Here is a 144,179-nt window from a genome sequence, read left to right on the forward strand (position 1 = left end):
CTATCATTTCGGATCTCCCCCTCCCCCTCCCACTTTCAAATCTCTTACTAACTCTTCCTACAGTTAGTCCTGACAAAGGGTCTCAGCCCGAAACGTCGACTGTACCTCTTCCTAGAGATGCTGACTGGCCTGCTGCGTTCACCAGCAACTTTTATCCATATTTAATTTTACTTGTTTCAAAACAGACAACACTAACCGAGTTATTTAGGGTAAGGGAGATTGCAGACCAGATGATTACTATCATTTAGTATATTAATAGCTGATCTATTAATAAGTTGGAAGGTTCATGTATCAAGGAGTCAGCTTCACAACATTAATACTGGGTAGCTGGGTCCTCTGTCTCCAGAAGCCCTTTGACCATTTGTGTTAAAAAGGTATCTTAAAAGATATCACAAGTGTGAAATCACCCAAGTAGTAGAGCAATAGTATAAATAGACAGCAGTTCGGGCTTATTAGAAACGGTCCAGGAAGGTGAAGAAGCATAACAGAATAACAGGGTGAATTAGAATTGATTACTCTGCCTTCTATTTCTGCAATGTATGACTGGTTCACCTGCAGCTTGTGGGCATGTCTCTTTAGCTTATAGGAATTGTATCTGTGTTTTGGAAATCCTTTGTGTTCTAAAAATAGTTTGTAACTTGGAAGTCGTTTATAAGATAGGATTCCTCTGTGAGTTTCAAATGAGTTTCAATAATATTGTTTGAATTTAAATATGTATCACTTAAAATAAATAGTCTGTGTTTAAAATACTTTGTTAGCTGGAAGTATCTTCTCCTTGGTAAGGAGGAGGGTCCCACCACTCAAATACTGGGTATGGGCGGATAAAAGTGGTGTGGAGGATAAACAGGGAAGTGAACTATTCTTTGAAGATTGGGTGGTTACAGAATAACTTCCTTTTAGTGAGGCTTCTCGCTGCTATTTACAGTATATCAGATAAGGCTTAAGGACATTGTTTGAGTTTAGAACTCCAGAAAGTCAACCGAGTAACATCACACACTTTCAATGCACTGTGCACATATTCCCCACAGTTGCTCCACTCTTGTACCCTTCCACTAATTGCACCTCTTCATTTATATTCTTTTTTTCTCATTCTTCCTAACAAAATGTAACATTTTGTATTTCTCACCTTTAAGTTTCATCTGCCATCTCTCCAAATATTCCAAAAGTCTTCTTGAAGACCTCCTGGAAGTTTGTTACTACCCTCTACCTCCTTCAACATTCAATATTCTGTGTCTTCAGTTTTGCCCTCTAAGTTAGAGAAAAACTTCACAGAACTTCGACAACGCTAGAAAAACTGGGGATGTTTTCCTTGGAACTGAGGAAATTGCAAGTGGGTTGAGCAATCAATTTCCATTAGATTTAGAAGTGCTAAAAAGGAGCCTAGTGATTTTCACATCTTTTCAAGTCTATTAAACGTCTAGAGTTACTATACCAAGTGACGTCTCAACGCATATTTTTCTTAAGTCCTCAGGTAATATGACTCAAATTATCACATACCTTACATTCATAATATTTAATGTTAAATTCACAAGGTAACTACTGATGCTAATAATCTATTTTTACATTAAAACCAGCCATCCTCAATAACTGAACCTCCACTTCATTCTTAGGTAGAGACTTCATAGCTTCATAAGCACGGATATCCTGTACTAAGATTTCCAGAAAACTTTTAATATGATGTTACATCAATAGCATTGCAGAAAGTAAACTCCTGGAATAGGAGGTGACATATTGGTACAAATCAAGGGTTGGCTAGCTAATTGGAAACAAAACAGGTATTAATGGATCAACTTCTGGTTGACACTAAAAGGTATAGATATTAATGTAGCTGATAACACAAAAGTAGAATAGAAAACAAATTGTGAAGTGTGCATCATGAGGCTGCAAAGGGATATGGATTAGATAAGTGAGTAGGCAAAGATCTGGCAAATGGAGCAGAATTGAGGAAAATGTAAAATTATCCATTTTGTCAGGAAAATAAAGAAATAAGCTTTTCTAAATATGGTGAAGCAAGTGCAGAACTTTGAGATGCAGGAGGATCTGGATCCGCCAAGTGTGTGATTCACAAAAGCTTTGTGTGAAGATACAGCAGGAAAGTTAATAGGATTTGTTTATTGCTGGGGGAAGTGGGGAAATAATGTTTTGGTTATAGAAGCCACTGATGAGACCTCATCTGGAGTATTCAGTACAGTATTAAGCTTATTATTTGAAGAAGGATATTAGTATATTAGAATTAGTTCAGAGAAGTCCACCAGACTAATACTTAGAAGGATTTAGTTGTCCCATGAGGATAAGGTTGAACAGATTAAGCTTGTTATACATTCGAGTTTAGAAGAGTTAGTAGGAACTTGATAGAAGCACCCAACATCCTGGTAGGGATCTTGATTGGGTGGATCTAGTGAATAAGTTTCCCGTTGCAGGAAAAATTAGAACCAGGACTCACTGTTTAAAAATAGGAGATCACCCATATGAAGCAGAAATAAAGAAAAACATTTTTCTTTCAGGCCTTGGCCTTCAAAATATTTTTTTGGGTAGAGCTAGATAGAAAGTTGATAAGCAAGGGGTTGAGAAGTTAATTGGAATGTGATGTTGATTACAAACAAACCTGCTGTGATCTTATTAAACGGCAGTGCAGGTTTGAGCAGCAAGGTGGCCTCCTCATGCTCACGCACCTCAAGTTTGTGTGATTAGCCTGCTGCTGTACTCTCTCTATGTGTGTGAGTAGGCACAGCTCAAACCCCATCTATAAATTAGCTGATGACCCACTTGCTGTTGGCAACAATAAATGATGAATGGTGAAGAGCAGGCATAGAGAAGTGAGGTAGTTCGAATTAGACTCAGTCTGCTTAATCTCTCCGGAGACAATACACACCCTCATTCCTGGAACACACATCCCAGGAATGCATCTGACAAACATTTTCTGCCCTCCTTCTATTGCATGTATGACCTTCCTTATTTAGAGATAGCAGACTTGAGACGAAGCAACATGCACAACAAACTTGAGGAACTCAGTGAGTCAGGCAGCATCTATAATCATAGTCATAGTCATACTTTATTAATCCCGGGGGAAATTGGTTTTTGTTACAGTTGCTCCATAAATAATAAATAGTAATAGAACCATAAATAGTTAAATAGTAATATGTAAATTATGCCAGTAAATTATGAAATAAATCCAGGACCAGCCTATTGGCTCAGGATGTCTGACCCTCCAAGGGAGGAGTTGTAAAGTTTGATGGCCACAGGCAGGAACAACTTCCTATGACGCTCAGTGCTGCATCTCGGTGGAATGAGTCTCTGGCTGAATGTACTCCTGTGCCCACCCAGTACATTACGTAGTGGATGGGAGACATTGACCAAGATGGCAGGCAACTCAGACAGCATCCTCTTTTCAGACACCACCATCAGAGAGTCCAGTTCCATCCCCACAACATCACTGGCCTTACGAATGAGTTTGTTGTTTCTGTTGGTGTATGCCACCCTCAGCCTGCTGCCCCAGCACACACCAGCAAACATGATAGCACTGGCCACCACAGACTCGTAGAACATCCTCAGCATCGTCCGGCAGATGTTAAAGGACCTCAGTCTCCTCAGGAAATACAGACGGCTCTGACCCTTCTTGTAGACAGCCTCAGTGTTCTTTGACCAGTCCAGTTTATTGTCAATTCGTATCCCCAGGTATTTGTAATCCTCCACAATGTCCACACTGACCCTCTGGATGGAAACAGGGGTCACCGGTACCTTAGCCCTCCTCAGGTCTACCACCAGCTCCTTAGTCTTTTTCACATTAAGCTGCAGATAATTCTGCTCACACCATGTGACAAAGTTTCCTACCGTAGCCCTGTACTCAGCCTCATCTCCCTTGCTGATGCATCCAACTATGGCAGAGTCATCCGAAAACTTCTGAAGATGACAAGACTCTGTGCAGTAGTTGAAGTCCGAGGTGTAAATGGTGAAGAGAAAGGGAGACAAGACAGTCCCCTGTGGAGCCCCAGTGCTGCTGATCACTCCGTCGGACACACAGTGTTGCAAGCACACGTACTGTGGTCTGCCTGTCAGGTAATCAAGAATCCATGACACCAGGGAAGCATCCACCTGCATCACTGTCAGCTTCTAAGTAGGGAAAGGAACAGTCAACGTTTCAGGTCAAGGCCCTTCATCATCAGGACTGTACCTAAAATTTCAGGTGCAGTCTTACCATGGCTCTGTGTAGTTTCAATAAGATGCCTTTTTACTTGTACCCAAATTCTCATGCAATAAATATCAATACACTGTTTGTCATCCTGCTGCCTGATGTACATAATACAAGGCCTCTTAGAACACAATACACAAGTACTTTCTGGTCTCTCAATATAAACTATTTTGTATTTGTCCCTGTCAGAGTAGAGAAATCAGTAATTATTGTAAATTACCTTACTTTTTTCACTTTATATTCCATCTACCAACTTACAAGGATGTTATCGGGTCTGGAGGACCTAGGTTATAAGGAAAGATTGAGTAGGTTAGGACCGTATTCCTTAGAACATAGAAGCCTGAGAGGAGATTTGATGGAGGTATACAAAATTATGAGGGGAATAGATGGTATTAATGCAAGCAGACTTCTTCCACTGGGGTTGGGTGGGACTACAACTAGAGGTCATGGGTTAAGGGTGAAAGGTGAAAAGTTGAAGGGGAACGTGTGAGGAAACTTCTTCACTCAGAGGGTCATGAGAATGTGGAATAAGCTGCCAGAGTAATTGGTGCATGCGAGCTCGATTCCAAATTAAGAAAAATTTGGACAGGTACATGGATGGGGGAGTTATGGACGGTTATGGTTCCGGTGCAGGTCGATGGGAGTAGGCAGTTTAAAGACTAGATGGGCTTTAATTCTTTCTTTTATTATTAATTTTTTATTGCAACACCAACAAATTACATTCAATACAACCAATTGACAATTACATTTTGACTGTTTAACCCAGCCACCCCCAACCTTCATCACCATCCCCCCTCCACCCATCTTTCCCCACCATCCCTCTCCCCTCCACCAACCAACTCAATAGTAGTACATACACAGACAAAGCATTCCTATTTTAACAAAAGATCTTTTAAGTTAGATACCAAATTTGTCCACATTAAGATTGTATTTGGTCATGCATCATTTACTCTTGCTGTGAAAGTTCCAGGTAAGAAATGTCCAAAAAGCTCCGAAGCGAGTGAATATTTGAAATATCATGGGGAGGGTTCCAATGCTAGACTACAATCTTTTTAGCTGCAGTCAGGCCTGCCAGCCAGACTTTGTGTGTTTTTTTCTGTAAGGGAAAGGTGGAAGTCATCATTTAGAAGATGTACAGTGGGGTCCATTGGTAATTGTACTCCTGTTAGTTCTGTAAGAGTACTGATAACCTTCCCCCACAAACCAAAAACCCCTGGACATTCCCATACAACATGTATAAATGAGCCAATGGCTCCATGGGGGCAAAATGAGCAATAAGGGTCAGGAACCAGTTCCACTTGATGTCTAATTCTCAGTGTTAAATATGCTCTATGACAAAATTTCAAGTGTATATACCGATGATTTGGGTTTTTCGAAGCACCAGCAACATTATCCCAAATCGCATCCCAGTCTAAGTCTTGTCCCAATTCAGATATGTCCCTATCTCAGGCTTTCACTCCCAATGTGGGAATATAATTCTGGGAGTTTAATTTATCATAGATATATGACACTATCTGTCCTGGAGCACTCTGTATCCAACCTAAGATGGGATGGTCCTTTAAATCTGACCCCCAGGGAACACCGTAGGCTTTACAAGCTGATCTTACTCTAAGGTAGAAGAAAAGAGAGTGTTTATCAATATTATATCCAGATATCAGTTCTTGAAAGCTAAGGATAGTACTTACCCCATTTATATCTTGAAGAGTAGTAATACCTTTATCCTCCCAAGTTCTGTTAGTGAATGGTTCCCCCCCCCCCAGATAGAGAACGATTATTGTTCCATAATGGAGATGATTTGCACCATACGCTTTTAAATTTTAGGAATTTCTCTGCTGCTCTAAACACTTGTCGCATATGGGTTAAAATTGGACCGTAATACAAATCAGATTTTTTGGTAGACATACCTAGAAGGAGAAAGTCCTTCAGCCTTATTGGTGCTATTAGCTCTTGTTCTATATTTTTCCATGATGAAACTTTATCCTCCTCCATCCAATAGCTAAGACTTTTTAATACAAATGCCCAGTGATACAATTTAAAATTTGGACATGCCCATCCCCCATCTGACTTTTTGAATTGTAGACCTGACCATTTTATATTGGCTCGTTTACCATTCCAAACAGCATTGTAGTAAGAAGTCCAGTTTTTGCAATATCCTGCTGGAGGTGCAAGTGGGATCATTGAGCTGATAAAATTAATGTGGGGTAAGATGTTCATTTTAATGACCGATATACAGGCTGGCAGTGATGCTGGCAGGTGTCTCCATCTATTAATTTCTTCTATTTTTTTTCAAAATTAAAGAGTAATTTGTTTTAGCCACAGATGATAGGGAAGTATTAACTTTAATGCCCAAGTAGAGGACCTCATTTGTAACGTTAATCTAGGGAGGGAGAGACACCTTACTTTTATCTGTATTAATCAGCATCATTGCTGATTTTACAAATTAACTTTGTATCCTGAAAGAAATCCAAATTGCTCTAGTGTTTTTAAAACATAGGAGAGAGTTTGTTGAACATTTGCCATATAAACTAGCGTGTCATCTGTGTAAAGTGATATCGAATGTGATGTTGTACCTATTATAACAGGGGAGATCTGAGGAGAGTTTCTAATTAAATGTGCAAGTGGTTCAATAGATATAGTAAAAATTAAAGGAGACAAAGGGTCCCCTTGTCATGTGCCCCGTCCTATGTCAAATAACTCTGAGAAACCTCCTCCCACACATACCTGGGCTGAAGGATTAGCATCCAGTGTTTGAATCATATTGATAACTTTATCACCAAATTTAAATTATTTTAGAACTCTCCAAAGATGTGGCCATTCTAGGCGATCGAATGCTTTTTCAGCATCTAGGAATAGCAGGCCACAGGCAGGCGGGATTTTATGTGTTGCACTCAGTATGTGTAAGAGCCAGCGAATGTTATCAGATGCGAGACGCCCCCTGATAAAGCCCGTTTGATCTGGGCTAATTATTTTCCCAACTACTGTCTCAAGTCTACTGGCTAAGACTTTGGAAAATATCTTGAGGTCGGCATTTATCAAGGACATTAGACGGTAATTGGTACACTCTAAGGGGTCCTTACTGGGTTTAGGTATAACTGTGATCAGGGCTGTGTTTAGATCTCAATGGAAAGCGCCATTTCCAAAAGCATAATTTAATGTTTCTAACCATACTGGTCCAAGAATATCCCAAAGCGCTAGCTAAAGTTCCACAGGTGTGCCATCAATGCCTGGCGTACGGCCCTTATTTGTAGCTTTGACTGCTTTAAGTAGCTCATCCAGTGTAATAGGAGAGTCTAGAGTTTTGGTGTCCTCTAATGACAACTAATCCACTAAAAAAATCTGTGACATCATTCTCAGAAGGAACTGAACCACTTGTATACAGCTCTTTAAAGTAATTCTTGAATGTCTCGTTTATTTCCTCTGTTGAAGATACTACTCCACGTTTAGCACATCTAATCGCTGGTATAGACCTTTTAGCTTCCTGTTGTTTGAGCGTTAGAGCTAAAAGATGGCTCAGTCTGCTGCCTTCTGCGTAATACTTATGTTTGGTTATATGGATCATATATTCTGCCCTGCTTCTTAATAAATCATTTAATTCTGCTTGTTTTGTTTTGAGCTCGTTTTCTTTTGTTATGGTGTATATCCTTTTGAGATCATTCTCCAAAACCTTACTTTCGTCTTCTAAGGTGGAAATCTTTTGAAGCTGGCTTTTATGTGGGTGAGAACTGAACTATATAGCGTTATTTCATAAGAAACCCTTGATGGAGGTCCAAATCACTGTCACATCTGAGACACTACTTTTACTTAAATTTATAAATTGTGTCAGTTTTGTTCTCAGTTATGATAGAAATTCGTCATTTTTTTTAGGAGGGTGGAGTTAAACCTCCACCTAGTAGACTTATTTTTAATGTTGTCAAAATTATAAGTAGATATGACTGGGTTGTGATCAGATAGATGTCTGGGCAAAAATTCTATTGAGTGTACTAAAGGCAGCGGACCGGAGGATATAAGAATTTAATCTGTCCTGGAGAAAGTTTTATGTTTTGTGGAGAAGAAGGTATAGTCTTTAGCAGATGGATTATGCACCCTCCATACATCAGTTAAATTTAAATCCTTTAGAGAAAGGTTAAGTGCTTTGGAAGCAGGTTCTTGAGAGCTTGATATAGTTGAGGAAGATTTATCGAGGTTAATGTTTACCAAAGCATTCATGTCCAAACCAGTATGTAGTCACTTAACTTCAGTAATTGTGAGGTAATTGAGGGAAAAAATTCAACCTTGAATATAGCTGGGGCATATTGGCTAATGAATGCGACTTTTTACCCTGGATGGATGTGCAGCAAAAAGCTAGACATCCTTTATTGTCGGCGCCAGTCCTTTCAATTGAAACATTAATATTACATCTCATTACTATCATAACTCCTTTCGTACGAATACCATCAGCTGATGCCACAACGGGTTTATAAAAGCCGTTGTGAACCCTGGGAATGTCATTAGGTTTGAGATGTGCTTCCTGTAACAGCGCGATATCTATTTTCTTTCTGCGTAAGAAATCTAAAACTTTTGATCGCTTGTAGGGAGAGTTTAATCCTCTAACATTAAATGATACAATAGTAAGATTTTCTAATTTAACTGTGTTTCTCATCTCCCCTGGATCTGTTGTTGTAAGGTGGTGGTGGAGCCCTGAGTTACCCCCTTCCCACCCCCCCTCCCATCACCCCTCCCATTACCCCTCCCATCACCCCTCCCAATCAACCCTTTACTTTGTAACATCTGTGAGTGTCACTTAGCAATGTCAGACACTGAACACTGACATCAACCGCCCCCTTCTAGCACCAACAAATTAGAAAGGCAAAACAGTTCTCATAGACAATCATATCAAGGAGACAAGGAAAAATAAACCTGGACAAACCCGTTAACCTATGTAATTAAAACCGTTTCCATCTCAAATATAGTATAACACTTAATCAAGACCCCAACAGCTACCTTGCTTTAATAGACCGTCGCTTAGCGATGGTGCCAATGACGTCTTATCTGGTGCCCAGTAATGTAAACAAGTCTGCTGGAGACATAACATTCTAAAGTTATTCGGAATGAACTGCTGTTTTTCCGCTTCATTCTTGATGAAATATTACATTTGAGTATATTGAATATCACCTTAAAACTCTGACCTGCAATAGTCAGAAACAAATTGGCCCCTTAATTAACTAAATACAAAAGTGCAACGAGTGACTATCCAATTAAAGAATAACCAGAAAACTTCACACCCAAGATGTTAACTTGCCCGTGCCTATTAGATTGCGCATACAGGCTGGTCCGAGCTCTTAATGCTGTTCCATCTCCTCCCGGGGGGCGTGTGCACTTTGCCCAGGGTCTTCTTCCATATCTCCCAGCACCGATGATTTCAGAGCTTCTTTCGCTTCCTCTGCCGAGTTAAATGACATCTTCATGCCCTTGATATTCACTCTCAAGATCGCCGGATATATGAGGAACGAGTCGATCCCCTTCTGCCGAAGCTTAGCGCGGATCTCCTTGTATCCCTGCCGTTCCTGCATCATGCCGGGGCTGTAGTTGGTGAAGAACTGCAGCTGGGTGCCATCCGGGAGAGTAGGTTTGGCTTTTCTTGCGCCCGGGCTGTACTTCTTAAACACAAGATACTCTGCAGTTGCTGGGGTCAAAGCAACACTCACAACACGCTGGAGGAACTCATCAGGTCGGGCAGCATCAGTGGAAACGATCAGTCAACGTTTCGGGCCGGAACCCTTCGTCAGGACTGAGGAGGGAAGGGGCAGAGGCCCTATAAAGAAGGTGGGGGGAGGGTGGGAAGGAGAAGGCTGGTAGGTTCCAGGTGAAAAACCAGTAAGGGGAAAGATAAAGGGGTGGGGGAGGGGAGGCAGGGAGGTGATAGGCAGGAAAGGTGAAGAAGGAATAGGGGAAAACACAATGGGTAGTAGAAGGAGGCGGAACCATGAGGGAGGTGATAGGCAGCTAGGGGAGGGGGCAGAGTGAAATAGGGATGGGGAAGGAAGGGGGAGGGAATTACTGGAAGTTGGAGAATTCTATGAAATTACCTGTACTTCTCTATGGCTCCATGTTTTCCCCATGCATATAGTATATCCTTTGAAGCTTCTTTGCATCCTCCTTAAAACTTATACTGACAGCCAGCTCTGTATCAGCAATAAATGGGGATCTGTTACATTTGGACAATTAATTCAAATCCCCCAGCACAGCCTCAATGCTGAAAATGACCCATTTTTACCTACTCTGTTCGTCAATCCTCAGTCCATACCAATAAATTCCTTTTGCTGTAATTATAAGACCATAAGACCATAAGACAAAGGAGCAGAAGTAGGCCATTCGGGCCATCGAGTCTGCTCCGCCATTTTATCATGAGGTGATCCATTTTATCCTATTTAGTCCCACTGCCCCGCCTTCTCACCATAACCTTTGATGCTCTGGCTACTCAGATACCTATCAATCTCTGCCTTAAATACACCCAATGACTTGGCCTCCACTGCTGCCCATGGCAACAAATCCCATAGATTCACCACCCTCTGACTAAAAAAATTTTCGCATTTCTGTTCTGAAAGGGCGCCCTTCAATCCTGAAGTCATGCCCTCTCGTACTAGACTCCCCCATCATGGGAAGCAACTTTGCCATATCCACTCTGTCCATGCCTTTTAACATTCGAAATGTTTCTATGAGGTCTCCCCTCATTCTTCTAAACTCCAAGGAATACAGTCCAAGAGCGGACAAACGTTCCTCATATGTTAACCCTCTCATTCCCGGAATCATTCTAGTGAATCTTCTCAGTACCCTCTCCAATGTCAGCACATCCTTTCTTAAATAAGGAGACCAAAACTGCCCACAGTACTCCAAGTGAGGTCTCACCAGCACCTTATAGAGCCTCAACATCACATCCCTGCTCCTATACTCTATTCCTCTGGAAATGAATGCCAACATTGCATTCGCCTTCTTCACTACCGACTCAACCTGGAGGTTAACTTTAAGGGAATCCTGTACGAGGACTCCCAAGTTCCGATGCATCTCAGAACTTTGAATTCTTTCCCCATTTAAATAATAGTCTACCCGTTTATTTTTTCTGCCAAAGTGCATAACCATACACTTTCCAACATTGTACTTCATTTGCCACTTCTCTGCCCATTCTTCCAATCTATCCAAGTCTCTCTGCAGACTCTCCATTTCCTCAGCACTACCGGCCCCTCCACCTATCTTCGTATCGTCAGCAAACTTAGCCACAAAGCCATCTATTCCATAATCCAAATCGTTGATGTACAATGTAAAAAGAAGCGGCCCCAACACTGATCCCTGTGGAAAACCACTGGTAACCGGCAGCCAACCAGAATAGGATCCCTTTATTCCCACTCTCTGTTTCCTGCCAATCAGCCAACGCTCTATTCACGTATGTAACTTTCCTGTAATTCCATGGGCTCTAATCTTGTTAAGCAGCCTCATGTGTGGCACCTTGTCAAAGGCCTTCTGAAAATCCAAATATACAACATCCACTGCATCTCCCTTGTCTAGCCTACTGGTAATTTCCTCAAAAAATTGTAATAGGTTTGTCAGGCAGGATTTTCCTTTAAGGAATCCATGCTGAGTTCTGCCTATCTTGTCATATGCCTCCAGGTACTCTGTAACCTCATCCTTGACAATCGACTCCAACAATTTCCCAACCACCGAGGTCAAGCTAACAGGTCTATAATTTCCTTTTTGCTTCCTTGCCCCCTTCTTAAATAGTGGAGTGACATTTGCAATCTTCCAGTCTTCCGGAACCATGCCAGAATCTATCGACTTTTGAAAGATCATCGCTAATGCCTCTGCAATCTCCACAGCTACTTCCTTCAAAACACGAGGGTGCATTCCATCTGGTTCAGGAGATTTATCGACCTTTAGCCTATTCAGCTTCCTGAGTACTTTCTCTGTCGTAATTGTGACTGCGCACACTTCTCTTCCTTGCCACCCTTGAGTGTCCGGTATCCTGCTGTCTTCCTCAGTGAAGACTGATGCAAAATACTTGTTCAGTTCCTCTGCCATCTCATCTCCCATTACAATTTCTCCAGTATCATTTTCTATCGGTCCTATATCTACTCTCACCTGAATTTTACTCTTTATATACTTGAAAAAGCTTTTAGTATCCTCTTTGATATTATTTGCTAGTTTCCTTTCATAGTTAATCTTTTCTCTTTTAATGACCTTCTTGGTTTCCTTTTGTAAAGTTTTAAAGACTTCCTAATCCTCTGTCTTCCCACTAATTTTTGCTTCCTTGTATGCCCTCTCCTTAGGTTTAATTTTGGCTTTGACTTCTCTTGTCAACCACGCTTGCATCCTTTTTCCACTCGAAAATTTCTTCTTTTTTGGAATATACCTGTCTTGCACATTCCTCATTTCTCGCATAAACTCCAGCCACTGCTGCTTTGCCGTCTTTCCCGCCAGTGTCTCTTTCCAGTCAACTTTGGCCAGTTCCTCTCTCATGCCACTGTAGTTTCCTTTACTCCACTGAAACACCGACATATCAGATTTCGGCTTCTCTTTTTCTAATTTCACAGTGAACTCAATTATATTATGATTACTGCCTCCTAAGGGTTCTTTCACCTCAATCTCTCCAATCACCTCCGGTTCATTACACAATACCTAATCCAGTACAGCCGATCCCCTAGTGGGCTCAACAACAAGCTGTTCTAAAAAGCCATCTCGCAGACATTCTACAAATTCTCTCTCTTGAGATCCAGTGCTGACCTGATTTTTCCAATCTACTCGCATGTTAAAATCCCCCACAATTATCATAACACTGCCCTTCTGACAAGCCTTTTCTATTTCCAGTTGTAATTTGTAGTCCACATCCCTGCAGCTGTTTGGAGGCCTACAAATAACTGCCATCAGGGTCCTTTTACCCCTGCTATTCCTTAGCTCAACCCATAAAGATTCTGCACCTTCCGATCCTATATCACCTCTTTCTAATAATTTAATATCATTTCTTACCAATAAAGCCATGCCTCCCCCTCTGCCTACCTTCCTATCCTTCCGATACACCGTGTATCCTTGCTTAATATGCTTAATAAAGTGTATCAAAGATGAGATATACAACATTCAGTGGATCCTCTGATTTTGCTTGTTATTGGCCATGGGTTCCCTTGGATAAATCCATCTTGGTTCTGCCAGATAACTAAAACATGCTGCACTGTGACCAGTAAAAGACACATGGCTCAAAGTGAACTCTAGCCACAGCCTGTTTGATCAATAACACCATTCTTTTGCACTCTGCTCTTTTGTCCACCTATGGTTTAATGTTCCAACACTTTTATTGATTGCAACTGTGCACTGTTTGGCCATTTTTACATCAGAATTATTTAAAACTTGCAGGTGTCTTTCAACTTCGCTTATAAATCATTGCAGAAGATTAAATCCAATGTCAAAACTAAGAAACTTTCACCTTCTGAATCAGCTACTGTTTGAAAATAAGAAAAGGGACCAACTTCAAAATACTAATAGAACAGCTACCTGCGATGAAATGATCAAACATTTTCAAACTACCAAAACAATCTGCTGATAAATAAATCTTGATTTTTTTACATTATATAGAGATCATGCTGTAGAATGACAGGCATATATTAAAAAAGGAAATGATATAAAGTCTTGCCACTAACTTTTATCACTACACATCTGCCGAAGTTAATAATTAATGATAATATTAAGGGAGATTTAATGAACTTTCCCTTTTGCACATGATGTTGGATTCAAATGTTACTGGAACTTCTTCTTAATTCCCTATGTACTGCACATGTGCTTGAAGGAGATGGAGTCTGCCATTTTGTGAAGGTGCTCTGCATCCTCCATTTTGCAAACTGAAGTTGCTTGGCTTGATCAGTGTTTGAAAGTACACATAATGATGCTCCAGGTCATCTGCTGGACTAGAGATCATTTCCAAATAAGAAGTTACTTGTGAGGTGTTCTTTGATATAATATAACATGCAAGTTTGTGAATGGTGTAGTCTGTGTCCATTGTGAGTGAGTGGACCTGGTTTTACTGCTTTAGACCTATCACTTACCAGCTACAAAAAAAAAAAAGAAATAAATTACCAGTTACAAACAAAAGAAAATCTGCAGATGCTGGAAATCCAAGCAACACACACACAAAACGTTGGAGAAACTCAGCAGGCCAGGCAGCATCTATGGAAAAAAGTACAGCCAATGTTCTTCATGGTCCTCCATGTGTCTGTGGGGCACTCCTCATCCGCAGTGGTGGGTCTCTTGAGATAGTTATCACTGCCAGTGCATTGAAATTCTTGATTTTATATCCATTCCTTACCAATCCTGAAGAAGAGTCTTGGCCCAAAACATCGACTGTTCATTCTTTTCCATAGATGCTGCCTGGTCTGCTGAGTTCCTCCAGCATTTTGTGTGTGTTGCTTAAATTGTCACTTGCAGAGAAAGGACAATAAAGGCATGTTGGCTTGGATCAGAGCTAGAGGACAAGGGCTTGAAGGATGCAGCTGGAGAAGCCTGGATGAGTGCTACAGTGCATCTGGAATGAAAGTACCAATGCACCGTATTAGAAAAAGGTGCAGAGTTGTGTAAACTCAATCAGCTCCATCAGGGGCACTAGTCTCCCCACTCTAGAAGGTGGCATTCAACTATAAGAACCCTCACCAACCAGGATATCCCCTCTTCTCATTTCTTCCATCAGGGAGGAGGTTCAAGAGCCTAAAGACAGACATTCAATGGTTTAGAAACAGCTTCTTCCCCTCCACTATCAGATTTCTGAACAGTCCACAAACCCATGAACACTACCTTATTATGTTGCTCTCCTTCGGCACTATTTATTTATAGATGTATCTATCCATTCATTTATTATTTACAGATATATACATACATACAGTATATTTTTATTGTAAATTATTGTTTAACAACAAATTTCCTGACATTTGTCAGTGATAACAAACATGATTCAGGTTCTGATCAATCCCTGGTACACACAGGATGACGCTCTGAACATTTAGGGTGGTGGATATTGTGCCAGAACAGAGGGTACCCTTTTCTTGGAGCAGATTCCAAGGAACGATCAGATGTTCCAACCCATTCTATTGGTGCTAGCTCGCAGGATTAATGAACTCTAATGTACAATTAATGTTATCATCCGAATAGTGTTAAAACCCACAACCTCCAATTATTACTGACATTGTGGAAGAGTTCACTGATACTGTAGTTATGCTCAAAAGTAGTGCTGATCAGAATAATAATGTTGATTCTTGACCCAGAACTTGTGTGCACTCCAAACACAGCCCTTAATTACAGTCAATTGCTGTTCAGTTGCTAGCTCTCTCTCCCCCCCAACTCTCTTCCTGTCTCTCACTCCCACTCTTTCACACTCTCTCACACTTCCTTACTCTCTCAGTCATGCTCTCACACTCTCTCTCACTCACTCTCTCTCACTCACTCTCTCTCTATCTTTCTCTCTCACTCACAAATCACATCACAGAAAGTTATACATTCAAGATTCAATCCAGAGGTAAACACAACACCTATGTTTATCTTCACCCATAAACTGTTGCCTCCACCCCCATCAGCAGGGCAGTTTAACTGGTCATTGCCACATTGTTTTTCTCCTCATTTGCATGACAGCATATGTTTGTACGATAAAGGGCAGGGGGAAGGATTTTGTCCATGGCATTTTCATTAACTGTGGATAACAACTCTAACCTCCCACAGCTCTCAGTCAATTCCAATCAGTAACAGAGCTCCCCACTGAGGCCTGAGTTAATATCTAGCCAGACTCCCACCGGCCTCCGTGAATAGCATGAACTGGTGCATCTGGCATACACTACAACTACTGAACTGCCATTAAAATGTCAGCATACAAGTCTCCCGTGTGAATCAAACGCCAAGGCTGCGCTCTATTTTACAGATCCGACTTCTGTCCCAAGCCTTATGGCAATTTTATGATAATAGTCAGACAATCCCAGAACCTGTCATTCTTTATTTAACTTGACCTCCTCACTCAGATAAAAGCCATGCAAAAGTTATGAGAGGATACTCAGACTCCTGAGAAGGCTGACTAATTGTGCATGGTCCACTTGTCTTTATCAAACTTTCCTTATGCAATAACTTGAGTAGATGTAGGCTACTCAGAAATATTCCTCAGCAATAAAGTTGCTGTACATCCATTCACAAGCTCGGAATGCCAGAAAATATTTCAAAATTCAGAGTACATTTATTATCAAAGCATACATGCATTGAGATTCATCTCATAACAAGCAGCGACGAAACAAAGAAACCCAAAAGAACGCATAAAAAAGACTATCAAACACCCAATATGCAGACAGAGAAAAAAAAATCATGCAAACAATAACCACAAGCAAATAGCGTTCTGAACTGAAGTCCACAAAGAGAGTCCCATAGTTCAACGCAGATCCGAGTAAACGTTGTGGAGCAGTGTTCTGAACTGGCCCTTCCCTTGTCTTGGGTCTGACACCCTGACCATTTCAATCTGACCCGGCACCTAAGTCTTCGTCCAAACATCGGGTTCAATCGCCTTGACACGTTCTGGGGCTGGACCTCATCACCTCAATTTGGCCTGTACGCAAGCTTTCCGATTTGGCCCGTAGCTGATCTTTCCAATTAGGCACGGTGCTTAAGACGATCAAACCCAGGGTCTTCTTCGCTGTTGGCAACATGCCTGCCATCTTGACTCGCCATGCTTCTGCTACATTGAACTACCTCCAAGACCGAAGGGAAATTACAGACTATTAATTGCGATGATCGTTTCAATTTTAGGTGGGTCAAAGTCTCACAGCAAAACAACATGACAACAACTATCTGTGGTGCAACTGAGTGAGTGATTAATATCAGTGTCAGATCTTCCTGAGGTCAAGTTATGGAATATTTCACAGCCAGATAAATCCCCCACTCTATGGTGTCACTGGAATGAAAGCACTGCCCAGCAGGACAGTTCTCCATCGTTTGTTGAACTTTACTTTTTGCACCAATTGGGAACGAAGAGAAAAGAGTGTGCCGTTTTTCAGCTGCAAGAGAAACCCTGAATCTCAGCAAGTCTGCCAAGCTGTTGATCTTTGCAATGTCAACCTTTCACAGTACTAATTGCACAAAAGCTCAGCCCCGGCTTCGGTCAATGGTTAACTCCGTGTCAGACGACTTGCTTCAAATCCAACCATGGTTTCTAAAAATCTGAAGCTTTCCTGTGTATTTGCTCAGTGTCTGGATCACATAGGCATCTCCATTATATCTGCCTTTCTTCACCACGCTAATATTTCGTACTTTACTGGTCCGCCGCTCGGTATCACTTTCCCCTGACTCACCACAGCGGCTTCTCTACACATGCACTTCAAATTGTCTGAATGGGTCGTTTGTCGTTGTTGGTTTCCTCAGTGTTTTCCTACTAACACAGAGAGCTTCCCAAAGCCCTTCGGTGTTGTCAAAAACACGAGGCTAAACCCAAGTCCAACAAAAACCTCAACACCAACTGGGCATATCAATGGGCAGTTGATAAAACTAAAATTTAAAAAAAATTTTGGGATCGGGGTGTTTTAAGTAAGTGCCTAGAGAATTCTGAAGATTGATCTGCCAGGCCTCTCCATGGCCCAGAGGCACATCAGGTCACGTTGTGGCTGCACTGCTCCAGGGCCTTGAGCTCAATCCAGATCTTGGGTGGTGATTGTGTGGAGTTTGCACCTTCTCCTTGTGATTGCCTGGATTTCTTTCTCCCCGTCCCAGAAGCACAATTGGAGACTCGTCCACCGTAAAGCAGGAGGTGGGCCATAGTAGGTTTGCTGAGGCAGGGTTAGAGGGCGAAAGTTGGTTCAAGAACCTTAAGGCTGCAAGAAATAGGAAATAAGATGCACCTACTGAAGTGTACAGAATTCCTACTTCGGATGAGGGGGGCAGGTGCAGGGATGATATTTCTCCTCTCTGGACTATCTAAAAATATGTTGTGAAGGTATGATAAGTGTTTAATGGCTCTGGGCCTGTACTTGCAGGAGTTTAGAAGAATGTGGTGGGGGGGAATCTTATTGAAATATATTGAATATCGAAAGGCCTAGATGTGGAGAGGATGATTCCTATAGTCAGGGAGCGTATGACCACAGAGCAAGCCTCAGAAAGGAGGTGAGAACAGTGGTGAACAGGTGAACAGGAGAACAGAGATCTCCTTTAGAACAGAGATGAAGAGGAATTTCTTTGACCAGAGGGTGGTGAATCTATGGAATTGATTGTGACAGATGGCTGTGGAAGTCAACTGATTGGATATTTTAAAGTGGCGGTTGATACATTCTTGATTAGTAAGGGTGTCAAAGGTTATGGGCAGGAGGCAGGAGAATGGGATAATAAACCAGCCATGATGAAAATGCAGAGCACACTTGACAGGCCGAATGGCTGAGTTCCTGTCCTACGTCTTATGGTTTTATGGTCGTAATAAACAAGAGGAACTGTCTCGGAATAAAGAGTTGACCATTCAAGACTGAGATAAGATAACATTTCCTCATGAGAGGTTGATGAATCTTTGAAATTCCATGCCTAGGTGGAGTTTCAGCTACTTTTCAAGACAGAGATTAATAGATTTTTGGATATGAAGAGAATTAAGGGATACATAGTTAGTGCAGGCAAGTGGTTCTGTGGTAAATAATCAGCCATGATCTGAATGAATGACAGGGCAGATACAAAAGCATGAATAGCATACCTTGCACCTATACCTTTTGCACTCCAAGACCAGAGAAGTGCAGAACTGATCATTCAGGGTGTCCTAAGAGAGACACTGGAGTTATAGGGAGAGAAATGAGTTCAAGTAGGTTAAGAGGAGATATGATTCATAAGGCCAGTGATGTTGTGGGGATGGAACTGGACTCTCTCATGGTGGTGTCTGAAAAGAGGATGCTGTCCAAGTTGCATGCCATCTTGGTCAATGTCTCCCATCCACTACTTAATGTACTGGGTGGGCACAGGAGTACATTCAGCCAGAGACTCATCCCACCGAGATGCAATACTGAGCGTCATAGGAAGTCATTCCTGCCTGTGGCCATCAAACTTTACAACTCCTTCCTTGGAGGGTCAGACACCCTGAGCTAATAGGCTGGTCCTGGACTTATTTCATAATTTACTGGCATAATTTACATATTACTATTTTTATGGTTCTATTACTATTTATTATTTATGGAGCAACTGTAACGAAGACCAATTTCCCCCGGGATTAATAAAGTATGACTATGACTATGATAAAATTCCTAAAATAGATGGGAGGTTTTGAAAAGGCAGGTTAAGTGAAGCAATTTTACCTGAGTTGATAATTATAAAGCAGAAGATTTCAAGTCATTGGCAAAAGATTAGTGGGGTGGAGATGTTAACCACAAAGAACAGAGGAGGCTAATCTTTAGGAAGAAAATTGGCAAAACATTTAAGGACAAGAATTTAATGGGCCACAGCACTGGTGTGAAACTCTATGTAATGGGCATTGCCCGGCTGTTTGTGACTTGCGCTGGGGGAATATATATCCCGACCATCAGCCAATGCTTTGTTTTCTTTGCTATGTTACTGAGTCAACAGTCCCGAAACTATGAATGCTTAATACATCTCCACTTGATGAGCCTTTAAAATTGAGATGCGGTTTTCCGTTAATCACGTCTTATAAAATTATAGCCTTCTGTATTACAGAGAGACGATTACACCTGTGTGGGAGTACTGTGGGTCTCTGTGCAGCCTTCTTAACTTGGCCTCATTCCCGCTCTAGGGTTTTTTCCTGCTTAAATATTTATCCATCTTTCCTGGTTAGATGTTCCTCATGTAAAAAAGATTCCTCTTACCCCTTCTCTTCATTCCTCTAGCGTTGGAGTTAATTTTAAGCTCCTCTTCTCCAGAGTGCTGATGAACAAATCTTTGCCGGTGATTCCCTCCTGCACACCGGATCTGATCCTGCACCTAAAGCAGCAATATGCTTCAGCTGGAGGATATGCAACAATATCCACCCCATTTCCCATTGCTTGCCATTTCACTCCCCAAGTACACAAGGTCATGCCATTCACTATCCTGCCCATCTCAGACATATAGAGATTCCACGTGCTGGGGAAATCACTGTACATCACGCTGAGGGAAATGAAATCGTTAAAGTCATTTCCAAGTGCATCATTAAATTGCATGCTCCCTCAGTGTTGGATGTGAGACTCAATAAACCATGAATAAAAAGGGATTGAGGTACTTGGGAACAGAGGATGTAACTGTGGTTAGAACTTCTTGCTTGAGTGCAGAGCCAGCAGAAACATAAAAAGGTCAAGCTGAGTCAGAATCAGAATCAGAACCTGGTTTAGTATCACCGGCATACGTCAAGAAATTTGTTGTTTTGGCGGCAGTACAATGCAATACATAGTTTTTTTTTAAACTGTGAATTTCAGTAAATATTTAACACTTAAATTAAATAAGTCATGCGAAAAAGTAGTGAGTTAGTGTTTGTGGATTCAATGTCCATTTAGCGATCAGCTGGCAGAGGGGAAGAAGCTGTCTCTGAATCATTGAGTGTGTGCCTTCTGGCTCCAGTACTTCCTTTCTGATGGTAGCAATGAGAAGAGGACATGTCCTAGGTGATGGGGGCCCTTAAAGGTTATTGTTCATGTTTTTTGAAATATTTTTTTCCATTCAGTATTTCAGTATGATGGCACAGTCAGCAAAGGTGCAACTTCACTTCTCAGAGAGACTCAGGTTCAATCCCGGCTCCGGTACTCCCCATGTGAAGCTCTGCCGGTGACCTTGTGGTTTTCTTTTGGGTGCCCAAGATGCTTCTCCCATCTCAAAAAATCTGACAGGGGGTTGATTAATTAATGGCCCAAAATAGATTGGCTTAGTTTAACTGGTTGGGAGAATTGATGGGAATAGGTTACAGGGAGAATTACTGAGACTGAAAGGGATTGCACTGTGAGCCTGCATGGACTCAAAAGGCTGAATAGTCTCCTTCAATGCTAGAAGGATATATGGAACTTCATGTATTTGTTTCAGTTTGGTTTCTATAACTCATTAAGACACATTTCCTATTAGTATCTAATTCAGTCTGCAGCTATATGTTTTATTTGTTATTTTTCCACCTGGGTGACAAAATCATGAAGCACCATTGGCTAGTTACCTATAAGTTCAAAGTAAATTTCTTATTGAAATACATATATGCCACTATATACAACCCCAAGTCTCGTTTCTGGCCCAAGAACAGTTTAGTGATGAGGTGAGTGAAATTAAGTGAAGTTATCCCCTCTGGTTCAAGAGCTTGATGGTGGAGGGGTAATAAGTGTTCCTGAATTTGGTGGTGTGGGTTCTGAGGCTCCTGTACCCTCTTCCTGATGGCAACAATGAGAATGCATGGCCTGAATGGGGAGGGTCTCTGATGATAATGCTGCTTTTCTGCTTTGTGTCGATGCGCTCTATGGTGGGGAGGGTTTTACTCATGACGCACTAGGCCATATATCCATTACTTTTTGTAGGTGTTTCTATTCAAGGGCATTGGTAGTTCCATAGCAGGCCCTGATACAACTTACCAATATATTCTCCACCACACATCTATAAAAGTTTGTCAAAAGTTTAGAGGACATGGCAAATCTTTGCAAACTTTTAACGAAGTATAGGTGCTGTTATGCTTTCTTCATAATTTCAATTACATACTGGGCCCAGAACATTTCCTCTGAGATGATAAACACCAAGGAATTTAAAGGTGCTGACCCTCTCTGCCTCTGAATCCCCAAAGTGCACTAAAACATGGACCGTTGGTTTCCTCCTCCAGAAGTCAATAATGAGCTCCTTGGTTTTGCTGACTTTGAGTGAGGGGCTGTTGCTGTGCCACCACTGGGCCAGATTTTCAGTCTCCCTCCTGTACGCTGGTTGGTCACCACTTTTGATTTGGTCAACGGCAGTGGTGTCATCAGCAAACTTAAATATGGCATCGTAAGTCATTGTAACTGCCTTTTAATCAGGTAATGGGACATTGTTAAGTTCCCCCTGAAAACTTCCGATTGGCCTGGTGCTGGGCTAAGACCATTACTTAACTTCACAGTCAGATGCAGTATGGGCTCAGCTGGCTGCGGGCAAATGCTGAAGAAACACTGGTGCAAGCACTAGTTTGTGGGGGTCTATAAGTCAGAGGCCATAAAAACTAAAACTGTCAGTAATAAGTTCAGGTGGGAGTGCAGAGGAAATGCCTTTACCCTGAAAATAGCTGGAATGTGTAAAGAAATGGGGAATGTATAGGCATGCTGATAGGGTTTGGTGAAGCAGGGTGGGGGGAAGAGAAGATTTGGTGGGCCATGAAACCTCTTCCAGTGCTATGAAGTACAAGCAATGTGACTCCATGTGGTTATTTACTTTCTCTGTCTCTGCCCAGGACCTCACTCTGGTCCTAACAGACACTCTGCACCTTGAGTTTGTTAAAACTACACAAGGAGTGATGCGTTACTCCAGGTATCAAAGCCTTGCATTTCTGCAGCACCAGAATGTGACCAACAACTCTCATGCCGAGATGAAGCAGGAACACAGAGGTCGATCAAGGAGAGTGTGCAGAGGAGGGAGAGCTAAATGCAGGTCAAAGACAAAAAGAAAATTAGTTAGCAGCTCCCTAGAAAGTACTTATAAGAACATAGTGTACAGTTTGAGGGTGATCACCCAGGATCTGTAACCAGAGCCCTCAGCCTGAGTGAGGACAATCACACAGATGAGGACATACTTAACCCAGAGTACACCAGGCAAGCAGACTATATACACAGGTGTAGGTCAATGGAGTATGGGCACGTGACCAAGTGGTTAAAGCATCGGACTAGCAACCTGAAGGTTATGAGTTCGAGCCCCAGCCAAGGCAATGTGTTGTGTCCTTGAGCAAGGCACTTAATCACACTCTGCTCTGCAACGACACTGGTGTCAGGCTGTATGGGTCCTAATGCCCTTCCCTTGGACAACATTGGTGTCGTGGAGAGGGGAGACTTGCAGCATGGGCAACTGCCGGTCTTCCGTACAACCTTGCCCAGGCCTGCGCCCTGGAGAGTGAAGACTTTCCAGGTGCAGATCCATGGTCTTGCAAGACTAACGGATGCCTAAAAAGGTCAATGGATGAATGTGGCAGGTATTTAAGCAACTAATTCTCAATGCTCAGCAGAGATTTAGTCCTATTCTAAGGAGGGATTCCATAAGAAAGGTGAAGCATCTACTGTTAACACAATCAAAGGAAATATGAAAAACGAAACTGAAGCACACAAAGATACAAGTCTTAGTGCAGCGTAGAGGATTGGCAACCAGCAGCAAGACATAAAATATTAAACAGGAGGGAGAAAATCTATTATGGAAATAAACTGCACGGAATATCAGAGAAACAGTAAGAAATTGGAAAGATATATAAAAAGGAAGATGGTAGCTAATAAGATACCCGGAGGGTGAAACTGGGGAATTAATAAAAAAAAGCAAGGAAATAGCAGGTAAGTTAAACCAGAAATTTCCTTCAGGCTTTACAGTGCAGAATATCGCAAAGATAAAACACAGGAGGAAATAACTTGCAACCATTTCCAGCATGATGGACAAGATATTGAGATGGACAAGATATTGAAAAGTCCAATGGGATTAAATGCAGACTTAATGGTCTGCACCCAGTACTTTTAAAGGAAGTGGCCCCAGAGATAATGGAGCCATTGGTTGAAGTTCTGTGTGGTTATTGACAGATTGGAAAACCACAGGCTTGACTCCCTTGTTCAAGAACAGACAGAAACAAAAAACGAGAAACTATACACCTCTAAGCTTATTGTCTGTTGTGAGTAAGGTGCTGAAGTTCCTAATCAAGAAATAAATAGCTGGTCATTTAGAAAAGCTTAATGTAATCAAACCAAATGTATTTGTTTTTCTGAAAGGTAAATCATCTTTGACAAGCCTGATGAAGATATAAGAGACAGAATCAATAGACAGAAACCATGGATGCAGTGTATGTTAATTTTCAGAAGGCATTCGTAAGATTGACACATCAAAGGTCAATGACTCATTGACAAGAGAAGTTTGTGAATGTGGGTTGAAGATTGGACAGCATGTAGAAGAGTTAGAATAAATGGATTTTTCACAGTGTGGGGGGATGTAACAAGCGGAATACCTCAAGGATCATTCTTGGCCTTCAAGTGTTTGCAATTTATATTAATGATCTGGAGCAGGGGGCAGAATATAATTGTGCAAGTTTGCTAATAATATGAGAAGGCATGATGTGAGTGGAATTATTTGGACTCTGCAAGAGGATACAAGTTGAATATGTGGAGAAATTACTTTAGTCAGAGGGTGGTAAATCTGTGGAATTTGTTGCCGCGAGCGGCTGTGGAGGCCAAGTCATTCGGTGCATTTAAGGCAGAGATAGATAGGTTCTTGATTAGCCAGGCATCAAAGGGTATGGGATGAAAGCAGGGGAATGGGGATGACTGGAAGAATTAGATCAGCCCATGATTGAATGGCAGAGCAGGCTTGATGGGCCAAATGGCCCACATCTGCTCCTATATCTTATGTTCTTATAGTCTTATGGAGTCACTGGGTGAACATTTGGCAAATGCAATTTAAAGTGGGAAATTGTGAGGTCATATGCTTTGGCAAGAGGAATCAAAAAGCAAACTATTATCTGAATAGATAGGGATTGCAAATGAGTGGAGTACAGAGGGATCTAGATGATCTTGGTTAGACCCAAAACAGTTATGGTAATGTAAGACATATATAGATACACAGAGATATTTAAATCAAAAGTAATAAAATAATTGTGGGCATTAATCTACACAAACTAAATTAGCAATAATATTCTGAGGATGTATTCAAACACTGTACGTGAAATTTTTCTTCTAGTTTTGTATGTTCAGTGACAAGTGAGGGAGAAAACTATTTCAGAACCTGTGTTGTGTAATGAAAGAAGGTTAAGGGATGATATGGTAGCTGACGTGTCTTTAGGAAACAGTGATTGTTATATAAAGATTAAATGTAATTGAGTTCGTATCTGAAACCAAGGTCTTACATATGAATAATGCAAACTATAAAGCCATAAGATGAGTTGGATATCATAGACTAGGAGGCAAATAAGAAGTGGCTTAGGTGTAAATTAATATGTAGATTACAACAAATGTATATCACATTAAGGCAACAAAACAGAAAAGAGAAATTAACAATACATTAAATCAAAGGAAAAACATAATTTTACTAAAAACACAGCGATACAGAGGACTAGGACGATTTCAGAATTCAGTAAAGGAACAGCAAGATATTGATAAGGGAAAGGCAATGCAAGAGCAGACTTGAGAGAAGTATGAAAGCAGATTGTAAAGTTTCTATAAGTATATCCAGTTTTAAATATACACAGAGACTGAGATTCCACAGCCTACTTGTGTGGAGGATTCAAAAGATTCCATCCTCTGAGTGAATAATTTCTCTTTATCTCTGCCCCCTTACTTTGAGACTTTAACCTCGACTCTTGGTGCAAGAGACTCCAGAGGAACTTTAATTCTTCATCCAACTTATCAGTCCCCTTTGCAATTTTCTACTTTTCAAATGGATCACTTCTCATTCTTCTAAACTCAGGAGAGAAAAGGCTCAGTTTGTTTAATCTCTTCTTATAGAACAACCACCCCATCTATCACAGGAACCAATCCGGAGAACATTCAAAATTATATACCAGCAAAGATACCAGACATTTACACAATACAATATTTACAATGCAGACTGACCAGGTCCCTACATAATAAGAGAAAGATATCACCACTCTCGACTTCAGATTCTACCACAATAAAGACTAACATGCCATTTACCTTTCTAATTTCTTGCTGTACCTACAGGTTAGCTTTCAGAGATCTGTATGAAAAAACAACCAGGTCCCACTGAATACTGATATCTTTGATCACTGGTTGTTGAAAAATCATTGAACCTTTCTGCTTTTCCAAGTGAATTCCTTGGAAACTAAATTAAAAGACAGAACCAAAAAGGTAGTAATCTCCGGATTACCACCTGAGCCGCATGCAAGTTGGCAGAGGGACAAGAAGATTAGAGAGTTAAATGCGTGGCTCAAGGATTGATGTGGGAGAAGTGGGTTTGAATTCATGGGAAATTGGCGCCAGTATTGGGGAATGAGGGAGCTGTACCAATGGGACAGGCTCCACTTGAACCGTGATGGGACCTGAATCCTAGCAAATCACATAACTAGGGCTGTGGATAGGACTTTAAACTAAATAGTAGAGTGGCAGGTTCAACAGATTGGAGACGTGCGGATAAAGTAAAAAAAGAAAAGTGTGGATAAAGATAAAGAAAACACAAAAATTAAAGAGAGGAGAGTGGAGTGAAGAAAAATCAAGTACAAAAGAGTAAAAGATTACAAGATTTTAAAATGAGTGTAAAGGCACTTTATTCAAATGCCTGTAGTATTCGAAACAAGGTCAGTGAACTTGTGGCACAAATCACAAACCAGAAGTATGATTCAGTGGCCATTACAGAGATGTGGTTGAGCATAGAGAGGGTTGGGAATTACATATCCAAGGTTATCAGGTAATATGGAATGATAGGCAGGAAGGTAAGGGAGGTGGGGTAGCACTGTTAATGAAAGATGAGGTCAGGGCGATAGTGAGAGACAATATAAGATCTAAGGCGCAGAATGTTGAATTCATCTGGGTAGAGATTAGGAATAGTAAAGGGAAACAATCACTAGTTGGAGTTGGCTATCGGCCACCAAATAATAACACTACAGTGGCACAGGCAATAAACAGAGAGATATCTGAGGCATGTAAGAATGGAAAAGCAGTTATCATGAGGGACTTTAACTTGCACATGGATTGGGTGAATCAAGTTGGTCGAGGCAGTCTTGAGGAGGACTTCATAGAATGCATCTGTGATGGCTTTCTTGAACACTATGTTCCTGAACCTACTCCAAGGGAACGTGTTATCTTGATCTGGTCCTGTGCAATGAGACAGGTAAAATTAGTGATCTTGTAGTTAGGAATCCTTTTGGAACGAGTGATCAAAGTATGGTTGAATTTCTCAAAGTATGGGTGCAATAGTTCAATCTAAAACCAGTGAATTATGCCTGAACAATGGGACGAGGGAGGATTTGGCTAGTGTAGACTGTGAACACAGGCTATCTGGTGGGGCAGTTGAGGAACAGTGGAAGATTTTCAATGAGACTTTTCACTGTGCTTAATAAAAGTATATTCTGGTTAAAAGTAAGGACAGTAAAGGTGGGGAGAGCCAGCCTTGGGTAACTAAGGAAATAAAAGAAGGCATCAAACTAAAAGCTCGTGCATACAAAGTCACCAAGCGTAGTGGGAAACAGGAAGATTGGGAAAAAGTTAAAAAGCAACAAAGTACCACTAAGCCAGCGATAAAGAAAGGGAAGCTAGATTATGAAAATAAACTAGCACAAAATATAAAAATGGATAGAAAAATGTTTTTATATTTATAAAAAGTAGAAACGGGTGGCTAAAGTGAATGTAGGTCCCTTGGAGGACGAGAAGGGGGAATTGGGTAAAGAGGAAATGGCCGTGGCTTTGAATGACTATTTTGTGTCAGTCTTCACAGTGGAGGACACATCTAACATGCCAAAGAGAGATGTTACGGATGTGATAGGAGGTGAGGACCTCAATACAATAACGATCACTAAAAAGGTGGTGCTGAGCAAACTTGTGGGCCTGAAGATAGATAAGTCTTCTATTCCTGATGGAATGCATCCCATGGTACTGGATGAAATGGCAGAAGTTATAGTAGAGGCTTTGGTGATGATTTACCAAAATTCTCTGGACTTTGGGTAGGTCCCAGTGGATTGGAAGACAGCGAGTGCTACACCACTGTTCAAAAAACTATGTAGGCAAAAGGCAGGTAAATATTGATCAGTTGGTTTAACATCCATAGTTCGGAAAATGCTGAAGCTGTCAACAAAGATGAAATTGTGAGGCTTCTGGAAAGCAACTGATCCATCAGGCCGATGCAGCATGGACTCAGCAAAGGCAGGTCCTGTTTGACAAACTTGCTGGAGTTCTTTGAGGATACAATGACTGCAGTGGATAGAGGGGAACAGCTGAACTTTATTTACTTGGATTTCCAGAAGGTGTTTGATAAGGTGCCACATAATAGACTTATCCATGAGATAAGGATGCACAGAGTTGGGGCCGATGTATTAGCATGGATAGAGGACTGGTTAACTAATAGAAAGCAGAGGGTTGGGATACATGGATGTTATTCTGGTTGGCAATCAGTGGTGAGCGGTGTGCCGTAGGAGTTGATGCAACTGTTCACGATATAAATTAACAATTTGGAAGAGGGGTGAATGAGTGTAGTGTATCTAGGTTTGCTGATGATACTAAATTGAGTGGAAAAGCAAACTGTGCAGAAGATATGGAGATTCTGTAGAGAGATATAGATAGGTTAAATGAGTGGATAAGGGTCTGGCAGATGGAATATAATGTTAGTAAATGTGAGGTCATCCACTTTGGAAGGAAAAATGAAAGAGCAGATTATTATTTAAATGGTAAAAAATTGCAACATGCTGCTGTGCAGAGGGACTTGGGAGTGTTTGTGCGTGAATCACAAAAGGTTGGTTTGCAAGTGCAGCAGGCTATCAAGGAGGCAAATGGAACGTTGGCCTTCATTGCTAGAGGGATTGAACTTAAGAGCAGAGGGGTTATGCTGCAACTGTACAGGGTACTGGTGAGGCCACACCTGGAGCACTGTGTACAGTTCTGGTCTCCTTGCTTGAAGAAGGATATACTGGCTTTGGAGGTGGTGCAGAGGAGGTTCACCAGGTTGATTCCAGAGATGAGGGGGTTAGACTATGAGCAGAGATTGAGTCGCCTGGGACTGTACTCACTGGAATTCAGAAGAATAAGAGGAGATCTTATAGAAACATATAAAATTATGAAAGTATAGATAAGATAGAGGCAGGAAAGTTGTTTCCACTGGTAGTTGAGACTAGAACTAGGGGACATAGCATCTAAATTCGGGGTGTGTATTTAGGATGGAGATGAGGAGAAGCTGCTTTTCCCAGAGAGTGACGAATCTGTGGAATTCTCTTCCCAATGAAGCAGTGGACGCTACCTCAGTAAATATAATTAAGGCAAGGTTGGATAGATTTTTGCATAGGAGGGGAATTAAGGGTTATGGGGAAAAGGCAGGTAGTTGGAGATGAGTGCATAGCCAGATCAGCCAGGATCTTATTGAAGGATGGAGCAGGTTCAATGGGCCAGATGGCCAACTCCTACTCCTATTTCTTATGTTCTTATCATTTTTCCACTTTATATTCTATAGCTCCTGTATCCATGACCATTCACTTAGTCTGTCTCTATCCAGAGGGCCCTCTGCACCCTTTTCTCATCCCACACTGCCATCTAACATTAACAGCAAACTGCTCTATAATATTCTTCCCCTGACCCAAGACATTGCTATTGACTGTGAACATCTGGGGCTGACTCCCAGTCATGACCCCCCAGACCAAAAGAAACCTATTTATTCCTATGCTCTGCATACTGACCACAAACCAATTCTCCATCCATGCTAGTATATTACCCTCTACACTGTGTGCTCTAATTTCATTTAATTATTTCCTGTCTGGTGTCTTTCAAAGGCCTATCAGCTGTACCTATTACAACCTCAAAATATTCCAGCAGCTTTGTCAAACATGACTTACACTTCACAAATCCATTTTTGACTCTGCCCAGTCCTATTAAAACATTCTGACTGCCCTGTTAAAAGTTCCCAAGTAAAAATGTCTAGCATTTGTTTTACTACTGCTGTTAGCCTTGCTGAGTGATATTACCGTTTTCTTTCTCTATCTCTTAGTTGCTGGGGCCATATTTTCCACCTTAAAATCCGTGGACCTATCCCAGCAAATCAAATTGATTCAGCCTATGGTACAAAGCATCCAGGGCCAGATGCACTCATCCCAATGGGGCTATTGCTTGAGTAGGACAGACTTCCCATAGGACCAATTAGGCCCACCCCTTAAGGCAGACAGACCCATCTGTGGAATAGATAGTATCTCAGGCCACATGTTGGTCCCCACAGAACTGACTGTCATGAATGTGCAGAGCATCTATTTTGCCCATGAATGTCATATACCCATAAAAAGGGAGAGAATGAGAAGTGATCTGTAGTAACAGAGTTTTCTGCTTGAAATATCTGACAGCCATCACTCTAATTGGGGCACAGTTAGTAAAAGAAGCAGCTTTGTTTGCAGTCTAGAGTTGGTGATTTTGACATTTCGAGATATATTAGCCACCTCTTAAATAGCTTAGTCATGGATCTCATTTCCCTTGTGGGGTTGAGGGACAGGATGTCCCAGAAGACGGGGTGGAGCTCAAAGATAATGCTCTCCTTTCTGAACCAGGCGTTTGTCTGTTCAATCACGACTGTCATCTATAGACAGAAAGCTAACCTGAGGTCCTGGTTGCCTCCTGTGTTAAAGCAGAAAAATAACCGGGAAATGCAGCTTATAATTTCTCTTTCTACAAAAAAAGGCAGCTGATCTGACACTAATGCCACACCCCCCCCCCACCCCCTGCCCACCTCAGTTTCAGTTTGGTGCTGTTTTTAATCCATGCACAGGATGCATGACTGACAAGACTGGCAATTATTAACACCCCTAATTACCCTCGAGCTGACTGACTTCCAAAGACTCCTCAGAAGGCAGTTAAAAGGCAACTAATTTCCTGTGAGTCTGGAGTCAAATATGATCCAGACTAGGGAAGGATGGCCCATCTCCCTGAAATATATTAGTGAATCAGATGGACTTCTTACAATATTTCTGCAGTTTTACCACTGCGCATTTTGTCTTTCTAGGGCAGTTAATTAATCCTTAGATGCCAAGATTGATATTGAACTCTTGGCCTCAGATAAACAGTTCAGTACTCAGCATTACTAACATATTATTTTCAGCATATGTACTGCATTCCAAGACGCTATTTTAATGATTATGATGTGGTCTTCCTCACACTGAGGAATCACTCTGCCAATTGGATGTTTTAACATCTGGTCATATGTAAGAATGAAAGAAAGCTGTGAGTTCAATGGCCAAACGAAGTGAAAGAAATGAGGCTCTGAAAAGTATTCGATAAAACAGTCAAAACATTTTATTTTATAAAAGATTTGTGTAACTTCAAATGGTACATTGTTAACACAAGTGAACATAATCTGAAAGATATTTTATATCAGATTTACAGAATGTTTTAGTTTTAATACTTTGAATGTTGTGATGTTTCACTCCTCAATAATGTTTTGAAGGGATAACAAACAAGGTTATCCTTATCCACACCTCTGTATGTTTCAAATCCATGACTTCTGCTAGTAACCCATGTCCTAATGGACAGGTTGATAGGTGAAGCCAAAACAAGTTCTAAAGCAGAGCAGACAGATTCAGGACTCCTGTCTAAAACTTCACCTTGAAAATTGTGTTTGAGTTCCTTTGGGGAATCACAAGTTGTGATAATACAGTGCAGAACAGTGGAGCTGTAAAGTCTGACACATTGAATGTATTCCCAGCAACGGTGCCCTTACACAGCCTCCCAAATCCCAGCTATGACCACAGGTTATCTCACAGCTCCCAATACTAATAGTGATCTGGATTCCACCTCACTGAGAAATGTATATAAGTGGAAATTGGCGTAAAGAATTAAAAACGCATGCAGACCCTTGACTTATTCTGAGACTGAACCAACTTATGACACAGAGATAAAAAGATAGAAATGCTGAAAATTCTCCACAGGTCCAGCAACATTAATGGACAGACTAATAGATTTAATTCTTCACGTCGGAGAATGATCACTAGAAGGTTTCGATGAATTGTCTTTAACCTGAAACATCAACTGTATTTCTCTCCCCATGGGTGCTGCCTGACCATCCGAGTTTTTCCAGAGTTACCCACTTTTACTTCAGATTTCTAACATTCGTAAGTTTTTATTTTTGTTACAGAGATGCTTCATATGACTATTTAAAAAGGTATAAAAACGTTAAAAAAGGGTCTTCTGCAAGAGTAATGCTTAATGGCTTGGTGCAAGAGCCCCAAAGGTTAGCTAGTGCCCTGTTCACAATACCTGAGGAATGTCTGACTTATGAAACAAATCAGAAAGTGTAATTTCCTTGGGTTTTGTCCTATCCAGTATTGGAAAAATCCTTACTCTAGCATCATTCTGTCGTCTGAAGCCAAAGTAAGGCAAATCATTATTCCCTCATGATGTTCCCCATTAAGTGCTCAAAAAAAATGGCAATTCACAGGAAATGGATTGTATTCATCTTCGCAAATGCCAATATGTTTTGGGTTAGGGTTTAGGGTCACAGAGGCAAGGTTTATCACTATCTGCCAGGAAACCACTTCTCTCCTGGGGTAATTATAATCTGACCACTTGTCCTATATTGCTCCTCCATAAAAAAAAAAGTAACTAGGTCAGTCATGCATATCCCAAAAAAATGACTAGCACCAAGAAACAGCTTTCTTCATTAAAATAGTAGTACCAAATCATACTAGACATCAGTTAATATTTCCTCCACCCCGCCCCTCACCTAATCCTTTTGCTAAGTATTTTGAACCATTTTAAGCTCGAGAAGGACACAATGGTTAATGTAATAGCATCTCCATTTGGAAGAATGGAGAGATTGTCTTGCACTAATGCAAGAAAATATTGTCTTCTTTCAACATTTTGGGAATCTCATTATGATGAGTTAATTATTGGCTGTTACTCATACAGTGATTCTGGTCAAATTGGGGGCTTGCTTGAGTGTTGGTGCCAATTTAGGAGGACCTCGTTCTCTAACAAAGTACGTGTCTTCAGGGTCTGGTCGCTCAGTATTCTGAACATGGACGTTATCCATCCAGGATCCAGCAAACCTTTGGAGTCAGGTCTCCAGAAAACCAGCTACAACAAGTGAGGCCGCACTTAGAGCTTATCTTTGAAAGTTTATTTTGCTACGTAGTTAGCTAGTGGTTTTTGTTTAAGGTTTGTGCCTTTATTTATAGGCTGTGTGGGAAGGGAAGGAGGGGAGGGAAGTGAGGGTGGAAGACGGTGGGGGGTTGGGGGGAATTGGTCATCCCGGTCCACAGAGCACTGTCATCAGGAAGGCCCCAGCTAATGAGTGCTTCATATAGATGCACCAAAACCTTCCCATGACTCTTTCCTCTGACCACAATACTTCAGAAATCATAACCATTGCATTGAAAAGAGAGGGGAGGGATTCCTGACTAACAGGATAATCCACACTGCAGCAAGTCCCAGATAAAGATGGTGCTAGACGCAGGCCAGCAGTGCCAGCAGAGCTAACAAAATGGCGTTGGTGCCCTGAGCAACCCATGCGCTGTTGTCACAGGGCAGCATGTTGAACTTAGCACAGTGCTCCTTGTTCTGTCCGATGCAGGCTGCGTATGCCATCACATGTGGTATGTAGTTCTGTTCGTGCACACTGTGGAAGAGGTGGGCCATTGGGCCTTTCGCAAATATGGCAACGTCTTCTCCGCCGTGAGTCTCCTGTCTCAGGGGCACGGCCGACTGCGCCAGGTAATGGTTCTCACCTGGAAAGGAAGGGGGCATGGAGAGGCCAGTCGGGCAACAGAGAGGGGCAAGGGGGAAGAGTGGACAAAGCAGCAGGGGTGGCGGGGGAAAGGAGAATAAGAGGGGAAGAGTGCAAGGAATGAGACCGAAAGGAAGAGGAGAACAAAGGCAGTGGTGAGGGAAGGAAAGAGAGAGAGAGAATAAAAAGGGTGAGAGAGCAAGGGAGTAAAAGAAAGAGAAAGAGAACAAAGAATGGACAGGGAGCAGAGAGGGAAAAGGAGAGGGATGTGAGGCAGCAAGGGGGAAGGAGGAGGCAAATAAAACACAACAGAAGTAGTTAGAATAAGCCTTTTCTGGACAGGTACACATGCTTTATTACTGAATGTAAAGTGACAGCTGAGCAGCCTTGGATAACAGGTTCATTTATTACACTTTTCTCCCCCACGCTCCCCTCAGAGGTAATCAATAGCAGGATGTCCTGACTTTCCTGAAGCACACTACTCCAGTCTACATTTGTTATCACGATCAATACCAGTGATTGGGTCCTCAATTAAATTCAAAAAAGGCATGGTGACAAGGCAATGAAATACAATTAGTCTAGATCTAACCTAACTTACTCTCTGGCTGGGAACTGATTAACAAGCCTTCCCCTCCAATTCTTTCTCCTTTCATAATGACTGCCTGCACACACTCTGATTCACGATCTTCCATTACTCTCACTGCCATAATATTTCTGAAAATCTAATTCTTACAGGTTAGATTAACAGTAACTTAGAAGAATTAAATATTCTCAATTAATTGGCTTTTGGCAAATCCTACTTTAAAAGAAATTTTAGCATCGCTTTTCCTCCTATTAATTTCTACCTATTGATCTGGGATGTAGGGTTTACAGATACTGTCCTAGGGTGCCTACTGTCACCTCATTCAGGTGATCACATGGATTATCAATCTGAAATATTAATTATTTTTCTCCCCACAGGCGCTGCCTGGCCTGTTGAGTATTTCTAACATTTTCTGTTTTATTGTTACAGTCTTTTTTTTGCATATTTCATTTCATTGCTTGGAGTGAGCAGGGAGACACAGGAGCCACAGTTCCAGAAGAAGGGAATACCAAACCAGGGGGAAGAACCAAGTAGTTGCCTCTTACTCAGGAGCTATTGAGACCAATTTACCCCTGCATTTAGTGACAGAAGGCTGTGGGATCAAATCTTATTTTAGAGGCTCAAATACAAAAGTTGAGCTAACACCCAACCACAAGAACATTCCAGTGATGTAAAAGATCATCCACTCATTAAGATCAAGGCAGATCTACCACAAGATTATTTTCCTGCTCTTTCCCAATATTCTTGATGATCGCTTTAGAGAGCAAAATGTTTTGATCCCAGTTTTAAATGAATTAAAGGACTGAGCATTTACAACCCTTGTAGAGGAAGCATCCAAAGATCTGTCATGTTCATAACCTAACCATTGTTTGAGACTGTGTCCTCCTTGTCCCCAACTTCATTCCCCCTCCCAGTTCTGAGCTCTTCAGCCAGGGAAGAACTTCCTCCCTGTATCTACTCAGTCAAATCCTCAAAGAAGTTTATATTTTACAATTAGCTCACATTTCATTCTCCTAAACTCAGAAGAGGAGAGGCCAAACCTACTCAATGACCAAGCATCCCAGCAACCATTGCATTTCCTCTATAGCAAAGATAACAAGACAATTAATGTCTTTTTGCCCTCTCGGGTAGGTAAAATTGTTTTTGTTATAACTTTAAAGAGCTATTCCCAGATTCCTAGTTAATGTTTATCTACTTGAGTTTTTTTAAAATCTGTGTTTCCAATCCATCTTGACGAACTTGCCCAATATTCCAATGCAGTTTGCTGGGTACAGTTTTAAGACCTTTGTTTCAAACCTAACTAAACTGTTCTGAAAACTCCCATCATTTCATGATCACTCTTCCCAATAGACAGCATTATTACAAGCTAATTAATTAACTTCATCTCATTGCACAATTGGCTTAGTTTACTACAGTTGATCATGAAGCATGTTGGGCCTTCTAATTGTAATGTTGCAAATAAATATACTATGAATTTGACAAGATGTTTTACAAATGCAAAGAATTCCAGATCTGTGAGATAGATGCATCTATACATCTCACAAGTAAAGATTTGTTATTAGAAAGCACTCCTGGTTACTATATGTTAATCTCATTTCTCAAAGAGGACCAATACTTACTGATCTCGCTAGTTGAAACATTTGGTCTCTCTCCATTTTGTACTGCATAGCCAGGTCCATTTCCATATAATATCGAGGTGAATGGCCTGTTGTCCACATCACTTAAATATGGAGCAAGGCCTGGAAGAAAAAGAAGATGAGCCTGTAAAATTGAAACCTATGAACAGCATTCAGGGACACTGGTACAATTAATAACATCAGTCCGGGTCATTTTACCAAAGATTCACATCTCATTGCTTTTAATGATATGGGTTACACCGGTTGCACTACAGGCTCCGTATAAGCCCCACTGTGGTCAGTAATACCCTATTAGTTACATCAATTGTAAAACAGATCCTACAAGCCTATATGTCAGTGTTACACATATAGGATGATTTGAAGAATGAAATGAAGGCAGAAAACAGATCCCTCTCCTTGAGGAAATAACCTTACTGTGGTGGATTTGGAAATGGAAGTGGGGTGAGATAGTGCTAGAAAATATTTTATTTAATTAGCTTCTTTTACAATCTGAGGGTGCCCTGAAGTATATAACCTCCTTAGCTAAATCTATAATTTTATATCCAGATTTTTTAAAATGAACTGAATTCAACATCTCAAAGTATTCCTTCCTCATGGATTACACTATATGCAGTACAGACCTCACAAATCATGGTACAAACAATACAATCCCCAAAATACACCCAATACAGGACCCAGGGGTTCGGAACAGTGAGTAACTCATAAGGAGAAGCTTTCACAACTTTGACTAGGTGAATTCCTATTATTTCATCAAACATGATTACAGAAAAATATACACACTTAATGCCCATTTTCTCCATAGATCACCCTCATTAGGAATCAGGTTAATATTTAAGTTCTGAAATCTTTTATTAACTCAGATAACAAGACCATGAGGTTGGTGATCTGAGTGAGAACCCCATTCAGCCCATTTTATATGTCCATGAAAAATCTATAAACATCAGTGATGGGATGTAAAGGCTTCATAAGTCACTGTAGGAGTTCACTGGATTCCATTCTAAAGAATGAAGTGAAAAATGACCTGATCTCCGATGACTTTATGACTTTGAATTTCTGTGAATGAAGTTCATAGTGTTCAACTTGGAAGCCATACTTCTTAAAATCGGAACTACTGTTTTCAGAGGGCTATGTGGGCGAATCTCATTAGAGAGTTACAAGCAGTTCACCCAATATAACCTGGCACACATTGACATCACAGACTGTCCCACCACACATCATGGGCATCCCACATACATATTCTACAACTGCGTCTACATTTCAGAGATACTTCAGGCAAATTTCTCAATTGAGAACTTATCAAATGCTTTGAGATGTTGTATTCAGTTTATTTTAAAAGTCTAGAAAAAATTGTTGGTTTTAACTGAGGAGTTGATATGTTTCAGGGCAGCCTGAGATTGGAAAAGCCACTAATTAAATAAAATATTTTATAACACCATCTCACACCAGTTCCATTTCCACATCCACCACAGTGAAGTTATCTCCTAGGGGAGGGAGATCTGTTTTATGCCTCCAGTTTCTTCTTCAGATCATCTCATTTTGACCAAGATGCTCAGTATACGACCATCACTGGGGTTCTTGACTGGATTCAATTGTTCCAAATTTTTTTTGTGTGTAGGGGTGGAGGAGAGACAGAGATTTCTTATTCGGAGGAAAAATAAAGCTGAGATAGGAATTCAGAAAGCTTCAGCAAAGAGGAGCTCGAATTGCAACGTGCTTTGAGACTTTTATTCAGTTTATATTTTTAAAATTCTGGAAAAAATTGTTAGTTTCAAATAAAGACAGCAGAGAGTAAGTGATAGAACTATGAAGGCAAATTTTGACTTAATTCCCGTCCAGTTCCTCTGTACATACACTCCATCAGCACACAACCACTATTTTCATATTACCAAGAGAATACAAGAACAAGAAATTCACACTCATCTAACTCTGGCAGTTTGAATATCACTGCACATACACGGTCAACATCAGTAACTACCCTTTGAGTGACCAGAATTGCTTCTGCCAATCCCCCCCCCCCCCACTTTCTCTGCTACTGAAAAGTAATTTGTTTTCTCTTTTTCCCAGTTCTGTTGAAGGATTCTGGATTTGTAACATGAGCTGTTTCTCTTTCCATGATGCTTCTTGACCTGCAGATTTGGAATGGAAGCTATTAATTCACCATCACCCATTACACAGCATGTAACAGAATTTATATTTAGCCACGGGAGGGAACCTGATTTTGCTCAGTGGACTCCACCAAGTCTAAAGTATTTCATAGCCAAGCAATTACTCAGTCTTGGAAGTCTGAACATTGCTCTACTAGAGGAGACTGTAGCTAATTTACATACATTGTATCCCTCAAACAGCACTGGGATGTGGGTTCAAGGATATTCATCAATCATGACAATGGGGGGAGTTACACTTATATGAATTGTTGCCATGGGAACATCTACATCCACCTGAGAAGTAAGGCAGTATCACTGACATTGATCCTTTGGGTCTACAGTAAAAGGTCAAATAACTTTAGCGTCTAACCTCCAGAACTCAACAAACTCAGAACTATCTGATGTGTCAAGTTTATTTCCAAACAATAAAAATGTATTACAAGATCTCAGAGGCATACATGAGGGACAATCAAAGGTCTGATAGCTATCAATATTCATTAAGCATGTAGATTGCACATCCAAAGTATCCAACCAAATACTTGATCAATTCCAAACAATTCTCAATGAGACAGCACCCCTAAACCTTGGGGGCCTGTCTCACTGTTTCTATCACTGGCATCTTTTCAACACTGAGAAACAGTGCAGCGAACACAAAAAGGGAAGCTTTCAAAACAAGCCTGAAGAGGGAGAAGGGAGCTCCCTCCCCCAACATTCGTCAAGACAGAGTTGTGTGTAATCAGAAGATCAGGTAGCCAACAGACTAGGAGTGATTTAGGGATCAGAGAGCAAGATGGTTGGGTGGGGGGGAACTAGTGCATGAGGCAAGCAAAGTTACTTAACATAATAGTGTTCTAATGTGCATTTACCCAACAAAACCATGGTTGTGTGGGGGCCAACAGTGCTTGATACTGCCAGCACAAGGGTTGGGGGATGGCAAGGTCCCAGGCGGTGCTCTAAAAGCATTGAGGCCAGGAATATAAGGTGGAATTTCCCCAGTGATATAAAGTGACCCAGAATTTATTGTTATTTTTTTTTCCCTGGAGGAAAAATGCAATGTAAATCACTTGGCAATGAAACAGATGGCTCTATGAAATCCAATTTCTTGCACAGGCTCTTCATATTATCTTCAGTAATGCTTTGTAGCCTCTGCCATGTTGTCTTTTGGCACTAGTATTGCAGTGCTACCAGACCCAGACTTCTGAAGCAGCTCTCCTCTCACAGATTCAATCTCTGGACTCAAAATGCATGGAATGCCATCTGAAAAGCGTTAGATATCTAGTTTTGATGTTAATTTAACTCTTACAGTTGTCTCCATGCATTGATGTAAAGACTTGTTCCACCATCTTGCCTACACCAGTAGGGGAGAAGCTGCATTAAGGTAGCAGAGAGAGGAACATTGGTGATGGAAGTTTTCACATAAGGCGCATATTGTCTACATAAAATGTGGACGTAGAATGATACCATGTTTTGGAATTGTTCCAGAGAACTTCAAAATTGCAAATATCACTCTACTCTTTAAGAACGGTAGGATGCAGAAGAAAGAAAATTACAGGACTGTTAGCCTGACTTCAGTGGTTAGGAAGTTGTTGAAGTCCATTATTGAGGATAAGGTTTCAGGGTACTTTGAGGCAGATGACAAAATAGGCCAAAGTCAGCATGGTTTCCTTAAGGGGAAATCTTGCCTGACAAATCTGTTGGAATTCTTTGAGGATTAATAAGCTTCAAGGACTTGGCTTCAATACATCCTTGTACAATTGGATCTTCAATTTCCTCACTTGCAGACCCCAGTCACTTCAGAAATGGAGGCTGTGGAGGCCAAGTTATTGGCTATATTTAAAGCGGAGACTGACAGTTTCTAGATTAGATTGGACTTCAAAGGTTACGGGGAGAAGGCAGGTCTTATATAGTATGGAAGGAGTGTAGATGTAGAGGATATAGTTAGCATACAGAGATTATTTTCAATGCATTCAGAATGCAAATAGAATGAAATAGGCATTATATACAACAAATTAAATCAGCTTATCATTTATCACAGACCAGGACTAGGCACAAAGCACTAGGATTAGGACTAAGGCAACGAATCAATTTGGTGCTATCATCCATCACTCATAGTGTAGAGTGATGCTCCATCTTGAACCAATAGAAGGCTTTTGCTTTGAAAAAGGAGTATGGCCCTAACATAATAGTTGGTAAAGTCCGGCTTAGCATTTCTGACCTCTGTATCAGCATCAATTCAAACCAGAGCTACTCTCACATCCAGTAATACATAGATTAAGGTTGCTCAACCTAAAGTCAACTTTTAGATAATGGAATGTTGAACAGGGTTTTAATATTCAAGGAAACAATATTGTAGTTGACTAATGCCCAGATGTAAGGCTTGTCACACAGTTAAATGTTGCTGAATAAGAATGCTATTTACTGGCAGAATGCGTGTTAGATGTATGTGAGGGGTTGAATCACAAAGTGCTGCTGCATCATGCAAAATTCCAGCAACAGTAAAGGCTTCCTGTTGAATAATGTCCAGTGAACAATTTTATGTTGGGCGAAGGGAGGCAACAAAAGGTACTCTGCTGTCACGGCAGCTTTGTAAAAGGGATGCAGTAAAAGATTAAACCAATCTGCATCATTTATAAATCTGTTCAAACAGCACTCAAAAATTAGTGCATCTTCTTTGTACTTCTATTTTGCGTTCCAGCCAACGTAACCTCCATTCTTCTGATAATTTAGCCCAATGCCTTGCGCTCACCACAGTATTCACAAGGTGTTGTGCAGTTACCACTATATCTGTTGCTTATATATTGTTCTTGTTGTGTCACTAAACCCTATGATTCCATTAACAACACATAGCCATATCCATTGACAAATGTTATGTATTTGCACCACTAATTCTGTCTAGAAATTGAAAAGCTGCAAAGATGGAAATCTGAAATGTAAAAAAAACAAATTGCTGGATACACTCTACAGGTCAGGCAGCATCTCTGGAAAGTGAAAAACAACATATTTATTTCAGCCCAGTCATCCTTTGTCAGAACAAGACAGAAAACAAGCTAACTTGAAGTTTCAGAGAGCTGGACGGGGTGGAATGGACAAAAGGAATTACCCTAATAAAATGAGATCAGCATTTCTAAGGTGATATGCTGTTCATTAATCCAATTGTTTGCTAGATTAATGAGGGAAATTAGGAGACAGAAGAATACCAAACAAAAGGCAATGTAAAAGCAGTGAAATGTGGATTATAACTATAGAAAATGCTGAGCAGATCAGACAGGATTAGTGGAAAGCTAGTAAATCTTTCTGATCTTCTACATCATCCAGTTTTCTGAAATGATTGTTACATTTTTATCCAAATGGTACCCAACATTACCCGTTGGAGAAAATAAATTCCATCTGCCGTTTTGGGCACTTTTCTTGCATTGTATAATAAATACTGCACTCGCCACACCTTTTAACCACACATGCCACACCATAAGACAGATTCATCAGCCCAGCTCTTTGCTTCGAGAAGCTCTGGTCAGATCCTTGCCAAAATAACAAAAGTGGTAATTCCAGACAGAAGTCAGGAAATTAATTTAAGTGAAATTCACTCATGATTATACCATGACCTCATGCTGACCTCATTATCACAGATCCAAAAAAAAGTACAGCAAACTATTAAGTAAGACGCCCACTATTAGTGAGGTTCTGATTTACTGACCTGGTGTCCTCTTCCCTTTAAGGTGGAAAATCTTGGAGTTAGTTGAGAATAACAGTTCCATTGTTCTTCTTCAAGGTGAAGCACAGAACAATATAACCCAGGGGTAGTTATTCCCTCAAACCCAAACCAATTTTACTTGGAGAATTGTGCTCAGTTCTGGACATCTCATTATAGGAAGGGTGTGACCATTTTTGAGAGGGTGCAGAGGAGATTCACCAAGATGCTGGCTGGATTAGAGGGTATCGCTTACAAGGAAAGGTGGATGAATTAGTGCTTTCCTTTTTGGAACTAAGGAGGATAAGAGGTGAATTGATACAGGTGTATAAGATGTCAAGAGGCATAAATAAATGGACAGCCAGCGGCTTTTTCTCAGGGTGGCAAAGGCTAACACAAGAGGGCATAATTTTAATGTAAGTGCAGGGAAGTATAGGGCGTTGTATGAGGTAAGACTTTTTACACAGAGGGTAGTAGGTGCATGGAATGCATTGCCAGGGAGAGTTGGTCTGGGATAGGCACATGGTTGAAAGGAAAATGGAGGGCTACCTGGGAGGGAAGGGTTAGATTGATCTTGGAGTAGGTTAAGGGTTCGACACAATGTGTTGGTCAGGGGTTCCCAATTTTTTTTTTAAATGTCCTGGACCAATATCACTGAGCAAGGGGTCCAGGAACCCTAGGTTGGGAACCACTGACATAAGGGCTTGTCCTGTGCTAGTTTCTAATTCTTGCACATGTGACCTCTGTTTGATTTCAGCAGTACAGGTGTATGAACTGCTCCTTACACTGGGAATTCACACAGGTTGCTATTCCACTGTGGAAAAATTCAACCTCCTCACATCTACACTTCAGGCTAAAATCAGAGCACATTTTGCATCTAATTTAATATTCAGGCATTTCTCACTTCTGCTCAATATGCACATACTCTTTAAACCAAGGGCAATATTTAATTGCTTTGGCCATATATTTTCCCAGTGGATGTACAGAAAACAGCAGCTGTTAAACCAAGTAAAACTATTTACCTATTGCAAAACTATTTACCTATTGTAAAACAGTTTCCCGTTGCAAAACTATTTACCTATTGCAAAACTCAGCCTTTTCTCCTTGGAGCAACAGAGGATGAGAGGGGACCTGATAGAGGTGTATAAAATGATGAGAGGCATTGATTGTGTGGATAGTCAGAGGCTTTTTCCCAGGGCTGAAATGGTTGCCACAAGAGGACACAGGTTTAAGGTGCTGGGGAGTAGGTACAGAGGAGATGTCAGGGGTAAATTTTTTACTCAGAAAGTGGTGAGTACATGGAATGGGCTGCTGGCAATGGTGGTGGAGGCAGATACAATAGGGTCTTTTAAGAGACTTTTAGATAGGTACATGAAGCTTAGCAAAATAGAGGGCTATGGGGAAAGTCTAGTAATTTCTGAAGTAGGGACATGTTCGGCACAACTTTGTGGGCCAAAGGGCCTGTATTGTGCTGTAGATTTTCTATGTTTCTAAAACACTAGGGCATTCAACCCATCAAGTCCATGCTGTATTCCACTGGGACAACCCCAGCGGGCCCTGCAACTAATTCTCTCTCACATGTCTATTAACTCTCCTTAGGTTCTTTAGGGTAATTTACCCATTAACCTACCAGCAGACCTTTCATGCGTGACAGGAAAATAGAGCATTCGGGGAAACCCATAGACAGTCAAAGAACGACCCGTAAATCCTACACAGATGGTACCGGAGGCCAGGATTGATCCTGGTCATTGAAGAACGGGGGGTGGGGGCAGGAGATGCTCCAAATGAAGACAACTAACTCACAACTCAGATTAGCATGAATACCTGTAAAAGTTTAATCAGTTCCCCTCTGCTGGAAACTGGGCACCAGCAAATTTGGATCCCTAACAAAGTAGGGTCCAGCAGTAATTTACTGCTTAATTAATGAAGCGCTGAGTTCCTGTGCAAAAGGGAAACATTTTCCTTCTACATTCCCTTCTGCAATTCACCCAGTTAGTTTGCTGACCTCCAAACCACAAGTTGTGTGACAAAATTTTCAGCAGTACGAGGAACACTCCCATTGACTGTCAGCAGAATCGCTGAAAAATTTTTATCCCGAAACTCATCATTAACAGATTCCCTGAGGTCTGCGGGTTGGAGTTTGAATGACTTACTTCAAATGTTTGAGTCAACATGCTGAGCAGACAGACCAGACTGAATTTAAGTTACACTTAGGCTGACATGTAAATGCACTCGAGGAGCATTGGTTTTCACTTGAACACAGGGTAAACCTATTCCAAAACCCACTGCAGCAATTTTAAAACATAAGAGAGTCTTTATTCTCAATAATTCCACCTTTCTTAGGCTGATGACTCAACGAATTATTAAGAGTCCACTACTGAACTCACCAAATATGTTGCTTCCTCTAAATGTATAGCCACCAAAGGTAAAAACATGAGAATGGTCAGCAGTAATGACTGTTAATGTGTCAATGTCTCTCGTCAATGTGCCAGCCCTCCCAATGGCTTTGTCCATCTCCACTGCTTCGTATAGAGCCATCTTGGCTTTCCCTTCATGATGCCCATGGTCTATCCTGCCACCTGCAGAAGGAAATATTCATTCATTAGATTGAGAGAGAAACCTGAAAAGTTTCTGCATTCAGGAAGGGAATGAACACTCTGTGCAACACTTTGCGAAGGACGTAAAAGTCTGAAGGACCAACATCTCACCAGGTAAGAGAACACTGAATAATCAGCAAGAGGCCCACCCCCGTAAGAGGAGACTTCACCCATTAAGGAAGGATGTGGTGCAGAGATTGGTGCATTGTGTTGAGAACCCAAAAGATCACTTACAATTAAGGGATTTACTTTGCAAAGGAACTGATTAGAACCCCATTACAAAGATGAGGTTTTGGGGTACTTGAAGGCACATGATAAAGTTGGGCAAAGTCAGCATGGTTTCCTGTTGGAATTTTTAAGGAAACAACAAGCATGACAGACAAAGGAGAGTCAGTGGATGTTGTTCACTTGGACTTTCTGAAGGTCCTTGATAACACGCTGCATATGAGGTTGCTAAACAAGTTAAAACCCACAGTAAGGAAAGAACATTGGCTGTTTGGCAGGAGGCAAAGTGTGGGAATAAAGAGAGCCTTTCCTGGTTGGCTGCCGGTGACTAGCGGTGTTCTGCAAGGGACAGTGTTGGAACCACTTCTTCTCGTATCTTATGTCAATGATTTAGATGACAGAATTGATGGCTTTCTGGCCCAGATTATGAACAGCTATACAAGGAGGCAGAGCAGCAGGTAGTGTTGTGGAAGCAGGGAGTTTGCAGAAGGACTTAAACAAATTAAGAGAATGGGCAAAGAAGTGGCCGATGGAAGATGGTAATGGGAAGTGGATGGTCATGCGCTTTGGTAGAAGGAGTGAAGGCTTGGACTACTTTCTAAATGGGGAGAAAATTCAGAATTCAGAGGTGCAAAGGGACTTTGGAGTCCTCATGCAGAATTCCCTAAAGATTAACTTGCAGGTTGAGTCAGTGATAATGTTATCATTCATTTCAAGAGGACTAGAATATAAAAGCAAGGATGTAATGTGAGGCTTTATAAGGTATTGGTTAGACCACATTTGAAGTACTGTGACCAATTTTTGGTGCCCCATCTAAGAAAAGATATGAAGGCACTGGGGAGGAGGTTCACAAAAATGATTCTGGGAATGAAAGCACTAACACATGAGAAGTGTTTGATGGCTCCAGGCCTGTACATGCTACAGTTGAGAAGAAAGAGAGGTATCGCATTGAAACTTGTTGAATATTGAAAGGTAGAGTGGAAGCATGGAGGATGTTTCATATAGTGGGGGAGTGTAGCACCAGAGGGCATTGTCTCATAATCCAAGGGCGTCCCTTTAGAATAGTGAGGAGGAATTTCTTTAGCCAGAGGATGGTGAATCTGTGGAATTCGTTGCCACAGAAGACTGTGGTGGCCAAGTCATTGGGTATATTTAAAGTGGAGGTTTATATGTTCTTGATTAGCAAGGGTGTCAAAGGTTATGAGAAGAAGGCAAGTGAATGGGCTTGAGAAGAATAAAAAAAAATCAGCCATGGCGGAATGCCAGAGCATTCTGAATGGGCTGAATGCACTAATTCTATTCCTCTGTCTTATTGTCTTATTGAAAATGATTAATCCTGAGTATGGTCAACAGTGAATACACAGGGAAAATCTTGGCCTAATGGGGTGGTAAGATCGCGGGCTATTTTGCTGACATCCATTCCCATTGTATTGGGAATGGAGCAGCAAAAGAAAAAATTCCCTTTAAAATTTCTGCCCACTGAAGTTCAAGGTAGGTGGGAGAGACAGGCAGCAATGTTACGTGTTCTGGTGTCTGGGGAATGACATAATCCCAATCACGACTAATGTAGAAACTGCTTCAGAAACACATCAGGAAACACCCAACTAAATATCCCGAGTGAATATGAGCAACCTGTAATCATGTACTGCTCCAAGTACAGCCAATTTTGAACCAAGTTCTATTCCAGGTACAGCCAACTTTCAATTCTGGAATGCTAAAAAGACAGCATTGTGCAAATTAATTTCTTGAGGCCCAAGACTTGGGGTCAACCTTGTGCACAGAGCCAGGAACACGTGGCCACATGTGTAATTTAAAAGTGGCAACTCCCATTGAGTTTAATGGATTTTCCTGCTTCTAATTTCCTCTTCTAAAGAGAGTGAGGTGGTGGTGACAGAGCTACGGGCACCTCAGACACCAGAATATTTAGATTGTTGGCAGTCTCATCCACCCATTCTAAACTTATTGTCATCTATCAAAAAATTTGAAGGAAATCTTTTTGCTTTTGTGTTTTAAGCACAGAGTGTCACCCATTGGGAGCGAACATTAGAAAAGAATAATGATGTTGCCCACAGTATTAGCATCTCCAACTCTATCTATCACATGCACGTTCCCAAATTGATCTATAACCTCTGGTGTTTCTAAAACTAGTAAGCGATGGCAAAGATGTTCCTTCAGTGTACCCATGCACCGACCTTCCACTAGTAAGAAGAAGCCTTTTGGATTCCTGCTCAAACTCCTAATGGCTATTGTTACCATCTCTTCAAGTGAGGGGTCAGAAGTTTTATTTCTTTCCAGCTCATACCACAGGTCACCATGTTCATTAGATCATGATATTGCAAGATCTAACCTGTGACATTCTTAATCTTAGCTTGAAATATTTTAAACTTTTATTCTAATATTATTATTTCTAAACCTTAAATCACAATACTCCCCAGACATGTATGATTCCTTGTCCTCTGCTGTGGTGTGCCAACCTGTCATATTCTTGACCCTAACTCAACCAGAGAAATCACAGATCTGAACATAAATATAGAAATGGAAGTAATTCTCCTGTAATTGCAAGGCAGTTATATTGTTTAATTTGAACTACTCCACTCATTTTGCAAAATGATCAAGTTACAATAGAATAGCCAATATCTTTCTCAACTTAAGCTATTCAAAATTGACTTTGAAAATGATGATTATTCAGTTCTGAATGGATTACAGTGAGGTGATCAATATGAGTAGTGTGCACTCTGAAACTAAAATTCACTTATTGGATGTTGGCACCACTGATTGTCCATCACGGTTGTCTCTTAGCATCTTGATAACCCACTGCACTCTTTATGGTGCAAGGGTCCATGTGGTGATAGTCGGAAGGGAGTTCCAGGATTGCAAAGTAGTTGAAACTGAAAGAGCAGCAAATGATTTCCAAATGTGCTTGGAGTTGGTGTTTTTTTTTTAAATGGGTATCCAGCACCCTTGTCCTTCTCAGGATATATGTACTTAATACAAGGAATGAAGCTATCAAGTTTCTGGAGTATGTATACCTTTCAGATGTCATATTTCCTTATGAGAAAGAAGAAAGCTATTCAGTCAATGCCAACTCTGAGCCAACCCATTTCCCAACAGTTTACTCTACAAGCAATTCTCCTCATTTCTATCAACTTCCTGTAGATTCTACACTCACCTACATAGCTAAGGACAATTTATGGTAAACAATTAGCCTTCAAGCTAGTACTCCTTTAAGGTGCAAGGGAGAACCCATGGTTACAGGGAGACCTTCCAAACTCCATACAGTCATCACACAAGGTCAGGTTCTAACATGGATCCCTGGAGCTACGTAGTGCCAGTCCCCAATACTGGTTATGATCTTCCTCTCTCTGTCCCACTCCCTCACAATCCTATGTGCCTTACTAGAAGAGAAGGAATGCAATTTAGGTTTTGCTTATTTCAATTCCATCTAAGGTCCATTTCAACCCGAGCCCTTACATACTGTTCGGGTCAAATTTGACCCATTTTGACATTTGACAGCAGTAAAAACACTCTAAATGCCATTTTTTTAAAGCTGAAACTTTTTCATTTTTGCGCATTTTGGGTCACTTTAGGAAACGTCATCAAATTTCGGCTTTTAAAATGGCACTTAGGGCGTTTTTACTGCTGTCAAATGTCAAAACAGGTCAAATTTGACCCAAGCAATATGTAAGGGATGGCAAAGATGTTCCTTCAGTGTACCCATGCACTAACCTTCCACTAGTAAGAAGAAGCCATTTGGATTCCTGCTCAAAATCCTAATGGCTATTGTTACCATCTCTTCAAGTGAAGGGTCAGAAGTTTTATTTCTTTCCAGCTCATACTGCAGGTCACCATGTTCAAAAAGTCCTGGGAGGTAGATAGAGAAACACACATTGAGCATATGTCAATCACCAGTATTCATAAACAGTGTTTGGTTATTGGATTACCTAGAGACAAAACCAAGCTCAATCAACATTAGGAAACAAAATATAAATAATCTCAAGTCACTATTTCAAAATAGAATGTGAAAATCGCCTTTGTATCCTTGACAATATTTACCTTAGAAATAGATGTTATCGTCATTGCAATTTTGATGGATGGAGCATCATTTCACAACAGTACAAAGCATTGGTGAGACTACACTAGGAATATTTTGTGCAATTCTGGTTGCCAGCGATAGGAAAGATGCCATTAAGTTGGGAAAGGTACTGCGATTGAAGGGCTTGAGCTACAAGGAGAGACTGGATAGATTGGGACATTTTTTTTCCCTGGATCATAGCAGTGTAAAGGGAGAATTCATAGAGGTATATAAAATCTTAAGGGACATAGATAAGGTCTTTATCCCAGGATAGGGAAATCCAAAACTAGATGGCACAGGTTGAAGATGAAGAGGGAAAATGTTAAGGGGTTTTTGTCACGAGTGGGTGGATATATGGAATGAGCTGCCAGAAGAAGTAGAGGATAGAAGTATGCTTACAACATCTAAAACACAGGAATATCGGAATAAGAAAGTTTTGAGAAATACTGACCTTTCACATGTAGTGACAAATGTCACCCTATAAATGTAAGTTCTTATTATTTATAAGGATCTTTCAATAGACTTATATAATCCATCAGTTTTAATTTGTGGCAGCTGCAAATTAAGAAGCTTCCCTGTTATAAATGATGGCCAGGCCACCTTTGCTATGAGCAGCAGGTCACCAGAATCCCAAAGGTTACTGAGGAAATTCTCAAGTCACTATTGGTCAAAACTCCATCAATAAAGCAGTGAGCCACTGAGAACAGGAAGCCTCCTATTTCTTTTCAGGTTTTGTGTTGCACTTGACTGAGATCATACAGATCACCTTGCTGCCTCTTGGAATCAGAAAAGGAACACTATAAAACACTATCCAGGCTAAATTCCCTCAGAGCAGAGAACAGTCAAACTGAACTACACCATATAAAACTTGCGTAGCTTACCCATTAGGTGGTCCACTTTGTTCAGGTCAAGTTTTTTCAGCTGCTCTCTGTTCCAGACATAATGAGCTCTCTGAGGAAATGAAACGATCTGTTATTGCATTATCCACAGAGAACAATGCAGAATCTTCCAGTCAGAGCAACTTATCAATAGGAAACAGTGGAAAGACTCATCAGGTCAGGCAGGATCTTCAATTTTCCGTCCACTCCAACTCTGACCATTTCCCCTTCATTGATATAATGAGGTCCAATGGAAACAACATCTAAACATCTGTCTGGTGGCAGCTTTTCAAACTCAATATTAAATTCTCTAATATAAGGTAACTTGCTATCTCTGCTGTAGTTTATATCTCCTTGGCATTTTCTCTCCCTCAGCTGCTGGGCCCTACTATTAGCCACACATAACACAAAGATAATTACCTTCTTAGTGCCTCCATTAATTGATTAGACCTGGCCTCACCCTATTGCAGTTGTTCCCCTTGTCCTAACCTTCCCTCACTACCATCAATCCCAGCCCACCCTTCCCTTCAAACTCTCTTTTTAATCACTCTCTCTCCCCCCCAGTTCTAATGAAGAATCTCCAACATGAAGAATTTTAAACTGTTTCTCTTTCCTCAGACCTGCTGGACTTTTTCCAACATTTTTGTTTTTATTTCAGATTTCCAGCCTTAGCAATATTTTTATTTGTTGTTTTTCAGACTAACTTATCTTCCTGTTATTCTTCAGAAGTAGTATTCATTAGGAACACCATGCACACTCGAAGAAATACTTCACTTCCAGGGAAAGCAATTGGCAGATTAAGAACGTTGCAGGAGACAGCAACATGCTTCTGAATCGTTAAGGGAGGAGGGTGGTAGGAAGGGGAAATATGAGGCAGGAGAGTAGCAATCATATTTAAATGTGGAGTGGAGAACTTTCAATCAGATAACAGCCAATTCCCTCATATTAAAGCAAAACACATATATCTTGGAAGGCAGTATTGTAAATATCTGTTGTTGTCTTAACATTAGTTTCAAGAAATTAAAAAAAAGTAAAAATTTCCCTCTGAGAACCAAGCAACAACAATCACATCACTAATCCATGCAATCAACCCCAATTCTGGTGAGAACGACAACATTCAATTGATTTTGGGAAGTGGGGAGTCATAGATTTGATCGTTTATTTTTCTCTATGCTGTCATTGGAAAACCTGGAATTGGTACAGGTGACTCTGGTTTCTAAATCGCTTCTTCACTGTTGCATCTGTTCATCCATGTATCAGATTAATTAACCGTCACCTCTTGGATTTATTGCAAGGCAACTGAACAGGACTCATCACATTTCCATCTCCATAAATGAGGAGGTTTTTTTTCTTTGTCCTACCTTATGGTAAACTTGTGTTTTGAGATACTTTATCACAAGTGTTTACCCGCTGTAATGAAGCTCTTAACTGATGAAGAAATGTTCAGTATTTATGTCTGCCTGTTAATCCGCAGTTACACTCACACTGTGTTGTTTACACACCAGGTGTCATATTCACATTTTAACAGTTATACAGGTGCTTTCAGTAACAGAATTATCTCCAATTATAGTAGATTCTTCCATAATTAAAGTGTTGTGGACAAGGGAAGAGCACAGTGAGATGATCGAAGTTATCACCTCGATTTACAAAGTGCGGGACAAAACTAGGTCCCTTAGATGGAGGGAGAAACAGACGTCAAACAGCCAAGCTTTAGATGTGGTTGAGTGGAGGGAGCAGTGGGCTGGTGTTTAGATGGAAGTGGGGATATTCTGGGTAGTGCTCTGATGCTCAGAAGTGGAGGCAGAAGAAGAGATATGGGGTGTACCAACACATTATCTAATATTGGGGCAACAAAATCCCAGGGGGTTGGAAGATAAAAGAAATATGACATAGGCAAAACATTGAATAGTTGGTGGCAAATTGTGAGGATTCAGAGTCTTGGAATTTATAGATTGCAATGAAATCTCTCCTACCCTCCCCCACCCAAATTCAAGCAGAAGGTACCAAAGCTTAAGAATACCTACCACCAGGCTCATGGACAGCTTCAATCAGAGTATTGAAATGAGAATTCTCACACACTACAAGATGAAACTTTAATATCTCAGTCTACCAGGTCTTGGCCCTCGCACCTTATTTGTCTATCTGCACTTTCACTGTAACCATAGCACGATATTCTGCATTCTCCCTTTTACTACAATGATGTACTTCTGAATGGAACGATCTGTCTGTGTGGCATGGAAACAAAAGCTTTTCACTGTATTGCTGTACAATGAGAGAGGTCAGTGACACCTCTGTCAGTCAGGTTGACCATGCGGTCTAGATACGCAAACCTGGGCAATACGATATGCATGTAGCAAGCTCCCCTCTCCACGCATCTGATGAACCCAAAGGAACGGCAGGGACCGATACTGTTTGGTACCAGCAGCGTTGCAGGAGTTGCCAGTCAGCGTTGAACTCAATTTAGGACAGCACTAGGGACTCCAACTCCGGGTTGCTCCCCCTCGCGGTTTATTCCCGAAGTCTTCCCCACGAGTTGGTACAGCTGCAAGGCAGCGGAGGTCCGAGATCAGAGTTCTTCCCCAAGATGAGCTGCCAGCCACAGCTGACAAGCCCCATCTGCCCGAAGCGACTGGTTTTAAGGCACCAGTTACTCCACCTTCGTCCTCCTTCTGTCCGTAGAAACGGGTCCACCAGGCTTAGTAGCCAAGTCACATGTGAAGGCGAGGAGCTGGACTGGGTTGTCAGAGGCTATCTGAGGCGCACACTATTGGGAATATTTAATAGGTATTGGGAGCTTGTCCCCGTTACCATCCCCAGCTATAACAACCTTAAGGAACGCTGTACAGATGACAATGATAAACCAATTCCATTATCAACAGATTAGGGGTGACAAAATGGAGCCAGTTCACTGAAGGTGTGGGGTTACTAAAGGGAAGTAACTAACCTGTTTTTAGCTGATGCACTTGTCCATTGCTGTTTGAGAAAATTACTGGTGGTCTGAAGAACAATGATGTCCCATTACCCGTAAATGATCCATAAAGGACACTGCATAATGAACAATGTCATCCTACTCACCCATAATAATGAAATCCTCAGTGGCATAAGCACGACTCACACCATGAAGCACTCAGTCGATTTTACAGACTGAGGTGAAACAACACAAAAATAATTTTTATGGACTTTCATTCTGGGGAAAGTACTAATTTTCAAAGGGATAATGCTAGAACAAAAACCTAAGTTGTACAATCTGAATTTATATTGCACTTTTAACACAATTAAATATCCTACAGCGTTTCAAAGGAGCATAATGAAGCCAAATGAGGAAACCTCCTGAGCAACAAGCACTCTGCTGCAAGAACTCAGCAGGTGAAACAGCATCTGAGGGGCTAAAGGAAACAGCACCATTTCACCCAAAATATCAATAGTTCTTTTCCTCCCACAGATGCTGCTTGACCCACAGAATTCTTCCAGCAGATCGTTTGCAGCACTCGTTTCCAGCAGCTGCGGTCCCTTGTGTTTCCAGGAGGTGCTGAAATGGCGCCAGTCTTGTGCGTGTAAATAGACAACACCACAGCCACCATGGGACAAAGGAAGCTGAAGGCAAGGGACCCAGATTAACACAAAGTGATGGAGGTTTGGGTCTGTGTTTCGTAATGAGGATTAAGTCCACTTTAAAGATTTTATGAGCTGGACACTGCAAACCACATTGTGAGCATCTGTGTGGTTCAAAATTGAAGGACAGTTGCAATATTCTAAAAGGAAGTAATGATATCAAGGGAAATCAGATTTGAGAAAAAAAAACTTTGAATGGGGAAAGAGGGAGAAGGAAAACAAGTGGAGAAAATACGTGCAGGCAGCTGAGCAAGATAAACAGTAAGAGTACAAATGGGATCGAAGGTATCCTACTGAGTGTCAGGCCCAAGTTATAGAGTTCTATTTTAACCATCTGACAGCTATAGTCACAAATCTGCCTCACCCCCATCCCTTTCATTTCACACACATCTGCCCTCACCCCATCCTCTCACTGCCACACAAGGGATAGGTTTCCTTTTTGTCCTCACCTACCATCCCACAAGCCTCCACATCCAGCACATAATTCTCCGTAACTTCCGCCATCTTCAACAGGATCCCACCACCAAGTACATCTTTCCCTCCCCCCCACCACACTTTCCACAGGGATCGCTCCCTATGCGACTCCCTTGTCCATTTATCCCTCCCCACCGATCTCCCTCCTGGCACTTACCCTTGCAAGTGGAACAAGTGCTCCACCTGCCCCTACACCTCCTCCTTATCTACCGTTCTGGGCCCCAAACAGTCCTTCCAGGTGAGGTGGCACTTCACCTGTGGGTCTGTTGGGGTCAGCTACTGTATCCGGTGCTCCTAGTATCCGGCCTCCTGTATAATCAGTGAGACTGACGTAGATTGGGAGACTACTTTGTCAAGCACCTTCGCTCTGTCCAGTGACCACCCGTTTCAATTCTACTTCCCACTCACATCCCCACACGTCAGTCCCTGGCCGCCTCTACTGCTGCGATGAGGCCACACTCAGGTTGGAGGAGCAACACCTTGTATTCTGTCTGGGTAGCCTCCAACCTGATGGCACAAACATCGGTTCCTTGAACTTCCGGTGATTGCCAGCCCCTCCTCTCCTTCACCACTCCCCATTCTTGTTTCCCTCTCACACCTCCTCTCCTTACTTGCCCATTACCTCCCTCTAGTGCTTCACCCCCTTCCCTTTCTTTCCACAGTCCTCTCCTAACAGGTTCCCCTCTTTCCAGTCCTTTATCTTTTTCACTAAACAAATTCCCAGCTCTTTACTTCTTCCTCCCCTCCGCACCTTCTTACTCTGACTTCTCCCCTTCATTTCCATTCTCGATGGAGGGTCTTGGCCCGAAACATCAACTCTTTGATCTTTTCCATGGATGCTGCCAGGCCTGCTAAGTTCCTCCAGCGTTTTGTGTAAGGTATAAATCTGAATGATTAAATTAAGCAGTTTACAAAACTATTTATTGGACTGAGTTACTGGCCTACCTTGCCTCTTTTTATATGTTTCCATTCCTCCACCAAGTTCCTTCCATCAAGCCGGGAGCCATTAGCTTTCCACTCATCTGGATATTCAATATCAGGGGTGTCTCTTGGGAACATATACTTTCTGCCACCACCCATTATCACCTGGTTCAGGAATAAGAAATCAAAGAAAATATATTTCAAGATAATGGAACGATTTTGAGTCAAGTGTACATACTTCGGGTAACAAGCATGGATCATAAAATTTATCTGCAGGAGCTTTAATTCTCAGTTGATCTTCAATATGACAATCTGAATGAATCTCCCTCTTGCTGAGTGGGCAGATGCATGGCAGATGCAGTTTAATGTGGATAAATGTGAGGTTATCCACTTTGGTGGTAAGAACGGGAAGGCAGATTATTATCTAAATGGAGTCAAGTTAGGAAAAGTGGAAGCACAACGAGAACTAGGTGTTCTTGTACATCAGTCACTGAAAGCAAGCATGCAAGTATAGCAGGCAGTGAATAAAGCTAATGGCATGCTGGCCTTCATAACAAGGGGAATTGAGTATAAGAGCAAAGAGGTCCTTCTGCAGCTGTACAGGGCCCTGGTGAAACCACACCTGGAGTACTGTGTGCAGTTTTGGTCTCCAAATTTGAGGAAGGACATTCTTGCTATTGAGGGAGTGCAGCGTAGGTTCACAAGGTTAATTCCCGGGATGGCGGGACTGTCATATGTCGAAAGATTGGAGCGACTGGGCTTGTATACTCTGGAATTCAGAAGGCTGAGAGGGGATCTTATTGAAACATATAAGATTATTAAGAGATTGGACACGCTGGAGGCAGGAAGCATGTTCCTGCTGATGGGTGAGTCCAGAACCAGAGGCCACAGTTTAAGAATAAGGGGTAGGCCATTTAGAACGGAGTTGAGGAAAAACGTTTTCACCCAGAGAGTGGTGGATATATGGAATGCTCTGCCCCAGAAGGCTGTGGAGGCCAAGTCTCTGGATGCTTTCAAGAGACGGATAGAGCTCTTAAAGATAGCGGAATCAAAGGTTATGGGGATAAGGCAGGAACTGGATACTGATTGTGGATGATCAGCCATGATCACAGTGAATGGCAGTGCTGGCTTGAAGGGCCGAATGGCCTACTCCTGCACCTACTGTCTATTGATCCTGGGTAGGACTTCTGAAGAAAACTTTCCACCTTGGGCCGGCTGGTGGCGCAATGACATCGGCGCCAGACCTGGGAGCGGAGGTTCCCGAGTTCGAAACCAGTCAGGTCCGCTCCCGAGTACGCTTTCCATCCGTGCCGGGTTGAGTGTTGAGATCGCAACTCGACCTCGTAAAGTAAAAGGGAAAAATACTGCAAAAATGTCTGTGCGAGGAGTGGCGCGCCACACAGTCTCTCTCTCGCTCTGTGCCTTGTAAAAGCCATGAAAAAGACATAATCACGGACGCACGCACACGCAGACGCACACACACAGACTTGCACGCATGCAGGCACACACCAAAAAAAAAGAAAACTTTCCACCAATGAATCGCCCAAATATCATTGAAAAAGTATCCTCAGCATTTGCTGATACTGTTACTGATAGTGAATATTGAGTAGTAACCTTTCAGTCCCAGCTCAGGATCACGTTCTGTATTGTTAGCCCACCACACACACCACCCAGGAACCCATTCACCAGCCAGGAGATGAAGCACTACCCATAAGGTTCACACAGTCCCATGGCTCTGGATAGAGGTAGTACCTTTGATGTCTGGCATGCTGCTACCTACCGGACAGGGTGGACGGGCATCACTGGTCCTCATCCATCTCCTAAGTCTCTCATATGTTGGCTCTAAGCACCATACCCCGATAGAGTGCTTCAGCGGGCAAGCTAAACCATGTGTGGGGGTGGCATTAACACGGCACCACTGGGCGAATGACTTCCGTGATGAAGTCACCAGCCGGGATGGAAAGATTCTCAGATGAACTATAACGGCCACGTGTTCACGACCAAGGCGAGCCACCTAGTTGGAGGAAATCGGCTGTGGTCAAACCTGGAGAGGGATGGGCTCCGCCAGGTTTCAGATGCCCAAGACACGCCGTACGATGAGCACACCAAAAAGCTGGTGCAAAGCTTTTTGGCATGATGGCACCCTGATGACTCCACCAGAAGTTGAGGGTGCAAGAAGAAGGTGCCACATCAGGATTGGGCAATCAAATGGCATTTGAGCCTCAAAACAACAGTTTCACTGGTTAAATACTAAAGCCAAACTCCTATCTGCTTTGGTTATTTCAAGGCCTGCTGAAGAATCAGGCTGGACAGATCCTAAGAAGGAGATACTTGATTTAATATTTGTCTACCCATTGCCGCAGTTCTCAGCACGACTGAAGCAGCATACAGGAGAAAGGGTCTCTCTATCTCATCACTGTCTCAGCACTGAAACACATTCAGAGAATCCCAATGGGAAGCAAGTGTCTCGCAGATTCAATGCCAGTGAAATGGTAACAAACACATTCATGCTCCTTAAACAGCAAATACACTTGGCTGCCATCCCTCGCAGATGGCATTTATTGAACAGTACGTTTCTTGATTAGTGCGCATTTTCAATTCTGTAAATGAATTGCGAGATTGTTCCAACTTCAAAATTTTGCAAATTCAAAGCTGCATTTTTTTTTGATTTTGCCTTTGACACACTATTTAATGATGGATCACATGAATGCTTATCCTCCCTGTTCAACTGGTTGAAGATACAATGGTCCTTTAGGAGCGTCACACAGCCAAGATCACTATTTATGAATTACCAGACTTATAACAACAAATGATGTGTTGTCTGCAGACCCAGTCATGTGACTATCGACACAAATATCTATTAAAAGGAATTTGATAGAATTTGACAGCAGGTGGAAAATACACAGCACACACACACACTTCTAGTACAACTCAACATCATACCTTGACTACTGCACTAGAGTGCAGTCAAGGATTATTGACTTAAGGCTCTACCAACTCCCATAGTTATCCACTAATTCTTGTCTACACTGGGGTTGGTGGTTACTATATTAAAAGGATTTCTGAATAGTATGAAACAAAGGCAAGCGTCACCCTCAAGAAAGCTGGAGAGACAATTACTTAATCATTTCAAGAGGGTGGTGAAAAGTCTCCGGGTTGTGCTTCATTCAGAAGATCTGAGCTCATGGTACAGCTTCAGACTTTGTTTGGCACCCATCGATCGTACATATTTGCTGCATAAACCTTCTCCCACTTCAATCCTACCATTGCTCTGGAGACACCTCCCCTCAAGTACAACCCCCCTCCTGTTCATCAGGAGGCCCCCAAGAAATGCAACAGTCAATTAGCTACTGTGCACAGACAGACTGATGAAAGGATGGGTTTTGAGACTCTCACATTTGAGTGTGAGGTTACCTTCGAAAACTATGTGTACCATGTGGTCTGATTTCTGATGCTCTGTTATACCAGCCACAACTGTGGTTGAATGTTGGCTACTTTTAATAAAGAATTTTATTAATAAACTCTTGTTGGTCGCTGTTGTTGCCTTAGTGAACAAGGTGAAAAGGGCCACAAAAGTCCTATTACAATTAACTCCAGAAGAGGGGCCAAGTGAAATTCTTATTGGTTTTACAAGTTGATCTCAAGGAAATCGGAGAAACCAGATTCAGATCTATACTAGCACCTGTAGTGTGAGCTCTGGCATCCCTCAAAGTCCATTCTTCACCACTCAGTTTCCCAGCTGTGTGCCGCCTCTCGATAACATCACTGAAAACACCTCCACATGTGGTCTAATGACACTTGTTCAGGAATGTCTAGGGACTTGCAATGTTATAGTCACGAGTACTGATTGTACTTACTATAGCACATCACTTACCCATGCATTACTCTCTGGGTTCTCTGTATGAAGTTACCTGTGCATGGTTTCCTTTAGCCATTTCATACCAGCTATCACTACAGACTTGATAGAACTAATTTCAGGAGTCTGCGATAACTAGAGACCACACTCTGCCACATACATGTTGGCATTCACGCATAGATGAACGCAAGTGTAGGGGCCGTCTAGCAGGTACGTATTAGCTCTGTTGCACGCATGTCTACATGCGTACACACGCACGCACGAGCAAGCCAGACAGTCGTACTTACAATCACACTTCAAAGACATAATGCCATCTTCTCTATCACAACTCTTAGGTACCTCCTGTCCCACTGGCAAGGGAGCTTTATCACAAGGGGGCAGCACAGGGATGCACAAGTACAGATCATCGCTACCCAATCTACCTACTCTCTATCACCAACAAACTAATGAAAGGTGCTATCGACAGCATCCTGGCCATAATGGGGAAGGAATGTGATATAGACGGTAAAGGAGATTGCCAGGTCTGGAGGACCTGAGTTATAAGGAAAGATTGAATAGGTTAGGACTGTATTCCTTGGAATGTAGGAGTTTAAGAGGAGCTTTGAGGGGTATAGGTAGGACAAATGCAAGCAACCTTTTTTCACTGAGATTGGGTGGGACGACAACTACAGGTTAAGGGTAAAAGGTGAAAAGTTTAAGGGGAACATGAGGGGAAACTTCTTCACTCAGAGGGACTTGAGAATGTGGAATGAGCTGCCAGCTCAAGCAGTGCATGCCAGCTCGATTTCAACTTTTAAGAGAAGTTTGGATAGGTACATGGCTGGTAAGGGTATGGAGGGCCACGGTCCCAGTGCAGGTCAAGGGGAATAGGCAGGTTAAGTGGTTTAGCACAGACTTGATGGGCTGAAGGGCCTGTTTCTGTGCTGTACTTTTCTATGACTCTATTTCTTTAATGGGAGAGGACAGGACAAGCTGTACTGGGAGCAAAGTGTGAGAGATTCAACAATGGAGAAGAGTAGTCAAGCTATAATGGTAAGAGAGTCAACAGTCAGTAACGGCGTGAGAGTGTGGTATGGGCTGTAATGAGGAGCGATCATGGTGCGGGCTACAATGCTGAGAAAGTGCAGACCAATTTCATTTTGTTTTAAGAAAATATGGTGGAAACCTTAACATGCCTGCATTGTGCACATTGCTATCACCTGATGCAGATGAAGTTGACATGCACATGTCCCCCAGCAGCCTGGTAGCTCGTGAAGTGGAGGCCCCACACAATGCCTTGGTGAACAGATCTCACTCACCTCGATACCAGGAATGTTGTAGATGAGCTGCTGCGCGATGTCCTTGCAGCCCTGCTCCAGTGCTTCCATGGGCATCTCAGAGTCTGAATACCAGTCCCGGTTGACAGAATGTGCGTAGGCAGCACTGGGCGTGGCATGCTGCACCCGGGTGGTAGTAACAATGCCCGTGGATTTACCTGGAAGAGGAGGAATGAAATGGGATGAGGCAGCTTACCACAGGTCAAGCATTCCTTTAGTTCTGTCCTCACCTCCTCCCCTCCACCCCACCACCAAATTTTTAAATCGCTCTCCCATCAACTCCACGTTGACAAGGACAAACCACACAAAAATGCTGGAGGGACTGGTCAGGCAGCATCTATAGAAATCAATCAATAGTTGACCTTTCTGGCCGTGACCCCTCATCAAGCCTCTAATGGTAAATATTGAGTCTTGTTCCTCCCCTCCTTCACTCTTCAAAACATTACGCAATCTCTTAGTTCCTTGTCCTAGTGGGCTCAGTGACAAGCGCCTATCCAAAATGACAGAAGAATTCAGGCTCAGTTCCTATCATAGTCTGAGGCCTCTCTGAATCACGCTAAGGTCAAAGGAATTCTTATGAACTGTGGCCAAAGTAGCAAGGCATGGTATTTATTCACATACAATGCAGAATAGGTCCCTTCCAGCCAGACCACCCAGCAATCCCTCATTTAACCCTAGACTAATCACTGGACAATTTACAGTGATCAATTAATCTGCTAACCAGTGTGTCTTTGGACTGTGGGAGGAAACCCACGCGGTCACAGGGAGAACGTACAAACTCCTTACAGGCAACGCCGGGAATTGAACCTGGGTCACTGGCACTGTTAAGCGTTGTGCTAACCACTAAGCTATCGTGCCAGCCCCAGCAGTAAGTTGTGCAATACAAATTCCTACAGATACAAGTCAAGTAAGCAACCATGTCAGCACGTTTCATTGATACTGGTTGAGGAATGGATTCTATTTCGTTGATTTATTTTCAGTGATCTGCACATCACTGGGAGGACCAGGATTTATTGCCCATCCCTTGCTTCCCTTGAGAAGATGGCAGTGAGTACAATGATAAACATGTAATGGGTGCCCACACAGTGCTGTTACAAAGTCATAGCGATGTTGAATAATGAACCATGGAAGTAGTCCCTTCAGCCCATCTGGTCCATGCTGACCACAGCATCCTCCCTGCTAGTTCAGTTGCCAATGTTCTGCCCATAACATCCAAGCCTTTCCCCCCCATGGACAAACTTGCTCTGGGCCTGTACTCACTGGAGTTCAGAAGAATGAGGAGGTATCTCATTGAAACCTACTGAAATGCCCAGACAGACTGGATGTAAAGAGGATCTTTCCACTAGTGGAAGAGCCCAAGACCAGAGGGCACAGCCTTTAGAACAGAGGTGAGGAAGAATTTCTTCGAAAAGATTCAAAGTACATTTATGATCCAAGTATGATTGCAGTATACAACCCTGAGAGTCATCTTCCCACAGACAGCCACTGAACAAAGAGAACCATAGCTCCCATTCAAAGAAAATATCGAACACCTCCAACATGAACAAAAAACAAATCACGCAAATGGCAAAAAAAGTGAGTGAAGAACACTAACCCACAACGTTATCATCAAAGGAGCCCAGGCACGTTAGCCAGGGGTCGTGAATCTGTGGAATTCATTGCTACAGATGACTGTGGAGGCCAAGTCTTTGGGTATATTTAAAGTGAAGGTTGATAGGTTTTTGATTAGTAATGAAGGTTATGGGGTAAAAGGCAGGAGAATGGGGTTGGGAGAGATAATAAATCAGTTATGATAGAATGGTGGAGCAGACTTGATGGGCTCAATGGCCTGATTCCTCTCCCATGTCTTTTGGTCTTATGATCCTATGGTCAAATGCCTCCTAGATGTATTGGGTAGGATTCAGACCGAGCAGCACTAAAGAAATACCAATATATTTTCATTTTATTGTCTATGATGAGTAATTTGAGAACCTACAGCTGATGATGTCCCTATGTGCCTGCTATCCCTGCCAAGAACAATGAGGGAATTCTTGCCTCAGTTCAGATAAGGCACCGAGGAGGGTAGGTTGGGGATTACTAGACATTTTGTAGGTACAGATTACAGTTGTGTTGTCTGATGGAGGGAATGACTTTTCAGAGAGTTGAAGTGCAACCAACTTGTTCTCCAGATGCAGGTAGTTCAGTCCCCCAGAGGTGTAATCCTAATTTAAATATTAATTAATTATTAACGGCTCTGTCTATCTAAATAGACAATGGATGCGCCGGTCTTCTCCGGGGCGCAGACCTGGGCAATGAATATGGAGATCCTGGGCTGCCCAGACATCAAGATCCCCCCCTTGGCCTCGCGGATGTGCTCCAAAGGAATGCGAAGCAGTACCTTTGGCATCAGTTTGGCTGCAGGAACTGCCAGGAGGTGACGTGATACGTCATCCAAACACCTTAGGGGCTCCACTCCGGATTTGTGTAGGGTTTACTCCTTAGCCTTCTCTTCTCCTGAAGGTACCCACAAGGCAGTGGGATCCGTAACCCTGGATAGGGGCCCATACCGGGTACTGTCAGCTGGAGCCAGCTGAGCCCGGGACTCGTGTAAGGCAGGGTCGTCACCCCTGTAGTAGTGATGAATGGAGCCACTACCCATTATCTGTAATTTAAATATACCCCTCCATAAATCTTCCCTCTACCCTTGGCTTTAAGGCACACCATCTCTGCATGCAGTATAGGAAAGCAAGAGATTAGTGGAGGTGAAAGATACTCTTTATCAATTATTATGTACCATTCCCAAGTCTTGTCAAAATCTGAGGATGTTCTTTTAATTGAATCTCCCGGAATTGAAGCCAATGTTTTGACCTGCTTAGACAACTGGCTAAGTAGCAGGGGGGCAATAGTAGGGGTTGGTGAGGGTGGGAGACTATACTCTAACTGACAGTAATGACCCATCAAGAAAGTTTCAACATTTCCAAATAACCAAGATGATGGAACTGAAAGACAAATCTGCCAAAAATGCAAAAATAGACAAAATTGGAAGCATTAAGTTGCCTGCAGATATCCATACATTAAGTCATTGTATCATAAAAAAGGTAGTAAATAAGAGAAGAACGGGATATTTTCTGAAAGGTGAGAAGTTAGAAGATTCTCTTTACCCCTTCCAGTTCTCATATTTCTAGCTGCTACAGCCAGGGTAGGTTTTACACAGTGAACAGTGGGGCACTGAGGTGTGCAGTGGAACAACGAGATCTGGGAATACAGGTCCATAATTCATTGGAAGTGGCATCACAGGTAGATAGGGTCGCAAAGGAAGATTTTGGCACATTGGCCTTTATAAATTAAAGTATTGAGTACAGGAGATGGGATGTAATGTTGAAGTTGTACAAGACATTAGTAAGGCCTAATTTGTGCAGTTTTAGTCATCAACCTACAGGAAAGGTGTAAATAAGGTTGAAAGAGTACAGAGAAAATTTACAAGGATGTCACTGGGTCTGGAGGACTTGAGTTATATGGAAAGAGTGAATAGGATTTTATTCCTTGGAACATAGAAGATTGAGGGGAGATTAGATAGAAGTATACAAAATTATGAGGGGCATAGAAAGGGCAACTGCAAGCAGATTTATTCTGCTGAGATTGGGTGGGGCTACAAATAGAGGTCATGGATTAAGGGTGAAAGGCAAAAAGTTTAAGGGGAGCATGAAGGGAAACTTCTTCACTCTTAGGGTCGTGAGAGTGTGGAACAAGCTGCCAGCACAAGTGGAACATGCAAGCTCAATTTCAACACTTAAGAGAAGTTCAGATGGGTACATAGATAGTATGGAGCCTATGTCCCAGTGCAGGTCAATGGGCATAGGCAGTTTAAATGCTTCAGCATGGACTAGATGAGCCAAAGGGTTTGTTTCTGTGCTATACTTTTCTATGACTCTATAATGTTTTGTATCTCAAAATTCCAGCACTTTTCTCTGTTCTCCTCATTCATTTCCAATTTACTTCTCCTTCATCCAGCTCCACTGTATTTTACTAGCCTGTTCCAACTTCTTACATCTCCACCTATCATTTTATTCTCTCCATACCTTCCAGTTCTGCACGGCATTGATTTCTAACTGCTCCCAGTTCTGATAAGGGGTTATTGACCTGAAACACTAATGGCATTCCTTCCTCCACAGATGCTACCTGACCCGCTGAGTATTGTCAATATTTTCAGTTTTAGGTCAGATGGACAAGTTGTTCCATTGCAGAAGTTATTGTGTGCCGTGAGGTCAAACAAAGTGACCGTTATAATACTTACTTCCTGAATGTCTACTCACTGTCTCCTCATGTAGGGAAGCATGTTGGAGCTGCTATTATTGAGGTTGCCCCAGTGCTTCAGAGATCCCAGTTTGATCCTGAATTTGAGTAGTATATGTGTGGCGTTTGCACATTTTCCTTCATGGGTTTACCCAAATCCCAAAGACTGTAACACTGGTATAAGGGTATAGCATCGTAGGGCATAGAAGCAGAATTAGGCCATTCAGTCCATCAACTCTGCTCCGCCATTCCGCTATGGCTGATTTACTAACCCTGTCAACCACATTCTCATCCATATAACCTGTCAAGCCCTTACGATTCCTGGTACTGGATATACCAAGTCATCGGGTATGACCAATGCCATGCTTCTAGTTCCAACATAGTATACTTACAACTTACTAACCCCAACGCAAACGTCTTTGTGATGTGGGAGGAACCAGTGTATCCAGAGTGAACCCATGGAGAGAACGCACAAAGTCCAGAGTCAGGAGAGTCACAGGGCAGGGTGTCACACCAGTAAGGACACCTCTAAGGGCCAACAAAGCACCAATTATACCCAGTTAAAACCAGGTTACTTGTAAACGAGGCAGGCTGCACCAAGACACGGAGTTAAACTGGCTCCTCCCGCGAGGCACAGCCTCGGTATAGTAGAAGAACAAGGTCATTCAGGGCATCGAGTCTGTTCCGTTATTCAATCATGGCTTCCTTCTCAATCCCATTGACACAGTTACCTTTGCCACTCTTACCAGTCAGGAACCTCTGTTAAATGACTGCTGCAAATTAGTTCTTAGTGGAAGCAAGCAGTAAAAAGAACCAAAGGAGTGGGGGAGGGGGAAGTTATTGAGAAAGTGACAGAGAATTAATGGCAAGGCTACAGGGAAGTAAGTAGGAGGAGAAAGGAATTGATGGGAACGTCCTACTGTGCCCCGATAGGCTGAATGGACCTCTACAGTGTTGTGGTAGAACTGGATCTGCCCCACTGAATGACATTTAAAACAATGAAAAGAAAAACGGCTTATCCGGACTGAGGCCATGCACACAACACCAACCTGCATCTTCTGCCCATCTCAGAATGGATGTCACTTCATTGCCAAAGGTGGTGTTGCACTGTCTGCGCACCGAGGCTGCACTCACTCCCACGGTGCCTTCGTTTGCCTTCACGCCACACAGGTAGGCTGTTGCTGTGCCAGCACTGTCTGGCACCTGGGCATTGGTGTTATAGGTCTGGTGAATGAAAGAAAGAGAAGTCGCATCAAGGTCAAGCTGAGCCTTATCTTTCAGCCTCCAAAAAGAACCACACATCTCATAAATCAACAAGCACAATCAAATAAAGACACACAATAAAATCATAACATCCGATTAAACTAGCCAGTCTTGAGCGTCAGCAACAGTTATATAATTAAACCACTCATGATCGGTTTTACCAAGAGGAGATAATGTTATTAAGGAATGTTTATCCCACTCTGAAAAAACAAAAAACCTTTTTTCCCCTTATAAAGGGGAAAATGCATCAGTTCAATGATTAACACATTTATGACATTTCTGCCTTGTAATTCTGGCCGGCCTAGCGAGGCGAACTCAAGCAGAGGAGCAGGAAATGACTCTCTTAATCACCGGTGCTTTATGCAAAGGGTTGAGCCCAGTGGAGGGGCATGAAGTCCATTGTTTAGTAGAGGAGGGGTATTGTGAATGGGATGGGATGTGGGAATTACGTTTATTTATTTATTTAGATACCGCGTGAAACACGACCCTCCAGCCTTCGAGCCACGCCAGTCCGCAATCCCCCGATTTAATCTGATCACAGGACAATTTACAATGACTAATTAACCAGTAGGAGGAAACCAATGCGGTCATAGGCACTCCTTACAAGCAGTGGTCCGAATTGAACCCAGATTGCCTGTACTGTAAAGCATTGTGCTAACCAGGCTAACTAGGCTACTGTGCCGCCCCAGTGATAATGGCATCTACAGTAATATCATTAGGAAGGTTGGAAGTGGGTGGCAGATACTGGCATATCAGTGGTTGGAAGGTGGATGGGGTAGCAGGAGATAGTAACTATCGAGACAGGCAGTCCATCATGGAAGGGTGATAATGAAGGTAAGTATTGTCGGGGGGGGGGGGTGGGATGCGGAACAGAAATGATGTGGTTGCTGCAGGCGCTCACGCACACCACATTCTACTGTTTCTAAACAGAAAGACCTTTGACAAGCATTTCCTAAAGCAAATTAAATACTTTTTTTTTAATGAACCCAAATAGCCATTAGCACTACCTGGTCGAAATAAGAGCAAAATTCAAATTTTTCATGCACTAGCTGGGAGGGAGATTAACACAACTAGCAATAGTGAATGGGGCACCTTTGAAAGAGCTACATGTGGGAACTTGTCCATTTCCAAGAACCCTTCCTCTCCACTCTTGTCTTCCAACTGGCCCTTCAGAATTCGAGCAGCGGTCACTGTGGGGATTCCCATCCCTGAAGGAGAAGAAGAAGAAAGCTGTCTTACCAGTGAGCACATCAGCACTTTTTTTTCTTCCCTGCGCTTTCTCAGATTGCTTTCTGGTCTCTACATCTGCACATATCTTTATTTTATCACATATTGTTTTGCCATTGGCAACAAGACAGGAGCCCAATAGTTCCATATTAAGTGGAGCAACTGGAGTGGGCTGTCAGTGTGTGCTCATTTTGCTTGGGCACAGAAGTGCCCCTGGTGACTTAACCTTCCTTCAAATTAATATCATCTGTGGAAAATTATCAATGACACTACTATATTCTCAAAGAAGTCCACAATTGGAGTAAGTCCTTGGGATGCTTTGGAAGAGGTCCTCATGAATTCTTTCCCATGATCCAATTATTTGAAGAACAAATCTAGAAATATGTAGCCCAATGAAATGATGCCATATTAAGAAAAAATATACTGGATTGTGACCCTAGTCACATTACAATAAGGATCCCAAAGTAATCACAGTCAGTACAGGCCTCTGCATTCTCAGATTCTCACGCTACATTTATTTTTGTTGCGATATGTGTAAATTGAAGGGAATTTGAACTCAGTTAATTAACTAGGTGTCGCAGTGGAACAGCCAGTATGGAGGGCCTGCCTCACAAGGAGCCAGTGGCAGTAAATCACACATTGCTCACACAAACCGGGGTTTGGGTGGGTGAGACATCCCAACCTCACAGATTTGGCAGGACCAAAGTCACACACCCTGGACGTACGAAGCCTGAGAAAGGTGGGATTCTCGCTGTGGAATCCAGTGGCTGCTAGCAAGGGGCTAACAAGCTGCATTTCCAGAGACGGCCAGTAAAAGGAGGTTTCACTTACTAATCAAGAACCTATGAACCTCTGCTTTAAATAAACCCAATCACTTAGCCTCCACAGCCGTCTATGGCAAGGAATTCCACATACGATCCACCACCCTCTGGCTAAAGAAATGACTCCTCATCTCTGTTCTGAAGGACATCCTTCAATTCCAACACTAGGCACTCTGGTCCTAGACTGCCCCACTATAGAAAACATCCTCTCCATGTCTACTCTATCTAGGCCTTTCAATATTGGATAGATTTCAATGAGATCTCCCTCATTCTTCTAAACTCCAGCGAGTACAGGCCCAGAACCATCAGACGCTCCTCATACATTAACCCTTTCATTCCTGGGATCATTGTCGTCAGCCTCCTTTGGACACTCTCCAATGCCAGCACATGGAGACTTCCCTACAACATACTCCAAGTTTCCTCAGAAAGGAAATTCCATTCTGTTAAATTCAGTACTGAGTATTGCCGGACAAAAGTCTCCAGAGTGTAGCAAACTGCCAGCATTTAAAAGCTTTGAATCCCACTGCCTAAGCCTGCGATGTCTCAGTGTCAATCATGGCTGCCAAAATTGACACATGAAATGATGCTCAAAGCTAAAGTCAACAAAGAAATCAGTTATCCTCCAGTATCTGAAACATACCGTCCCCTAGGAAAAGAATTATATTTTTTGCCACGCCAGTGTTGAGCTTTTGTAAATTGAGAGCCCGTTTCAGTGTTTCCTGGGCTTGGTTCCTCCAAAATGTAGGGTTCATTTCATGCTCTGTAATGGGCAACACAAGATAATTAGATTCAAGAACATTGTAGATTCGAGTAATAGTTGATGCATCATAACAGATTTCACCAGCATTTGAGACACAAGCTACTTAACCAGTCTGCACTTAAACTGCTCCAGGACAAAACAAAAAGTGCTTTTTTTTTTCCCCGTTAGTGATTTTGTTGATGACCTTTTCTGGTAACTTTAGCCCTACTGGAACTGCAGAGTGGCTCCAAGGAGATGGCGTTTGTTTCTAACCTTCAGTTCTATGTGGAGCTTGCTCGTTCTCCTTGTGTCTACCTGGGTTTCCCCAGGTGCTCTGATTTTCTCACACCCAAACCTGCTGCTATAGGCAAGTCGAGTACACACGGCCAGTGGAAGAACCAGAGAATGTTAATGGGCAGGTGTGAAATAACAGATTACAGGAGCAATATTACTCTGACGGCAGGCTTCCTTCTATGCCATTAAAAAATTTGAGCCGGGAATGAGATGGACTTCATTTTACTTGCAACTTAAAATAATACCGGTGAACTACTGCAGTACGAATAGTCACATGTGATCAAGCCTGGGACTGGTCATCTCTGCAATGAGAACCCCACTTGAAACAATGATGGAATATTAATTCATAGCAAAATAAGTAGATGCAATCCAGGTGAGTGTTGAGCATCCTGGACGGAAGCATGCAAAACATGGGTGATTTCCTCTACTTACTCTTCAAATCGACTCCATCTATCCAGGCTTCAGAGCTGATCCCTGCGCTAACCATCGTTAGAAGTAATGCAGACTATATTTACCAGTTTCTTTCCAAGCAAAGGAGAGCGTAAGCATGAGCACTGCAGGGAAAGAAGCGAAGCGCCTTTCTTCGTAAACTTCTTGACATTTCAACAGAAAATAGATCAAGTAACCTAGAAATGGGTTGTGCTTACGTATAACAGAGGCCATTTGGGCGGTAAAGGAAAGGTACGTCGCATCCGGAGTTTCTCTGGTTAGATGGTTTACCTCCACCCCTCTCTGGCGTAGTGGGGAACCGCATACAAGGCAAGTTACAGCCAAACAGCAAAAGAAATGCAAGCATTTGGCAAATAGAACATCCTTGCTGAGCTGTTGAATTGCACATTTTTCAATCTTGGATCCATTCCCGCTAGGATGAAGCTGGATCCACAGTACAGTCCAGCATGCGGTGCAATTATTACACATGGTAATAATATGCCTCTGTAGGAGAGAATGTGCTTCAAGTTTACAAGAAGGCAATAGAAAGCTGTTAATTTTTGTTGAGAGTCAAGACAGAAAAAGATCCCTCACAAGCTGAAAGTCCAATGCGACAGATTGAGGAACTCAAGAGCAATACATGAATCTCCCAGCACATTCAAGACGAACGACAGCACAAATGGAACAATAAATGTGATAAGACAGGCCTCTGAGATCCGCCTAACCTGGTGGTGGCAGGCGCATCTGATGATAGATTCGCTTTTTCTTGAGTCCAGCGGGTATTTTGCCTATTGAGGTCAAAGAGATGGGAATATGAAATTTTATTACAAGGGATTACTTTGCTACAAAAACCAAAGCCACAGAGGTCATTGAAATGCACCCGGATTTGGAAGCTGTAATTTCAACACGAAATTGAGACTACTTGGAGTAAAAGGAAATTCAGCCTGGATTGAAAAGTAAATGATGGGCTGATGGTGTGGGGGTTGGAGGAGGGAGGAGTTATATCACATGTAACACCACCAGGGTCTCAAGGAGATAGAGTTCATTCCAACACTGCCTCCTGAGTGGTGACCTGGTATATCTGGCACAGCAGCTCTGACCTCAGTTCCAACTTAATGGAATTCAGGGAGGTTTAACAAGGATGTATGAAAGCTATATTTCCCATGTTATCAACCAGAGGGAAGATTGAAAATAATTCCCGTTGTGTAATGTTTGTTGCTGTCTCTCCATTCACTCTTTTGTGTGGTTCAAACTCACAATGAAAGCATTCAATATTTTGGCAAGAATTTTTATTGACATCTGGAGGATTGAGAGACATTCAGGTGTTCAATACACAATAATTTAATTTAAATATCAGTAGCCTGAATACTTGACTCTCAATGCAACAATTAAGAGTATAAGCCTCAAGCCCGCCTGTTGTTCCTAGAAAAGGGTGGCGAAAGGAAGCTACAAAATTCTTGAAGGGAAAAAAAAGTCACACTATGAGGAATTCTCTCTAAATCACCTTAAGGAAGAAAGGAGCTCAGCATCAAGGACTCCATGTAAGTAATGACTACACTTCTCCAAATGCACAAGAGTGATGGCAGGGTCATCGGCAGCTTTCAGGGGATTGTGAGTTTGGGTGGTGGTGGTGGACAAACAGATCACTATGCTCCTCCAGGGCTGGACTACCCCACCCTCTGACCAGATGATGAAACCTCTGGGCGTGGAGATCATGAGCTGCAGAGGCAATGAACAAATGAAAGACGAGGAATGAAACACAATAACAGATGAGGTAACGTGGTGAGTGTACATGGCAACAAACAAATGATGAGAAACTACATCAAACAAACATTTGGCATTTCAATTACATTCAAAGAGAAAGATGATATCAGTGCCATCAAATTATCCTTCAGGAACATCATCAGCATTGGATGCAATTCTATAGGATAGTTATATACACATTGACTAAAAAAGGAAAGGAACAATAGTTAATGAATCCATACCAGGTAGAACATACTTGAAGCGTATTGGGAAGAAAACTCTACTTCACCCACAAAAATGATCTGAGAATAACAAAAAAAAACTCAGAACACTACTGTGCAAAAGTCTTAGGCACATGTAAAAAAAATCTGTAAAGCAAAGATGCTTTCAAAAATAATGAAATGAAGTTTCTAAATATTAAAATATTACTATAAAGAGCAGTAAACATTAAAAAATCGAATCAATATTTGGTGTAACCACCCTTTGCCTTCAAAACTGTAACAATTCTCTTGAGTACACTGTTGTGCAGTTTTATAAGAGAATCTGCTGGTGGGTAGTTCCAAGCATTTTGGAGAATTTGCCACAGTTCTCTGCAAACTTTAGCTGTCTTGTTCACTTCCGTCTCTCTGGATAATCCCAGACAGCCTTGATGATGTTGAGATCAGGGCTCTGGAGGCCATACTATCTGAAACCATATAAAATCTAGGGTGTCTAAAAATTTTCAACCATACTGTACATGATAAATGTAATTCTACATAAATCTAGAAACGGTTTTCACACGTCTACCACTTCCTTGACTGATGACACAAAAGACTGCCAATGTTGGAATGTGAGTGAAAAAACAAATTCTGGTGGAACTCAGCAGGTCAGCCAGCATCTGTGGAGGCAGAGGGATGATTAACGTACTGGGTTAAGACCCGGAATTGAGACTGAGAGTACAAAAGAGAAATAACCAGCTGAAGAAGTGAGAGGTAGAGCTGGCAGGTGACAGGTGGAACCAGGTAAGATGATGAAAAGATGGAGCCAGGTAAGATAGCGAAAGGGGTGATATCACCATAAATGTCAAATAAAATATAAATATGTCAAATGCTTTGTAAAATTTAGAATCAGATTTATTATCATTAACACTTATTTGGGCAGCAAGACAGTACAATACATAAAATACACTACAAGTTACAATAACAAATGTATCTTTGAAAAGATATGTAGTGTTAAAAGAGAGCAAAAATAATGAGATTGTGTTCATAGATTCATTTTTATTCAGAAATCTGATGGTGGAGGGGAAGAAGCTCTTTTTAAATCATTGAATGAGGCTCCTGTACCTCCTCCCTGATGGTAGTAATGAGAAGGGGGCATGTCCTGGTGGTGGGGTTCTTAATGATGGATGCCACCATTTTGAGGCATCGCCTGAGAAAGATGGTGGGGCATCGCCTGAGAAAGATGGTGGGGCAGCTAGTACCTATGATGGAGCTAGCTGAGTTTACAACTTTACAGAGGCTTTTCTTTCTTTTTAACCTATAAATTCAATCACAAGGCCCATGGATTTGTTCGATGGAAAATATATTTTCTCAACTAAAGAGGAAAATGTCAATGACCATTCCTGATTCATTTCATATCATTATGAGAATTCACCTGGGCACCGCTGTGACCTCTCACCCACCCTCCTCAAAAACTCCTCCCTCCATTCCACAAAGCTCTCATTCCATGAATCTCACATTCCTTGTACATAGAGTGGCTTTATTCCCATGTGTAACTTCATTTTGCTACAGGAACAACCATTGGTAGCCAGAGGTTTCTTTCCACTCAGCACTGGAATGAAACGTGTTTAAGATAAATCCCTTACATACCATTCATCCTTCAGACTGCCTCAACACTAGAAGGATTAATCTGCACCCCAATGGACTGATTAACCCCCAAGATCTATGCCAACAATCCATTCTAGTTATTCCCCCGAGCTTCCTGATCCCTGACTCACTCACAACACTGATGATAGCCCCAGCAGAGACCCGAGTGTCCATTGCAGGTCTCCCAGCCCCTACCACCTCACACAGCACTATATCATCTGATAAAACTCTTAAAAAAATCCTTCCGCAGTGCGCACACACACATAACACTGGAGGAACTCAGCAGGGTAGGCAGCTATGGTGGGAAATGAACAGTCAACATTTCAGGTCTAGACCCTTCATTAGGACTGAAAAGAAAGCTGAATAAAAGGATAGGAGGGGAAGGGAAAGAGCATGAGCTGGCAGGCAATAGACAAATCCAGGTGAGGGAGGAGGCAAGATGGTGGAGGAGGGATAATGGGACTGATGTGAGAATCAGGGAAGTGCTAGGTGGAAGAGGCATAGGGTTGAAGAAGGAGGAATCTGATAAAAAAAATGGATAGCAGACCATGAAATAAAGGGAAGGAGGTAGGAAACCAGGGCTAAGATCAAGATTCAATCACATTCTTTGTGTTAATGGTATGGAAATTAAAACTTCATACCATAAGTGCCAATTTTATTTCAAAGTCAACAGCGAGAAAAGAATATGCATTTGAATTATTTAGCGATACCACCTGAGAAATCATAACCACCGAGCGTCTCTTCTTTGTCTTTTTCCTGCTGTTAAAAATATTTCAGCAATTTATCACAGTGCACCGGCCATAATTTGGCAACGCATCGGAATCCTCCTCCAGAGAGGAGGCCAACCTTATTGTCTTCAAAGAGCTGGTAGGTTTAGCAATGGAGCAGAGGGCCAAGAAAGGACTGGCACTTTTTGTGTTTCGTTCTGTGCCAAGGCAGAGGCAGTGAAATGTCGTTCATTAACGAACAGTTTAAAAAAATAGCATTTACTACATAGTTAACAAATTAGCAGAGAGTGACTGGGATCAACAGGTTTAATGAAAACAATGTTGATAAGACTTTGTACCTGGTACATATGCATAGATGAGGTTCAGACTGGCAATCAGCAACACAAGAACCTTCATTTTATTTCTGGAGAATTAAATCTTGCTTCCAGCGATCCGACTTTCAGAGAGGTTTGCACTGATGCACTTGAGTGTTCCCTGAAGAAAATAAAAGAAACAATACTTATTGAGTTGTGTGTCAGTCACGGCACATTACACACAATCAGCTAGCCACCTAGATACACTCCTGCCCTTGTGTGCTGAAGTAAACACTAACTTGAATACATATTTGCATCAATTCAAAAATTGTCTTTTTTCTCAATTCAGGTGGTGGAAACAGATGATTAAACTGAAATAGAAGATGAAAATTAGCCCAGATAACAAGATTTCCTGACGAATACCCTGGGTGGGTATTTCTCATTTTCAGGGAACAGGTGAGATGTTGATTGTTGGGATCTTCACAGTAAAGGCATAGAATGGAGCTCTAGAGATAGGGTTTATTGGCAGGGTGGGGAAAATATAGGAGGTGTTTTTTTTTAGTAACACAGGGAGATACTTGGGGTTTGAAAGACACCTGAGGTACTGCACAATCATACAAATGGGAAATGACATCATTATGCCCCCCTCAAAACAGGAATTCTGGCAAGGACCGTAAAGGTACTTAGTAGAATTTCTAAAGTAATGGGAGATGACTGGAAGATAGTTATTGTTTCATTGCACTGTAGAAAAAATAGTTCTCATGAGATTGCACAATAAAAAACAATGTTATATGATTTAAGTTCTTAATGGGGCTTCTCTCTCTTTCCCTCTCCCATCAGGCAGAAGATACAAAAGCACATTCCACCAAGGACAGCTTCCACCCATCGTTATAAGTTTATTGAGTGATGCTCTATCAGTTTTTTTTTTAAATGGTTCAAAAAATGTACAGAAAATGCTGGAGGAACTCAGCAGGCCAGGCAACATCTAGGAAGAGTACGGTCAATGTTTCGTGCTGAAACATCAACAGGACACTTTTTCTAGATGCTGCCTGGCCTGCTGAGTTCCTCCAGCATTTTGTGTGTGTTGCTCAGATATCCAGCATCAGCAGATTTTCTCTTGTTTTAAAGATTGCAATTTTTTAAAACCATTCGTTAATAAACTACATTTCATTGCCTCTGCCTTGGCACAGAATGAAACCAATCTATTATCCCTCTCAACCCCACTCTCCTGCCTTCTCCCATAACCTTTGATGCCCTGACCAACCAAGAACCTATCAACCTTTGCTTTAAATATACTCAATGACTTTGCCTCCACAGCTGTCCATGGCAATGAATTCCAGATTCACCACCCTCTGGCTAAAAAAAAATTCCTTCTCATTTCTGTTCTAAATGCACGTCCTCTATTCAGAGGCTGTGCCCTTTGATCCTAGACAAACACAATATAGGAAACATGCTCCCCAAACCCACTCTGTCTCAGCCTTTCAATACTCCCCCCACATTCTTCAAAACTCCAGCGAGTACAGGCCTAGAGCCATCACACAGACCTCACACATTAACGCTTTCATTCCCAGAATCATTCTTGTGATATTTATTTCTTCTACCAAGTGAATGGCCATACACTTCCCTACACTGTATTTCCTCTGCCACTTCTTTGCCCATTCTGCCAATCTGTCCAAGTTCAATAAAGTCAATTCAATTCTGTCACCTACAAGTATCCTGAAACCTCACCCTTATTAATGGACTCTGACATCTTCACCAAATGGCCTATAATTTCTTTTCTTCTGCCTCCCTTCCTTCTTAAAGAGTGGAGTGACATTTGCAATTTTCTAGTCCTTCAGAATCTAGTGATTCTTGAAAGATCTTTACTAATGCCTCCACAATCTCTTCAGCAACTTCTTTCAGAACCCTGGGGTGTAATTGATCTGATCCAGGTGACTTATCTACCTTCAGAACAATCAGCTTTAATCGCAAATAAATTTTTGAACAGACGCAGGCAGTCCGCATCTCACCTAGAGGCCAATGCAGAGAAAGGCTGTCAACTTGAAACATTAATTCCATTTCCCTCTTCACACACACTGATCTGCTGAGTGTCTTTATCATTTTATTTCCGACACCTGAATAATATTGTCACTATGCCTCAGCTGATAGCTGGAACCTCCTGCGTTCAATCTGCTTCAGTCTGCATCAAACTATTGCCCTTGATGGAGTCCACAGTCTGATGAAGTGCACTTTATATCAACGATCTGCCCACTCAAAGAGTTTATGCAGCTTTGTTCAAACCTACATAAATAAACACTCGATTGAGTAAAAAAACTGGATGTGTGCCTGAAACCACAGCCACCACTTATCAGATATAGCTGTTCTACAGTGCATGTGAATGTAAATGTATCATATGTAGTGTAACCTTTTTAGGGAATTATAGAATTCTAGTGAGTTATATTAAAAAAAAAACAATACTAACAGCAGTCCACTGCAGAAAGGGAGAATTCGGTAGATCCTACTTTCTCCAAACCGCAGTTCCATACTGGAAAATCACACATAAATTCTCATTCTGTTAAAGTACACTGCATCAAATACCATTCAAGGTCATTTGATATTCCTCAGACAGGAGCTGAATAAATACCTCATTACATCTATCTAATTGCTGATTTGAAACAGTCTGTGAGTCTGAAACCTGGGGCAGAGCGAATCTGAATCAGAATGAGAATTAGGTTTTTAATTACTCCTGTGTCGTGACATTTGTTGTTTTGCGGTAGCAGTACAGTGTGATACATTAAATATACTATAAGTTACGATAAGAAATTCTGCCGGTGGTGTAGTGGCAGCCACACCAGACTTTGAAGCGAGAGGTCCCGGGTTCGAATCCGGCCGGCTCCTTGCATGAGTTCTACTCGTGCCGGGTTGAGCGTCGAGCTAGCAACTCAACCTCGTAAAACAGACAAACGCTAAAGAAATGGCAAGGTTGTTACCTAATGCGCCAAGTTGGCATAGGAAGGAACAATAAGAAATAAAATATTAAAAAATTAAATAAGTACAAGAAAAAAAATGAGCAAAAATAGTGGCTTAGTGGTCATGCATTTATAGTCTGTTCAGAAATCTGATGGTGGAGGGGCAGATGGTTTTCCTAAAAGTGACAGTCATTCGCAAGTTTAAGACGTCAAGACTATAGTGGACTTGAAATAAAGTCACACACACACAGAGTCACAGAAGAGGATCTGAGATTCCAAGTGTTTGTATGACAGAACTTCTGTGAAGCAAGCCAACCTTTCTCCGATTTTCAAAGTCAGATGTTGACACATGGAGTCATGCGAATCTACAGCCAAACCAATGATTCGCAATCTTATTATTGGACCTCACAAACCTCCCATTGGCTGTATACAAGTCTGCGTGAAGCCTTTGTGCCCTACCTAACCCTAGGCTAAGCTTCAAACCCTTCCATTCACGCAGAAGAATGATTCTGTGCTTTGCCATTAGCTCAGGGGTAAGTAGGGCACAAAGGTTTCACACAACAGGCAATTACCATACAAGAGGTTTGTGGGCGCCAAGAATAAGATCACAATCATTAGTTTGGCCACAGCTTCAAATGACTCTACAGTATGTGTCAACATCTGACTTTGAGAACCTGAGAAAGGGGGAGATACAAAGAGTTCGGCTCCCACTGCTACTTTATTTCCTCTCTCACTACACCTCTGACATCCTAAACTCTCAGAACAAATGATGCTCCCCCTTTTCCAATATTTTTATTGATATTATATAAATTACATGAATACAAATACAAAATTCATAAGGATACAAGTAAATAGTACGAATTACATTTAAATCACAGTATCCCATATTCCAAATTAATCATGTATAAAAAGACTGAATTATGAAATGAAATAGAATAAAATAATTATATTGTGTTTTAAAAGTTATATCTTCTATAGTTTCAGATGATCAGACGGGATTTATTAAAAATCGATATTCCCATTTTAATATAACACAGTTTGTTAAATGTTATGTACTCTCCATCTAAGGAAATATCGGAATGTGTGATATCTTTGGATGCGGAGGAGGCTTTTGACAGAGTTGAATGGAACTTCCTATTTACATCCTTAGAAAAATTTAATTTTGGACCTAATTTTATTCATTGGATCAAATTACTTTACTTCTCTCCCTCCGCTCAGGTTCTTACTAATTTTCAGAACTCTAAACCTTTTAAACTCCAACATGGAACTAGACAAGGTTGCCCCTTTGAGCCTTTTTCTTTTTGATTTGGTATTAGAACACTTAGCAATTGCTTTTCGAGAGTCTAAAGATATTATTGGTATTTTAATGAGAGGTACTATTCATAAAGTGTCGCTCTATGCTGACGATTATTGCTTTTTATATCTAGTGTTACAACCTCCTTACCATTTGTCTTCCGTTTACTGACTAATTTTAGTCAGTTCTCGGGATATAAATTAAATTTACAGAAGAGTGAACTGTTTCCTTTAAACCATTTAATACCAACTGATATTAACCTTCCTTTTAAAATTTTAAGAAAACAATTTACGTATTTAGGAGTAACAATTACTAAGAGTTAAAAAGATTTATTTAAGGAAACTTTTTTAAGTTTATTGAATTATGTTAAAAAAATACTTTCTAATTGGTCGCCTCTCTCTTTATCACTGATTGGCCGAATCAATTCTATTAAAATGAATATCTTACCTAAATTTATATATCTTTTTCAAGCTGTGCCTGTTTTTATTCCTAAGTCTATTTTTGGCTCTTTGGATTCAATTATTTCTTCCTATATATGGAAGAATAAAAAACCTCATATAAATAAAGTTCACCTTCAAAAAACCAAACAGAACGGTGGATTTGCCTTACCCAATTTTAGGTTATATTATTGGGCAGTTAATATATGTAATATTACATTCTGGATATATTACATTAACTATGAGAACTGCCTCACATGGGTTTCTCTGGAAGTCAACTCTGTTGTAAAATTTTCCATTATTTCTTTACAAATAATGCTCTTTATTTTCAGTTGAAATTCCTCAAATTCCGACAGAGAATTGATCACTGGCACATTGGTTATAAAATCCTACAGTCCCCATCGTGAAATTGAAATGAATTAATAGATGCGGCTCAAAGTAACTGGAGGGCTGCCTGCTTTGGAAACGTGTAGATGAATCAGAACGATGCAAATTCTTTGTGGTAATCACTGTGTTGCTACTGGGCATCAGCTATGCATGAGCAGATGGTGCATTATTTGCAAATCTGCTTCACAAATTAACCATTGGAACTGGCTCCAGAAGAGAGATGTTTCCTGAAGCTGTCGAAACACCAGCTCTTTGTGCTGGAAAACCTGCTATAATGAGTGGCATATGCACTGCAGTTGGCAGCACAATAAATACTTGACTCTCTCACATGCTCACTATCTAGGTCAAGAAGAAAGTGTCATAAAGGAAGCTTTTGGTACCTAGGCCTCATAAATCAGACATTGATCACAGAAGTTGGGATGCTGTGTTGAAATTGTAAGGAAGCCAAACTTGCAGTATTGCGCAAACATGAGAAAATCTGCAGATGCTGGAAATTCAAGCAACACACACAAAATGCTGGTGCAACGCAGCAGGCCAGGCAGCATCTATAGGAAGGGGTACAGTCGACGTTTCGGGCTGAGACCCTTTATCAGGACTTCTTTAAATGTTACAATTGAACCCGCATCTGCTGGCAGCTTGCTCCATGCTCACATCGCCCAGTGAACGAGGACGCTCCCCCCACATTCTCCTTAAATAGTTCATCTTTGACCCAGTGCACTGACACCTCTATACCATCTGGTGATGCACTCAGTCAAAGTTATCTCTACAGTACATCTGCAGAGTGTTTGGTGACATACCAAATATCCTTAAACACTTAATGAAATGTAGCTGCTGCTGTGCCATCTTGGAAATTGACCCACATCACTCTAAAACTCTCCTATCCATTCACTTATCCAAATTTCTTTTGAACGTTCCTCCACCACTTGCTCTGGTGACACATTCCATATGCCACCAGAAGAAGCTGCCACTAAAAGGTCCCTTTCATATCTTTCACCTTACTTTAAACCTATGCCCTCTAACTTATTTGTTCCCTTTCCCTGGGAAAAAGAATACGTGTGTTCACACTATCTCTACCCCTCAAAACTAATTAGAAACAGACAGCAAATGCAGTCCCAGCTGGTGACTTCCACATTCCACAGAAGTATTTCAAAATGCTTTCCCAGCTCCCCATGTGATGACCAGGGGTTCAAGGCTGAAAGACTTCAACTTACTATCTAGGTCAAGTCTCCACGGGTGTTTCAGAGCTGCATTCTCCAGAATGAGATGCTCCCCAGCAGAAGCACAATAAAGTTTCCATGAGGCTAGTTTGAAATGCAAGGAAGTTCACCCACGGTGTCCAGCTTACGTCAAACCTTCAACAATAATGCTGAAGTAGGTTGTTTTGCCTTTGTCATAGTGCAGCCATATCATTCCTGAAATCTGGCTTTGCACAATGAATTATGTTTCCTGACTGTAAAAGACTGCCTATCTCAAAATTATTTCATAGGCTGCAAGGCAAGACCTGTGGGGCAAAAGAATGTTCTGGCTCTGCTTAGTTTGTGATTAGTTCCCAAAGTAGTAACAATTTATGCTGGTATTTAACATTTCAGTCATTTTAATGCTCTTGCTCCTCACCACTATCCCTCAGAGTCTGGGGAACAAGTTCAGGAGACAGGAAAGCTGAGCCCTATTTACCATTTGGATGCTTGTAAGGAGTTTGTAACCGTCATGGATTTCCTCCGGGTGCTCCGGTTTCCTCCCACAGTCCAAAGACATACAAGTTGTCAGGTTAATCGGTCATTGCAAATTGTCCCATCATTAGGATAGGATTAAATTGGGCAGCACGGCTCGAAGGGCTGGAAGAGCCTATTCTGCACTGTATCTCATAAAATAAAAAACAAATCAAACTTGTGCACATCAACTGCTTGATCCCTCGAGCAACGGCAGCCATGCACAATTACAGTGCTGACTCACACCTTTGGAAGAAGCTTGGCACCATGGTGGTTGCAAATGCTCATTCTGATCCTACCTGTCTGCTGAATTCACAGCTGATAGAATGGATGCCCAACATTAAGTATCATCAAATTTCTTAGCTATATCCATTTAAAACCACTTATTACAAATATTCTTCACATTGGAATAACATGGTGGCCTGGGAAGCTAACATTACAAATTGCACATATGCTATATAATTAAGAATGGAGGTATTTTACAGTTACAGATGGGCTTTGTTCAAGGGATTGAACCTGGAACCACTTGACGTCTCACAGTCAACTTCTCCAGCTGATGGTATCATTCTGAGCGGATATTTTGGTTCAAATATCCCCAAAAGAGTGGTGATGTCATCCCTTTTAAGAAGATAATTTATTGTAGTCTACACACATAAAAAATGCTGGTGAACACAGCATCTATAGGAAGAGGTATAGCCTACGTTTCGGGCTGAGACCCTTCGTCAGGACTAACTGAAAGAAGAGATAGTAAGAGATCAGGGTCTCAGCCCGAAACGTCGACTGTACCTCTTCCTATAGATGCTGCCTGGCCTGCTGCATTCACCAGCATTTTTTATGTGTGTTGCTTGAATTTCCAGCATCTGCAGATTTCCTCGTGTTTGTGTTATTGTAGTCTATGCTCTGTCCTACTGCAAAGTGCAAAGATTTACTTTCCTTGGGATAAGGTCAGTTCATCAGACTGGCTGTATGTCACTGTGGTAGTCTAATGGTCTAATGTTAACTATTAACTCTGGACTTCTGAGGAATGAGAATGCAGTTCATCCTTTGATTCAGTAAAGAATCTTGCAGCTTTTTGACTACTTCCTCCTACCCTCCTACCCACTAACACTCCTGGCTATATTAATTGTAACAGGAGATTTCTCAGCTGAAGTTTGCCCGGCAAGTTCAGTCCAGCGACAGTGTGGGAGAGTGGCCGGAAGGGAGATAAAGTGCTCAGCCTTCTCTGTGTGGCTAAGATCTGTACCACTGTCTCTCTCAGACCTTCAAAAGAAACGTGACTTCTTAATGGCAGAAGGTTTTCTTTGCCTCTCACATGATGGGAAGGGTTTGCTGCTCAGGCCACAGTTAACATTACCTGTTAAGACCAGTCTAACAAATTCCATAAATATGTTTACCACCACAGGAAGGAAGCTCGGTGACGTCCAACTGTTCCCAGGGCAATGATTATGGGGTACAACTATGGTATGAAATAACTCTGCCTGGTTTTGAATTAATACAGTTGCTGAAAGATTCCCCACTGAGCTGACTATCCTCCTGTATTGTTGCAGGATAAGAATTCACGACTATATTTTGATCTCCTCCATTCCTTAAATTAGGAAAAAGTATATTTACTTTGAACAGCTCTTTGACAGTATTTCTTCTTAGACTCTTATAATTCTAAGCAATTGTTTCTTTTAACCCTGCACCCAGTAAGATATCTGATCTCATTTTTTCCCTGACCACCAGAGTTCTGTTTTCATCCATTGGCCAAGAAGCTTCCATTTTCCTTCAACAACTCCAAACTCGCCAACTAAGCAAAACCTTTTGATAGCTTCTATCTTCATCAGTAGAAATCTTCTCCAACTAAGCTAAAAAGTTGCTCACGTTTGAGCATTTGTAAAACTTTTACTCCTTCTGAGTAACTAAATGGAAGTAAAATATTCTAAGAATTAATTTGGTCAGTCTTTTCTTGAAGATTGCCCTGTCATTTGAGGCTAGTTTAATGAGAGTCTTTACTATTTGCACTGAAGAGCTCAGGTTAGTAAAGGCATTGTGAAAACTGAGGTACAGTACATTCTGGAGATTATACTGTGGGAAGTATGACAAGGCGCACATCCATTGGAACAAAACAGCTGTAAATGGGAAAGGTCAGGACAACCTCACTGGAGAAAGTAGCAGTCTTAGCTTCCTTACAGGGGATGAACAGTCAACCTCAGCAAGTAATGGGTCAACTTGTTTATGGGAACCAAGACAGGAAAAGGGACAGGTTACCTCAGAGGATACGTTATATCATAGAGAGCTGATATGAAATCGGGTGGAGAGAGGAAATAAATCAGCTATAATCGTATCATGGAGAATACTCAATGGGCCAGTATCCACTATCTTATGGTCCTATTGAGATTTAAATTGGCACGTACTGATTATAAAAGAGTTGTTAATCTATCATCAGTTTTCCCTTTCCCTCTTCTTCTGCAGCCAGATAAACATGGTTCAAAATAACACGAAAAAGCCTTGGGCTTCCGTGAATAACTCAGCGGACTTACTGTATAACAGTTACTCAACACATAAAAGAATTCTTAACTGCAGTAAAACATATTTCAATTAGAAATGTAGTGTTCTGTAGAAGTACTGATATGTCAATATGTACTTTAAATCAAGGACCCATAGATACCTGGACTGAAAAAACAAGTGCAAACTGAATATTCAATGTCAGGATGTGGCAAGATGTATTTGGAAGTTTGGAATCTAACAAGTTACATCTAGTAGAATGGAGTAAGTATGTATAAGGTGATGGGATAAAGTGACAGACCATGATATTACTGCATGCCACAAACACCACAAGGTCAACCTAAACCAAAGCTGCAACTGCTCCAAACTGCTTGGTATAGTATCATAAGACATAGGAGCAGAATTGGGTCACTTGGCCTGTCTGGTCTGCTTTGCCATTCCATCCTGCTCAACTCTATTTTCCTGCCTCCTCTCCATAACCACTGATCCCTTTACTAATCAAGAACCTATGATCCTCCACTTTAAATATACCCAATGACTTGGCCTCCACAGCTGCCTGGAGTTCATTCTTCAGAGTACCATCTTAGTACCAATCCCTCAAAGAGTTCACATAGCTCACTGAATCCCTGCCAACCACCATGTATCCATTTACACTAATCCCCTTTCCTTCTCCCCATATTCACACTAGTCACCACCAGATTCTACCAGCCACCCATATGCCAGAGACAATTGACAGTGGTCAGTTGGCCTCCCAAGCTACTGCTCTTCGGGATGTGGGAGAAGACCGGAGCACCCAGAGGAAACCCATTTGGTGACAGGGAGAATATGCAGACTCCATTCAGAAAGCAGCAGAGGTCAGGTTTGAGCCTATGTCACTGGTGCTGTGAGGCAGTAGCTCAACCAGCTGCACCACTGTGCTCTCCAAAGGATGTGAGCAGATGGAAGGCAAAAGATCTTTGCAATATCATTGGCCTCCACTTCGCAATGTAACAAACAAGCCCCAAGACTCACAGGAATCATTCGTACCTCACTTGAGCAGGGAGGGGCTTAAAACAAACTACTGGAGGCACTCAATGGATGCTTACATTCCACAGCATCTGTCCTGGGCTGAGCACATGTGTATTCACAAAGAAGGCATAATAGTGCCGCTCCATTCCTAAAAGTTTGCATACATTTGGCATATCACCAAAAACTTCTACAGACACACTGTAGAGAGTATCCTAACTGGTTGCACCATGGCCAGGCATGGAAACACTACACCGTCCAAGTCATGCCCACTTCTCATTACTACCATAGGGCAAGAGACACAGAAGCCTTAGGTCCCGTACCGCCAGGTTCAGGAACAGTTATTACTCTATAGGCTCCTAAACCAGCATCGATAACCTCAAACAACAGGAATTCTGCAGATGCTGGAAATTCAAGCAACACACATAAAAGTTGCTGGTGAACGCAGCAGGCCAGGCAGCATCTCTAGGAAGAGGTGCAGTCGACGTTTCAGGCCTGTCAGGTCAGGACTCCTGACGAAGGGTCTCGGCCTGAAACGTTGACTGCACCTCTTCCTAGAGATTCTGCCTGGCCTGCTGCGTTCACCAGCAACTTTTATGTGTATCGATAACCTCTCTCATCTCAACTCTGAATTGACTCAACATCCTATAGACCCACTTTCAAAGACTCTTTACAACTCATGGTCTCAGTAATATTCTTACTTTCACAGCCTGTCTTCTTTTGTGTTGGTTGTTTGTCAGTCTTTGTCTGTTTATGTATATAGTTATTTTTGGAAAATTCTACTGTATTTAATTTTTCTTGTAAATGCTTGCAAGAAAATTATCTGAAGGTAGTATATGGTAAATATATATGTACATTGGCAATAAATTTACTTTGACCTTTGAATTTTGAGGTAGCATCTTCAGAGGAAAATGGACAGTCAACACTTCTGCTCAACCCAATACATTAGCTGTTCATTCCATTCTACAAATGCTGCCTTAACCTATGAGTTCCTCCAGCAGTTTGTTTGTTTTCACTCCTGATTCCAACATCTGCACTACCTTGTGTCTCCACAATGGAAACGTGAAAGTTGATTGGCTTCATTTCCAAACAGGAAACTAGCTTATAACCCTGATGTGAGTCACTGGTCTTTTTCAATGGAGTTTAAATGTAGAAGCCTGTATCTCACTAATGTGAGAACCTGCAAGAGGCTAAATAGCTCAGGTCATTGTGACTACTGAACACAGGCTGGCTCTGAATTTCAATAAGTGCAGGAAGAAACAAATCAGGGATTAACAAGATGCAAATGTCTAAAGACCTGTACATCCAGAATGCAATCACTAAAGAAAATAATTGCTGAACCAATTATGGTATAACCCAGCCTCCACATCTCTGTCTTATTTTCTGGACTAATGAGTAAGCCAGGTGCCAGACTATCATGATTTCTGAACAGTTGGGCGCGGGAGTCTTAGGAGTAATAAAGGATTCCACATTGTCCATCTTCTTACCATTCCTGTTTCAGCTGTTGATGTTTGCTAGAATGTTCAAAATCATTTAAAAACATACAGTGAAATTTGTCATTTCCACTAACAAACAATACAATCTGATGATGTTCTGGGGAAATAGGCAAAACTTTACATCAGTGTGATGCCCGCGATGGAAACGGTATTGGTATGGCTAAAATTCGAACCAATTTTGAGAGGTCAATGCCGTAGTCCAATGGTGTGTAATTAATTGTACATCAAGAAACCTACGGTTGCAAGTGGATTAACAATAAATTTCACTTATTTACACAGGGCTGTTCACACTGCCCCTCAGTCCAATGTTCACACATTGCATTGCAGCCAGCTAGAAAGAGCAGCACTTATAACTACTGCCATAACACAGCACAAATCAGCAGGAATATTTTAACTTTTCGCATGGTCACAATGTAATCCAGAGTATTTACATGTGATATGTATTTGGGGTTGGTTTTTTTTTCTCCTCCCCCTATGTCATCATATTAAAATTAGAACATTGAAACAAAAGCAATAGGGTGCAACCTGTCAGGAGACTAATCTGCATTTATGAAAACACCAATTAAGTTCAAACCCCCTCATCAATTATAGCAAAGGATTTAACCAGATATATAAACCGATAGTTCCACACTAGGAAGTCTACCATTATGGCAAACATTAAACTGAGCTACAATGTAATTTATAGTGTTTTACAGATAAAATAGCCAAATTAAATTAATTTTCATGGACAGGTCCTGATGGGGGTCTTGATCTGAATCGTCAACTATCCATTTCCCTCCACAGATGCTGCCTGACCCATTGTGTTCCTCCAGCATTTTGTGTTTTGCTTATTCTGCTTATACTGCAATTTCCTGCTTCTGGGTTGGATTTGCACCTGGATCGTCAAAGGTTGAAATTTAGATCTTCAAGGCAATGGACCAACTGTCTGCCCTGCAGCAGAGATTGGCATCTCAATGCTTTTCCAGTCCATTTCAGCTGCAGAGACCCCTTGAGATTCTCTGGGTGGAATCATTGTAAGTGACTTTTCTTGGTCGCCCACCAGCTGAATTAAGTCTCTGCCATTGTTTATACCTCAGATCCTGGTACAAGTTTTAAAGGTTTGTTTACTGGACCAATACAAATTTCTAGAGGTCTCTTTAAAAAATTGACTGACCTTTACTTTTTGTTATCTACAAGCATTTCATTTCCCTTCACCCTGACCTTTCAACAATGACAAGTATTCAATGCATTATTGGGAAACCCACTTTAAAAGGCACAGAGCATAGCAAACAAGTGAAATGAATTAATCTGCAGACAAAAATTGCACAATCCAAAACTTTTGAATTAACTCTGTACTTCAGCTCTGTTGCAGATGGTCCCTTTCAGGCATTGACTTCCACTAATAAACAGAAGGAAACTAAAATAGAAAAAATGTTATTAGTGATCATAATTCTGAATTTTTTGAAATTTAAACCTTTATATGTATACAATTTAAAATCTCCTTAATTCACTGCTTATTTTGATACCACTCATCAACCAAGTCTCTTGTCAATCTGTATCCATCTGCTGATTGAACACTTGCACACTAATTTCCACCTGCCCTTTCACCACACATTTCAGATGGACATTCAGACACTTGTGAATGCCAATTTGACTTTTCCTCCTTTTGAAGATAAGCCTTATATCAAATAATTGTAGGTGTCCAACTCAGTCCTGAGTGCCAGGGGAACTGGATGTTATGCACAGCACTGGGTAGAGTAGATGACAGCATACTAACACTGTCATATGTGTTAGGCTAAGCTAAAGTTAGCATAAAGTTTGACTTACAAATAACCCTCCATTTGACACAAATTCCCCATTATTATGCCATATGGGTAGACTCCTCAGTATATTAAAGGCGATGCCTACCCTGACCACCTGTACACAAATCACCATGAAACCAGCCTATATCATTAATACCTCTGTGTTCTGAATAGAGAATTAGCTTCTCATGCACCTGGGAAAAAAAGTAAGCCAATCATTCGACCCCAAATTTTGTTCCTTTTTTAAAATTTGTGATCTTTGATGAAACACGATGCATCTTTAACCAAAGAATAGATTTTACTTCCAGAAACTCAAGACTCCATAGCAAATTGCTGATCGCATCTGACTTTGAGGTGTGCAGTATCTCAGGTGCATTACAGGTGAAACAATTTTTCTCCTTTTTTTCAAATTAAGGAAGTGTTTTGGACCCGGCTTTCATTCAAAAGCTCTGTCTTTATTTTATTACAGGATGAACATTCAGTGCTTGACAAATGGTGGGAATACAATTCACATTCCGGTGCAATTTACAAAGGCAGACTGTATAAAATAAATTCGACCAGTGTAAGCCTGTGATCACTCTTTACGGCAATCAATGTTGAAGTAGAATGCAAAACAAGGGGCCATGGATTTCAGTTCCAGAAACAAGTAAGTAGCTGTTCAAAATGGAGCCCACTGCCTTTATGCAGTTATAAATAAAGAATTTCAAAATGTGACAACTTCCCTTTTCTCTCAACTCTTTTTGTAAATGTTAATGCTTACCTTACAGATGAAACACATGGCATGTCTCCTGCCATCTGGAATATTCTGACATGAGTTGTGATGAACAATTAGGCTCCAATTTTGTTATATTGCAATTCTGAATTTTTATAAAAAAGTCTGAGAGATTTGTTTATTTCTAAGATGTTAATGGTCCTTTCCCGCATTAATCTTGTTAACTGTTACAGGCAATAGACTGAGTTGTGAGAAAGTGTTTCAGGTGTAAGCCCAAATGGTGAGATTTTCTGAGATACTCTTTCAAGGTGGCATATGACTGTGAGATGTGAAACCTCTTGGAGCTGCCTTTCCATCATTTCAGTATCTTCAAAAATAAAATTAACCCGGTGAATAAATCACCCAAGATAATCCAAACTTTAGAAGATAAAGATATTAGAAAATAAGAACAGGCAAGGTTATTCAGCCTTCAAGCTTGTCGTGTTATTGAATATGACAGTGGGTGGTCTTGACTGATCTCTTCTGTTCCTGTTCCCCATAATTCCCCATTCCAAAAATGTAAGTACTTCCTCTTTAAATACCCACAATGATATAGCCTCAGTGGTTGGCCTGATCAGAGGGGATGACGAGACTGCCTATAGGGACAAAGTCCAGCACCTGGCTGCATGGTGCGCCGACAACAACCCGGCCCTTAACACCCAGAAGACCAAGAAGATCATTGTGGACTTAAGGCATGCTAGGAGCCACACTCACGTCCCCATCTACATCAACGGAGCTGTAGTGGAGCGTGTATCAAGCTTCACGTTCCTTGGTGTCCACATTTCTGAGGATCTCACCTGGTCCCTGAACTCCTCCATCCTGATCAAAAAGGCGCAACAGCGCCTTTATTTCCTGCGGAGCATCAAGAAAGCTCGGCTCTGTCCCAGGATACTGACGGACTTTTACTGTTGTACCACTGAGAGCATACTCATCAACTGCATCTCAGTGTGGTATGGCAGTTGTCCTGTATCGGACTGCAAAGCACTCCAGCATGTGGTGAAAACTGCCCACCATTGAGAACATCTACCATAAACGCTGCCTGGGCAGGGCAAAAAGCATTATCAATATCCCTAACCATGGACTTTTTACTCTCCTCCCATCCGATAGGTGCTACAGGAGCCTCCGCTCCTGCACCACCAGGTACAGGAAGAGCTTCTTCTCTGAGGCTGTGACCCTGCTGAACCTCACATCACAGCACTAAGCAGTATTGCACCCATATTGTACTGTCTCAGTACTTTTATATTTGTGTGCTGTAGCACTTACTTTTTATTCGCAGTTATTTTGTAAATAACACTATTCTTTGCATTTCTGGTTAGATGCTAACTGCATTTCATTGGCTTTGTATCTGTACTCAGCACAATGATAATAAAGTTGAACCTAATCTAGTCTAATCTAATCATCCTCCAATATAGAGAATTCTTTTCACCAGTTTTTGCAAGAAGAAACACATGCACACCCCAGTTTCAAATGACTGCACCCTAACTTTCTAACTGTGTCCCCTTGTTCAAAGCCCTCCAACTAGTGGAAACATCTCAACATCTGCTCTGTCATGCCCCCTCATGATCAAGAAAATATACTCAAGGAAATGAGCATTAATTTAGGAAGCAGAATAAAAACTGTAGGAAAAATGTGAGAAATCTGGAGGAACTGGCAATCAGATAAATCATCTGCCTCTATATGTCCATTCTTCTCCTCTTTCAAGATTTATTCTCACGATCAACAGAAGTTGTATTCCATACCCAATTCCAACTCTCTATTAATCAGTTTCCACCCGTCTGAATGATTAGCTGCTGCCATCCAAATAATGACTGAACCTCATTTTCTATTATCAACCTTAAGTTTCAATTCAGCACTTGTCAAGGCACCGTGAGGAAAGTCACTGTCTGTGATCATCAGGTTTAAGCTATAAATAGCTGATAACTGGTAATGTTTTTGCTCAACTGCAGATTGGCATCATTACCCTTGTCAAAGCAGGAAATGGAATGAAATATATGAAAATATAGATACCCTAGTCAATACTAATTCAGGAAAATGATGCCAGCTTTAAGGAGTTCTGTTGCTCCTGCAGTCCAGATCCAGGGATTAGACGGCCATATTAAGAAGCATCTGGATAAACACTTGACTTGCCGGCTGGTAAATGGGATTAGTGTAGCTGGGTTATTGACGGTGACATTTATGTGGAGAGCCAAAGGGTATATTTCCATACTGTGTGAGCCTTTGTTTCAATATTTCCCTAGTTATCAAGGATAAATGTTTTATATATTGGCTAATGCAAACTTTGGAGAAAGGAAAGAGCAAGTGCTCTTCAAAATATTTACATTATTATCACCCATCACATCTTAGGAATGCAGAGGACATACAATGTGTGTTTATAATTATAATTGAAATTGCGGACCACAGGAGTTTCTGCAGATGCAGGAAATTCAGAACAACACACACAAAATGCTGAGGAACTTAACAGGTCAGACAGCATCAATAGAGAGGAATAAACAGTCAACGTTTTGGGCCAAGACCCTTCATTAGGACAGAAAAAGAAGGGGCAAAAAGCCAGAATAAGAAGTGGGAGAAGGGGATGGAGTTCAAGCTGGCAGGTGGAGAGGTAAGGCCAGGTGAGGGGAAAGGCGGGTGTGTGGGGGAGTGGGCATGGAGTCAGAAGCACGTAGGTGATAAGTGGAAAAGATAAAAGGCTAAAACTAGTAGTAATCAGATAGAAGAGCAGAGAAGACCATGGGAAGGAAGAGGGGTACCAGCGGGAGCTGATTGGCAAGTGAGGGGAAGAGAAGGGGTAAGAGACACATGAGAGAACGCTGATGCTTGGCTGGCACAGTGTAGTAGTTAGCACAACGCTTTACAGTACCAGTGACCCAGGTTCAATTCCCACTGCTGCCTGTAAGGAGTTTGTACATTCACCTTGTGATCACATGGGTTTCCTCCAGGTGCTCTGGTTTCCTCGCACAGTCCAAAGACAAACCAGTTGGTAGGTTAATTACTCATAGCAAATTGTCCCGTGATTAGGCTAGCATTAAATTGGGGGATTGCTGGGCAGTGCCACCTGAATGGCCAGAAGGGCCTATTCCACTCTGTATCTCAATAAGTAAATAAATAAGTATCTGGAGCAGCACACACAAAAATGCTGGAATCCCATGAAGGATCTCAGCCCCATAGTCAACTGTCCATTTCCCCCTTAGGTGCTGCCCGACTGGCTGAGTTTCTCCAGAATTTTGTGTGTGTTACATCAAGCAGATGGTTTATCTTTGTTTTGACATAAAACTGCAGGCAGGTGGCCATGGAGGAAAGGGCAAGGAGTTGAGTGACAGTGAAGAAAATAATGACACATATCTTACAAGAAAACATTTCCACTCAGATGGCATCAGCCTCCACAAACAACCTGGTTAAAATGCACTTCATTGGAATGAGGGGATAGAATCACTTTTCCACTTCTCTACACTGTAGTCAGCCTGTCAACCAGCTGTCTGAGATTCAGAATAGAAAAAAAAGCACGGGAGTTCAGTGTGAAAGCAGGATAGGAATTGATTTCATGACATTGTAGTTATGTGCTTACAGACCTTTCTTTAGAGTAACAGTTCTTCCTCACTGACAAACACAAAGAATTTGGCTTTCAGTGCAGAGACAAAGGGCTTCAAGCCTGATTTAAATGGATTTCTGTCAAATAGATTTGCCTTTTTCAAATAGAAGCTTCCTTTGGCACATTGGGAAAGCAATAATTTGAACCCTTAATTGTAATTGTGCAGGTCCAATGTACTGCAACTAATTAGTGGACTATTCAGGGTAATTATTAAGGTGCCTCAATGGAGAGGCAGAGGAAATGCTAGAAAATAAAACATTAGACACAGGAAGTAAACCAAAGCTCTCACAAAACTGTGGGGGTTTCCTGGGATGGTGGAAATTGCAAGGGGTGCAATGGGTGAGGGGTTTAAAACCTGGTTTCACAGTTCTGCACTGCATGGGAAAAGATAACCGGGGAATCTTTTTTCATGTTCAAAGGCCAGGAACAAAACAAATGCACAGACAAAGCAGCATAGCCTTTACAAGTATTGTTGTGGTAACTACAGCCAGCGCAGCCATTATACTAAACAGGACACAAAGATAGCACATCAGCAGGTCCTGTTTTGTTCCAGTTTTACAAAAGCTTGGTAAATACAATGCCATTTTCTTGCAATCTCATGGGCCTCTCGGCAACTTTCACTATCTTTCCCCTCTTGTGTCCACCCCTCTCCAACATTTCATTCTTTTAGTTTTTCAATCTTATTCACTCTTTTCCAAAACTGTTCTCACAAAAGCATTGCTGTATTTAGCAATAATACCTGTTGGATCATCTGAAAGGTTGTTCCAAAGATGGTCAATAAACCGAATGGAATGATGTTAAGAGTAACTTGCGCTCAGAAAACTGGACCTGTGCAATTCCCAGCAGTGTCACACAATGTCACACATCTCACAGCCCTCCGCGAGCAGCATTCAGAGAAAGGCACTTCCTTTTACAAATGCTGCAAAGAAACAAAGGCTGTGGGGAGAGGGGCTCAGCTCCCGCAGTCACTCAGAGAGTCACACATGGCTTAGGTATTGCTATGTACACATGCCGTTCCTGCAGCACAGGATGCCTTGTTGCTCCGAAGAGCAGGGTTTTATCCAGACCTTGGATGTTGTCCATGTGGAGTTTGCACATTCTTCCTGTGATCTTGATGGTTTCCTCCCACACCTCAAAGATTAGTCCGTTAATTGTCCACGAAGTGTGGACTAGATTGTAGATGTGTGATAGAATCTAAGAGTAGAAAATGAGAACTGAGTAGAGTGGGATGATTGTAAATAGTTGATTATTCATCAGCATGGATTCAGTGGGAAGAAACTCTCTTTCTTGAACACAAAATACTTTGCTGGGGTCAAAGCAATGCTCACAACACGCTGGAGGAACTCAGCAGGTCGGACAGCATCCGCGGAAACGATCAGTCAACGTTTCGGGCTGGAACCCTTCACCAGGACTGTACAGGGAAGGGGCAGAGACCCTATAAAGAAGGTGGGGGGAGGGTGGGAAGGAGAAGGCTGGTAGGTTCCAGGAGAAAAACCAGTAAAGGGAAAAATAAAGGGGTGGGGGAGGGGAAGCAGGGACGGGATAGGCAGGAAAGGTGAAGAAGGAATAGGGGAAAACACAATGAGTAGTAGAAGGAGGCGGAACCATGAGGGAGGTGATAGGCAGCTGGGGGAGGGGGCAGAGTGAAACAGGGATAGGGGAAAGGAGGGGGAGGGAATTACCAGAAGTTGGAGAATTCTATGTTCATACCAAGGGGCTGGAGACTACCTAGACGGTATATGAGGTGTTGCTCCTCCAACCTGAGTCTAGCCTCATCATGACAGTAGAGGAGGTCACGTATGGACATATCTGGATGCGAATGGGAAGCAGAGTTGAAGTGGGTGGCAACCGGGAGATCCTGTCTGTTTTGGCGGACGGAGTGGAGGTGCTCGACGAAGCGGTCCCCCAATCTGCATCGGGTTTCACCGATGTAGAGGAGGCCGCACCGGGAGCACCGGATGCAATAGATGACCCCAAGAGACTCAAAAGTGAAGTGCTGCCTCACCTGGAAGGACTGTTTGGGGCCCTGAATGGTGACAAGAGAGGAGGTGTAGGGACAGGTGTAGCACTTACGCTTACAGGGATAAGTGCTGGGTGGGAGATCCGTGGGGAGGGACATGTGGATCAGGGAGTTGCAGAGGGACTGATCCCTGCGGAATGTGGAGAGGGGTGGAGAGGGAAAGATGTGCTTAGTGGTGGGGTCCTGTTGAAGGTGGCAGAAGTTGTGGAGGATAATGTACTGGATCCGGAGGCTGGTGGGGTGGTAGGTAGGGGAACTCTGTCCCTGTTGTGGTGGCGGGAGGATGGGGCGAGGGCCGAAGTGCAGGAAATGGAGGAGATGCGAGTGAGGGCATCATTGATGACGGCAGAAGGGAAATCACAGTCCTTAAAGAAAGGGGACATTTGAGATGTCCTGGAATGGAAAGCCTCATCCTGGGAGCAGATGCTGCGGAGACGGAGAACTCTCTTTCTTGTATGGCTCTATGACATGGCAGAGCAGACTCAATGGGCCAATGACCTAATTCTGCCCCTATATCTTATGGTCTTATCAGATTAGGAGAATGGGCAAAGAAGTGGTAGATGGAATACAGTATCATGAAGTGTATGGTCATGCACTTTGGTGGAAGAAATAAAGGAGTAGACTATTTTCTAAATGGAGTGAAAATTCAAAAATCTAAGGTGCAAAGGGACTTTGGAGTTCTTATGCAGGATTTCCTGAAGGCTGATTTTCAGGTTGAGTCAATGGTGAGGAAGGCAAATGCAATGTTGGCATTAATGTCAAGAGGACTAGAATATAAATGCAAGGATGTAACGTTGAGGCTTTATAAAGCACTAGTGAGGTCTCGCTTGGAGTACTGTGAGCAGTTTTGGGACCCTTACCTCAGAAAGAATGTGCTGACCCTGGAAAGGCTGCAGAGGTTCGTGAAAAAACCATTCTGGCATTGAATGGATTATCATCGAAGAGTACTTGATGGCTCTGGGTCTCTACTCAACAGAATTTAGAAGAATGAGAGATGATATTATTGAAACCTATTGCGTGTTCAAAGGCCTCAATAGAGTGGATATAGATAGGATGTTTCCGTGGGGTAGGGAAGTCTAAGACCAGAGGACACAGCCTCAGAATAGAGGGGCATCCTTTTAGAACAGAGATGAGGAGAAATTTCTTCAGCCAGAGAGTGATTAATCTGCTGAATTCATTGCCACAGGCAACTGTGGAGGCCAAGTCATTGGGATACTTAAGGCATGATTCCTGATTAGTCATGGCATGAAGGGATACCGGAGAAGGCAGAAGATTGGGGCTGAGAGGGAAACTGGATCACTCACGATAAAATGGCACAGTGGCTGTGATGGGCCAACTGGCCTAATTCTTATGGTCTTCTACCAGGAAGAAGATCCCCATACCAGGAGAAGAGGAAATCCCTGACCCACCCAAGGAAGAACCTGAAGGGAAGTAACAGCAGTTTTCTCCACAAGGACCTTCCGTCTCCACACCGTGCAGCAATACGGGAAGAAATCTCATGACTGCAAAAGTTATGCTAGGATGGTCAACACACCAGTGGGAATCCTCACAGAAAGCGTTTACTGATGCAACATCCAAAGAACTTAAAAAAGGTGCCACTCATCGGGAAACCCAAAGGAATTATCGCAAGTGGTGAAATTAATACAAGAAGGAACTCATTCATCCATATGTTAAATTCAGAGCAGGAGGATGTGAAGAGATTTAATTCATCATTGCGGTTCTCTGTATGTTACCATAGTCCCTCTTGTTATACTTGCTTCCACTTCAGTCAATTGAGTCTCATTCTCCCACTAAATTTTCCCTGCAAACTCTTCTTTCAACTGCCGCTAACACCACCCTCTCCAGATTCTATCATTCCCCTACACACCAGGGACAAATTGCAATGGAAAATTAACCTGCCGATCCATGCATCTAGGATATAGAAAGAAACTGGAGAACCCAGTAAAAAAAGCCATATGGTCATGCAAACTCCACACAGAGAACAACAAAGGATGGGCTTCAACAGTAATTACATCATTAACCTGGTTGGTTATTGATCTCATGTTGGTGCTTGGGCTTGTAATGTGGAGCAGGACACTTGATTTTGCAGGTTCCTAGGGGCAAAGGTCTATCCCTTAGGAAGGACCTGATATTCTTTCCAGCAATGATGCCTCTTCTGTTGATGGGAAGGGGAGGCTGCAACTGCTGAGAAGGGTCTTCCTCTTGATGGCCTTAATCTTCCTCCTGCTCCTTCCTATGAAGTACACTCTGTCTTCTCATTGCTAGTCCACCATCAGCAGCGGATATCAACAGATATTGGACTGAGAGACATGTAACACTTGAACTGAGGTCTCCATATCTGCCGTTAATGTACGACAGTTTGCTTCCAGTACTACCCTCTTACACACCGACTCATGTTTCTGTGCTCAGACACTGTGGCTGGGGCACCTGACAGTGGAAGGAACTAGAGAAGTTGACCAGTCCCTTTCCCCCACCAAAATCCATCCTTTCCCACTGTTGATATCACTGAAAATATCCTCAGTGTATATTCCACCAGGGTGAAGGAATCATGCATGTATCCCAGAAGCAGTGCATTCCTCATGAGGACAATTTCCTCATGTTATGCAGCCACCTCTACACTGTGAGAGCCACCCAGCTCCAAGGTATGAAGGGGAGCTCTTACGAGCAGGTGAATCACTGGCTGCTGGAAGACATGGGAAGCCAGGAATGCTGGCGCATCCCAGGATTCCAGATGTCACCTCCAGGATCCCAGGTCATTCCTTTCCTAATACAATGTAGCACCGAACAAGAAATTGGGAGACGGAGCAGACATTGATGTAGTCACTTGCAAAGATCCTTTGTTGAGGAAGTCGAGAGTCCACCCGTGAGAAAATGGACAGAGGTTTCCCTCAAATATCACATACCACAGTATCAACCGTCCTGTAAAACAGAAACCTAAGTGGTTCATCAAAGTAGTCCAGATGAGATTTGGTACCTCTGCAGACTCTATAGGAGTCTTCACTCTTCACTGAGTTCATATCCTTGTCTCCTTCCACTCAACGTCCTGAACCCAGCCTAAATGGTCAGCCATGAACCAGTGATGGAGTGCTGCCAATTGGGGTCACTACTTAGATACCCATTGAATAAGTATTTGAGAGGTTTATTGCTGGAGACAGTTCTGGAAGGTCCCTGGCCAGCCCAGTCCTTTCTAAGTCTGACCAGCTGAGTTTCATCAGTCTCCGCAGAGTGCCCCCTTAAGGCAATGTATTAAGCATCACATTTGCACAAGGATCTACAGAGATCATTTCATGACTTTGTCTCCAATTAATGTCAGTATGGTCAGAATAGGTTTTGTGGTTTATGACACACCTGTACTGAATTCATGGATGCCCAGAAGAGCTCAGTATCATTTCCTGTCTCTGGAAAGAATATCCAGTGTTAGTCCAGGGAAAGCTAAAATTGAACTGCAGAGTGTCCAAACAATTGACACCATGTGTTCTAGCTTCCAAAGCAACTATTTTTTTTAAATTATTGGGATTGGGGGGCAGGACATTAAAGAAAGCTGTAGACACTTCTGTTTCCTGCAGAGAAGCAACACCTTTTTAAATTTTTACTTAGGATGTCTTAGAATGACTCAATAAGGTTCAAAATCTAGGCATCAGTACCTCCTTGTGTAACTGAATCCTCGAGTCCCTCATTTGCAGACCCCAGTCAGATCAGATTGGTGACAATATCTCCTCCACATTCACCATCAGCTGTGTGCTTAGCCCCCTGCTCTACTCACTTTATACTTATGACTGAGAAGCTAAACACAACTCCAAATCACTATTTAAGTTTGCTGACAACACCACTGTCATTGGTTGAATCAAAAGTGGTGATGAGTCAGCATATAGGAGGGAGACTAAAAATCTGACTGAGTGATGCTACAACAAGAAGCTCTCACTCAATGTCTGCAAGACGGAGGAACTGACTATTTTCTTCAGGAGGAGGAAATCAGAGGTCCATGAGCCAGTACTCCTCAGGGAATCGGAGGCATTATAACTTCAGAGGATCTGTACTGGGTCCAGCGTGCAAGTACTATTACAAAGAGTGCACAGCAGCACTTCTACTTTTTTATAAGTTTGTGAAGATTCGGCACATCACGTAAAACTTTGACAAAGTTCATTAGATGTAGAGAATATAATGACTGGTTGCATTGCAGCCTGGTATGAAAACACCAATGCTCTTGAATGGAAAAGCCTACAGAAAGTAATGGAAACAGCCCAGTCTATCACAGGTAAAGCCCTCCCACTCAACTTCATTTACCCCATCACTGCACCGTTCCCACAATCTATGGACTCACTTTCAATGACTCGTCATTTCATGTTCTCAATATTTATTGCTTATTTATTTATTATTACTACTTTTTAAATTTGCAGAGTTTGTTCCCTTTTGTACATTAGCTATTTGTCCATTCTGTTGGGTGCAGTCTTTCATTGATTCTATTGTAGTTCTTGTATTTACTGTAAATGCCTGCAAGATATCAATCACAGGGTTTTACAGTATGTGGTGACATATAGGTACTTTGATAATAAATTTACATTGCACTTTGCTTAGCCAGGTGGCTGTGTATAGAATAAGGAAAGATCACTAATATACCAGGAAGAAACTTTGGCTTTGAATCTCTGATTTCCAAAACTTCACATTATTGGCACTTTCCTTACTTCTGATCTATGCCTGCATCCCCAGGAAAATTAAATGATCGTCAAAATATATCAACAATATCTAATCAGCTATCTGGATACTGGAAGGTGAACTACATTAATAATATTTTTATTTAGTGATTTCTCAGTCCTTAAACTCAGTTGATGGTCATAGTGTATTAAGTATAAAGGCTGACAAAAGTGTTTGGGGTTTCTAAACCTCTGGAGACTAGGAAATAACACGAAACAGCAGGTTGCATAGTTTAGTGCTGTCACATCCCCAGGACAGCACTCAGATCCCACGAGATGCAGTGTTGTAACATGGAGAACTATCACAGCTGGTTCGGGTCTGGCAAGCTCACACAAAATGCATTCAAATCATCCTCCTTCTAGTGTTCTTGATGGAGTGACAGTCATTGGTCATGACACTGACAGAACTATCTTGTTCCACTCAGAAGGATGCACAAAATGTATATCCTTCTGAGGTTAGATCTTATCTCAATCAAAAGGCAACCACACTGACAGAATTACACTCAAATGCCAGCCTGATCATGCTTTGATCGTTGGCTTCAACCAAATTACTCAGTGGATCTTCCAGTCATAGCAATTGGCAGTAATCATACAAGTTTGATTTCAACTCATAGTCCAGATATGGGCTCCCTGTCTAATGTGGTACCGAGGGAGTACTGCACTGCTGCAATGCCTTCTCTTAGCTAGACTGAAACACAGCAGCCACTCTGCTGAATGTACTAGGTTCAACTTTGACAATGAGCTCAGTGGTTTCCCATGGCCAGGAGGTAAAATAAAGCCAAAGCTGCTAAAATAAAAGCTGGTAGTACTAGAGACACTCACCAAGTCAAGCAGCACCTTTGGAGAGAACAAGGTAACAATCCTGGAAGCAGATTCTGTTTCTTTCTCCTGACTTGCTGTGTTTTGAAGCATTTCTGTTTTAATTCCCCCTGGTTTTCTGACTTGTAGGAGCTTATTTGTTGAGGGATAGTTTTCTAAAAGAGATAAGTAACTGAATTCCTTTATATTGGAGTTTGCTATGTGCTAATTGGCCAAAACATTTTCCGCAGTGACTAAAATTCAGCAGAATTTTAGGAGTCTCAAGAGAGTAGGTAGGGTCTTAGCTTGACATTTCTTCCAGAAGGTGGCCCTGCTGACACAAAGACTCTCTCTCAGTACTCCACTAGAATATCAGTACTTGTTCTCATTCTGTGTCCAGCATGGGTCCTCAGTCCAACATCCGCTGGCCTGGCCATTATTTACCTCACAACATCACAAGATAAAGGTTTAAGGTGTGGGCAACTTGGCTGCTAGGCTTTCTCTATTAAACCAGTACAAATCCTCCTTTTTAAAATCAACTGGAAAACACACCAGGACCTCCCAAGTTTTTAAAAACTATTAGACATCCAATAAATGATATCCCGTCTCTTTTCTTCATTCATTTCGCTACCCGATACATTCCACTCAACCCCTTGCTAAAGTCTATTGGATACCTGGCCAGCCACTTTCACTTCAGCAATCACAGCACAGAGACTCCCATGACAACCCAAAACTAAAATAGAAATAGAAATGGGTCATTAGACCCCATTATTCAATTCAATTACAACTAGACCTGTATCTCATCCACTTTCCATCAAACACCCCTTTCTTTTAACTACTCTACACCCAAAAACCTGTTTTCTTAGCTTTGAATATATTCAGGAACTGTGGTCCTTTTCAGTAGAGAATTCCAACAATCCACAACCTCATAGTAAATAGATTTCACCTCATCTCATTTCCTAACAGTGCACTCCTAATCCTGAGAACACTCTACTTGATTCTAAACTCCCCTTCCGAGTCAGTGACATTTCAACATCTATCTAGCTTAGAATGTTGTATATCATATTCTTTGAAATCATGAAATCATATTCGTTCATATTCCATGAATAAATCTATTCCATTCACACTGCTTGTGGGACAGTTCATTCATCTCTCCAGTGAACCTGCATTGCCCTACTTGCAAGCCAGTGAGACCAAAGCTACACAGAGTTGTCCATGTGTGGTCTCACCAAAACCCTGTGCATCTTCTGCCAGACTTCTCTGTTTCTTCTTTCCAACTCCCTTTCACTTGAGATATTTCATTTGTCTTCCTAGTTACTTGCATTCACTGGTTTGTCCTTATTTTAAAATAATCTAAATTACCACTATTCATACCAAAATGAATTACCTTCATCACTCCCATACAAAATTTCATTTTCCACCCTCTTAACCACTGACTTGCCTGTCTGCATTCCTTAGCAAAAGCTTTGTATCCTTACAGCTAATTTTCCCGATTAGCTTTGTCTAGCCAGAAAATATAGCCACATAACACCCAGCCTTCATCTGCATAATTACTATGGAAAGCAAATAGCTTTAGGGCCAACACTGACTCCTGTGATGCTCCACTATGAAGTGCCTGCTGATCTGAAAATGACTTGTTTCCTGCCCCATTATTCTCTACCCTGTTAATATAACCCCCATAACTGACTACAGCAGTGGGCTAAACTCCATTTATCCATTGAGAACCCATGTGTACACAGGTACATTCAGCAGAATCTGTGGTGGCCAGTGCTATCATGTTTGCGGTTGTGTGCTGGGGCAGCATGCTGAGGGTAGCAGACACCAGCAGAGTCAACAAACTCATTCGTAAGGCCAGTGATGTTGTGGGGATGGAACTGGACTCTCTCACGGTAGTGTCTGAAAAGAGGATGCTGTCTAAGTTGCATGCCATCTTGGTCAATGTCTCCCATCCACTACATAATGTACTGGGTGGGCACAGGAGTACATTCAGCCAGAGACTCATTCTTCCGAGATGCAGCACTGAGCGTCATAGGAAGTCATTCCTGCCTGTGGCTATCAAACTTTACAACTCCTCCCTTGAAGGGTCAGACAATCTGAGTCGATAGGCTGGTCCTGGATTTATTTCATAATTTACTGGCATAATTTACATATTACTATTTAACTATTTATGGTTCTATTACTATTTATTATTTATGATGCAACTGTAACGAAAACCAATTTCCCCCAGGATCAATAAAGTATGACTATGACTACTATGAGAACCAGAGCCAGTGGCAAGTTGCCCAAACCATTTTGCCTCACTTAGTCTTCCATAGGTTTGGGTACCTTTCATTATACTTTGTCGTTCAACTGCCTAATGACAAGACCTAGAAGGGGTCTGCTTCTCTTTTAGTCAAAAATTTAGATTCTTCTTGGCTCCTAGCTCTGCATCTGTTCTGGGATTCTAAGTAAACCCCTGCATTCCATCTCATAAGTGATCTGCTACCTCGGAAAAGGTATCTGACTCCCACCTGCTGAACAACTTCATGGAACCATCTATCACATTACCCAGTGGAGTGAGGGATTTCTACCCAATTTGTTTTGATGTGATGTCCCATGTTATTCAATTTATCTAATCCAACCCTCTGACCTCTAATATTCCTTTTTTCAGGGAATCATCTAATTACAAAGCTATATATAGGCTTTAATTCAGGAAACCAATTGTAACAGAGTATTCCACGGTATAACCTGCCCTCGCGTTCCTTTTGTAACCTATTATTCATCTTTTGCATTTGACAGTTTAATGGCTTGCTAGTGTTTCACCTCCATTTGAGCGGTGGCAATTACACTGAGTTCTTTTTTTCAAATTTTGACACTGCAGACTGCGAAGCTTTGAAATTAGCTATTAATCTCATTACTGCACCAGAATTGTAATCATTTGTCACCCTAGATCCACGGAGGGTCAGGGAGATGCAGAAGTCAAACATAGTCCAAGAAGAGATTGAACAGAGTGATCAGGGAACCCAAAACTGAAAGAGAGCGAGAGCGCAACAGCGAGAGAGAAAGCAAACGAGAGCGCGAGAGAGAAAGCAAAAGCGAGAGCGCGAGAGAGAAAGCGAAAGCGAGAGCGCGAGAGAGAAAGCGAAAGCGAGAGAGAGAGAGTGTGCACGCCATGGCAGAGTGTTCCAAAAAAAAAGAAAATATAAAACGTACACCACCCCAGACTACACTAAAGTGTACCCCTGCCTAATAGGGGTCAAAAATAATGACAGTGTTGCTCGCTGCACTGTTTGCAACAGTGACTTTTCTATTGCCCATGGTGGGTTAAGACTGTAAAAGACGTGCTGAGGTGAGTTTAACAGGTGTCATTCATTCATCAGCATAGCTAACGTTATTTAAACTAGCTGGCCAGCTGCTAAGGAGCTACTCTATTGCAGACATCCCACCTCTCCCGGAAGTTCTGGGAGTCTCCCGCAAATTGATGGTTCTACCTCCCTGAAATGAGTTTTTGCAGGGTGGGATGTCTGAGATATGAGCAACGAGGATTTGGATGAATAATTTATTCTGGGTGAAGGACAGGAGTAATCAAGATTGGATCTATACTTATGCCTGACTAAGGGAGAGGCTAGCCTACTGGAAAACGGGACACAAGGACAGTTCCTGTGAAAGCAGGGGACTCTTAAAATTTCCCCCAACAAGTGTTCTTGCTTTTGTTTTTTTTCCTCTCTCTTACACACACACACACACACCCCTCTGGTGCTCACTGCTACACTTTAAGCACTTTCTAACTTTGGGAAGTGGGGTCAAATCTTCCTGAAAACAAGGTTTGTTGATTAACACAATAACTGCCAGTAAATTAATGGGAATCCACAGCATAAACTATGACTACGAGAACCCATTGATAGAGGGACTTTTAACTTGAACAGGCAGGCACAGCCTTACACTCCCAATTATTATAAGAATTTGCTAGTTCTTTGCAATATAATGAAGAAGGAACACTGCTCAGTTTTGAAATGCTTAAAGAGAAACACTTATTAGAAAAGCAAGACTTTTATTGGTATTTACAGATGTGACAGTATGTGGACGGTTAAAAATGTAACCAAGACAAGTACATGCTTGATAGAGCTATTTCGAAAAGCATATAATTCAAATAACGGTAGTAGAATCATTTCAAGCGTGTATAAGGGTTTATCAAATCTTACAATACATTCAACTTCATACATTAAAACAAAATGGGAGAAGGAAGGAGGGATAATAATATCTGAGAAAGAATGGACAATAATATGGAGGTATCAATGGAAGTGTACCAGTTCACAGAAATGGGTGGAAAAACTTGATAAGATATTTTATTACACTCTCTCAGAAATCCCATTATGATAGTAACCTCCCTGTTTGCTGGAGAAATTGAGGAAATTAAAATGCAAACCATTATCATATTTTCTGGGAATGCCCCGTTATCAAAGACTATTGGAGTGGGATACACAATGCCTTACAAGACATCTTCAGATTTGGAATACCCTTAGAAAGTAAGACCATATATTTGGGTATACATATACCTCAAGAATGGTTGAAAAGAAATAAATATTTAATGAATATACTGCTGGTGGTTGGTAAAAAGACCCTTACCGGGAAATAGTTATCACAGGAGAGCCCTACTTTAAACGCATGGATGGAAATTACAATGGACATTTACAAAATGGGGAAGATAACAGCATCTGTTAATCATATGCGTACCGGGCAGAACCCCACCTCCACCTCGGTTACTCAGACCACATCTCTGTTATGCTAATTCCAGCATACAGACCGCCCATCAGGTGCTCCAGACCAGTTCAGAAGCAGGTGAAAACCTGGCCTGCAGGGGCCATCTCTGCTCTTCAAGACTGCTTTGAGCACACTGACTGGCACATGTTCAGGGAGGCTGCAGCTGATGGCAACTCCACCAACTTAGAGGAGTACACAGCATCAGTGACTAGCTACATCAGCAAGTGTATTGATGACATCACTGTGTCCAAGACCATCACTAAACGTCAAGAAAGGGAAGGGAAATGCCTGGATAGTGGAGAGCACACCTGTGGTTGTCCCCCTCAGCAACAAATATCTTGTTCCAGATGCCGTTGAGGGGGATGACCCGACAGGGGACGCCCACGGTGACCGGGTCTCTGGCACTGAGCCTGGCACTGTTGTGCAGGAGGGAAGGAGAGAGAAGAGGAATGTGGTAGTCATAGGGGATTCCATAGTCAGGGGAACGGGCAGGAGATTCTGTGAGCCTGATAGAGATACCCGCATGGTGTGTTGCCTCCCAGGTGCCAGGGTACGGGATGTCTCGGATCGGGTCCAGAATATTCTGAAGGGGGAGGGTGAGCAGCCAGTTGTCTTGGTACATGTTGGTACCAATGACACAGGTACGACAAGGGAGGAGGTCCAGAAGAGAGATTTCTGGGAGTTAGGAAGGAAGCAGAGAAGCAGGACCTCCAGGGTAGTAATCTCAGGATTGCTACCTGTGCCACATGCTAGCAAGGGCAAGAATAGTAGGATCAGGCAGATGAATGCGTGGCTGAGAGACTGGTGTAGGGGGCAGGGCTTCAGATTCTTGGATAATTGAGATCTCTTCTGGGGTAAGTATGACCTGTTCAAAATGGACAGGTTACACCTGAACCCGAAGGGGACCAATATCCTGGTGGGAAAGTTTAATAGAGCTGTTAGGGAGGGTTTAAACTAATTTGGCAGGGGGATGGGAACCAGAATGATAGAGCGGAGGAACAGGAAAACAGAAATAAATCTAAGATAGTGAGCAGTAAAGATGTCAGGAAAGACAGGCAGGTGATGGGGCAAACTTGTAGCAATTGGGATGAGTTGCAGTGCAATAAAGTTGCAGTGAAATCAAAGCGAAAAGTACCAAATACGCAGCATAAGGAATAAAGTGGATGATCCCGTCGTACAGCTACAGATTGGCAGGTATGATATTGTGGCCATCACTGAAACGTGGCTAAAGGATGCATGTCCTTGGGAGCTGAACGTCCAAGGATACACGGTGTATTGGAAGGATAGGAAGGTAGGCAGAGGGGGAGGCATGGCTTTATTGGTAAGAAATGATATTAAATCATTAGAAAGAGGTGATATAGGATCGGAAGGTACAGAATCTTTATGGGTTGAGCTAAGAAATCACAGGGGTAAAAGGACCCTGTTGGCAGCTATTTATAGGCCTCCAAACAGCTGCAGTGATCTGGAATACAAATTACAACAGGAAATAGAAAAGGCTTGTCAGAAGGGCAGTGTTATGATAATTGTGAGGGATTTTAACATGTGAGTGGATTGGGAAAATCAGGTCAGCACTGGGTCTCAAGAGAGAGAATTTGTAGAATGTCTGCGAGATGACTTTTTAGAACAGTTTGTTGTTGAGCCCACTAGGGGATCGGCTGTACTGGATTGGTTATTGTGTAATGAACTGGAGGCAATTAGAGAGATTGAGGTGAAGGAACCCTTAGGAGGCAGTGATCATAACATGATTGAGTTCACTCTGAAATTTGAAAAGAGAAGCCGAAATCTGATGTGTCGGTATTTCAGTGGAGTAAAGGAAATTACAGTGGCATGAGAGAGGAACTGGCCAGAGTTGACTGGAAAGGGACATTGGCGGGAAAGACGGCAGAGCAGCAGTGGCTGGAGATTACGCGAGAAGTGAGGAAGGTGCAAGACAGGTATATTCCAAAAAGGAAGAAATTTTCGAATGGAAAAAGGATGCAACCGTGGTTGACAAGAGAAGTCAAAGCCAAAGTTAAAGCAAAGGAGAAGGCATACAAGGAAGCAAAAATTAGTGGGAAGACAGAGGATTGGGAAGTTTTTAAAAGCTTACAAAAGGAAACTAAGAAGGTCATTAAGAGGGAAAAGATTAACTATGAAAGGAAGCTAGCAAATAATATCAAAGAGGATACTAAAAGCTTTTTCAAGTACATAAAGAGTAAAAGACAGGTGACAGTAGATATAGGACCGATAGAAAATGATGCTGGAGAAATTGTAATGGGAGATAAGGAGATGGCGGAGGAATTGAACTAGTATTTTGCATCAGTCTTCACTGAGGAAGACATCAGCAGTATACTGGACACTCAAGGGTGGCAGGGAAGAGAAGTGTGCACGGTCACAGTTACAACAGAGAAAGTACTCAGGAAGCTGAATAGTCTAAGGGTAGATAAATCTCCCGGACCAGATGGAATGCACCCTCGTGTTCTGAAGGAAGTAGCTGTGGAGATTGCGGAGGCATTAGTGATGATCTTTCAAAAGACGATAGATTCTGGCATGGTTCCGGAGGACTGGAAGATTGCAAATGTCACTCTGCTATTTAAGAAGGGGGCAAGCAAGCAAAAAGGAAATTATAGACCTGTTAGCTTGACCTCGGTGGTTGGGAAGTTGTTGGAGTCGATTGTCAAGGATGAGGTTACAGAGTACCTGGAGGCATATGACAAGATAGGCAGAACTCAGCATGGATTCCTTAAAGGAAAATCCTGCCTGACAAACCTATCATAATTTTTTGAGGAAATTACAAGTAGGCTAGACAAGGGAGATGCAGCAGATTTTGTATATTTGGATTTTCAGAAGGCCTTTGACAAGGTGCCACACGAGGCTACTTAACAAGATAAGAGCGCATGGAATTACGGGAAAGTTACATACATGGATAGAGCGTTGGCTGATTGGCAGGAAACAGAGAGTGGGAATAAAGGGATCCTATTCTGGTTGGCTGCCGGTTACCAGTGGTGTTCCACAGGGGTCCGTGTTGGGGCCGCTTCTTTTTACATTGTACATCAACGATTTGGATTATGGAATAGATGGCTTTGTGGCTAAGTTTGCTGACGATACGAAGATAGGTGGAGGGGCCGGTAGTGCTGAGGAAACAGAGAGTCTGTAGAGAGACTTGGATAGGTTGGAAGAATGGGCAGAGAAGTGGCAAATGAAATACAATGTTGGAAAGCGTATGGTTATGCACTTTGGCAGAAGAAATAAACGGGCAGACTATTATTTAAATGGGGAAAGAATTCAAAGTTCTGAGATGCAACGGGACTTGGGAGTCCCCGTATAGGATACCCTTAAGGTTAACCTTCCAGGTTGAGTCGGTGGTGAAGAAGGTGAATGCAATGTTGGCATTCATTTCTAGAGGAACAGCGTATAGGAGCAGGGATGTGATGTTGAGGCTCTATAAGGCGCTGGTGAGACCTCACTTGGAGTACTGTGGGCAGTTTTGGTGTCCTCATTTAAGAAAGGATGTGCTGACGTTGGAGAGGGTACAGAGAAGATTCACTAGAATGATTGCGGGAATGAGAGGGTTAACATATGAGGAACATTTGTCCGCTCTTGGACTGTATTCCTTGGAGTTTAGAAGAATGAGGGAAGACCTCATAGAAACATTTTGAATGTTGAAAGGCATGGACAGGGTGGATGTGGCAAAGTTGTTTCCCATGATGGGGGAGTCTAGTACGAGAGGACATGACTTTAGGATTGAAGGGCGCCCATTCAGAACAGAAATGCGAAGAAAGCTTTTTAGTCAGAGGATGGTGAATCTATGAAATTTGTTGCCACGGGCAGCAGTGGAGGCCAAGTCATTGGGTGTATTTAAGGCAGAGATTGATAGGTATCTGAGTAGCCAGGGCATCAAAGGTTATGGTGAGAAGGTGGGGGAGTGGGACTAAATGGGAGAATGGATCAGCTCATGATAAAATGGCAGAGCAGACTTGATGGGCTGAATGGCTGACTTTTGCTCCTTTGTCTTATGGTCTTATGGTCTAGATGCTCCAATCAGAAGCCATGGATGACCGCGGAGGTGCGTGCGCTGCTGAGGACCCAAGACTCTGCCTTCAGAGCAGGGGACAAGGCAGCCCTAACAACAGCGAGGGCCAAACTGTCCCAGGCCATCAGAGAGGCAAAGCGTGCACACGCCCGGCGAATCCACAGCCATTTCCAGGACAGCAGCAACACGCGGCGCATGTGGAAGGGCATTCAGGACATCACCAACTACAGGACAACATCACCTGCCTGTGCGGGTGATGCCTCCCTCCCAGATGCGCTGAACAACTTCTATGCTCGTTTTGAGGCGGAAAATGACGTGGCGGCGAGGAAGACCACCCCTTCTCCCAATAACCAGGTGCTGTGTCTTACCGTGGCCAATGTGAGGAGAACCCTGTGCAGGGTCAACCCACGGGAGGCTGCTGGACCAGACAATATTCCTGGCAGAGTGCTCAGAGGATGTGCAGACCAGCTGGCAGATGTTCTCACTGACATCTTCAACATCTCCCTGAGCAATGCCATCGTTCCTACGTGCTTCAAGGTCACCCCCATCATCCCCGTGCCAAAGAAGTCTTGTGTCCTGCCTGAACAACTACCGTCCCATTGCACTCACATCCATCATCATGAAGTGTTTCGAGAGGTTCGTCATGAGGCGCATCAAGACCCTGCTGCCCCCCTCAATGGACCCCCTGCAGTTCGTGTACCGTCCCAACTGTTCAACAGACAACGCCATTGCCATCACCCGCCACCTGGCCCTAACCCATCTGGACAAAAAAGCCACATACGTTCGACTGCTGTTCATAGACTTCAGTTCAGCATTCAACACAATCATTCCTCCGCACTTGATTGGAAAGCTGAGCCTGCTGGACCTGAACACCTCCCTCTGCAACTGGATCCTAGACTTCCTGACTGGGAGACCTCAGTCCGGATCGGGAGCAGCATCTCCAACACCACCACACTGAGCACGGGGGCCCCCCAGGGCTGTGCGCTCAGTCCACTGCTGTTCACTCTGCTGACCCACGACTGTGCAGCAATACACAGCTCAAATTACAGCATCAAGTTTGCCAATGACACGACTGTGGTGGGTCTCATTAGCAAGAACGATGAGTCAGCATACAGAGAAGAGGTGCAGCAGCTAACGGACTAGTGCAGAGCCAACAACCTGTCTCTGAAAGTGAACAAAACAAAAGAGATGGTTGTTGACTTCAGGAGGACACGGAGTGACCACTCTCCACTGAACATCGACAACTCCTCCGTGGAGATCGTTAGGAGCATCAAATTTCTTGGTGTTCACCTGGCGGAGAATCTCACCTGGTCCCTCAACACCAGCTCCATAGCCAAGAAAGCCCAGCAGCATCTCTACTTTCTGCAAAGGCTGAGAAAAGTCCATCTCCCACCCCCCCCCCATCCTTACCACATTCTACAGAGGTTGTATTGAGAGCATCCTGAGCAGCTGCATCACTGCCTGGTTCGAGAATTGCACCATCTCGGACCCTGCAGCAGATAGTGAGGTCAGCTGAGAAGATCATCGGGGTCTCTCTTCCCACCATTACAGACATTTACACCACATGCTGCACCCGCAAAGCTAACAGCATTGTGAAGGACCCCACGCACCCCTCATACAAACTCTTCTCCCTCCTGCCATCTGGCAAAAGGTACCAAAGCATTCCGGCTCTCACGACCAGACTGTGCAACAGTCTCTTCCCCCAAGCCATTAGACTCCTCAATTCCCAGAGTCTAATCTGACACCTACCTACAGACACGCACGCACACACACATTCAACTGAGCACCACCCCACTCCCTTTGCAATTTTTGCTCATTTCTTTCTTAATTCCTGCTATAACATTGTTTACCTTTACAACATTTATTATTATATTGTAATTTGTCCTTTACTGTGCCTATTGTCTTGTTTATTAATTGTTGTACTGTCTTGCACTGTTCTGTGCACTTTAGGTAGACCCGTGTAGGTCTGAAATCTAATGTAGTTTTGTATTGTTTCACATAGTCTAGTGTAGTTTTGTGTTGTTTCATGCAGCACCATGGTCCTGGAGGACCGTTGTTTCGATTTTACTGTGTTTTTTGCTGTGTACTGTACCAGCAGTTATGGTTGAAATGACAATAAAAGCAACTTGACTTGACAAGTTGGAACAATTTGATTCATACTGGGAAAAATGGTTTAACTACATAACACCTCACAGCCTGATTTTATTCTCACAAATCAATGAATATGTTGTAAAAAAAAATCACTCCCTACTTGTACATAGTTTTCTCCTTTTGCTTGTTCTTTCTTTCCCCTCTTTTCTATAAGTGTATACCTCAGATAAATATTATGTGGAGATTTGTGGCATATTATATGTACAATATCTGAAATACATCTTATGGAAATTTTCATCTGATGATGAACGTCAATAAAAAATAAATTACAAAAAAAATTTGCTAAATTTGCACATTTTTAACCATTAAATGCATCATAGAAGTTAATACTTAGAATTTATGTTCATTATTAATACAACTTCTCTGCCTCAGGATGACAACAACTTGAACTGTGCACTACCAATGTTTTCTTTAATAGCTTTTTTTGTCTTATCACTGGTTATTCTTTCCCTCTCTTTCTTTCACTTTCTACACTCAATCTGAGTCCTGTTTGTCATTCCTCAGTATCTTTTGTCTCACTTAAGTCACATTGGTAAAGGAGGCAGGCTCGTTTAAGGTCCTGGGTGACACATTCCTACCCCTCCAGTACTAACAGCAAGAAAGGGAGGGGTAACGGGGTGATGGTAGGGGGCAGAAGAGGGTGGGAGGTCAAGAAATGAGAGAGACGGGAGCAGAGAGAAGTGAAAGAGGGGGGAAAACAGAGAGTAGAGGGCAAAACATGAAGAAAGAAAGAAAGGATGTGAACAAAGTGGAAGAAGTGGAAGAGAGGGTGAAGTAAGCAGAGAAAAGAGAAAGGAGAAGAAACACAGGCAGGAAGGCAGGATGAGGTTGATGAAAAGGGAGAAGAAATGGGAGAGAGAGAGAAAAGTAGCAAAAGCTAGGGAGATAAGAGAGAAGGGGAACAAGATGGGAAGAGGAAGAGCTTGACTGCGGAAGGAAGAGATTCGATAGGTGCAAGTGAAGGAAAACGGGTAGGGAAGGAAGGGTGGATGAGAAACAGGGGCTAGAAAGAGAGTTGAGGGGAGGGGAAGGAAAGGTGAAGGTGTGGTATGGGAGGGGAGAAAGTAGTGCTGGAATTTTGTGGGAACGTGCAGACAGTTGGTGATGGGAGGGAGTGAAGAAAGATAGGACAGTGGAGGGAAGGGGAGGTACGAGAGAGAATAGGAGTGTGTGGGAAGGAAAGGATGGAGACAGGGAAGAGAAGTAGATAGGAGACAAAAAGGAGAAAGCAGAGAGAAAGTGGAGGTGAGGTAGGGGAGAAAGTGGGGAGGGGGGAAGGGAGAGAGGGCGATCAACTCAAATTGCATTCCTATGTGTAGCAATACCCATTTTATATTTTTATCAAAACAGTCAAAAGACATAGTACTAGAAAATCACAGCGGATCAAGAAGTATCTGTGGAGAGAGAAGAGCTAGTAACACTTCAGGTCAAGAACAGTAATTTCTCCCTCAACAGATGCTGCCTGAACTGCTGAGTATTTCCAGAATTTTCTGTTTATGTTTTAGAGCTGAAGTTCCCTTTTGATTTTTAACTTTCTACCACATGTATTTCATCATTATTCTCCCTTTTGCATAGTCAAATCATGCAGTCAATAAAAAAGCAGGAAAAATCTAGTATAGATGTTTGCCCGTGTCAAGGTAAGATTGACCATTTCCCGGCGTCAAAACATATGAATGGTTCGATAGTTCGGAAATTGGGTGATCGGATAATTGAGAAAGAAAGCAGATTAAAATATGGGACTCGAATTTAGAAACGTTATCACTCAGGTCGGGATAAACATTCTGGGCTAGTTTGTTCTCTCAATTCCAATCATCTCAGAAGCCTCCGCGGACACTTGAAACTTGACTTAACAACTCACTTGTCCCGATTCTTCTGCAACTCAACCAAGTGTCGTCAGATATTAAATCATAAATGAATTCACCAAAATTCCTCTGATGACATTTAATTCCCATTTCAAAATACAATGCGCACTCCATATACCTAAAACCAGCTAAGAAAAAATTTAAAAACTTTTACTCATTAATTCAGATGGCAGAGAGTTCCAAGAAATAGGGAATAAAACGTATCGGGATAGTCACGGAATTGATAGCAGAATTCGTCGTGCACTCACCTGCAGGGAGTAGCCCTTTAAATCCGTTAAAGCTGATGAATTTGAGAGGGATGGTTTCTTTTGTGAAGTGCTCCCGGTGAAAGTTGGAAAGCGGCTGTGGAATGAGCGGCCGGCACGAAGCAGTTCGGTATCCGAAGTGTCTCCTTTATATCAAGGAGCACGCCATCCAGCTTTGGCAGTCTCTCTGCCCTTGGGGAGAAGGAGGTCCCACACTCTGCCATTTTCTGGCAGCCTCTCGCCCGTGAGTTAATGTTTGGCGAGGGTTGGCTTAAACGCGGAGCTCCACCTACTGCCGAGATGTTGGCTGCGTTTTCAGAAAAAAAACGCCACCGAGACAAACGTGAGTGACATCGTAGCCGCAATGCCCGCGGAGGCGCCGAGCTTTCTATGGGATTAAGTGCCAACTGTGCGCGTGTAAACTGCAGCAAAGCCGAACTTAATGCAAACTGCCTTCTGCCGAATAACTGTAGAGACGCGGGCGTGTCGCCTATCTGAAGCGCCAACTCTTGTTTCTTTCTTCACAAACGCTGCCTGGTCTGCCGAGTGATTCCGGCATCCTTTATTTTTATTTCAGATTCCCAGCATCTGTATCTTTTTTGTCTTGTATTAGAGCGTTGTGTGATTTTTTTTGTGTCTGAGATGAAGACGTGAGGTAAAATATAGCCTAGCACAGAGGTCCCCTTTTCCCAGCCTCCTTTGCTTTATCCACCCTCAATAAATCCAACATTCCCAGTATGTTATCATACTGATTGTCCCTTCCCATTATTCCTAGAAAAACCCACTTTCCATTGCTCCAAGTTCTCAAATCATATTATCACCAAGTCACCATTTCTTGTTATTACTAAGAACCTTCTTTACTTCTCTCTTCCCACAACAAGAGGAGAGGGATTTGGGGAGCAGATCATTCTCCCACTAGGTTCTATGCCCTTGGCAGAAGGAGATCCATATTCAGCCATTTTCTGGCACCCTCTCACCCTAATCTCAAAGGAGGCTTAATTTATACATCATTCACATTTTCCCAATCATCTCATAACCCCTGATCTCAAAAACAAATCTCACTCAGATTCCATCTGCCTATGGGCTCCTTCCCAAGTTACACAGCACTTGGATCAACTTGCTAAGGAATGGCAGATGGAATTTAACTCAAGTACGTGCACGTTAATGCATTTTGGGAAGATAAACTAGGGCTGTAGAGTGTTTTATAGAATCGTAACACCTAAAGATATATGTATGTAGTTCCCTGGAAAGTGGCAACACAGGTAGACAAAATAGTATGGCATGCTTGCCTTTATCAGATGGAACATTGAGTACAAGATTTGGGACATCTTGTTACAGTCATACAGAACATTGGTGAGGTTACACCTGAAAACTGTGCTAAGTTCTGGCCACCATACTATAAGAAAGATGTGATTAAGCTGGAAAAGGTGGAAAAACAAAAGGTTCACAAAGATTTTGCCATGACTGGAGGGCTTGGGCTATAGGGAGAGATTGGAAATGCTGGGTCTGTTTTCCCTAGAGTGAAGATTGTTGAGGGGCAGCCTAATAGAGGTTTATGTGGAAGAAAATATCAAAGCCTTACATTATAATGGGTATTGAGGGGCTAATGATTTGTTTTAAAATGTGAATTCGAAGTCTATAATCATTTATCTGTAACTAATGTACTCTGTGACTGAAATGTGCCTTGCAACCAAGGTATAAAAATAACTGTATCTGTACTTCTTTGTTCTAGGAATTTTTATATGTCTGCGGTTGAGCCAGCTTGCCTGATATACTTTTTGAGAAATAACACTTAAATAAAATGTGTAGGTGATCATAGACATATTTTTGCTACTTCACTATTCGGTAGCGTTGCTGGAGCTCCACTAAAACAGAGCTCCCCAACCTTTTTTGCACCGTGGACCAGTTTAATATCAACAATATTCTTGCAGACCGGCTGACTGGGGGGTGGCGGTGTTCAAGTAGGGTTGCCAACTTTCTCACTCCCAAATAAGGGACAAAAGTAGCCGTCAAATACGGGACACTTGTGTTTACCCCGAGAAAGACTACAATGACCATGAAGCCTTGCGCGGGCACCTGTGTGCACATGCGTGAGGTGCGTGTACATGACGTGCGCATGTGTGTACGTGCCAATTTTTTTTCTACAAATCGGCTTTGGCTTAATCTTCCCTATTCTGTTAAGTGAAACTACACTGTACATACATTATTTTTACTTTATATAGGCTGTGTATTTATCATACCATTCCTGCTTTTACTATATGTTAGTGTTAACTTAGGTTTTATGTGTTACTTGGTATGATTTGTTAGGTTATTTCAAGTTCAACAGTGCGTGACAGGGAATGAAGAAAGGTGCAGCTGACTCGTATTGTTTCATATCGCCAAATCATATTGTTTCCTCGCGGCCCGGTGGTTGGGGACCACTGCACTAAAATACTAAGAAACTGATTGCTAAGCTTTGCCTTGAAGTCATCAGGCAGGATGCAGTGGACTAATTATACATTGTTCTCTGAAATGCTAGACAAAGGTTCAAATAAAGAATTATCTGGTCATACATGTCCTGAGGCACATGACCTTTACTTCTGTAAAAATCCTAAATGTCTCTTGTCACGTACCATTGATATATAAATATGACTGAATTTTCTTGTTTGACGGAGTTCCAAGACCCCGCTTTTAGGAGCTTGGACTCTCCATGATATCATGTATCAAAAAAGATTTTCCGAAGCAGCTCCCTTTGGGTCTGCGTACTCTTTTCTGCGACAGTTTATAAGGTAGGTGGTCACAATGGCATTCCCAGCATAGGGCAGTCTAAAACTAGACTGCATAAGGAAAGATTTAATGGGGACCTTGTGGACAACTTCTTCCACACAGAGAAAGAGCTAACAGAGGAAGTGGTAGAGATGGATACGACATTTAAAATACATTTGAATAGGTTCAGAGGTGAGACAGATTTAGATGGATGTGGCCTACGTGCGGGTAAATGGGACTAGATCAGGAAGGCATCTTGGATGAAGTGAGTCAAAGGGTTTGTTTCCATGTTGTATGTCTCCGTGACTCTATGAATCTATGAGTGAACCTACAGTAATCGAAAGATTTACAGCCTCTGTCTTCAATGGCTGCCCCTCATCCTGAGAATGTGCCCCCTCCCCAATTAAAGACTGTCCAGGGTGTAGCTTTCATATTCAATTTTTTTCCTTTGTAGCCGAGGGGGAGCTGGTTGTCAAGAATATCCCCATTGTCAAGCACCTTCACCACCCCGAGGCTGGGACTTTGCTCCCTTGCACCCCACAAAGAAATATGTGGTGACAGAAAACCTTTGTCAATTTCCCATGTACCATCTGAGGGAAATATCTGAAAAGGAAACAAGATGACACTCATAATCTCAGAAACTTTGACAGCTTTGAAAGTGTAGCGACCATTGTAAGGTGGCAACTATAACAGCATACTTATATACAGCAAGCTCCAATCAGCAATGCAGTAATGACCTTGTTATTATATGGTTTGAGGGTAAACAATGCCCAGGATACTAGGAATGAAACGGCTACCATATGTCATTTTCAAAATGCCACCAGATAATCTTTTACATCCAACTGAGAATGTTAATTCAAGTGATGGTACTTTGGATAGTGGGTGGCATGTTCTGGAATGTTCTTTTGGGTTATGTTCTCAAGTGAGGGTGTAACTGATTGAAGCACAACTGGTACCCAATCATAGCCAAATGTAGTATGGCTGAAATGGGGTGGCTCACCCTTCAGGAGCTGGTAAGTGCTGGCCCTGACACAAGCTGTCAAGGCTGCACACGTTGGCTTGAGAATCTGTGGTACGCCAATGTGTTTTTCAAATGATACAAAAACCCACACCGACTACTAAAATGCTTGACTTCCAGTGACACCACCATGGTTTTCCATTCAAACCCACTCATTAGAAATAGCAGGTGAGTGAGGAATATTCTCTTGCAATCCTTACCAAAGTGTTTACTTTCAGATGGCTGTGTGTGAGGAATAGGCATAATTGAAGTGCAGAGACCTGATTTGCGTCACTGACCACAAGATCACCACCATTGTGGCTTAGGAGAACCATCAGAGCCTCAGGATTAAAGCTTTTTGCTTTCTAATATACAGCCATGAAAAAGAAAATGATAATTGTATGGCATTTGATCTTAAATAAAATCCTGCGTATTCCCGATAGCTGGCTGAAACCAACACTCTGGAAATTCTTGAGGTAAATGAAGTCTGCAGATTGCACCACCAAATATATCAACTCAGCACATTTCATTGTGTCTATATAAAGGCCCGGATGACAACATCCATCACATGGCTGGTTGCCTCATGAGAGACAATGCTGCTAGTTTCAAAATGTTTGCCTCATTATAGGAAGGAGGTGGAAGCTTTAGAGAGGGTGCAAAGGAGATTTACCAGGATACTGCCTGGATTAGAGAGTGTATCTTATAGGTCTCCGAGCTAGAGCTTTTCTCTTTGGAACAAAAACGGATGTGAGGTGACATGACCGAGATGTACAAGATGGATAAGAAGAGTACATTGGGTGGATAGCCAGAGACTTTTTTTCCCAGGGTGGAAATAGCTAACATGAGAAGACATAACTTTAAGGTACTTGGAGGAAAGTATAGTGGGCGAGGGGGAATATCAGAGGTAGTTTTTTTTAGTCAGAGAGTGGAAGGTGCGTGCGATATACTGCCAGGAGTGGTAGTAGAGGCAGGGACATTTAAGAAACTTAGATAGGCACATGGATGAAAGGGCAATGAAGGTCTATGTGGGAGGGAAAGGTTAGATTGATCTCAGAGTAGGTTAAAGGGACTGCACAATATCATGGGGCAAAGGGTCTGTATTCTTCTGTGAATGTTGTTGAACGATAGTGTTGCAGCACTAACACTGGCAACTGGCTGAGATTCTGCTTTTACCAGGCTAGTAATTGAATGGGAATTTCCATTGATGGTGTTGCACCTCCCAGTTAAAGTCTCGTCCAAGTATACGTTCACATAAATGAAACCCGAAGCAAATTACAATAAATGTCAACTCCACCTAATATTGTTATACAGAATTGATGTTTCCAGACTCTGTTCGAAACACCCCACAGTGAAATTTGTGATGGCACAAAAAAACTTTTGTCATTTTCATTTGCACCGTCAGGGAAATGTCTGAAAAGGAAACAAGATGGCACTAGTATAATCTCAGAAACTCTTAAAACTTTTAAGAGTAGCTGTCGTTGTAAGGCAGGAACCACAACAGTATATTGCCCACAGCAAGCTCCCACAATCAGCAATGTTGTAATGACCTTGTTGTTGTTATTTGGTTTGAGTGCCCAGGTCACTTTCCAAATTGCCTTTCTGGTCACCTTTCAACAAAAGTAAAAAAAATCACCATGCAAAACGTTAACCTGGCATTTTGATTCAGGGTGCCTTCATCAAACAATATTATAACGCTTCTATTAGGTGGTGACCAAGGGAGAATATGTGGTGCTTAGGATTATAAAATGAAGGTAACGTATGTTAACAATATCATCCGGGAGACCAACTGTTGACAGTTATTCAGTAAACTGGGCATAATTTATGTAATAAATTTTGATTTGTGAATGTTACTTTGCATTATTCAAGCAGAATGGAATGAATCTTGACGAGATCGATATCACCTCCCTGACCACTATGGGCCCATATCTTCATGGGATTAATCTCTTGCATTATCCAGTGTAACTCGCAGCCATTCAGCACCCAAGGAAAATGGAGTAATGATAGTCGCTCAAAAATAAAATTAATGTATATCACACCCTAGTATATGGATAAATCTTTAAATAAATTGCCAAATTATATTTTATTTAAGTTCAAAAAGAACTCTTTAAGTCATTGTCATTGATGAATCAAAGTTGATTTCTATCATAAAAACATTTCAAATTTCACCTTTTCTTAGTCTTTAGTATGTTCACTTTCTCTCTCAATGTTAGTACAACATGTTTCGTTGGATTAGGATGTAAATTGTTATTTTTCTTGTATTTTTTGTAGTTTAACTTTCCTATGCTTGCTTGAATTTTTATATAATTACCTATACTCAGTGACCACTTCATTACCTAATAAAGTGGCCACTAAGTATATATGTTCACAGTCTTCTGCTGCTGTAGTCCACCCACTTCAAGGTTCAATGCGTTGTGCATTCAGAGATACTCTTCTGCATACCACTGTTGTAATGCATGGTTATTTGAGTTACTGTCGCCTTCCTGTCAGCTTGAACCAGTCTGGCCATTCTCCTCTGACCTCTCCCATTCACAAGGCTTTTTGCACATGCCACCACTAGTTGATACATTTTGCAGAGATAAAAACAGAAAATGAAAATCAATAAATTGCAAATGCTGGAAATCTGAAATGAAAACACGAATTGCTTGAAACCGTCGGCAGGTCAGAAAGCATCGATGGAAATGGGAACAGAATTAATATTTCAAGTTGGTGGCCTTTCAGAATTAATGGATGATTATTGGCCTGAAAGGTTAACTTTCTTTTTTCTCTTCACAGATGCTGCCCGGCTCGTTGAATATTTCCTGAAGCCTCTGATACCCATCCAACTAACTCAGGTGTGAGGGTAGATTGCTTTAAATGCTGAGTCGATTTGGAGAGGATGAGAACGGCTTCCCAGTGAAATCCAGGTCTGAAGCACATCACTGGGCGGCGTGTTCTAGGCCCTGAGCAATTCGCCACAGCGAGGCTTGGGTCCTAATGTGAGCTGCAAAACTGTTTGGACAATCTAAGCTCCAAACCAAATAGACTGGAAAGGCAGGGTGTCGAGAGCCGGGTGAGGTTGGATTGCTCGGGGCACCAATCCGATTCGGAAGGGTCAAGAACAGCTTCTTAGGCAGCAAAAACTAGGCCCAGAATGATTTGTCGCGGTGGGGCCCAGGTCCTAGCGTGAGGTTTGGACAATTTAAATGCCAGCTCAGATAATCTGGAGGGTCCTCTGTCTGTGAAACTAAGGCTGTGAGACTACCCCCAGCTGCTGTGCTTCATGTCTGAGGACTTCGCAGTGATTTTCCCCGATAATATGATGAACTGAATTCCGAGCCTTTAGGCCTACTCCAGGGGATTTGGATCTAAGAATTCAATTTGGTTTGGAATGCTGGTGTTGTTGCTCACTTTTATTGTTCACATGATTTGTTTTGGGTTTTTTTTTCCTCTTTCTCTGTGGACACTGAGGGTTGGTCTTGTTTTTATTTGGGCTCTTTCGGGTTCCTTGCTTTGCAGCTGCCTATAAGCAAACAAATCTCAAGGTTGTATAATTTATACATTCTTTGATAATAAATGCACTTTGAATTCGAATTTGATCATTTCAGATTTCTATCATCTTTTTGCTATCTGGGCTTTTTTTAATGACTTACTTTCTCACTTAATTCCCTTGTGCATAGTGATTTCTTCCTATTAACTGAAACATGCAACCAAAAGTCTGATAATTAATCTATTTATTGGATTTAATCTGGATTATCACTGCATTATTCTAATACTATGGTGTCATTTTTCCTGAGAAGACGTTGAGCTGGTCAAGATGACAATTCACATCAAGATAGCACCAAACTGCAATATCCTTCAAAGTTGTGATTCAGGCTTAGTTGACTTTTTAGGTTTATAGTGAAGGTTTGAGGGATAGCGAGTGGATTTGAGAGTCAAGTTAGGGTTTAGGGATAGAGAATAGGGGAGAGTTAGAGGTGAGGGGGTGAAAATTAAAAGTCAGGGACGGGAGTCTGTGGCCAGAGCCCAGGTCAGAGTGCTCCATGGTTGGAGGCCAGTGACCTCTGGGGGTCAGGTTGGCAGGCACTGAGAACAAAGAGCAGCGGCCCTCTGGTCAAGGACTGTGGTTGGTAGGCTCCAATCATAAGTACTGGTGATACTCCAGGTGCAGACAGGAGGCACGAGTGACATCCCAGTTTGACAAGTCCCAGGTTTAGAGGCCCATGCAATCCACAAGTCAAGGCCTGGAGGTCAAAGTCCCTTGACCAGTGAGAATTATGGTAGATACCCAATGGTTGCGAGAACCAGAGGTCAAAGTCCAAGGATCAGCAATTCTGGAGGTCGAGCTCCAAAGGTTGAAGCCTATGGGTCAGCATGTCTGGAGGCTGCAGGCCTGATGTCCACAAGACCAAGAGTGCAGGGCTAAGGACTGGAGGTCAGAGGCCTAGAGGCCATCTGCCCTGTGGCTGGAGGCCTGTCTTTGTGTGTGAATGGGTGGGTAGGGAGGTGGTGGGAAAGGGGGCTTGTTTCTCTGTTGTTGTTTTGTTGTGTTGCCATCATCATTGCTTATGTTGTTCTGTTGAACAATGTAGGCATGCTATGTTGGCACTGGAATGCATGGTGACGCTTGAGAACTGCCCTATGATTGCTAATGCAAATGCCACATTTCACTCGGTGTTTCAATCTGCATGTGATAAATAAATGAATCTGAATCTGTGGACAACCAGCAGAGAAAATATAGGGATAGCATAATGGCTGCATCTAGTAGAGCTGCTACTATGCCTCATGCCTCGAGTTCAATCCTGGCCTTCATTCCTGTCTGGTGGAGTTTATACTTCCTCCCTGTGACTCTGTAGTTTCCTCCAGGTGCCCTGGTTTCCATTCACACCCCAAAGGTGTGCACATGATGGATGATTAGCCATGCACATGATGGATAATTAGCCATTGTATGTTGTTCCTACTGTCAACCATGCAAGTCTCAGGTAGAGACTCAAGGCTGATTTATACTTATGCATCAACTCGACACTGTAACCTACACAAGTGGCCGATGCGCGTTGTGAACATTTATATTTGTGCGTTGGTGTGTCGGCATCGCTCTGCAATTCTGGCACATCGCACATGCACACACGCCTGCCTGTGTAAGGCTTCATGGTCATGGTAGTCTTTCTAGGGATAAAGTTTAAAGCGAGCGTCTTTTTTCGTAAAAGCGAAATGTGTCCTCCATAATTTCGGAGGTCTGTAAAGCTTTATGGAAAGCATTGAAGCCAGAGTTCCTTCCCTGCCCTTCAGTCGCCCAATGGGAAGCTATTGCAGCGTAGGAGGAAATGCGAAGCTACCAAGCGGACCAATCACAGTTGTTCGGTCTGCATTGCCGCAACATTTTGGGAGAGGTGCGCATCAGGCTACGGAGTAGAGATCCGCGTAGGCTCTGCGTAGGGTTTGCGGGGACATCGTACCTACGGCGTCGAGTTGGTGCAGAAGTATAAATCAGGAATACCATCAGCTACAGATTGAGAAGGATTCTTTACTTCTGTTTTCATTACACTTTTTTTTGAGCAGTCAGGGTTGTTAGCTCTGAGCTGAGCCCCCGAACCTGGAGAGGGGCCAGCTCCATCGTCAAGACATCACTTCATTGGACTCTGATAGAGGAGGAAACGTGGGAGACAAAAAAAAAACTTGGTGCGTACCGTAGAGGCAGAAGTGAGGACCCTGAGCCACACGTGGGGCACAGTAGAGAAGACGGCCAAGGACAGACAGAGTGGGAGGACTTTAATTGCTGCCCTGAGGGCCAGTAGCGTAACGGGCAGGAGTAAGTTGTTCCTACTGTGTGAGTGAATGATGCAGTCTGAGACGCAGTGATGGAAATGTGAGGTGAGTAACATGAGTTACGGTAGAATGAGTGTAAGTGGGTGATTGGAGGTCAGCCAATGGGCTGAAGGGCAAATGCCCATCAAGTGTGAATATGACAATTCACTAACGGGAAAACAAAAGAATGTTACCAATTAAAGGCCGGTGATAGAATGCCAATAACAAGACCCTCACAATATGGGATTTCATCAATGCAGTGGATCATGCAGAAGATGATCACATGAACTAAAGTTTTCCTTCTCCCCTGTGTTTTCCTTCACCTCTGAGGAAGCCTTGTATCTAGCTGGGTTGTGGCTGCCATGCAAATATGCTCTCCTAGTATTAAATGTTCTTGGATAAGAGTGATGGATCTCTGTGGTACCATCAGGCAATGTGCAGCTCCTGGTTTGGAACGCTGGTCAGGATGTAAACCTTTCTAACACTACTTGAGATTTTTTTGCGTCCAATTTCACAATTTATTTCTTTGAGGAAACAAGTGAGCAATCGTACCAAAGACAACAGCAGCTTGGTTTCAGGCTACTGAAAATGAAACAACCTTCTTCTTGGTGGGTGGTGGTAATTCTCTGGGTTAAAGAATGATGATTGAAATTAAGGTGGTCAGTACCAGCCTAAGTTCCTCTATTAACTGTGCAGCCACGTTGGACCCATTACAATCTGGCTATCAAGTACTTCCTACACACAATCTGGCCATCCACAGCAGTAAAACAAAGAGACGAAATGAGAGCTGAACATTAGAAGTTTTCTGTTTATTTATTCTGTGTTGATGAGAATGTTCCTGTTACTGCTTACTCAATTTGCAAGGAAAAGGAAATAATTAAGAACTATATATTACCAGGAGCCCATGAGTAGCTTGGACTGCGAACTAAAGTGGAGTTGGCTTTTGGGACTGTGCTCTATTGACCTTGGAGCAAGTTAACAATCGTCTGTTGGCTCTGGAAGCTTATAAAAATATCGGTTTGAATTAAAATTGACTCCACAGCTCAGTTATCCCCACTTCCATTGCAGCAATATTTAACCTGCTTGGAATCCAATGGATGAGTAATGAGATCAGCATTTTTCCTTTGGACCAAGTTGTATGTACTTTTGCCATGAAATATATTTATATAATATGGTGTAAGGGAGCCTCTTTGTACATTGAGTATTCGCGATGATTCCTGAACACTCTCACCATTGCTGTTCTTGACAGTTGACCTATTCAGGGCATTTAGATGTGATGCGCTGGAGTGCTGTCTCCTCACTTAGTGTAGCTGAGTGTCAGTGATTCCCACAGAGTTCAAGGTCACCCGAAGATGTTAATTCAAGTTTCAAGATGAGATCTAATGTCATTCTTCAGTACACAAATATAATGGAAAACAGAACTATTGTCACTTCAGATCCAATGCAGCATAAAAGAACACAGTAAGTATGAAAAACACAATAAATATAAATATGATAGAAATCCCATAAAACACAATGTATAAATAACTGTTAAGTGTGGCCGTATATACACAGGATTAACTTATGTACATAGACTGTACATAAAGTGTTGCTGGGTGCAGGAATATTTGAACACAAGGGGATTCTGACTGGAAATGATAAGATGGCTTCTGGCAAGAGAAACTCTTCTACGTATCAGCAGGGCATATGAAACCTGGAGTGTAGACTGGCTTAATGGGTGGAAGTAACTGTTTACGACTCTAGTGGTCCTGATGTGGGTGCTGTGTAGCATCTTCCCTTATTGGAGTGGGAAAAGCAGTTCATAAGCCGGGTGGGTTGGATCCTTCTTGATGTTGCTGGCATTTTTCAGGCACCTTGATGGTGGGTAGGCTGGTGCCAGTGATACGTTGGGCAGTTTTAACTACCTTTTGTAGGGCCCTCTTGTCTTCTGCAGTGAGTTTCCGTGCCGTGCAGTGATGTAGCATATTTGGGCGCTCTCTACTGCGCAGCCGCAGAAGATCGTGAGCATTGATATGCACAGTCCAGCTCTCTTCACCGTCCTCAGAAAGTAGAGATGTTGGTGAGATTTCTTGACTATGGAGGATGTTTTCTGGGACCAGGAGGGGTTGTGCGAGGTATGCAATCCCAGGAGTTTGAAACTGCTCGTATTTTCAACTCGAACACTCACATGCTAAACTGCTCGCATGCTAAACATTCGAGCATATGGGAAGACCTATCATAGCTGAGGAACAACCAGTTAGTATCATTTGTAAATGAGCCCAACAAGATGCTTTAGACCAATCAAGATTTTAACCAGCTCCGTATAGCCACTCTTCAAAGGGCACGAAGATGGATGTGTTGACTTACCCTACTTCAGCGAAGAAGATCGTTGGCTAATCCATACCTTCTTACCCAACTAAAACCAACTATAACAAAATATTCTGAGGAGCAAACCTTTAAGCTGCTTCTCTATGGTTCAGTTGGCAATGCATTGACAGAGGTGTCGTTACTCATAATAATATAGAACATAGAACAAGAGAGCACAGGAACAGGCCCTTCGGCCCACAATGTTGTGTTGAACCAATTAAATTAGTATTTAAATGGGTGTCTAAACTAATCCTTTCTGCCTACACAATGTCTGTATCCTTCAATTTTCTTCACTAATGTGTCCACTGCCACCCAGGCAGCACATTCCAGATAACCGCCACTCTCCTTGTGGAAAACTTGCCCCTCACATCTCCTTTGAAATTACCCCCTCTCACCTTAAATGCATGCCCTCTGAATTCAATGCCTTGACTAATAAAGGCGAGAATGCCATAAGCCTTCCTAACCACCCTATCAACCCATGTACCAACTTTCATGGAGCAATGAGCTTGGACCCCAAGATCCCTCTGCTCATCAATACTCTTAAGGATCTTGCGCTAACAGTATCCTGTCTCTTAACATTTGAACTATCAAGGTGCAAACTCCATCTGCCATGTCTCTGCCCATATCTGCAACTAATCTATATTCTGCTGTATTCTTTGCCTATCTTCTATACTCTCATATGACAAACATACAGTGTTCCATGACAATCATACCAGTGCCCAAGAAGAGTGGGGTGAGCTGCCTCAATGACTATCACCCAGTTGCGCTCACAGCTACTGCGATGAAGTGCTTTGAAAGATTGCTCATGGGCAGAGTCAATTCTTGCCTAAGCAAGGAACAGGACCCATTGCATTTTGCCTGCTGCCACAATAGGTCTACAGTGGAGGCAATGTCACTGGCTCTCCACTCAGCCTTGGGTCATCTGAACAATAGCATACCTACATCAGGCTGATGGTTATTGATTACAGCTCAGCATTCAACACCATCATGCCTTCAACTAGCTCCAAAACCTGGGCCTCCGTACCTTCCTCTGCAACTGGATGCTTGACTTCCTCACTGGGAGACCGCAGTCAGTGCGAATTCGGCATAACATCGACGGCTCATTGACAATCAACACCAACGCACCTCAGGGATGTGTGCTTAGCCCGGTGCTCTTCTCTCTCTCTCTCTCTACACCCACGACCATGTGGCTAGGCACAGCTTATCTACAGATCTGCCGACAACACAACTGGTGTTGGGAGAATCTCAGAGGGTGACAAGGAGGCGTACAGGACTGAAACAGATGAGCTTATGAGTGGTGGCGCAACAACAACATTCCGCTCAGTGTCAGTAAGACCAAGGAATTGATTGTAGTCTTCAGAAAGGGACAGTCAAGGGAACACACACCAGTCCTCATCGAGGAATCAGAAGTGGAAAGGGTGAGCAGTTTCAAGTTCCTGGATGTCAACATCTCTAAAGATCTATCCTGGGTCAAAATTACAAAGAAGGCATGACAGTGGCTATATTTCATTAGGAGCTCGGGGAGACTTGCTATATCACTCTAGCAAATTTCTATGGATTTTCTATGTAAGGAGCATTTTAATTGGTTGCATCACAATCTGGTATGGAAGGGCCACTGCACAAAATCAGAAAAACCTGCAGCAAGTTGCACACTCAGCCAGCTCCATCAAGGCCGCTAGCCTCTCCAGCATTGTGAACATCTTCAAAAGGTGATTGATGTCTCAAAATGCTACATCCATCATCAAGGACTTCCACCATCAAGGACATGCCTTCTTCCCATTGCTACCATTAAGGAAGAGATACAGGAGCCTAAAGACACTCTCAGCATTTTAAGAACAGCTTCTTCTCCTCCACCATCGGATTTCTGAATGTGCAATGAACCCATGGACACCACCTCTCTAGTTTTCTCTTTTTTTACCTCACTTTTTACACCATTTATTTAATTTACAGAATATATATTTATTTCCGATTGTAATTGTAGCTTTTTATTATTATGTATTGCACTGTACTGCTGTTGCAAAACAATATATTTCATGATATATGCCAGTAATATTAAAACTAATTCTGATAACCACACCACCATCATCCTTTGTATCATCTGCAAACTTACTAACCCACCATCTACATTTTCGTCCAAGTTATTTATGTACGTTACAGTGGAAGTCCCAGTATAGATTCCTACAGAACACAGTAATCACAGACAGCTGGAAAAAGTCCCTTCGACCACTAACCTGAATCCAAACGTCCAATTCACCACAGATCCTATGCATCTTAATCTTCTGGATGAGGCTCCAATGAGGGACATTGTCAAATATCCTACTAAAATCCACATAGACAATACCCACAGCTCTACCTTCATCAATCACCCTTGTCACATCATCAAAAAGTTCCATCAAGTTAGTAAGACATGGCTTTCTCCCGCACAAAGCCAAGCTGGTCCTCCCTAATTAGGCCATGGTTTTCCAAATGCTCATAAATCCTATCCCTAAAAATTCTCTCCAATAACTTCCCTACCACTGATGTGATGCTCACTGGTCTATATTATCCCAAGAGACTGCTCACCAGTCCTCCGGGACCTCACCTGTGGCTAGAGAGGACACAGAGATATTGGTCAAGACCCCAGCAATCTCACCTGTTACCTCTCTCAATAACCTGGGGTATATCCTATCAGGCCCTGGGGACTTATCCACCTTAATGCTCTTTAAGAGACCCAACACTACATCCTCCTTTACCTTGAAATGCCCTGGCATATTAATACACTTAGCACTGATCTTCCTCTCCTACACGGCCTTCTCCTTGGTAAATATTGTTGTAAAGTACTCACTTAGGTCCTCCGCATCCATGCACCCTTTTTCACCCCTTATCATTGCATGTTATCCTCTTGTTCTTGATGTATGTATAGCATGCCTTGAGCTTCTCTTTACTCCTACTTGCCAAGGACCTTTCATGGCCCCTCCTACCTTTCCTAATTCCCTTCTTGAGTTCTTTTCTGTCTTCTTTATAATTCTCCAGGGTTCTGTTTGATTCCAGCTTTCTAAGCTTTACATACTTTCCCTTTCTCTTTTTGACTAAATTCATCACCTCCCTCAACATCCAAGGTTCTCTTACCTCGCCATCCTTGTCCTTCCTTCTGACTAGAACATACTTGTCCTGTACTTTAACAACATCAACATGCTTGATGTTGACTTGCCCAAATACAACTGTTCCCAATTATCTCTCCCTAGTTCCTGCCTAATGCTCTCATAACTTACCCTGCTTCAATTTAATACTCTCCCACAAGGTCCTATAGCTGTCTTAAAACTTAGGGAGTTACGGTCACTGTTCAACCACTGGAAAGTCAGTCACCTGGCCGGGCTCATTACCCAACATCAAGTCCAGTACAGCCCCTCCTCTTGTTGGATTATCTACATATTGATTTAAGAAACCCTCCTGGATGCACCTAACAAATTCGGCCCAGTCCAAACCTCTTGCACTAATAAGGTCCCAGTTTATATGAGGGAAGTTGAAGTCCCCATGACAACAATACACCTTTTCTTCATCTGCCTGCACATCTGTTCCTCATCGTCCCAGTGGGTATTTGCGAGGGCAGGGCAGGTGGTTGTAGTACAATCCCATCAGAGTGATTACATCCTTTCTATTTTTGAGTTCTACCCACACAGACTCGGGATGAGCCCTCCATATGTAGCTATACTACCGAGTCTTGGATCGTGAACACAAACCTGACTGTTGTTTCAATGCGAGGTCTATACTGACAAACTGCTGTGCTGTCAGAAGTACCTTTGATAAAACCAGAAACTCACCTTTGCTGTCTTTCAGACATACAACAGTAGAGCACTGGGTGGCCATTTCGCCCAAGATGTTGTGCCGATCTTAATTCCAAATTGTACTAAATGTCCTCCTCCTGCATGTCATTCATAACCCTCTATTCCATTCACATTCATGTGTCTATCTACAAGCCTTTTAAACTCCACCAAGCTGCCAAATTCCACTACCACTCCGGTAACCTATTCCAGGTACCTACTGCTCTCTGAGTAAAAAACTTGCCCCTTGCATTGCCTTTAAATTTCACCCCCCGCCCCACTAAATTTTAAAGCATGCCCCTTTCCAATATGAAGGATCCTATTCCACTATTTGAAAAGCTGCCAGGCGACCCCTATTGTCCAAGCCAATGGGCATCTGTCTATCGACAACTTTAAAGCAAGAGTTTATCACTTGCTGTTATATGGTAGCATGCTAACTTACCAAACAACTGTATAATTAATAGGGTTTGCTGGAACTCCAAACATTATCATTTTTATTTCACTCTGGGAGGTACAACACTATCCACTGCAACTCTCATGTTATTCTATAGACTGGTTAAACAGGTACCAGTGGGATCTCAGCCAACTAATGCTGGGCGAGCACATTCAGACAACGTTCTGTCTTAACGTTGCAACAAGACTGAATGAGAGGTATAGATAAGGTGAATGGATACCGGCTTTTCCCCCTCAGGTTAGCTGAGACTAGAACTAGAGATCATAAGTTTACGGTGAAAGGTGAAATATTTAAGGGGAATATGAACGGATATGTCTTCCTAAGCGGGTGGTGTGAGTGTGGAATGAGCTGCCAGCAGAAGTGGAAGATGGGGGTTTAACATTTATCAGAATCAGAATCAGTTTGAAATCATTAGCATATATACATAATTTGCTGATATGCAGCAGTAGTATATTGCAATGCATTATAAAAAACTGTAAATTACAGTAAATACAGTATATATGTATTTTTAAACTTAAATTAAATAAATAGACCAAAAACAGAGAAAAAAGTTAGTGAGGTAGTATTCATGTGTTCAATGTCCATTTAGGAATCAGATGGCAGAAAGGAAGCTGTTCCTGAATCGTTGAGTGAGTGTCTTCAGGCTTCTGTACCTCCTACCTGATGGTAAGAGTGAGAAAAGGGCATGTCCTGGGTGCTGGGGGTCCTTGTTGCTGCCTTTTTGAGGCATTGCACCTGGAAGATGTCCTGGATGCTGGGAGGCTAGTGCCCAAGATGAAGCTGACTGAGTGCACAACTTTCTGCAGTTTTTACAATCCTGTGCTGAGCCATTTCCCAACCAACACTCCCCCCCCCCCCAAAATAATTTTTAATCATTTCTGTTTTTAGATTATTTTTAACATAACTATTTAATATACGTATATATACTTACTGCAATTGATTTATTTTTTTCTAAACTATCATGTATTGCATTGTACTGCTCCCACTGTTAACAAATTTCATAGCATGTGCAGGTAATATTAAACCTGATTTTGATTTTGATTTTGATTCCAGACGGTGGTGCAGCCAGTTAGAATGCTCTCCACAGTACATCTGTAGTAATTTGCGAGTGTTTTTGGTGACGTACCAAATCTCCTCAAACTCCTAATGAACTATAGCCACTGTCGTGCATTCTTTGTAACTGCAGGATAGATCCCTCAGAGGTGCTGACATCCAGCAACTTAAAATTGCTCCTCACTCTTTCCACAACTGATTCTTCAATGAGAACTGGTGTGTGTACCCTTGTCTTACCCCTTCTGAAGTCCACAATCAATTCTTTGTTCTTACTATTGTTGAGTGCAAGCTTGCTGCTGTACCACAACTCAACCAGCTGATCTACCTGGCTCCTGTATGCCTTCTCATCACCATTTGATTCTGCCAACAACAGTTGTGTCATCAGCAAGTTTACAGGTGGCATTTGAGCTGTGCCGAGCCACACGGTCATGGGTGTAGAGAGAGTAGAGCAGTGGGCTAAGCACAGATTCTTAAGGTGAGCCAATGTTGATTATCAGCAAGGTGGAGATGTTATTTCAATACATACAGACTGGGGTCTTCCGGTGAGGAAGTCGAGGATCCAGCTGCACGGGAGGCACAGAGGCCCAGGTTCTGGAGCAGTTTGATCAGAACTGTAGGATGATTGTGTTAAAAGCTGAGCTGTAGTCAATAAACATCAGCCTAACGTAAGTATTGGTATTGTCCAGGTAGACCTATTGTGGCAACAGGCAAATTGCAGAGTGTCGATGTCCTTGCAGGAGTTGATCCTAGCTGTAACCAACCTCGTAAAGCATTTCATCACCATAGATGCGAGTGCTACTGGACGATAGTCATTAAGGCAGCTCATCCTTCTCTTTTTGGGCCCTGTTGCCCTTTTGAAGGAAGTGGGAACTTCTGACTGTAGCAATGAGAGATTGAAAATGTCTTTGAACACACCCACCTGTTGGTTGACACAGGTTTCCAGAGCACTATCAGGTACACCATTGTGTCCTGTCACCTGGTGAGGGTTCACTTTCTTTAAAGACATTCTTGTGTCCGCCTCCAAGACAGAGGGTCACTGGATGTTGTAGGGATCCTCATAGCTGTATTTTTATTCTCACTTTCAAAGCACGCATAAAAGGCATTGAGTTCACCTGGGAGTGAAGCATCACTGTCATTCATGATGTTAGGCTTTACTTTGTAGGAAGTAACGACCTTCAAACCCTGCCAGAGTTGAAACACATCCAATGCCACCTCTAACCTGGATCTGAATTGTGCTTTTTCTCTTGAGAAATCCCTCCGTAAGTCATACTTGCCTTCTTATATAGTCCTGGATCACCAGACTTGAACGTGACAGATCAAGCCCTCAGCAAACTACTAATCTCCTGGTTCATCCACAGTTTTTGATTCAGATATGTATGGTATGTTCTCGTAGGCACACACTCATCTACGTGGGTTTGAAAGCAGTCAGTGACAACTGTTGCATATTCATTCAGACTCAAAGATGAATCTCTGTATATTGTCCAGTCCATCAACTCAAAGCAGTCCTGTAAATGGTCCTTCACCTCCCTTGTCCATACCTTCTTGGTCCTCTCTACTGGTGGTGCTGTCTTCAATCTCCGCTTGTACTTAGGGAGTAGAAGTACAGCCAGGTGATCAGACTTTACAAAGTGTGGGCGTGGGATGGCACTATCAGCATTCGTGATGGTGGTGTAACAGTTGTCCAGTGTGTGGGCTCCTCTCGTTCCATAAGTGATATACTGGTGATAATCATTTAGGGACTTCTTCAAGCAGGCCTGGTTAAAGTCCCCCAAAATTATGAGGAGAGCTTTAGGATATGATGCTTCACACCTGTTGATTATGTCGCTCAGTTCGTCTAGAGCCTTTTTGATATGGGTCTAAGGTGGAATATACACTGCTACTAAGAAGATGGCAGAAGTTTGCAAGAGAGACATGAAGTCGCTGAAAATGAACATCGAGAGGTGGGAAGACATCGCAAGCAATCGCTCTCACTGGAGGCTGGAACTACGCAGAGGTCTAAAAAGAGGAGAAGAGAAGCTGAGGCTTGCTGCTGAAGAAAAGCGCACTTGTCGGAAAAACAGCACCAAGACAACACTGGAGGTCAGCGCCTTCAAGTGCAGTCGCTGCAGCCGAGACTGTCACTCCCGTGTGGGCCTCTACAGCCACAACAGACGCTGCTCTAACACAGACTGAAGCAAGACATTCCAGGCGCAGATCCATGGTCTCGCGAGACTAACGGATGCCACCAACCAAGAAGATGGCAGAAGTCTCCTGCAGGAAACAACATTTAAGAGAAGGTTGGATAAGTACAAGGATGGGAAAGGTTTGGAGATATATGATCTCTGTGAATGCAGGAAAGAAACGCGGATTGTAGTTTGCCTCCCAGGTGCCAGGGTCCAGGATCTTTCTGATCGCGTCCACGATATCTTGAAGTGGGAAGGAGAACAGCCAGAGGTCATGGTACATATTGGTACCAATTACGTAGGTAGGAAAAAGGAGGAGGTCCTGAAAATAGACTACAGGGAGTTAGGAGGAAGCTGAGAAGCAGGACCTCAAAGGTAGTCATCTCGGGATTACTGCCTGTGCCATGTGACAGTGAGTATAGGAATAGAATGAGATGGAGGATAAATGCGTGGTTTAGGATTGGAGCAGGGGGCAGGGATTCAGATTTCTGGATCATTAGGACCTCTGCTGGGGCAGGTGTGACCTGTACAAAAAGGATGGGTTGCACTTGAATCCCAAGGGGACCAATATCCCGGTGGGGAGGTTTGCTAAGGCTATTGGAGAGAATTTAAACTAGAATTTCTAGGGGGGCTGGTGGGAACTGAACTGAAGAGACGGAGGAAGGGGCTGTTGGTTCACAAATAGAAAAAGCTTGGAGACAGTGCAAAAGGGAGGATAGGCAGGTGATAAAGAAGGGACGTGCTCAGACCGATGGTGTGAGATGTGTCTATTTTAATGCGAGGAGTGTTATGAATAAAGCAGATGAGCTTAGAGCGTGCATCAGCACTTGGAGCTATGATGTGGTGACCATTACAGAGATTTGGATGGTGCAGGGGCAGGAATGGCTACTTCAAGTGCCAGGTTTTAGATGTTTCAGAAAGGACAGGGAGGGAGGCAAAAGAGGTGGGGGCATGGCACTATTGATCAGAGATAGTGTCATGGCTGCAGAAAAGGAGGAAGTCATGGAGGGGTTGTCTACGGAGTCTCTGTGGGTGGAAGTTAGGAATAGGAGGGGGTCAATAACTCTCCTGGGTGTTTTTTATAGACCACCCAATAGTAACAGGCACATCAAGGAGCAGCTAGGGAGACAGATTCTGGAAAGGAGTAATAATAACAGGGTTGTTGTGAGGTTTTAATTTCCTAAATATTGATTGGCATCTCCCTAGAGTGAGGGGTTTAGATAGGATGGAGTTTGTTAGGTGTGCTCAGGAAGGTTTCTTGACACAACAGAGTGAGAAGAGACCACGAGAAGGCCACAATTAAGGAAAACTCCAAAGCATTCTACAAGTGTGTGAAGAGCAAGAGGATAAGGCGTGAGAGAATAGGACCAATCAAGTGTGACAGTGGAAAAGTGTGTATGGAACCGGAGGAGATAGCAGAGGTACCTAATGATTACTTTGTTTCAGTATTCACTACAGAAAAGGATCTTGATGATTGTAGGGATGACTTGCAGTGGACTGAAAAGCTTAAGCGTGTAGATATTAAGAAAGAGGATGTACTGAAGCTTTTGGAAAGCATCAGGTTGGATAAGTCATCGGGACTGGACGAGATGTACCCCAGGTTACTGTTGGAAGCGAGGGAGGAGATTGCTGAGCCTCTGGCAATGATCTTTGCATCATCAATGAGGATGGGAGAGGTTCCGGAGGATTGGAGGGTTGCGGATGTTGTTCCCTTATTCAAGAAAGGAAGTAGGGATAGCCCAGGAATTTATAGACAAGTGAGTCTTACTTCAGTGGTTGGCAAATTGATGGAGAAGATCCTGAGAGGCAGGATTTATGAACATTTGGAGAGGCATAATATGATTAGGAGTAGTCAGCATGGCTTTATCAAAAGCAGGTCGTGCCTTACGAGCCTGATTGAATTTTTTGAGGATGTGACTAAACACATTGATGAAGGTAGAACCGTTGATGTAGTGTATATGGATTTTAGCAAGGCATTTGATAAGGTACCCCATGCAAGGCTAATTGAGAAAGTAAGGAGGCATGGGATCCAAGGGGACATTACTTTGTGGATCCAAAACTGGCTTGCCCACAGAAGGCAAAGAGTGATTGTAGATGGGTCATATTCTGCATGGAGGCTGGTGACCAGTGGTGTGCCTCAGGGATCTGTGATTTCTACTCTTTGTGATTTTTATAAATGACCTGGATGAGGAAGTAGAGGGATGGGTTAGTAAATTTGCTGATGACACAAAGAATGGGAGTGTTGTGGATAGTGTGGAGGGCTGTCAGAAGTTACAGCAGGGCATTGGTAGGATGCAAAACTGGGCTGAGAAGTGGCAGATGGAGTTCAACCCAGATAAATATGAGGTGGTTCATTTTGGTAGGTCAAATATGTTGGCAGAATATTGCATTAATGGTAAAACTCTTGGCAGTGTGGAGGATCAGAGAGATCTTGGGGTCTAAGTCCATAGTACACTCAAAGCTGCTGCACAGGTTGACTCTGTGGTGAAGAAGACATACAGTGTATTGTCCTTCATCAATCGTGAGATTGAGTTTAAGACCGAGAGGTAATGTTGCAGCTATATAGGACCCTGGTCAGACCCCACTTGGAGTACTGTGCTCAATTCTGGTCGCCTCACTGCAGGAAGGACGTGGAAACCATAGAAAGGGTGCAGAGGAGATTTACAAGGATGTTGCCTGGATTGGGGAGCATGCCTTATGAGAATAGGTTGAGTGAACTTGGTCTTTTCTCCTTGGAGCGATGGAGGATGAGAGGTGACCTGATAGAGGTGTACAAGATAATGAGAGGCATTGATCGTGTGGATAGTCAGAGGCTTTTTCCCAGGGCTGAAATGGCTAGCACGAGAGGGCATAGTTTTAAGGTCTTTGGAAGAAGGTATAGAGGAGATGTCAGGGATAAGTTTTTTACACAGGGAGTGGTGAGTGCGTGGAATGGATTGTTGGCAACAGTGGTGGAGGCGGAAACGATAGGGTCTTTTAAGACACTCCTGAATGGCTACATGGAACTCAGCAAAATAGAGGGTTATGGGTAAGCCTAGGTAGTTCTAAGATAAGGACATGTTTGGCACAGCTTTGTGGGCCGAAGGGCCTGTATTGTGTTGTAGGTTTTCTATGTTTCTATGTTTCTATCCAGGTGCAGGTAGGTGGGACAAAGCAGGAGATTAGGTTAGCATGGACTAGATGGATTGAAGGGCCGGTTTCTGTACTGTAATCTGTGACACTCACACTTTTAGATGAATTCTTTTCAGAGATACTGACTGTCAAGATGCAGTTTCTTGACTCAAAGCATTGGCCATCCCTTTGCCTTCACAAATCTCCTCCAGCAGCGTGCTCCAGATTACAGCATCTGCCGTCTCTTGCATCTCCTTCCAACAATAATCAATTGATATTGAGGCATTTCAAGATATCCTGAAATAAATGATATAATTAATTCTTTCTAACTATAGTCATCAGTTAACAACAGCATCGCAATTTTGCTATACCCTCCCCCCCCACCACCATCCCTTAACCCTGAGCTTCCTTTTTCTACTAGAAAAGGCTACACAGGCTCCTACTAATTGCCTCAGTCTAACTGAATTTTCATCCTAGCCCTCTCCCACACTCAGAACTCCCAATGGCTGGTGCTACACAATTCTCCAGTGTAGTCTCCTCAAAGTCCCATTGCAGTAAGATTTCACATTCTCTCAAAACATAAGCAAACATACCAATCACCTCCCTATTTGTTTGTTGCACTTACTTGTTGGCCTACAGCAACTGATGTACAAGCACAGCCTGCATATGTTCTTCCAAAACATATATTGACTTTGCTTTTAAATCATCCCATTTTGTGTTTTCAATGCATTGACATGTAACCAAGGAACCATTTTTGTTCCTTACATCAGTTTCTCTCTCCATTTTGTGTCAATTAGTGATGTGATGTGAGCAGTTCTCTGCTTAATTCATGAATCCGCAGCAAGTGGGTTGAATCTGTCCTGATGAAGGGTCTCAACCCAAAATGTCCACTGTTTAATCTTTTCCATAGATGCTGCCTGGCCTGCTGAGTTCCTCCAGCATTTTGTGTGTGCTGCTTTAGATTTCCAGGATCTACAAATTTCCTCATGTTTATGAATCTGTCCATACTTATTTTCAATCTATTTTGTGCTCTTTGAGAAAAGAAAGGAAGCTCATGGTTTCCTATACCTCATTATCCCAGATTCTCGTTATTTATTGCTATTTATTTACATTTACATTTCAACAATTTGAGGTTTTCTGCACTCTGGTTGATCTTTCATTTAGCCTGTTATAGATATTATTCTAGAGATTTGCTGAATATACCCATAGGAAAATTAATCTCAGGTGACATGGTGACATATATGTACTTTGATAATAATATTTACTTTGACTTTGACCTTTCATCCTTTCCCAGAAAGTGCTGAGAGCAAGTGAAGTGGTTTGGATGTGCATTCACTGTTATAACATCATAACCATTATGACCATCAACTTACACGTGGCAGTGCCCACTAACATTTTGTCCATTGAAAAAAAGTGATTGAATATTGATGTATTGTTTCTTAATAAGTAATAGACGTCTGATGCTCAAACTACTCCGCAATTCAGTAAGTCCATGGCTGATCCAATCTTGGTCTCAATATCACTTTCCTGCTCTCTCATTATACTGCTGTAGACCAAATCTCCAAATTACTTCTTGATTGTATTCAAGGCCTCCTCTTTCACCACACTCTGGGTTGGAGAATTCCAAATATTCTTGACATTCTGAGAGAAGAAATGCCTCCCCGCCTCCTTCTTAAATGGGTGGCCCCTTATTCTAAAACTAAAGCCTTGTGTGAAAATCAGAAAAATTGTAAATCCGAAATAAAAACAGAAAATGCAGGAAACACACAAGTCAGGCTGAACTTGGAGAATGAGAAACAGGGTTACCATATCAGCTCAGAGATTCTTCATCATGGCAATCCACACATTTTCTCAGGGTTCACCCTGCTGAATTTTATATGTTTTAATAAAACCATGTCACATTCTACTAAACTGTAATGTGTATGGATACAGCCTACTGAACCACTCTTCATAGATCAACATCTTCATCACCGGAATTCACATAGTGAATTTTTCTGCAAGGTCTCCTGTGCAAATGTATTCTTCAGGTTTGAGTAAAGGAGATAGGATGTTATGTTCAAGTTGTATAAAACATTGGTGAGGCCTAGTTTGGAGTATTGTGCACTTTTGATCACCTGCCTACAGGAAAGACGTAAATAAGGTTGAAAGAGTACAGAAAAAATTCACAAGGATGTCGCTGGGACAGGAGGACCTGAGTTAAGGAAAGATTGAATAGGTTAGGACTTTTTCCCTACATTGTAGAAGATTGAGGGGAGATCTGATAGAGGTATATAACATTATGAAGGGTAGGTATAGATAGGGCAAAGGCCAGTAGGCTTTTTCCACTGAGGTTGGGTAGGACTACAACTGGAGGTCAAGGGGCAAGGGTGGAAGGTGAAACGTTTAATGGGAATATGAGGCACAACTTCTTCACTCAGAGGTTTGTGAGAGTGTGGAACGAGCAAGTGGTGCATGCAAGCTTGATTTCAACATTTAAGAGAATTTGGACAGGTACATGGATGGTAGGGGTAGGGAGGGCTACGGTCCAGGTACAGGTTTACGGGACTAGGCAGTTTAAGCGGTTTTGGCATGGACTAGATGAGCCAAAGGGCCTATTTCTGTGCTGTACTTTTCTATGACTCTATATATGGAGACCTAGGCTGTGGCAGACTCCAGGTAATGTCTCATTTATGCATTCTAAAGCTGCATCAAAACTTTTCTACTTTTAAGGAGACACAGGAGGCTGCAGATGCTGGGATCTTGAGCAACAAACAATCTGCTGGGGAAACTCAACAGATTGAGCAGCATCTGTGGGGGGAAAGGAAACATTAATGTTTCAGGTTGAGATCTTGCATCAGTCTTATGGTTACTATTTTTCTCAAGCCCCTTATCTCCCTAAATGCCCCACAATTTCTTCACTGGGCAATTAGAAACGAAAATATATTTCTATTGGTTCACTTCCATTAAAGGTAAAGTGCATTCAATAAATAATGCTTCTCACTCAATTGACAGCTCTAGTTTTTGTCGACAAAGGCAGAAAATGATTGAAATATTTATCACATTAGGCAGCTTCTGCAAAGTAAAGAACAGTGTTAGCATTTCAGGCCAATGACCTTGCATTAAAACTGGGAAAAATAGGAGATAAATGTCTTTTAAAATGCAAAGAAAGGTAGGATGTGAGTGCAGGAGGGGAGTATCTATGACAGGGTGAAAGGCACAAGAGGTTAAATAACAACATGGGTGAAACTGCAAAGTCAGAAAACCTCCAGAGAAATAATCAGTAATTTGGAATAATTTGCAGTTATTCCCAAAGAGATGCAAGAAGGTTATCTTTTCTGTGTAGTTTTAGTGATGTACGTTTGTGTCTAAATACTGGAAGTATAGAGACATAGAGAAATATAACTCAAAAACAGGCCCTTTGGCCCATCTTGTTCTTACCCACCATGTAGTGCCCATCAATAATAATCCCATTTACAAGCACCTGGTCTGCGGCTTTCTTGGCATTGGTGATTTAGTGCTCTCTAAGTAGTTAAATATTGTGAGATTCTCTGTCCCAACCACCCATTCATATGGTGTATTCCAACTTCCAGCCACCCTCTGAGAGAAATGTTCTTCCTCGGGTCACTTTAAGTCTTATCTCTTATCATAAACCTATTCCCGCTAGATTGTACCATGGAATTTATCACAGAGGGAGAGGCATCAGCTAATATTCCATGTCTGAGAGATGATGTTATGGACAGTACACCAATCTCTCAGTATTATATTGATGGGTCAGTGAACGTTTTGTGCACAAGTTTCCACAGTGGGATTCGAACTCACAACCTGAACATTAGTGAAAGTATCAACTTTGAGCCACAACCCTAACATGGACTATTTCCAACCTCCTGATTTATGCAGTTGTTATTTTCATTTGTAATTCTTCACATTTAATAAGCATAACAGTATTTCATTTTAACGGTAGTCGAATTTTCAAAAAACATTTTATTGGCGTGCTGGAGGAAACAATTTCATGCCTTTCTGGATCTGAGATGGATTATTCTGATGGTTGGCTCTCTCTGTTAAACAAATAATAGGTGACAAATTCTGCCCAAGTCACAGAGATACACTTTTCAACTTCCACATTGGTATTTCATCTTGTTTAAAGACAACCTTGCCTCTCTCTCTCTCTTCCTGGCTGGCACACTGCCTTCCGCAGCTGTACCTGTCCATCAGTGATACTGGCTCTCTATGCCTGGCACATTAATCTTCTCAAAGTTTGATGGTACACTTGGGTTGAGAGCTCGGCTGCTTTCCACACTGTGCAGCTGCCAACGTTCTCCCTCCTTCATGGTTTGAAGCTTATTCAATGAATTAGCAGTATAAACTGGGCCAAATGCCTCTCACACAAGCAATAAGTCTTAAAATACAAATGAACGCTATCTCACCTCGGCTGCTGTGATCTCCATCACATTGAGAGGGGGTCCCAATACAAAGAAAGTGCAGGATCCACATCTCCTTAAATTATATTGCTAGTCGTTTACGTGAAAGATGAGCAAAGTGATGAGATCACACCTGGAATACTTGGCAGGACTAGTCTCCCTCTTCAAGGATATACTTGAAATAGAGAGTTCAGCAAAGGTTCACCAGAGATCACGGGTTTATGGGATGAGGAGAACTTAAGCAGACCGAGCTCATACTCTGTATAGTTTGAATGAGAGGTGATAACTGCAAAACTGACAGGATGATGATGGGGTGTGTAAACCAAGGAACATGGTATGAAAATAAGGGGTTAGATTTTTAGGACAGAGATAAGATATTTCTTCATCTAAAGCTTGCTAATCTTTGGAATTCACTATCCAAGAGGGCACTGCTGGAGTAAATTGAAGACAGAGATAAATAGAATTTTAGACATCAGGGGAATCAAGAGCTATAGAGTCCTACCTTATAAAGGCCCTTCAGCCCATCAAACCATTGGAGACCGTCAAGCATCCATCTACATAAATGCCTTTTTAAATTCCCCATATTCCTGTCAGACCACCCCCATCCAAAAATCTACCCCTCAGCTACCCACTAGAGGCAGTTTACAATGGCCAGTTAGCTCACAACCCACACTTCTTTCCGGTCATGGGAGGACACCTGAACACCAGGAGAAACCCATGTGGTCACAAGGGGAAGATACGGAAACCTCACAGAGTGTGTGAGAAATTAGGATTGAACCGTCGAGGGACATGTAAAGCAACAACTCTACTAATTACACCACTGTGCAGTGGGGTTGATGCTAAGGTAAAAAATCAGCCAGCATCTTATTGGATGGTGGAGCACCCACGATGGACCCTTTATCTGTTATACTCCTATGGAACTCCGTCTGAGAGATTATCTCCATTTTAAAATTTAGCCTGAAGATAAGACAAAATTTGATACAAGGACTTCACTATTAGATTTCAACAAAAAGCAAGTAGATTATTTACATTTCAAAAGATGCCATTACTGAGGAATAATCTCAAAAGTACATCAAGATCATAATTTGTACATGCTCCTAGCTACATTTTCAGTAAACTTGCACAGTGCCTTCTTATTAATGAATGTTTTTACAGCACAGCAGTGGGGTGAACTCATACACTGATGGAATGTTCTTCATCAACAGTTTAAAAATTTTAGCACTTTAAGAAAATTGCATGCAAGATTTAAAGAGAGAAAGGAGACTTTGCTCTTGAATCACTGACTCCAGGAGACAATTGTTCCAGTAATTAATTTTTCTTGTTGTAAAAGTGTAGCACATTCAGACCTGTCCTTAAATCTTATGGAAGTACTAAAGTCCCCATCCAAACATGGAGACACACTTCACAAGGCATAAATCCACCAACATTCATAGAAGCCACTCCAATGATGCAACAGTCCAGTAATTGGGCTACTCAGGTGATTCTGCATAAATGTTTAAAATAGTCATGGCAACAGAGGAATGTGGTGTTTGTTCCATTGCCAATCATTTCGTAAAGACGCAGGTAAGCTTTTAAACTAAATAGTAGGAGGGTGAGGAAGGAGTTAAAGATATAACTAGATACTAATAAAACGTGGGCAACGATGGCTATGGTGGGCAGAATATAAAAGTGCAGAAGCAAACAGGGTCAAGATGTGGAAAGCAAATAAAATGGCAAATGGATGCACAAAGTATTAATAATTAAATAAATTTGTGGTACAAATGTAGATAAGTAATTTTGCTCTAGTAATCAAAAGATTCAAAGATTTGAAGTACATTTATTATCAAAGTATTTATGCAGAATACAACCCTGAGATTCATCTTCCCACAGACAGCCACGAAACAAAGAAAACTACGGAACCTGTTCCAAGAAACACATCAAACCCCCAATGCGCAAACGGCAAAAAGAATGAGTGTAAAACAGAATATAGAACACCAGCCCACAAAGTCTTCGAAAGGGTCCAGGCATATTCTATTTAGCTCAGTAGCGTTCAATCTAGTACTGTGTAGTACATTAACTTTAGGCTACCGAGCCAACCCGCCCCAATGAAAATCACAGAAAATAGCAACATAAATCTTTTCATATAGAGGGTTGCAAAAGTGTTACACTGTTCTTGGCACATACTTTATACTTTATTGTCGCCAAACAATTGATACTAGAACGTACAATCGTCACAACGATATTTGATTCAGCGCTTCCCACTCACTGGATTACAAATATTAAATATTAAAAATATTAAAAATAGTAAAAATTAGTAAACATGAAACATTTAAATTATAAATCATAAATAAAAAATAGAAAAATGGAAAGTAAGGTAGTGCAAAAAACCAAGAGACAGGTCCAGATATTTGGAGAGTATGGCCCAGATCCGGGTCAGGATCCGTTCAACAATCTTATCACAGTTGGAAAGAAGCTGTTCCCAAATCTGGTTGTATGAGTCTTCAAGCTCCTGAGCCTTCTCCCAGAGGGAAGAGGGACGAAAAGTGTGTTGGCTGGGTGGGTCATGTCCCTGATTATCCTGGCAGCACTGCTCCGACAGCGTGCGGTGTAAAGTGAGTCCACGGACGGAAGATTGGTTTGTGTGATGTGCTGTGCCGTGTTCACAATCTTCTGCAGCTTCTTTCGGACTTGGACAGGACAACTTCCATACCAGGTTGTGATGCACCCTAGAAGAATGCTTTCTACGGTGCATCTATAAAAATTAGTGAGGGTTTCAGGAGACAGGCCAAATTTCTTTAGTTTTCTCAGGAAAGTAAAGTAGAGCTGAACAGGAAAGTGAGAAGAAGAATCAGTTTACATGGAGGTATACAATAACAATAGGCAGCAAGTGGTAGCTATGCTGTTTATCAATCAAGAAATAAAAAAAGACTTGTTACAGAAGTTAATCCAATAATTGGGAACAGTTTCACATAGACAAGGCAAACCAAACTGGCACATGTACCTCTAAAGATGAGCCCAAGGAATGCATTCAAGACACCTTTATAAAACACTGCATTGCAGACTTATCCGGGTAACAGTTTACAATAATGTGTCACCCTCTAGCATTTGGTACTGCCAGATGCACAGAGTTTCGGAACTGTTGGATTTTACTGTTATTCCTACCCAAGTACGCTTTTATTACACTTTTTCTTACATATTACACAGCACTTCAACACATTTTCATGTGAGCCAAGTGAGTTTAAAGGGATCGGGAAATAAACAAGCACTCTGAGCCTAGTTCCAACTGCTAAGCTACCTGCTTCCCTGATCTCAGGTACTCCAATCCTCAACTCCAACTGCACAGTAGTCCAACTATGCAGACTCTAATCCTGGCTGCATTCTGAATTTGCAGCTCCCATTCTCCACTACTAAATGAATCAGATGCTAGACCATGAGGATTTCTGAACAATTGGATGTCAGATAATTGAAATTTTACTGTATTTTAGAAGTGAGCATGTGTAATAAACTAGGATTCATCTCATTTGGGGGAGATTGATAATAAGAAAAAAAACCTGTTCATTCAAGTAGAAGTGGTTGAGGCAGGTTTGATTTTGTCATTTAAAAAAAAATTGGATGGGTATATGGACAGGAAAGGATGGAGGGTTATGGGCTGAGTGCAGGTAGATGGGACTAGATGAGAGTAAGCGTTCGGCACAGACTAAAAGGGCTGAGATGGCCTGTTTCCATGCTGTAATTGTTCTATGGTTATATGGTTATGACAGTAGCAAACTGATGCCTAAAACTTAAATAAGTACAATCACATAAGCAAGAGAGGTAACTTGTGTAAGGTAGTATGGAAAGTTAGTTTAAATTTATGGAAAACTTGTTTAAATAAAAAGATAGTGGATTGGAAGTAGCAGACTTTTAAAGGAAGTACTTGAAAGCATTGTGCTAACCACTATGCTACTGGGCAGTATGGTAGCGTAGTGGTTAGCACAACGCTTTACAGTACAGGTGACCTGGGTTCAATTTCTGCTACTGCCTGTAAGGAGTTTGTACGTTCTTCCCGTGTGCGAATGGGTTTCCTCTGGGTGCTCTGGTTTCCTCCCACAGTCCAAAGACCTAGTGGTTGATAGGTTAATTTGTCAGCAAGGATTAAAAATGGGGGATTGCTGGCCAGCATGGCTTGAAGGGCCTATTCCGTACTGTATCTCAATCAATAATTAAATAAACAAATAGAAAAAAATCTCAGAGATGATCTTTTCCCATTAAGAAAGAAATAAGATCTCCATGGGAAAGTGACCATTTATGACTAATTATAGCACCTAATGATCATAATAGATTAAAAAAGGCTTATAAAGTTTTGGAAAACAGTAGTGGGTTTGAGGTTTGGAAAATGAAAGAGATCAGGATAGGGTGAGTGAAAAAAATTAATAGAGAAAGATAAAATATCAGAGTAAAGTGGCGTTAAATATATAACACATTGTTAGTGAGCACAGTGAAGATCATGTTTTTGATTTCTCAAGTGCCTTCAATACCATACAGCCCTCATTGCTTGGAGAAAAGCTCCATTCAATGCAGGCTGGTACTTCCATTGTATCCTGGATAATGGACTACCAGAATGGCAGACCACAGTATGTGTGACTTCAGAGCTGTGTGTCAGACATGGTTATAAGCAGCACTTGGGCCCCACAGGAGACTGTATTGGCTCCCTTCCTGTTTACGGTGTAAACTTCAGATACAACACTGAGTCAATTCATCTGCAGAAATTCTCTGATGACTCAGCATAGTTGGGAGAAAACAGGGAAGATGGGAGGATGAATACAGGGCCCTGATGGAGCACTTTTTCAAATGGTGCAAGCTGAATCATCTGCAGATCAAAATCATTAAGACAAACGAGATGGTGATGGACTTTAGGAAGATTAAGTCTGCACTGCTCCCTGTTAATATTGCTGGCAAGGACCTACAAGTGCCTGGGGGTGCACCTGGATTACAGACTTGAGCGGAGCACCAACACAGAGGCCATGTACAAGAAGGGCCAGAGTCACCTCTACTTTCTGAGGAGACTGAGGTCCTTTGGAGTATGCAGGCCTCTCCTTCACATGTTCTACTAGTCTGTTGTTGCCAGTACAATCTTCTATGCAGTGGTGTGCTGGGGCAATGGCATCAACTCGGGTGATGCCAGCAGGCTCAATAAACTGATTAGAAAGGCTGGCTCTGTTATAGGAGTCGAATTGGATGCTGTGGTAGAACAATGGAAAATCCTGGCAATTCTGGACAATGTTTCTCACCCTCTGCTTGCCACATTGGCTGAACAGGGGAGCACTTTTAGTAATAGAATAAGACAACAGTGCTGCTCCAGAGAGCGCTAAATGAAATCATTCTTACCCTCGGCCATTAGGCTCTATAATGAGTCAACCTATAGCCAGGGAAGTAATGATCCCCTCCTGTTAGACTGTTTGAGGTAACTTTTTTTTTATTCTTTCTTACTTCTTTTCTACTATTTGTATATTTGTGCATTTTCAATGCTGCTGTGACACTTTACTTTCCTTTGGGATCAATGAAGTATCTATCTATCTATTAACTGCTTTTACAAGTATCTTCTATGAA

General features: G+C 42.2%; 1 protein-coding gene across 1 annotated transcript; it reads right to left on the reverse strand.

Moving 5' to 3' along the window:
- Positions 1-31,320: 31,320 nt before the first annotated feature.
- On the reverse strand, positions 31,321-111,967 carry LOC140188779 (alkaline phosphatase-like). The gene is made up of 12 exons (XM_072245404.1): positions 111,769-111,967; positions 73,411-73,546; positions 67,936-68,055; positions 66,340-66,455; positions 65,034-65,208; positions 59,695-59,870; positions 54,565-54,705; positions 49,537-49,606; positions 48,310-48,444; positions 44,149-44,340; positions 35,912-36,031; positions 31,321-33,710 (listed from the first exon to the last, which is right to left on the reverse strand). Exons 2-12 carry the CDS (start codon positions 73,466-73,468, stop codon positions 33,430-33,432), a joined length of 1,584 nt encoding a protein of 527 aa, XP_072101505.1. The 5' UTR covers positions 73,469-73,546; positions 111,769-111,967; the 3' UTR covers positions 31,321-33,429.
- Positions 111,968-144,179: the final 32,212 nt, after the last annotated feature.

Source organism: Mobula birostris, chromosome 27 (assembly GCF_030028105.1).
Source record: "Mobula birostris isolate sMobBir1 chromosome 27, sMobBir1.hap1, whole genome shotgun sequence".
NCBI lineage: Eukaryota > Metazoa > Chordata > Chondrichthyes > Myliobatiformes > Myliobatidae > Mobula > Mobula birostris.

Bases quoted from the DNA above. Each gene is read 5' to 3' on its own strand.
- LOC140188779 (XM_072245404.1), bottom strand. From the start codon at position 73,468: ATGAAGGTTCTTGTGTTGCTGATTGCCAGTCTGAACCTCATCTATGCA. The intron at 68,056-73,410 runs GTACAAAGTCTT...TGCCCATTACAG, and splicing joins CATCTATGCATATGTACCAG to AGCATGAAATGAACCCTACA. The intron at 48,445-49,536 runs GTAAGCTACGCA...TCTACCTCCCAG, and splicing joins CAAAGTGGACCACCTAATGG to GACTTTTTGAACATGGTGAC.